A 144,179-nucleotide genomic window follows, 5' to 3' on the forward strand; every position below is an offset into this window, starting at 1 on the left:
TTCTAGCCAGTAAAATGTTTGCAAAGTAAGAAATGGTATCTGGGGAAAGACCAAATCAAGATGTGGCTATAAAAACTACCTTTCTTTTTTTTTTTTTTTTTTTTTTTTTGAGACAGAGTCTCGCTCTGTTGCCAGGCTGGAATGCAGTGGTATAATCCCGGCTCACTGCAACCTCCGCCTCCCAGGTTCAAGCGATTCTCCTGCCTCAGCCTCCTGAGTAGCTGAGATCACAGGCATGCGCTACCATGCCTGGCTAATTTTTGTATTTTTAGTAGAGACGGGGTTTCACCATGTTGGCCAGGATGGTCTCGATCTCTTGACCTTGTGATCCATCTGCCTTGGCCTCCCAAAGTGCTGGGATTACAGGTGTGAGCCACCACGCCTGGCAAAAACTTCTTTTTAAAGACTCCGAGAAAGATTTAATGTGGTGCTTCGAAGACCATCTCAGGGCTTTTAAGAATCTTAAGCACATTGTCCCACTGCAGCCTGACATGTAAAGTAGAGAGAGATCTATTTAAAAAAAAATGAATGTGAATCTTGGAACATGGAATTAAACCTCAGCAAGATTTACATAAATAAAGTTTTTGAGAAAATTGTATATAAATTTTGGAGCATGGTGTGAACCTTCATAAGATATAGAAAATCCACATGGTTTTTAAGATACTTGTATTAATGAAAGAACTGCCAGCTTAAAGCAGAAAAAGTGCAAAATGAGAAGAGGTTTCTAGACCTTTCAGTTTCTCCTGGCATGAATGAAGCAGACTGAGAGAGCTGCTCGGCTACAAATATGGGCCATTCTTAAGAAAAGGAAATACATCTCAAAAGAAGGAGCCTAGATGTCAGAGGGCAAAACCAAAAACTTGTGTAAGGCAATGGATTAAAACAAGGATCAGCAAACTGCAGCCCATAGGGCAAATCCAGCCTATTGCTTGTTTTTGCGCAGCCTGTGAGCCAAGAGGCCTGGCAGCTTCAGCTTTTGCTTCTAGAAGCCTGGCTGCTATGACTACCATGGTGGAGGAAACGAGGAGAACCCGGAGGATGTAAGACCAAGGAAGAGAAAGGCCCAGCCTGGTCTTTGTCATTCTAGCAATCCCAGCTCAGTTGCCAGACAAAGGAATCTGCTTTCTATCTTCCAACCCCATCTAAACTACCCAACCCAACATGCTGTGGAGGCGCATCAAGCTGTCCCTACTGGGTACTGCTTAAATTGCAGAATCACAAGCAAGTAAATGGTTATGTTTAACCACTAAGTTTATGAGGATAATTTGTTATACTGCAAAAGCAACTGACACGAGGGCCTTGGGTGCATTATTTAATCCCTGGACTGGGCAGGAGATTTTATTTGGACTCCAATTTCTTCATATATAAAAATCAAGAGCCAGATATAGTAATTCGCGCCTGTAATCCCAGAACTTTGGGAGTCTAAGGTAGGCGGATCACTTGAGCCCAGGAGTTCAGGACCAGCCTGAGCAGCATAGCAAGACCCTGTCGTCTCTACAAATAATAGAAAAATTAGCCAGGCTTGGTGGTGCGGGCCTGCGGTCCCAGCTACTTAAGAGGCTGAGGGGAGAGGATTTCTTGAGCCTCCACAGTCAAGGCTGCAGTAAGCCCTAATCACGCCATGCATTCCAGCCTGGGTGACAGAGTGAGACCTCAAGTAAAAGATATAATAATAATAATAGTAAAAATCAAGGATAGGGCAGTTTAATCTCTAGGGCCCCTCCCTGCTTTAACATTCTATTTTTCAGTGAATAATTGTATTCCATCATTCTATCACATTTAGTGCGTGCCTATCATTGCTAGCTAGGCGCTAGTAGAGGTGTTGAGTGCAGCAGGTAAGTTGCAAACAAAACAAAGTTCAGCACTTAAGCGAACAATATGGACAACAGCAGGCAATCCGAGGGGCTGATGTAAACATTCTTCTCAACCAGAGGGGAAAATAGTCTTCTGACTAATACTCAAAAGATCTTTTATACTGGAAGAACTGGCCTCACATTCCTCAGAAATAGCAAACTATGACTTCTAATAGCTTCATTTTTATGATAACATCAATGCACATTTCTTTAGCATGAAGCAAAGCCTGGTGATTGTACAAATCTATGGAAGTTTGGATTTGCTACATGCCCAAGATGAGCACAAAATTCTTTTGGACATTTGATGTCTTTTATATATTCCATATGATTTGAATTAAAATTTATCTTCTGTAAAAGGCCTATCACAGCACAGTTAGGAATAAGAGACTGTGGAACCTACCTTGAGATATACAGAAGGGAGGCTGAATCGTGCCCAATATTACTGTCTGCCTGTGCAGCCCTAACCTTTCGAAATGTTCACACCAAGGAGGTAGACAAACACTTTTCTGACTTTGAAGCTTTCAGGCTAAATTGAAGAGCTATAAATGTAAATCAGCAATTGTACCCAAAGTGTTGCTTTATTTTTTATTTGGCCCTGTGGTAGGGCCCATTGTGTATAATTCCTCGTGAAAGCATCGTGTATAATTCCTTATGAAAGCGAAAGCATCGCGTATAATTCCTCGTGAAAGTGCTGGGTAACAGAGAGCTCTGGGTGGGTTAAGAGACCCCAATTGTGGCTGACTTTGCCTGTCTCACTCTATGACAGTGAGCAGAGCACTGAATATCTGTTGGCCTTGCTATCATTCTCTGATTCCCAGGAGTGAATTGATGCTCAACTGGAAAGTAAAAATGGATGTTAAGATAAATGGGAGATTAAAACACAGAATCATCAAAACCAGGAAAAAGAGCTGCAGGAAGTGAGTGTGCAAGGAGGGATTTAAAAGACCAGTGAGAGGTCCTCTGTATTCTCTGCATTGCTTTCCTGTTAGTTTGAGGTTCGAATACAGTATTTGCGTTGCCTCACATACAACAAATAGGTGTTTGTCTGCACGTTGCCAACGTGACTCTTGGAAGAAAAGCGAGAAACTGCAAAACCGAGCAAAAGAGTTGGCTAAACGGCTGCAAGAAACACACACACACACACACACACACACACACACACTCTTGGAAGAAAAGCGAGAAACAGCAAAACCGAGCAAGGGAGTGGGCTAAACCGCGGCTGCAAGAAACACACACACACACACACACACACACACACGGAAGAAAAGCGAGAAACAGCAAAACCGAGCAAGGGAGTTGGCTAAACGGCGGCTGCAAGAAACACTCTCTCTCTCTCTCTCTCTCTCTCTCTCTCTGTCTCGTAAGAAAAGCGAGAAACAGCAAAACGGAGCAAGGGAGTTGGCTAAATGGCTGCAAGAAACACCCCCCTCCACACCCACCCCAGCAGTCATGAAAGAAAGACGAGAGGAAAGTTCTTTGTTGAAACTCCGGGTTCAAAGCTATGGGCCCCACCCGGCTCAGGACCGCCTGCCACGAGGCCGCGCAGAGATGCCCCAGGCGCGGAGAGAAGCAGAGCACAGCCGTGCTAGAGACAGGGGCGCCTCCCTGGGCGGGACTGAGGTGGGATCCTGGTTCCTGGGTTTGGCCTTCCAGCCCGGGCTTGGGGCTTCCCGGCGCTGGGAGGCCGGGGCCGGCCAGGCTTTGCAGGACAGGGCGAATCTCCCTCCCTCCCCGCGCACCCCCCGGGAACTGGCGGCCAGAGGTTAAGCTGACATGTTTGAAGACGGTAATAGGGAGCTGGATGCCAACAGTCCCAGCTCAGGGGAGTCCAGATTTATGTTTCTTGGAACAATTCTTTCCTCCACTGCATTAACGCCAGAAAATAAAAAAGCCACTTAACCAAGTTCAGAGTCTACTACTGAAGTCTTGTTAATTTATTAACCCAAGCCGAAGCTGAGAGCTCGACGTGGCACTTAAGAAGTAAAATAAGGAAAGGAGGAAGAAACGGGGCCCCTGTGGGCCTCGGGGCAGCCTCGGCCGGGCTTTCTCGGAGGGCAGGGCCAGGGGCGCGGGGGCCGCTCCCACGTGGCGCCGATCGGGAGCGTTCCAGGGCGCGGTCCCTGGGGGCCGGCGGGCCGGGGTGAGTCACCCCTGACTCCGGGTGGGAGCGGGCCGTATAAGGGGGAGGCGGGGCGGGGCGGGGCGGGTCTCGCCTAGCCGAGGGAGGATGTGGCGGGTATAAAAGCCCCACCCAGGCCGGCCGGCTCTGCTCGGCATCTGGGGACGCTCTCAGCTCTCGGCGCACGGCCCAGGTAAGCGGGGCGTGCCCTGCCCGCCCGCTACAAGCAGCCAGCTAGCGGGGTGCGGAGACGCTGAGAAGAAGGGTACCGCCTGGCAGGGAGGCTCCGGCGACTGGCCCCGGAGGCCGTCGGGGGCAGGGGACTGAAGGGACGGCTCGCACTGGAGAGTCTTTGGGGAGGGGGCTCAGGGACAAGGTGTTTGGGGCAGGCGTGAGGGGCCGCCGAGGCTCGAGCCGGGAGGGTCCAGGGCAGAGTTGGGAGGTTCGGGCTTCCCCAAGAAGTCCTTGCGGGAGCGGGGCGAGGCGGCGCGGGGAGGGGGGCGGAGGAAGGCCCCGCATTCCAGACGCGCCAGGCGCTGCCGAGGCAGGGCGTGGCCGCCCAGGGAGCTGTGGGTCCCCGGCGCAGCAGTAGCGAGTGGGCTTTCCACCGCCCTCTAGGAAGTGCCCCCATCTGCTCTAAGTTACTGTACTCGAAACAAACGCGCGCTTGTGGAGTTGAACCGACCAGCAGGAGGGAAGTAGCGGGGGAAGATGAGAGGGGAGAATGTGAGTAGGCACCCTCCAACCTCCCCCCCCATAAAAGAAAACATAAAAACGTCAGTTATTCTCCTTGGTCTAGGTTATCTTGTGGCATAGCAACTTCGGATTTCAGTCTACCTGGAGAGTTGCCCGCTTGTTTGAACACATTGGCATCAGGAAGGTAGTGTCCCCCATGATTCTGTGGGGAGTGTTGTCCTGTTACTCGCCATGATGTGACAATGAGTCAGGAACTGAGGGTACAGAGGAGGGCGTGGCCCCGGGGCCGCTCCCTCCTGGCCACTCAGTGCAGCTGCCCCCAGGGCTGCTGTGGAGGGCTTGGGTTCCATCACCTGCTTGTTGAGACGAAGGAGGGTAACACCAGTTTCCTTATCTGGGTAAGTGGCTTAAGGATACCTATTCTTACCACTACCCAAGCAAGGTTACTGGAGATTCCAAAAAACACTGTCATTCGATAATAAATGTGTAAAGTACACAAAAAACACAAAGTGCTGTGCAAATGCAAAGTGTCATTTTTGTAGTAAGATTGCCATTTCACTGAGTGTGTGTGTAAAAGAGGAGTGGCCTCATGGGTGCACACTGGGCCATTACCAAGAGCCTTAAACGGTTGCTTTGCAAGGGCCTGGGCCCCAGACTGTACTGATGGATTCTGTTCACATGTGTGTGCTACTGTCCCTGTCTGGAACTTGGTGACTTGGAATGTAGAATGCACTTTCCCACTGAACCAGTGTTGCAGAAGGTGCTGACATTCTCAGGCTAGCCCTGAAAAACCTATTTAACATGCATTGCCTAATTATGCGGTTGGTGGTGGGGAGGTAGAGGGTAGTGAGGGGCAATATGTGTGTAGGAAGACTAAATCACTGAAATATTTTTCTGAAACTTTTTTTAGCTTTAAGGTTGACACTGAGTACATTATTTTAATTGGAAAATTATGTCTTTGCCGCTGTTCCACTTTCTTTTTTTCACCTTCCACCTTTTTTTTTTTTTCTACTTTTTTTTTTTTTTTTTTTTTTTTGAGACGGCGTCTGGCTCTGTCGCCCGGGCTGGAGTGCAGTGGCCGGATCTCAGCTCACTGCAAGCTCCGCCTCCCGGGTTTACGCCATTCTCCTGCCTCAGCCTCCCGAGTAGCTGGGACTATCGGCGCCCGCCACCTCGCCCGGCTAGTTTTTTGTGGTTTTTTTTTTTTTTTTTTTTTTTTAGTAGAGACGGGGTTTCACCGGGTTAGCCAGGATGGTCTCGATCTCCTGACCTCGTGATCCGCCCGTCTCGGCCTCCCAAAGTGCTGGGATTACAGGCTTGAGCCACCGCGCCCGGCACCTTCCACCTTCTTAGAGACGCTCTTCTGTGACGTATTACAATAGCCATCCAGGCCGGTCCAGTTAGGCTGCATTCCTTCCTCCTTCCCATTTCAGCAGACCTGCATCCAGCTAGAGACTAGCAGATTGAATCAATATTCATTAAGTTAGAAATGGTTGGTGGTCCTAAGAACCTCAGCAACCCAGAGGAGTCCTGTTATTTAAAAAACAACAGGCCGGGTGCAGTGGCTCACTCCTTAATTCCAGCACTTTGGGAGACCGAGGCGGGCGGATTACAAGGTCAGGAGATCGAGACCATCCTGGCTAACACGGTGAAACCCCGTCTCTATTAAAAACACAAAAAATTAGCTGGGTGTGGCGGCGTGCGCCTGTAGTCCCAGCTGTTGGGGAGGCTGAGGCAGGAGAATGGCGTGAATCTGGGAGGCGGAGCTTGCAGTGAGCCGAGATTGTGCCAGTGCACTACAGCCTGGGTGACAGCGAGACTCCGTCTCAAAAAAAAACAAAAAAAACAAAAAACAGCGATGCTGGGCGTGGTCGTGGGCCTGTAGTCCCAGTTGCTCAAGCTAGAGGATCTCTTGAGTCCAAGGCCAATGTGAGCAATATAGCAAGACCCAGTCTCAAAAAAATAAATACATAAAATAATTAAAAAAAAAACACACAAAAACCTTGTTCACCTAAACAGATCTATAATTTATAGAACTCAAAGCGGTAATATTCAGGCAGTATGAAGGAAGATTTTTGGTAAGACTGGGGCAGCAGAGGTGCCCTTGATGGGCAAGGGCCAAGAGTGTTAACACAGTCCTGCTTAATAATTTCTTCCTTTCTTTCAAGTCTGTCGATTATCTAAAGGTCAAGGGTTTCTCCAAGTGTCCATTGCATCTGCAGTGGAAGGGTGTGACCATCTATATGCATTTTTACAGTTGGAGGTTTGTGATTTGGAGACTGTCTAGATTTTGTAATTTCCTGCAGTGCCAAGTAGCCTGCCTGTGGTAAATGCCCAGGAAATATTGCTGACTCACTGACTTTGATTAGGAGCTCAGTCTTGCACTGGAGTCTCAATATTTAACATCTTATGTCTTTGAGCTATTAAACTGTGGTATCGATTGACATTAGGCTTGCAGTCATGGCCGTTAGTTTCCTGGCTAATTTCTGATTTAAGTAGTTTTCCTGGCAAAGTAGATATGCTTCTATAATTGCTATTGATTTTGAGGGCTGTAGGCTCTCACCATTGGGCCTAGAATCTGGCACTAATGTATTATCTGGAGCCTTTGTTCTCTCTGTGCTTGTGCAGAGCCTGGAGCCTGCGGAGACTTTTTTCATTAAGGGAGAGTGGGATTGTCACAAAGGGAGTCTCAGGCCCTAGTGGGCTGCTTTAAACAACCATTTATTCCACAAAATGTTAATCACCTCCTGTGTTCCACTCATAGTTATGGGCACTAGGGATCCAGCAGTGAATAAAACAGACTCCCCTCTGACAGCCCCCCAAATCCCTGCTCTTTAGACCTTAAATCTGGCAGAGAAAGAAAAGACACAACAATTCCAAAAAGTGGATTTTTGGATTGTAAACTTCATATTTTCCCAAATTAACACTAGTTTCTAAACTTGGCAGGGGTTCATTTCCCTTTTAATTCGGCTGTTCCACAGACCTAAACTTCATATTTTGCCTACCTTGGGGAAGTTTTGCTTAAATTTATGGTGTCTTAAGCTGCCTTCCAGATTCAGTTGTGAGAATTAAATAGAAATGGAATGTTCCTCTTTTTCTCACAGGAGAATCCTCTTCACTTTCCCTGGTGCCACACCCTATTCTAGTTGTAGGCCACACCAAAGGAAATTCCAGTCCTTTAAAAAAATTCTTTCCACCCATTCACTGCCTGGTACGTTTTTTCTTCTGCTGTTGCCAGAGGCAGTCCTTATCTACTTTCTGGAGGGACAGGTCAGCAGTAGGGGTCAGGAGATGTCCATATTTGTCCTTCTGGGTGGTTCCATCAGATTACTTCCAAATCTCCCTTCTAGGATACACCCTGAAGCCATTTTTTTTTTTTTTTTTTTTTGAGATGGAGCCTTGCTCTGTCACCTAGCCTGGAGTGCAGTGGCACGATCTCTCACTGTAGCCTCCGCCTCCCAGGTTCAAGTGATTCTCCAGCCTCACCCTCCCGAGTAGCTGGGATTAAAGGCACCTACCACCATGCCGAGCTAATTTTTGTATTTTTAGTAGAGACAGGGTTTCATCATGTTGGACAGGCTGGTCTGGAACTGTTGAGCTGAAGTGATCCGCCTGCCTTGGCTTCCCAAACTGCTGGGATTACAGGCATGAGCCACTGTGCCCGGCACACCCCGAAGCTTTGCATCCAGCTGAGCTTAACCTTGTTAGAGCACAAGTCGGTAGCACCCAGGTGGCCTGAGTTTTACCCCCGGTGTGGTGTAGAAATTTCTGATTCTAGGCGGTGACTGTGATATGAAGCCCTTTGTCCATGCACTTTGTCTCCCTGCCACACCCAGGCTACACACTAACAGCTCAGAGGAAATCAGAGTCCTAAAGCCGCTCATACATCCTGCCTCTTTGATCCCTTCTTGCCAGGAGTTGTAGGTTACATTCCCATGCTGTCCTATGGACAGAGCTAGGACCCAAATAGCCCTGACTGCACAGAGGTGGGGGGGCATGGCTATATATCGATAAGAGGCTGCCCCAAAGGCTTTGCTAAGATTTGCAGAAGTTGATGATTTAAGCCTCCGGCTCTGAATGCATGGAACTGGAACTGCATTTGAAATGTCCAGTCTGAGGGAGAGAGAAAACTGAGGAAGGAGAATGTGTTGGAAAAGAAGAAAAAAAGACTTTCTAATATAGAAAGACCCAGTGTGTGTAAACCATCTCAAGATGAAATTGAATGCCTATCATGTGCCAGGCACTGTGCTCAGATCTATGAGGAAACAGGAAGGAATAGGTTGGAAACGCTGTGAGCGGATAATATGGAAGACAGACTTTACACACGCAACTCTAATGCTGCACAGACACACAAAAAGCTGCAGCAGAAGCACAGGGCAAGGAGGGGTGTGTGAGAAAGGTGGCATTTATGCTTTTCTGTATCCTAAAGACTCATTCAGATGTCAGCTAATTAAGATGGAGGTTCCTGGTGGAGGGAACTTAGAAAGTGCTGAGCGTGTTTAGAGAAGAGTTAACAGTCCAGTTAACTCTTCTGTGCAGGATGCGTGTATGTGTGTGTGTATGTGTGTGTGTGTGTGCAGAAGGTATTTAAGGAAAGGTAGGTAAGTCCACAGTGTGGAAGATCTTGAATGCTGACATTAGACTTTTTTTCTGTAGGCGGCCAGGCCCTGCTGAAAATACAATATGTGGGCCATAAAACACTGAAATTGAGTTGTAGACTCAAAGGCCTGGATTTCCCAACCCTGAAAGTGCTTCATGCCAAGTGACATCATTCTTCCTGCCAGTCTCTTTCCACCCACTCCAGCCCCAGATCAGGAGACCAGCAGAGAAAGGCTGTGAGAGCATGAGGCTGCAACAAGTCAGTAGGGAGCAAACAAATATTGATTCAGATCAGGCCACAGAAGAGACAAGCTAGAGCAAGTGCTGTGTGTCCCTCCTGCTCGATTTGATCAAGGCCACTGGGCCGAATTCCAGGAATTCTGGGGAATGAGTTGGCCCTGTGACTCAGTCATTAATCAAGACCATAAAACCAAGGAGAAGAGTATCTGCTTTCAAAAAGGTTCTGTTAAATAAAGATGCAATAGGTGGGTGGAGGATGGTGTACAGTGGGAACCCCTCTCACCACCCAGTACATGCCTTTTTTTTTTTTTCCGTTTTAAATTCCAATGTGGCCTGTAGACTCTATGCCCAGGATTGTGTACAGTAAGAGCTTTGATGGGGGAAAATCAACTCTCCACACTCCCACCCCTACTCATTTTTGCTTTAAAATCTTCATTTGAATCATCCAGTCCCTGATTGATTCATCATGGTTGCTAGCCATCTGTTTTGTGGTAACGCATCAACACTCCACATTTAAACTGTGAAGTGGGTGTGTCCACGAAACTTCTGGATTAGACTCAGGTTTGCCTGTGCAGACCAGCCCTGTTGCAGTATGTTTGTGTTTGTTCAGATTAACATTTGGGCTTTCTGGATCTGGTTCTTATTTCAATTCAGTAGAATGTGTTTTTACTATTTGAAGTGTTGACTTTTAAGTTTTCTTTTGTTTTAACCTTTTTGTAAACTTTTACTCTTCTTTTTGGGAGTGAAAACTGCTTCACTTGTCCTTTTTTTTTGTAACTGCACTTTTGTAGTGAAGCAATAAAATAAAATCTATAGAGTTTTTTTTTTTTTTTTTTTTTTTTTTTTAAAGAACAAACCCTTTAATTATTAGGTTGGTACAAAAGTAATTGTGGTTTTTGCCATTAAAAATAATGGCAGTTACTTTTGCACCAACCTAAATAATATAGTTCTTATGTTGAATGTAAATGACTTGTTTCTCAATAACTGCACGGATTTCATTAATGATCAGCCTTGCACTGGGGGCTTTTCTAGCCGGGCATTCACAGTCTCATTTATCAACCTTTTCAAGGCAGAAGGAACTGTTCTTTTCGTTAGGGTGGGGACAAGTGACCTGTTTTCCTAACCAAGTAGTGAGTGATTTTAAACCAGTTTGAGGTGGGTATGGCTCTTATCAGTAAGTCTCCCTGTACCTCTAGTGTATTTCCTTAAACAGAAAAACTTTCTCTGATAAAGGGCCATTGTAATGATGTTGTCTAGTGACCCAGCCCTCCCTGGGAATGGAAGGCCCTGATGTGTAGATGTACTCATCAACAGATTGAATTTGCTGATTTTTTTTTTTTCTTGTTTGCAAGTTGAAACCAGTCGGCCAGCTGGGTGAGGCTGAAGTGTTGGAAAGAGTGGTGCAAACTGCCATTTTCATGTTCTTTAGAGAAGTCTGCCAGAAAAAGTAGTAGTTCTGCTTTTAATGGATTTATGAATTTTACACAGTGATGAGGAGTGAGTAGCGGTGGAATTGTCTCATACAGCATGTAGACTTCATTTTAAATTTTCATTCATAACAATAGGTACACTAAAGTCAGAGTAGTTGTTTTCAGTAAGAAAATTCTGCCTCAGAGCAAATGTTTTGGTGAATAGATAAATATGAGTACTGAGTCCCAATCACTTTGGCTCATCCGTATTTCCATAGGCAAGCTTAACTTTGCACTTATATTTTAGGTTCCCTACAGGGCACCCCACTGGACATGGCTCATTTTCCAGCATGTGCTCTTGTTCTCCTGCCACCCTGGGGCATTCTTCCTCTTCCCCTCTCCCGAGGCCTTCCCCCTTGCTTTAAGGCTGTGAGTCACCCTTCTCAGCTGTGATTCACCGTTCTCAGCCTGGGCAGTCAGCGCCTCCCTGTTAAGCCCTTAACTAATCCCTCTCAGATGACTGTGATCTTTCTCTCTCTCTGTGTCTTAATCACTTGGAATGAAGAACCGTTGTGGTGAGGTTGAAAGGGCATTGGCCCAGGAGTCTGGGGATCTGGGTTTTGGCCCTGCCTCAGCTGCTTATTCACTGGGTGACCCTGTGCTAGACTCTCAGTGTGTCACAGAGGCACGAAGGGAAGAGAGCTCAAAGGTCCTGCAGGGAGGAAGTCTGCATTTCACAGTTTTATAAGTCTCTTTTGTATCCTTTCATATTTTGCAGGCTCAGCATGTGCTTGGTATGGGTTCGTTGATTAATTCCTTCAGTAGTACCATTGTTTGTAACCTACAGTAGCGCTGCCAAGACTTCCTTTTCCTGCTTTCAAGGATAGCAGCACACTGACACATTCTCATTAGTCAAATATACTATATTAGACTAATGTTTTAACAAACAGTGAATTGCACATTGCAAAGCCAACTTCGCAATATTTGATCATATGCAGAATGACTTTCCATTGCTAGGGGATTTGATGGAGTGGTGAAGCGAGCACTGTATTTTATTTTTTATTTTGTTTTTTGGACATAACCTCAAGATTTTATTGTCCTCATAATAAAACAAAAGATGACGCTTAGAACTAGATCACTTGGCCCTTTCTTTTGTTATGTCCTCCCAGTTGAAAATGTTTGCATGTCTTCACAGCCAGCGTTTTCTTAGATCTGCAGATGGGCTCAGCACACTCAAGCCTCAGCACAACCTCCTTTGTAGTTTTAGCCATTTTCCAGAAAATTGTCTTAGTCTGCCCACCATAGTCACTCTGCTTCTTGTCATAATGCTGCTTTCCCCTGGGCATACAGGGAGTCCTGGTACTGTGCCATTTAGTGGGGTTGGTGCTTGCCACACTTCTTACAGAAAGTGCAGTAGGTTTTAGGAATGTTCACCATGTTTTCTGGAATGCCATCGGCATGGGAGGAAAGAGGCCATGTTTTATTTCTAGGGTAAAAATGTTGGCCATTAAACTCACATGAAGTAAGAAATACTTATATGGATACAAAAGGCACCTTCGTGGGATAATGTCACGTTTCATAGATATTGCTTTGTGCTAAGTGTGGCTTTGTGGTTATTGTGATGTTTGTGTGTTTTTTTCCTGCAGAATGGTTATAAATAATATAAATGTTATGCAAAATAGCAACTCATTGTTTTCAAGTTGATTTAGCACCTACTTTATGTAAAGATACTCTTAAATCTGTAGGGGGACTGGGACTATGCAGGGAAGATGAGGTCAACCATATACTCTCTACTGCTTTGAATTGTACCTATGGATTTGCCATTTGAATACTTGGCACGTGTAGGGCACTTAAAACATTCTGCCGAATGGATGAATTAAGTGGTATCAAAAAGTGCCCGGACACTGAAAGGTAAGATAGAGTTCTGTGGAGTAGGGGTCATGGTGACCCTGTTGGAGCAGATACTAAAGTGGTGGTGACTGTGGACAGTCAAGTCACACTTTGGCCCTAGTCTACTTTAGCTGGGGAGTAAATAGAGGGAACTGAGGCTGGATTCTGATGCTCATCTTTGAAGGCTGGGCTCTGTTGGAGGACTGATTTCGGATGATGTTGAACGATTTTGACAAGATTAAATAGATTTAGTTGATAGTGGCATGCAGGACTAATTTGATGGAAGAGCAGCAGAGTTGTGAAGGTGAAACCGAAAGGAAAATTTGTGGGGCTTTTAACAGTCTCCTCAAGGTGTTGTGGCTGTGGGAGAAGAATTAACATGAATGGAGGGTGTAAAGAAGCCTATCAGATTGTCTTTGTCTGCACAGTACTGGGGAGTCCCATGTGGGAGACGGGTAGGCAGCAGTCTACAAAGCTCAGAGCTTGAAAGACAGCTTGAAAGAACAACACAATGAAAAGTTACCGTGTCTCTAGTTGAGATTTTCTAAACATCAGAACCGATGTGAGGTACCTAATTTCATAAAAAGTGGAATTTAATCTATACTCTCTAAGTGGAAACAACTCTGTTTGCAACTCTGACTTGCTGGTCCTTGGTTTTTGCTTTTGTTTTACGTTTGACATTTTTTATTTCTTGCCTGTTTATGATGGAGACTAGAATTCTGCACGGCAGATGACAACAGTTTCTCCCCTGCTGCAGACCTGGTCCAGTTCTGACTGAGTCCAGGGGTGATAGTTAAGGCCAGGGCTTGGGTGGTTTGATGTGAGTCCTAGGAATTTCACTCTGCTTTGGTAATTCTCGGGCTGAGGGATGCTGATGAGACCCTCTAGAATGTTTCTTGGTTCATGTTGAAGTTGGAGATTTCTTGCTCTGTCAAGAAGACTGTCAGCCTGGGCAACATAACGTGACATTATCTCTACTGAAAAAAAAGAAAGAAAAATAAAGCCAGGTGTAGTGGCATACACCTGTAGTCCCAGCTACTTGGGAGGCTGAGGCAGGAAGATCTCTTGAACCCTGGAGATTAAGGCTGCAGTGAGCTATGATTGCACCACTGCACTCCAGCCTGGGTGACAGAGAGAGAAACCCTGTCTCAAAAAAAAAAAAAGAAAAAAACGGCTGGGCGTGGTGGCTCACCCTGTAATCCCAGTGCTTTGGCAGGCTAAGGCGGAGGGATTGCTTGAGCCCAGGAATTCAAGAACAGCCTGGGCAACATAGTGGGACCCTGTCTCTACTGAAACATTAAAAAAAAAAAAAAAAAAAAAAAAAGTCAAGAAGACTCAAACTTGTGGCTGTTACAAAGGTTTTGGGATTAAGATTGGATTACGGCTCTCTGAGATCCTCTAGACCAGTACTACTCAATAGAAATAGAACGAGAGCTTCCTATATTGAAAATTTTCTAGTAGCTACATTAAAAAAGGCAAAATAAATGGGTGAAATTAAATGGAAATAAGATATACTCAACATACCATAGTTGTAATTGTAATATATGATCAATATATAAATTATTGGGCTGGACACAATGGTTTATGCCCATAATCTCAACACTTGGATCACTTGAGGCTAGGAGTCTGAGACCAGCCTGGGCAACATAGCAAGACCCTGCCTTTACCAAGAAAGAAATTATAAATGAGAGATTTTATATATATTTTTCATACTATGTCTTCAAACTTCAGTATGTCCTTTACACTTACAGCACATCTCAGTTTGAACTGACCACATTTCAGATCCTTTGTAACCACATGAGGCTGGTGGCTGCTGTATTGGATGGTTCTGCCACAGAGGAAGACTTTTTAAAATGGTCTTCATTTTTTTGTTTGTTTGTTTGAGACAGAGTTTTGCTTTTGTTGCCCAAGCTGGAGTGCAGTGGTGTGATCTCGGCTCACTGCAGCCTCTGCCTTCTCATTTCAAGCTATTCTTCTGTCTCAGCCTCCTGAGTAGCTGGGATTACAGGCATCCACCACCAGGCCCGGCTAATTTTTGTATTTTTAGTAGAGACTCGGTTTCACCATGTTGGCCAGGCTGGTCTCTATCTCCTGACCTTGTGATCCGCCTGCCTCAGCCTCCCAAAGTGCTGGGATTACAGGTGTGAGCCACTGGGCACCCGGCCGGTTGTCTTCATTTTTAGGAAAGTTTTAGGTTCATGGCAAAGTTGAATGGAAAATACAAAGAATGCCCATGTTCCCCTGTTCCCACACACGTATAGCCTCTACTGTCGACATCCTGTATCAGGGTGGTACATTTGTTAGAGCTGATGGACCTACATTGACACATCATTATCACTCAAAGTCCATAATTTACATTAGCATTCACTGTTAGTGTTGTACATGGATTTTGACAAATATATGGCATGCATCCACCATTACGGTATCATATAGAATCATTTCACTGCCTTAATAATCCTCTTTGCTCTACCTATTCATTTCCTCCTCCCCTGAATCCCTGATCTTTTTGCTGTCCCCGTAATTTTGCCTTTCCCAGAATGGTATGAAGTTGGAACTCTGCACTATGTTACCTTTTCACTTGGCTTCTTTCACTTAGCAATGTGCAATTCGGGTTCCTCTGTGTCTTTTCATGGCTTGGTGGCTCATTTCTTTTCAATGCTGAATAATATTTCATGTCTCTGAATGTACCAGTTTATTTCTAGAGCAATACTTTTTACAAATCAGCATTATACCCCATCTGTGGGATAAATTGGGGTGGGGAGGCTGTCTGAGAGTTGTGTGAGGGAAGTGGAAGGTCTTTGACTGACTTCGCTGTGCGTAAAAAGCTTCTGTGAGCATCAAGAAGAGGGGAGTGGTCTAGGGGAGAGCCCAGGATAAGAATCTTGCAAAAATACATCCTTCACCACAACTAAAGGCAAATCCTCTCCTCTTACATTTCCCCACTTTCTTCCCACACCAGGCCTGGGATCTGCTTAGTCCAAAATGTTCCTATAAGTTAGCAAATATCTATGTCAAATACTCTCGCCAAACCAGTTTTATGAAAATACTTAGACTAAGCAAACTGAAGAGAATAGAAAGCTGAATTTGCATGTGTGCAGTTTCCTTGATCAAAGAATATTAAGGAAAAAGAGACCAAAGCAGGAGTCGCTGCAATTTAAATGTCGTTCCTGTTTATTTCAGGATGCAGCTCTACTCTATTTTCTTTATTTTTGGGGTGATTATGTTGATGACCTGTCTTGTCTCTGTTGAGATAATTTACCACCAATTGAGCACTCGTTATTGGCAGGGATTGGGCGTATCAGTTTCCGAGAACTGTATGATCGCAAAGCTGGAAAGCCGATTCATCAGGCTCTCGTTTTGCTGCCCCATTAAGTATATTAACTGGAAGAAGATGACTTCATTTCAGCCATTTCGAATCTTAAATACAACAGATTCAATTCTTTATGGAATGAGTTAAGGTCAGAAAATCTGTCCATCGTCTTTCTCATAAATACTTTAATATCTTCTAAGTATCATTGGACTAAGAAAGTAATTATGGGTAATAATAAAGGTTTCAATTAAGAATTAGGGCAACATGAGAATGCTACTAATTTCAATTCACATTGTAGCTTTCAGGTCCTTCTCAATCTGTTTAATTGCTTATGAGAAATGCAGAAGTAGTGGCTGGTTTGGCAAGCCCATCACCTTTTATGAGAAGTAGAAGACTCAGTTTTATCCTGTCTGAACAGGTTGCATTAGCCACGGGGAACATTTTGTTTTTGCATTCACAAATCAGTCTCCCCAGGTTCTGTTTACACAGAGGAAGAGAAAGACTGGCTAGTTTAGTAGTCCATCCCAACCCAAGGCAGACCATCTCTGAGCTTTAGTTTTTTCAATCATAACATGAGAATTGCATCTATTTGCAAAATTTAGTCTAGTAGCCTCAGATGAAATGGTCCAAGGAGTAGAAATTAGTATAATGAATTGCTGTGCTTCAGAGTAAAGGAAAGCTTCTTCATAAAGACTTTTTGATGTACTTTTTTTCCAGCTTCCTTCAAAATGTCTACTGTTCATGAAATCCTGTGCAAGCTCAGCTTGGAGGGTGATGTAAGTATATCAATTTCACTTTATATGATTTTTGCAAGTTGGACATCTCTGGATAACCATGTTACTCTCTTTCCTTGTACATCTAAGGAAGGTGGGGACATTTCAGACAGTCATCATTTGGTTCTCCTCTTTCTCAATACTTCAGCTGTTGCTAGTAGTTCAATTTGAAGGAAATAGCATGGCACTGGAAACTTTTCTTGGCCTCACATTAAAATTGGACGGAATTAGTGACACTGGAATGGCTGGAATTTTATTCTGCCATACTTAACATGTCATTGGTAATAATTGTTATGATGATACATGACTTTTAATGTCATGTCCTGGGATTTTATTACTGGTTGGCATAAGCCACAGCCATATCAAAAATAATTCTGCATCTTCTGGATTTCTTACAGTGTCCAGGAAGTTATTCCAGATGAGGGCTTATACTTTCATTGTATTTATTCATTCATTTATTTTTTGAGACAGAGTCTCACTCTGTTGCCAGGCTGGAGTGTAGTGGCACGATCTCGGCTCACTGCAACCTCTACCTCCCGGATTCAAGTGATTCTCCTGTGAGTAGCTCAGACTACAGGCGCGCACCGCCACACCCAGCTAATTTTTGTATCTTCAGTTGAGTCTGGGTTTTCACCATGTTGGCCAGGATGGGTTTGATCTCTTGAGTTTGTGATCCACCTGCCTTGGCCTCCCAAAGTGCTGGGATTACAGGCATGAGCCCCCGCGCCCGGCCCGAGGACTTGTACTTTTAAAAATTTAACACCTGAAAAATATTTTTTCCAAAAAAGCTAGGATATTTCTTTTAAAAAACCAAGAATATAATGAAATTATTATAATTCATTTGTTTCCTTTTTTGCTTTGACTATTAGGGAGTTTAGAACTAAATTGAATTTTCTTTCATAGGAAATATGTGAGCCTAGACATTTTGTTGCATTTGTTTCTTTTTTTTACAATTAAAAAATTTAAGCTATATGTGAAATAAAATTATTTCAAATACTTTCAGAATCAAGTGGAATATAAATTGTGAATATGTAAAATAACTAATGATACTATACATCTTCCAGGTCATCTTGGCAGAAATGGCTTTTATACAAACTCAGCACTGATACTGGTTTGTAGCCATATCTGACAGATCTTTCAAAATATGCTTTGATTGAAATTAAAATGCAATGAATCACTCAACAGAGGGTTGACAGTGACTTGGGTCACATGGTACAATACCCTCTGTATTGTTCATGGTACTTGCCATCAAAATGTTCAAATTAGTGGAGCCTGTGAAAGCACAGGTTGTATGGAGGGTAAATAAAGCCTATAGAGTTTTTTTAAAAAGTCTTTTTTCTTCTTGAAACTTGTGCATGCTCTTTTTGACAATAATACAAAGTGCATGTTGAGGTCAGACAAATTCAGGTGCTAAATAATTTGTTTCTCTAATGGACTTAGATTGTTTTTGTTATCAGGTTTTATAAGAGGGCTTTTCGTGTAGCCTCTGAAGTTACTCTACTTTAGTATATTTCTATGTGTGGGGAGGTGAGGCAGAAATAGAAAATGTCACATGTTCCCCAGTATTTTAAGGAAAGAAGAGATAACTTTGCCTCACTAATTTGATTTCAGACGTGGATTTTATAGGTAATAGGTTCAATTCTCTATTTAATTTCGTTTCCAGAGGCACTGTAAAATGACACAAAGCTTTTCCCCACTCACTGTTTTTGGAACAAGACAACATATCTCCTGGTAAATGCAGTCATATGTGATATGGCTCAATGGCTGGACTGCCTGCCTTGTAAATAACTGATGGCACTGTTAATAAATGGGAAAATGTTTTCCCTTAGATTTCATCCACATTTTATAGCTACCACAGCAAACACACTGAGCATTTCAAAATAGCACTTTGCCTTTTTCCTGAATGTGTGCTCCGTGTCATCAAGTTCATCTTACTGGAAAGTTTAAGTGGTGAAATTAGATGGAACATACTTTGATAATGCATTCATTGTATGTCAGAGTTATAAATATTAACTGGATTTAATATTTGGCCAAGATAGTCCTCACAAGTGCATTTGGAAACGTTTGTCAAATAGTGAACTTAGATTTCTGGCCTGTCCTGGGAGACATCTAGGAGGAAGGCATCTTAGTTGCTCACCTGTACAGTCTGAGTGCTAATAAAATGGAATGTTGTGGGTGCTGGGTGGTTTATAATGTGTTGCCTGTGGGTGGAGAAGTAACTCAGGGATCTTGGCCTTTTCACTCTTTACAGAAACTGCACCAAGGCCAAGTCATCACATTATATGGGTGGGTTGTAGGATGGGAGCCTTGATGTTGAGGGTGGGCAGTGATGCTGCCTCCACCAGTCATCAGCCAACCACAATCAGATTGTCCATCATCTTTGTCTGCCCTTTGCTTTGGGACTGGGTAGCAGGGAGAGGGAAAACGGTAAGAGCATTTCAAAGAAGGAGGGAAGTTAATACCTTGGAAGAAGAACTGATGTAGAAGCATGCCATTGTCCTTACCTCAATCTGGAATGGGAGAGATTCCCACCTGTCATATCAGGAAGGATAATGAGCTTCGAAAAGCACGGAGAGTCTGGGCGTGGTAGCTCACACCTGTGACCCCAGCAGTTTGGGAGGCCAAGATGGGAAGGTCACTGGAGCTCAGGGCAACATGGAGAAATCCCATCTCTAAAAAAAAGTGAAAAAATTAGCCCGGTGTGGTGGCAGGTGCCTGTAATCCCAGATACTCAGGAGGCTGATGTGGGAGGATCACCTGAGCCCAGGAGGTTGAGGCTGCAATGAGCTATGATCACACCACTGCACTCCAGCCTGGGCAACAGAGTGAGATCCTACCTAGAAAAGAAAAAAAAAAAAAGAAAAGAAAAGCATTGGGAAAGGAAGAGGGTGTGGTTTAAAAGGCAATAAGAAATCTTAGCAAGAGTGGAAGGTGGTAGGCAGAAGGAATGGTGTTAACGAAGGCAGTGGGAAGGATACAGAGGAGAGAGGGGAGGAAACACAAGGAGGATGTGGGCTGTCCGGCCAGACCACTTTGGTGCCACAGTGGTGACCAAAGTAAAGAGGTGGAAGAAGCTGCTTCCATCATTTATCTGAATTGTAAGCTCAGCAACACCAGCCCAGTAGAAATTCATGTGCCTGTAGCAGAAACTTGACTAAACACTCTTGTCATTGAGGCATTTCCATATTTTCAGCTTATTTCAAATTGTTGCCAGCCCAGTATAATGGTCTTCAGAGCCTTCCTGAGTAAATGGTGGCTTCAGGTCTCCAGCTTTGCATTGTCTACTTTTGAGCTCTCATGAAAAGTAAGATGAAAAGTTGAAATTGAGACAGCATATTCTAAACTAGCTGAGCCTTTGAAGAATTCTTATTAGAAAAAATGAAATTACTTGCATGACGTGTGATGGTGTGTTAATACCTACCTAGTTACTTAGTATAAGAATCATTTGAATTGTTAAAAGAAACAATAGGAAAACGTATTAGGAATTGTTATTTCAACAAGAGAATTTTAAATGTGTGTCATTTGAGTATGTTTATCTTTTAACCTCAGCACTCTACACCCCCAAGTGCATATGGGTCAGTCAAAGCTTACACCAACTTTGATGCTGAGCGGGATGCTTTGAACATTGAAACGGCCATCAAGACCAAAGGTAGGTGATACGTTTGTCCTCCTCTTGTCAGGGTCTTACTGAGACATTTTTGGTTGTCTCTTTATTCTCCCTCAAATTGCCATACATTGGTAATTTGAAATTGTCATTGAGCTTTAATGGAGTGGATCCAGACCTGGCTCAACCCATGCCTCTTTTCCTTCCTTCCCTCCCTCCTTTCTTTCTTTCTTTTTCCTTCTCTCCTTCCCTCCTTTCTCCCTTGCTTCCTTCTCTCCTTTCTCTTTCTCCCTCCTTCCTGCCCTTCCTCCCTCCCTCTCTCCCTCCCTCCCTCTCTCCCTCCCTCCCTCCCTCCCTCCCCTCCCCTCCCTTCCCTCCCTCCCTCCCTCCCTCCCTCCCTTCTTTCTTTCCTCCCTCCATTCCTTTCTTTCCTCCCCTACCCCCTACTTTCTTCTCTTTGGTGAGATCTACAACATGAGATAGTATTTAAACCAAGTAGTGGTTAAAGGAAATCAGTCTGGGAGCCAGATCTGGTCCTAGGGATATGGTATGCGTTTGGGTGCAGCTCTTCACTTTGAGGCTTCAGTCCCTCTTCTGCAAGGAAGAAGTTGGTCATGGTGGTCCCTAAGGGCATTTCTTGTTCCAAGTTCCCTGGAATTTAATTACATTTGCTGGAAAAATGCTGGGAAAATCTTACTGCGTTGCTCTTAGATTGATCTAGAGAGTGAAAAATTCAGACTTTTTTTTAAACCCCTGTAAGTTCTGCTGCTCCTTAGGCCTGGAGCTGGAATTAGAAGAGCTGTCAGAATGAGTATATTTCCTCAAGTTCGAGGATGAGTAAGAGAAGACCAGGAGGCATAAAAACCCTCCTCTTGAGATAAAGCAAATAAAGTGCCAATGGGTTAGGGTTGAGGAAGAGCTTCTTATGGTCATTATATTGTTTTCTGGGTCTACAAAATAGGATGTTCAGACTTTCTGGGCTTATATTAATGAAGCAATCCTTGGGGTTGCCCCATCCCCTGAAAAATATTGCAGTTCTTGTGGTGACTCTTGTGATTCTCCACTTTTCCCCCTTGGATAAAGCACTTCCTTTCACCATGAGGCCAGATTGGGATACAGACATGACCCAGCACAATTAGAGCTACTGCTGGTTCATGCCCCAGGTAAAGAGCCATGTCACATTTTTCTCTTCTATGTACAGCGTTTTAGCTTACTGACACACTTAGACAGTTCACAAACGGTTCATTGAAAGACTGAGAAACCTCAACCAGGATGACCTAGAAACCTATAACTAGGATGATGTCCTGGTTTATGCCGGCGTATTTACTAATAGTGCACCTTGCACTCTCAGAACTGTCTTATTTTGGAGGATACATTGTATGGTCACCTTTCCTAAAACTGTGTAGAATCTGGTGACCTTGTTTCCAGAGACAGGAAGGAGAGTAGAAAAATCCATTTAACCTTCTATGGTTCTAACAAGATATGAGGATTTATTTGCATCATCTGCCTCAGGGAAGCCTTATGTTCTGTGTGGTTGCTGTGGACCACCCCCCAGATGACTGTCTGCACAGCTGAGGGCAGAATAATGAAGCATCCAAATTAGACTTTTAACAAACAAAAAACTTTTTTTTTTTTTTTTGAGATGGAGTTTCGTTCTTGTTGCCTAGTGCAATGGCGTGATCTCGGCTCACCGCAACCTCTGCCTCTCGGATTCAAGCAATTCTCCTGCTTCAGCCTCCCTAGTAGTGGGGATTACAGGCACACACCACCATGCCCAACTAATTTTGTGTTTTTAGTAGAGACAGGGTTTCTCCACGTTGGTCAGCCTGGTCTCAAACTCCCGACCTCAGGTGATCTGCCTGCCTCCGCCGCCCAGTGTGTTGGGATTATAGGTGGAGCCATCTCGCCCAGCCCAATCTTTTTTTTTTTTTGGTCCTTTTAAATGACCATTCTTACCAAAAGTTACTAATCAGAAAATTAAGCTACAATCTGCAGGGCTTGTTTCACTACAGTCAGTTCCAGTCAGTGGAGCATAGTGGATGAGAACGTGTGTGAGCCCAGGTTCAAATGCTGGCTCCACAGCTCACTCATTAGCCATCTGACTCGGAAAACACCGAACTGATAAGACTGAGTTTCCTTGCCTATAAAGGGACGCTAATAAAAGTTCCCACCTCACAGGATTGTTATGAAATATGAAGCATTTAGCACGATGCCTGGCATATAGATGGTACTCAAAATATGTTACCTTAAAACACACACACACATGCACACACATGCACATCCACCTCCTTGTGGTCTGCTTTCCTAAAACCCATGCTACTTCACTATTTGGATGTGCCTAGATTCATGTGGTTTCCCAGCATGCCATTGCAGCAACCCTAAGTTTAGCAGTTAACTCATCTAGCAAAGATGGTGCTTTTCAGAAGCATGGGACAAAGACTTCTTTTGTCCCTGCGTGAGAAAGCACTTAGTGCACTGGAATGTAAAGATTGCGCAAATGAACTCTGGTCACAGCTGAAACTCTCATGGTAATAAAAATACCTTCAGGCCCTTTTGGAGTTAGTAGAAAAATACTCTAGTTTTTAGACAGAAACGTCTGGAGGGCTAAGGCTTAGATTCCAACATTCCAGTTTGATCAAAAGCAGCTGACATTATCATTATCATCATTGCAACTATTTATGAACTGCTCATTGTGGGCAGATATTGCACCAAGCACTTCAGGAACATTTATCTTAGGTGAACTTCAAAGTAACCTCTGATGTAGTATTCTGTCATCCCCAGTTTTTGGGTGATTTAAGTCAGGATTAGTATGCCTGAGGTCTTTTGGCCTTGGATCAAACTGGGATTTGAACACAGCTCTGTCCACCCCTAGGCCTGTGTTCTTAGGCACATGATGTAGCACCCACCTGTGAGGAGTGGATTTTTTTCATTGCCTTGAATTATTTTCAGATATGAAAAACATTGTTCATCTGTGGTCTTACTGACTTTCTATTAAGTTTCATATTTGTGGTCTAGCTTTAGATTCCCCATCGAAAAACATTGTTCAACTGTGGTCTTACTGACTTTCTATTAAGTCTCATATTTGTGGTCTAGCTTTAGATTCCCCATCTCCTTTTTTTTTTTTCCCCAGACTTAATGTTCAGTGAGTTTCACTTAGGACCACTTTTTATTTATTTTATTTTTGTTCATTTATTTTTTTGAGACAGAGTCTTGCTCTGTCACCCGGGCTGGAGTGCAGTGGTATGATCTTGGCTCACTGCAACCTCTGCCTCTCGGGTTCAAGCAGTTCTGTGCCTCAGCCTCCCGAGTAGCTGGGATTACAGGTGTGCACTACCACGCCCGGCTAATTTTTGTATTTTTAGTAGAGACGGGGTTTCACTATCTTGGCCAGGCTGGTCTTGAACTCCTGACCTTGTGATCCACCTGCCTTGGCCTCCCAAAGTGCTGGGATTACAGGCGTGAGCCACCGCGCCTGGCCTATTTATTTGTTTACATGTATATATTTAAGACAGAGTCTTGCTTTGTCACCAGGCTGGAGTGCAGTGGCACAATCTCAGCTCACTGCATCCTCTGCTTCCTGGGTTTAAGCTATTCTCATGCCTCAGTCTCCCAATTAGCTGGGAGTATAGGCATGTGCCTCCATGCCCAGCTAATTTTTGTATTTTTAGTAGAGACAGGGTTTTGCCATCTTGGCCAGGCGGATCTCGAACTCCTGGCCTCAAGTGATCCACCGACCTCAGCCTCCCAAAGTGCTGGGATTACAGGCGTGAGATACCGCACCCGGCCTACTTATTTATTTTTGATGCTTAATGATTTTAGAGAGTAACTAGGTTTTGCAAGTCCATTGGTCCTTTAAAATAATTTCTAGATTGTTGGCATTGTTAAAACCCTAAATCCTTTTAGGAAACTATTGCGAAGAATGAATATGACATTCATAAGAGCTCAGTGTTGATATTAGCATTGGTTATGATAGTGAAAAACCAGATACATCTTTTATTTGGGAAGTATGTCTTGAGGTATACTTCCCTATAATCATTAAGTAAATGATTAAGTAAAACTATAGTACATAAATATTGTGTAACTCCCTGTATTACATAGAATGTCTGCAGAACGTAGATAGGAAAAATAAAGTTTGTCAATAATTTTCAACATCTTTGTTGAGATACAGTTCATCTGCCATATGATTTGCATATATAAAGTGTACATTTCAGTGTTTTTATTAGTGTATTTGCAGAGTTGTGCAGCCATCACCACAGTAACTTCCCTAACACTCATTTTAACATCCATTCACCTTAAATGTGTCAGTTGCATCAAGAAATGGAAATGGAATAGTATATGCTATGTGATCACAACCGCAACGATTTTTTTTCTTTTTTTCTTTTTTTTCTTTTTGAGATGGAGTCTTACTCTGTCACCCAGGCTGGAGTGCAGTGGCATGATCTTGACTCACTGCAACCTCTGCCTCCTGGCAGAACCCACCTGGGTTCAACCATTTCTCCTGTTTCAGCCTCTTGAGTAGCTGGGACCACAGGCGTACACCACCACACCCGGCTAATTTTTGTATTTTTAGTAGAGACAGGGTTTCACCATGTTGGCCAGGCTCCTCTTGAACTCCTGACCTCATGTGATCCACTTGCCTTGGCCTCCACAGGTGTGAGCCACCGTGCCTGGCCTACGATTTCTTTTAATCAAAAAAGAAAAAAGGCATTACTGCACTTTGTAGATATTGTAGTTTTTACAAATTGAAGGTTTGTGGCAATGCTATTCACTTTATGTATCTGTGCCAGCATTTTTAAGAAATAAAAGTATTTTTTAAATAGAGGTATGTATTATTTTTACACATAATGCTATTACATGATATAATATAATATAATCACACTTTTGTATGCATTGGGAAACCAAAAAATTTGTGTGACTTGCATTATTGCTATATTTGCTTTATTGTGATGATCTGGATCCGAACCAGTAGTATCTCTGAGGTATGCCTGTATATGGAATTGTGGGCAATTGATCCTTTTCCTTTCTTGCGCTTTCAGTATATTCTGTATTTCTGTATTTTGCAAATTTTCTATGATGACCTGTATTACTTTCATAGTGGAAGGCAGTAAACTTAAAAACAAAAATGAAGTCATTAGTTGGAAAGGATAACAACCCTTTTGTTCCTTTCTCCTTCTCATTGATATCATTAGATACTGGATAACTAAAACCACTTAAAAATGAGCTAATTAAGATCTTACCTTCTTTTTTTTAGAATGCCTTTTACCTTAAGTGTCATTAAGAAGCTTATACCACACCTTGGCCCCACTCCCACCTCAAACCCTTCCTCGGGAAGACACAATACTAAGTAGTTGGTGTTTCCTTGACATCAAAGGACACGGTATAAACCTCAAGTGTTGATAGAAACAAAAGCCAAAGGAGCATGTGACGATGACTGTCTGGGCCTCTTTCTCTCCTAGATGGGGGTAGCCATGTGTCTACATGTGTATGTGAGTGTGCCGGGATGTTACCCGCTCCATGTGAAGTTCCATTGATTTCCCTGTGGTCTGTGGACTCTCAGGAAGAAGAGCTGGGAGCAGGCCACCTTGGAGGAGGCTTAATCAGCTGCTGTTGAGTACAAGGATGGTGCACAGGAGCAGGCCTGGAGTGGGATGATGGCTAGGAGGGCAGAGCTGGTCAGAGACCTGTTGGGGGGCACTGCCTGCCATGGCCAGGGCATGGCTGCAAAAGTCATGAAGGCTGTTCTCAGATGAGCTGTCAGTCACACCTGGTCTTCTTGGTTTAGCTCCTCACTTACAGCCCTCTGTTAGAGGAGAGAGACTACTTTTCTCAGCCAGGCTGCCTCCTGGCACCCTCGAGAGAATATATATTCCTAATTTCTGTGCTCAACTGAATGAATATACCTCCAGGTGTGCAGACAAAAACAAAAAAAAACTGTCCTGGATCACTTTCCAGTACTTGGGAAGCGGCTGTTATTCACCCCTTCCCCTAACTCTTGTCACCCCTCTCCTGTGAGCTCTTATGGCATCTGTCTTCTTTTTTTTTTTTCCTTTGAGATGGAGTTTTGCTCTTGTTGCCCAGCCTGGAGTGCGGCGCACAATCTTGGCTCACTGCAACCTGTGCCTTCTGGGTTCAAGCGATTCTCCTGCCTCAGCCTCCCGAGTAGCTGGGATTACAGGCACGTGCCACCACGCCCAGCTAATTTTTTTTTTTCATTTTTAATAGAGATGGGGTTTCTCTGTGTTGGTCATGCTGGTCTTGAGCTCCTGACCTCAGGTGATCCACCTGCCTCGGCCTCCCAAAGTTCTGGGATTACAGGCATGAGCCACCATGCCCGGCCTATGGCATCTGTCTTCTAAGGGACCTCCCTGCTTCAGCCGTTACAGAGTATCTTTCTTTTTTTTGAGACGGAGTCTCGCTCTGTCGCCCAGGCTGGAGTGCAGTGGCGTGATCTCGGCTCACTGCAAGCTCCGCCTCCCGGGTTCACGCCATTCTCCTGCCTCAGCCTCCCGAGTAGCTGGGACTACAGGCACCCGCCACCAAGCCAGGCTAATTTTTTTGTATTTTTTTAGTAGAGATGGGGTTTCACGGTGTTAGCCAGGATGGTCTCGATCTCCTGACCTTGTGATCCGCCCGCCTCAGCCTCCCAAAGTGCCAGGATTACAGGCGTGAGCCACTGCGCCCGGCCTACAGAGTATCTTTCTAGCTTCATCTCTAGCTCTGTTCACGGCCCTCTATGGAGCACACCTCTGCCTTTGTTCTTTGAGGAGCGTGCAGCCTCCTTCCTCCCCACCTCAAACATCCACACAGTTCCCACTCACCTCTCAGTCCGGGCCAGTGCACAGCATCAACAAGCTTTTTCTGAGAAGGCAGAACCAGCTAATTTTTGGTCTGTTCTCATCATACTCTACATATTGTGCTTATGAGAAGGGGGGAGAAGCACAATACTCCTAAAATCAAAATAAATCTGCTTTGTTTCTAATTTGAAGGCATCTCAGTATTTTTTGCCTATGCTGCCTAAACCAAATGCAGGATTGTTTTGTGTGTGTGCCAGCTTGAGGTAGATTATACAACGACTTACCTTAATTTATGTCTAGTTAGAAACTGAGTAAAGTCATGCAAAACTAGTAATACTGCTTAATTAACAAGAGGTTGCTGAGACTTAATCTGTAGGAGTCTCTTGGTTTAGATTGGCCTTGGGTTAAATATATACTGTGGCGTGTACAACACAGCTGTGAATGGTTTACCATATGGGTCCAAATAACTAGAAAGGAAAGTCAGCTAAATTAGAAAAGGATGAATCTAGACTCCAGAAAATAGATTGTAATTAGCAGCAGCACAACCCCAGAGTTAGTGTAAGTGCCAATAAACTGGTACAGCTTTGGTCTCTCTCTGGAAGGGGAGGGTAATGAGTTGCCCTGTTATTATTGCCAGTTTTGATTTTAGCAGTATTTGTGTTCTCCGGAAGGGATGCAAAAGCGGGTGATTTTTTCCCCCCTTTCTCAGAAGCGCAAGTATGGAAGCATAACTGCACCAAGTTTTGCACTTATTTTTTTCTTATAGTTTTAAAATAGAATGGCTTAAGATTTCTGTGGTCAAAAGACTAACATCCCATGCCGCTGCAGAACACGCCAGGATGGATATTTTTGGTTTCACCTGCACACCAGGTATATTCATTTGGCTGAGCAGAACAGTTAGAAATATATTCTCTTAAGGGTGCCAGGAGGCAGACTGGCTGGGAAAAGTAGCCTCTCTCCTCTAACATAGGGCTGCAAGTGAGGAGCTAAACCAAGAAGAACAGGTCTGAGTGTGAGCTCTTCTGTGACTCATGTAGCCCAGGGCCTTCTCACCCTCCTGGAAGGGAATGGACCCTTCCCAGTTGCTGAGGCCTTTCTCTCTGTGTTCATGTTTACTTTAGACTGACTTCTCATCTTACAGCAGTGCTGGGAACAAAGAGGCCAATGCTGAGTCACAGCCACTCCGACTCTACCAGTACAGATTTTCTTTGTAATGATACTTGTCTGTGTAGCTATGTAGGTGCCAGACCCAAGCCAGGTAGCTATCAAACACTGGAAAAGGAGTCCCTGGAGCTTTTCTAATTGTAGGCATCAGCTTTCATCACCTGCCTCTCTTCAGCTCTCTCTCTTTTTTTTTTTTTTTTTTTTTTTTTTTTTTTTTAAAAACTGTTACCTCTTTTCCCTGAGGAAATCCAAATACCAGTTTCACCCAGGGACAATGGCCGTAACTGGATTCTAATCTGGTGTCAGCAATGCCAAGAAAGTTCTCCACTATCAAGTGAGTTAAGGGTGGCTATGTTGGTTTCTCTTGCATCTGTTCACATTTTTTTATTTTCTGTCCCATGAGGCTGACGGAGTAACGGGGCACAATACAGTGCTTGCATTTTATGTGTGTTCCTTCACTGACGATTTGATTTGGATCTTGAGCAGTGGTATACTTTGTGTTTTCCTGCTGGTCTTGTAGCTTATTTCAGAAATATAATTCTGCATGGAAGGCAGACACGGTTCTAGATTATTAAAGGAGCCGGTGAGATTACCAAGACAATGATACCTTAAATCCTTTCTAAGGAACTCAGTTGAAGTGAGATCAAAGCAGAATGGAAAAAGAAGAAATTTGATTTTTGGACCAAAACCACTTCTTAGGCACTTAGGTAAACCCTGTTTTCCCTGAGTTGGGACTGTGTGCCCCAGCCGTGCCAGACTTGGGAGAGGCACCAAACTCCCCTGTCTCCTTTCACCCTGTGCAAAGCCTACTTTCTCTCCCATCTCTCGGCAGCTGCCAGAGTTTGTCATGTAACTGGACTACTCATCCATGTGTGCCAATGGCAAAAATCTTCTCTTTCTTTGCCCCATATTTCACAGACAGAAATTCAAATGCAAGCAGGGGCCAGGCTTGTGACAGAGAAGCTGAATGAAGGCAGTAGATGTGTTTCTAGATGTTAACTCAGCCAGTCTTTTCTGCATCCTGGTAAAATAAGTACTATCATATCTCTGTTCTATGGGGTGAGATACCTAGGCCTAGGGAGGGAACTAATGTGCCCCAGGATCTCACAGGTCTGAGTCCTGTGGAGTTTTCAGAGCACTACATTGTGGCTGCTACTTATCTGGAGGCCTCCCCTGGCATCTGTCTGCCAGCTGGGTGTCCTGTCTTGGTGAGAGACACTCTGGAGACAGTGCTCGCTTGTGCTGGATGACCCAGAGGGGCAACTTTGATAGCAGGGGTTCTGGGCCAGCCAGCACCATGGCTGAAGGTGCTTTTGGTAGTCCTATGGCTAGAGGGGAGTTTTTTTCTCCCTAAAATTTCTCCCAGTAGATGGGTGACTGGCTGGCATAATAGGCTTGTTGGGAAGGCCTGTCTCCCTCTGCCGAGTTAGTAATGTCGATCCTCAGAAGAGAGTCTTCTAGCTCTTTCTGTTGAAAAAAACCTCAGCTGGGTTATCCCTTTAGTGGCCATGCATTATTACCAGGTGGAAAATCATTACCTACAGATTCCCAAATGTAAGTCCATTTGGATGTAAACATTTCAGCCCAGTTCTCTACACATTTGACACATTATTGTCCCATACCCTTTGTAGGAGCTACATGGTGGAGCGTGGTATGAAAAAGTATCAAAGTATAATTTTAAAAAGGTACAGACTTGACTCATAGGATAAACATGTAGTAAACATTTACGTAACACATTGAGGTAAGGCTGGGTCAGAGGGAATTTGAGATACTGGATGTTGGTAAGTGTTGAGAAAAGAATGTTGGAATAAGATCGTTGTGCCAGGCTGGGTGTAGTGGCTCTTGTCTGTAATCCCAGCAGACAGGAGGGCCTGGGCAACAAAGGGAGACCTCATCTCTAAAAAACATTTTTAAAAATTAGCTGGGCATTGGTGGTGAGTGCCTGTGCTTCCAGCTACTCAGGAGGCTGAGGCAGGAGGATCATTTGGGCCCAGGAGGTCGAGGCTACAGTGAGCCATGGGTGTACCACTGTACTCTAGCCTGGTCAACAGTGAGAGACCCTGTTTGAAAAAAAAAAAAAAGATTGTTGAGCTGGATACAAGACCATTCATATCCTATAGGGCAGTGAAGCCACAACCTTTGGGGTTATCCTTTCTACTGGACCAAAATCTGCAAGTTAACATGTAACCCCACAGAGTGTATGCCCAAATCAGTAGAAAGTAGCATGTCAGGTAAGAGCAGGTCCTTTGAGCATGAGTCTTTGGGTCTCTGAGATAGTGCTTCAGCACACACCTGGAGGATATGCTGTCTTCCTCTTGCTTTATTTTCAAGTTTTGCATAATTTTCTATCACAGGAGGCAGAGTTGCCCAGTGCAGTGAGCCGGGGTCTTTAGTCCTGGTTTGAATCTCAGCCATGCAAGTGTCTTGCTTGTGTGACCTTGAACGAGTCTCTGCCTTCTGTGAGCATTGGCTTCCTCATTAGTACAACCAGGATGACAGTGGCTCCCACCTTAGATGGGTGTGGTGAGAATTACGTGATAGAATAGGGGCATCTGATAAAAATGCCTGGCACATAGTAGGTGCTCAGTAAAAAGTTACTATTATTATTTTGAGATGGAGTTTTGCTCTCATTGCCCAGGCTGGAGTGCAATGGTGTGATCTCGGCTCACTGCAACCTCTGCCTCCCGGGTTCAAGCAATTCTCCTGCCTCAGCCTCCTGAGTAGCTAGGATTACAGGCATGCGCCACCACGCCTGGCTAATTTTGTATTTTTAGTAGAGACGGGGTTTCTCCATGTTGGTCAGGCTGATCTCAAACTCCTGACCTCATGATCTGCCCACATTGGTCTCCCAAAGTGCTAGGATTACAGGCATGAGCCACAAGGTTACTATTATTACAATAATAAGGCAAAAGGGGCCGGGCGCGGTGGCTCAAGCCTGTAATCCCAGCACTTTGTGAGGCCGAGACAGGCGGATCACGAGGTCAGGAGATTGAGACCATCCTGATTAACACGGTGAAACCCCGTCTCTACTAAAAAATACAAAAAACTAGCTGGGCGAGGTGGCGGGTGCCTGTAGTCCCAGCTACACGGGAGGCTGAGGCAGGAGAATGGTGTAAACCTGGGAGGCGCAGCTTGCAGTGAGCTGAGATCGGCCACTGCACTGCAGCCCGGGCGACAGAGCGAGACTCCGTCTCAAAAAAAAAAAAAAAAAAGGCAAAAGGTTACTATTATTGTAATAAATGAACTATGTCCACATGTACACACCCATAGTTCTATGGCGCTGTCCTCTTTGTGGCATGCCTCTGACCTTCTTTTTGTAAAGATGATTTTTTTTCTCAGCTTTGATACTTGTATGCTCAGTAATCTTAAGTCGTGGTCTTCCCCATAATCTAGGTAAGGAGAGAATCTGGACGGTTTTCCTTTGTTTTCCAAGTCAGCCCCACCCTCCTGAGACCTTCATCAAACACAAATGAAATCCATTTTCTTTGTGCATTCAGTGTGTCTCGGCAGATGTGAGTCAGCATCCTGTTCAGAACGGCTGTTGGTGCCTTGCCATGGACAATAAAGACACACATTTTCCATGGAATGCCAGGCGCTGGAGCTGACTTGGGGTTTCCACCCGCGGAGAGGAGGAGGAAACTCCAGGAGGCTGATTTTGTGGTTTTGGATGCAGCCATCATTTTAAACTGCAAATGTTCTCTATGCTTGAAAAATACAGTAAATGATTTATGGGACCCAGGACCCCCAGGTTTCTCCTGGCACCCTGCTGTCAGCAGTGCCTCCCCGTGGCATTCCCTTGGCAAAGGTGTTGCTTCAGATTAACTGGCATTTGGAACAGTGACTGACCTCTGGGGTGCCCATGATCCAAGTGTTGAAAATATTGTTGTAGTTAGCTAATTAGATTAGCTGGCTATTTTGTTCAAGGAGTAAATGCTTAAAGACTTCCTTGTGCTGTTTCTCCATCAGGAGCCAAATACGTTTGTGTCTTGGTTCCTCACCAATGTTGGAAAACTGTAACTTCTATTAGTTTTGAAAAAAAATGTAAAAAATCTGCCTGAATCACAGAATTCATGTTTTCATCCACATTCTGTGGGATCACCCTATCCACATCACTCTTCCTTGTGGAGAGCCTTTGCTTAGATGACTTTGTGATCACTCATATCAGACACAGGAGGAAGAGGATGGAAAAGGAAGTGTTAATTCAGGTTTTCTGTTTCTTCTTTATGCCCTTGCCCCACCCACACAGTTTCTTTAGACCCTGGGCCCTTCCACCCAGCAAACACTTCCTTAAGCACTGGAACACGAGAGGTCAGAGAGTATAAATCAAGGGAGGCAGAGCCCCATCTCCCGGGCATCTGGCACGATATTCAATTTAGAGCTTTTCTGGTGTCCTGGCACTGGCTGTGCATTGTTGGTGATGATTGTGCTGACATAGGTATTCGAGGTTCCGTCTGAGTCCTTCAGTTGCATCCTGGGTAGAAATGGTGAGTAACCGGATGACCTTTGCAGCCTCAACCTGTACTGAACAATTTTTCACAGGAATAAATGGCCTCACCAATTACAATAGCAGGGCAGGAGGAAGCAGCAGTGTTCTAGAGATAAGATGGTTCAATCCCATTTGCAGATGCATGCATTTGGTATTACAATATAGGACATGGCTTAAGTGGCTTTGACTAGGCAGTTGATCCTGGCTTCATGATTTTTTCCTCTTTCCAGTTCAATTTGAAACATGCAGACAATGGTATGGGAGAAATAGGTGATGCAGGTGAGGTTCTTGGGCAGGGCAGTGGAGCGGGAGTCTTCTACTTGCAGAAATAGCCTCCATTTCATTTCTTTGTAGTTAGTGCCGTTAGCACTTGTGCAATGCATTACGGCTGTATGCTTGTAAAGTCCCAGCACGTTAGATACTGCATCTCAGCTGGCCATTTTCTTGGTAAATAATTTAGGTAAAATACATTTCGATTCCTTCAGACTATGGTTGTTGCTGCCTCCTAGGTAAGATTCAGGTTAACCACCCAGGCTCTTTATGGGGATTTCCAGTAATTGGATTAAATTCTATCTCGGCTGGCTGAACACTTAGCTGCTATGGAAAGAAAGGCAGAAAGCTGTTTCGTTGACTAAGAGTGTGGGACTGCATCGCAGCTTATGGAGTGAACTCTTTAGATATTACTTCTTACCTGGGTTGTTTGGACAAAAGTAAGCACTTCTTTCCCTAAAATTGTAGTCGACCCTGTACCTCACAAAAGCAGTTGGTAGAAGTAACACAGAAGTCTTTTAGATAGGTAGATTTCTAAAGACGTTTCCATTTCCCACCTGTGGTTATCATTTTCTGTTGGTGATTCTCAAATAAGGAATTACTGGGGAGCTTGTTAAAGTGCTGCTTCCTGGGTCCCAAGTTCTAGAGACCTTACTTACTAGTTCTCAGGTAGGGCCCAAGGGACTGTGTTTGTAATAAATGCTTCATGTGATTTTAATGCAGGTAGGCCAGGTACCACATTCTGACCCAAACACAGACTTTGCATTTGTTTTTAAGAGAGAACACTTTTATATGGGTCAGTGTTCTTGGTGTGCATTCAGGCCAGCCACCCCTAGGTTGACTTCTGGAAGTATTAGAATTGAGGTTAGAGGATAGAATTGTATTTTGTGGTTGGTTCTTCAGCATTTTCAGTTGGTGGGTAATAAAATTAAGTACAAGGCAAAACACATTAATAAACAAGTGGTTTTCCTGATATAAAGCTAGAGCCATAGAATTTTGAGAGACAGAGCAAGAGAGCAAACAAACAAGCAAACACGTGTGTGGGTAGGCATGCATGCACAGCAGCCCAGGCCTACATCCACTTTGTGGATATTTTAGAGTCTTTGAATTAATCTCTTCTGCCTGTTCCTAATTGAAACAAAATATAAGTTAAAAATTATATCCATGGCCGGGCGCGGTGGCTGAAGCCCATAATCCCAGCACTTTGGGAGGCCGAGACGGGTGGATCAAGTGGTCAGGAGATCGAGACCATCCTGGCTAACACTGTGAAACCTTGTCTCTACTAAAAACATACCAAAAAAAAAAAAAAACTAGCCGGGCATGGCGGCGGGCGCCTGTAGTCCCAGCTACTCGGGAGGCTGAGGCAGGAGAATGGCGTAAACCCGGGAGGCAGAGCTTGCAGTGAGCTGAGATCCGGCCACTGCACTCCAGCCTGGGTGACAGAGCGAGACTCCGTCTCAAAAAAAAAAAAAAAAAAAAATTATATCCATTAGTGTTTTGTGGAAGCAGAATTTGGGGGTCATTGTTCAAGCCCCCTTACTTGTGCCAGTATAGAAGCTGAGACCCCAGGAGAACAAATGTTTACACACACAGTACATGCAGGGATGGGCTGCTTTAGAGCCTCCACCTATGAAATAGAGAAGTCACTATCCCCAGTTGGTTGTTATGAGGATTAAATAAGATAACTTGTCTTATGATGTTTGGAAACTAAGAGAATTATATAGATGTAATTCCTAATTATTATACATACTGTGTTTTCTTCTAACTGAAGTATTTAGAGCTATACGGGGACTCTCTTGAAGTGAAGTCACTAGTTGATTCTAGAGCAATGACTGCCTGCCACTCGTTGGGTATTTAAAAAAACCCATTTATGGTCATTATGGTGAACTTTGAAAGTACAGATAATCAAAAGAAAGAAAATTTAAAATTATATATAATCCCAACACTCAGATGATAACTATTAAAATTTTGATATAGAGATGTCTAGATATTTTCTTATACATGCATACACATTTTACAAAAATGAGAGTATACTGAGCATACTGCTTTGCAACTTTTTTTTTTTTAACAGTGCCTATATTGTGGATATTTTCCAACATTATTTAATACTTCTATGCCATCATTTAAAATGACTGCATAGTATTCCATTATATGGAAAAAGGAACATTTAATCAGCCTTTTATTGGACATAGGTGTTTTTCCTAACTTTACTTTTCAATATTATGTACAGTGCTGAAATAAGCATCTTTGAAGCTGAATCTCATATCTAGCAATTGGATTTCTATGTTTACCTTGGCTACTCTAAAAATCAGAGCTAAAGTTATAGATGCTACAGTTAAGATAGCCAGCATATTGATATGGACTTGCTTTGAAATGAGCAGATACATTTTAAAAAGTTATTTATTTTTATACCCAGAAATTCTAACTTTGTACTTTTTGATCTGACACACTTGAGAATTGAAAATACTTCCTCTCTCAATCTATTTGTTTTTGTCTCAAGCATTACAGTTTTGACCTTTCTGTTTCTTCAGGACTCCTCTGATTTTCTTCAGGCCAAGCCCAAGCCATTTGTAGTTTGCAAGTGACCTTGTAGGTTTAGCAACTCTACTCTCTCACCCAAGAATTACCTATCCGGTTATGGCAAAGACTCTTTCTTTTATTAGACAAAGTTAATAATCAGTCAGGAGAGAGACTTTTCACATTCTGAATTTACAAACTGTGCTTTCTTAAGTTAAATGGCATGTTAGGAGTATTTCTGATATAAAATTGGAGACTTTCAGACACCAGAAGGCATTGCTTATCTTTGTAAATACACATGTTCCAATTAAAATAGGTACTAAAATATTTTGGTGGCACTTCAAAACTCCCAATTTAGATTTAATTTAGATTAAAACACTTACTCTTTTTAATAAAGTTATAAAATTGATTATTAAAATTGCCTATTGAAGATTAAAAGCAGAACGTTTATTTTCCTTACAAAACAATTTTGTCTTCAATAAGTATGATTGCATTAATCAATTATGCTATGAAAATACAACTGCCATATTAAATCTGACTCATTTGTCATGACAGTTTTTATAATTATAGAAATTATACCTAGCAGCTTATATAGCCATAATCCTGCAATAAATATAAATAATTATCTCTATTAATTCAGTTTGCAGTTACTCTCTATTAAATCCCGAGTTAAATGGCAATTTGGGGACCTTCATTTAAAATCCTACTAAATCTTTGTGTTCCATCTGACTGCCAGAGCCCCACATATGCACCTCCTACTGTTGATTCCAGAAACTAATTTGTGAATAAAATAGTTTTTAAACCACAAATATTTAAAAGGTCCATGTAAGCTTGAGGTTTGAGGCTGTCAGGAAAAAAAGGAAAGAGTGTACACATTGGGTAGAGGATGCTGACAAAAGAGCTGGAACAAATCTTGGTGTCTTGGTATTTCCGTTTGAAAAACTGTATATAAACTTCAGTTTGAAAAACTCTGCTTGACACCTTCTATGTAAGCCCAAAATACTAGAGTATATGGTTGAGTAACGATTAACAACTTGTATTTCCATAGGTGTGGATGAGGTCACCATTGTCAACATTTTGACCAACCGCAGCAATGCACAGAGACAGGATATTGCCTTCGCCTACCAGAGGAGGACCAAAAAGGTACAGGCAGTTCCAGGGATGGAGGGCATTTCTTGTTGAATTTTTATTTCCTCAGACATTGCTTTTTCTTTTCATGAACTGTGGCTCTCAGGAGCAAAGACTTCTGGGACCATTGGATATCTAAGATTTTCTTTTTAAATCCTTGTAAGAGTCACTGCACATGTGTGTGTGTGTGCATTGTGCACACACACACACAAACACGTGTGGCCTTTAGAGCAGCTGTCCCCAACCTTTTTGGCACCAGGGACCGGTTTCGTGGAAGACAATTTTTCCACAGATGGGATGGGGAGGGATGGTTTTGGGATGAAACCGTTCTACGTTAGGTCATCAGGCATTAGATTCTCATAAGGAGTGTATAACATAGATCCCTCGCATGTGCAGTTCACAGTAGGGTTTGCGCTTCTATGAGAATCTAATGCCATCGTTGATCTGAGAGGAGGCAGAGCGCAGGTGGTCATGCTCGCTTTAGAGTGCTTGGGAGCTCCTGTATAAGGACAGTACCCTCCTCCAACCCAGGCTATCTGGAGAGAGAACTTCTGGGAATACAAAGTTAGGAATAGGGAACGACAGCGACAGGCACCATTTATTGAGTGCTTACTTTGGGCCAGGCACTGTGCTCAGTTTTCTACATGTAGCAACTCCGTTTCATCTTTATGACTTCTGCTGGTTCTTGATAAGATGTTTCTAATTTAATTTTAGGATGCTAGCCTCCACTGAGTGTTGATCCTCACAAGCTCCTCTCATTTAAACAATAGACACTTGAATTCTTAAGCGTTTTGCAATGAGTGGGCTTAGTTAGTAGTTCATTTGGTCTGCAAAGCTATCTTCAACATGCCGTGCTCCTACTATTTAAAGGGTCTTTGTGTGGTTTTTCCCTTTGCTTGTCCACTAGTGGTTAAGAAACAACCAGTGCGTGTTCGTCCTTTATTTTGTCAGTTTTAGGAAATTTTATTTTTAAGGATGTGCTGCTTTATTTTTAACTTCTTGCTATTAAAAGCATTTGATTTATTCTTGGACAGCGCAGTAAGTGTGGCTTCCTGCAGCTCCCATCTGACTTATGGCTTTCACTCGTAGCCACAGTGGAGGTGAGCTGGAAGGATTCTAGAAGAGACATTTCTGCCCTTGGGATTGACATGACCAGCAGGGTCCTGGGAGTTGCAGGTCAAGCCTTGCTACACTTCCATCCCCCACACTCTAAACAGTTGGAAAGGACATAGATAGGAAAGCATTTGGCTTCTTTCATCTCGTGTGCATTAAAATTCTTCTTTCACTAGACGTATATTAATCTTCTGTAGTGAGGCATAGAGGGGAGTGCTTTATTTCTCCAGCTTCCCAAGAGGGTCTGTGAGCTGGTTAGAGCCAAGTTCCCATTGGAGCAGAAGGCTCATCTCTGGACAGCATGCACAAAAATTGATCTTTCAGCTGTCACTTACAGAGTCTGGTCTTGGAATACATTTGGGTGTGTACACACAAACATAGAAGTCTGGATCTTTTTGTTTTTTGAGACAGGGTCTTGCTCTGTCACCCAGGTCTTGATTGCAGTGGTATGATTCAGCTTACTGCAGCTTCTGCCATGTGGACTCAAATGATTCACCTCCGCCTCCCAAACTGCTGAGATTACAGTCATAAGCCACCACACCCAAAACCTAGATCTTGGTTTTAGATTAGATATATGGAGAACAAAGCTCCCATGTACCGTCTTGGAGAGAAGATATTACCAGAATTACGATGAGGTCCCAAGATCTCACAGGCTTTGCTGTGTGCTGGGGACAGCTCACCATCCTTCTAATTCTTGACTCTCAGTCTTAGGCCAAGGAGAATTATGTATCTTTTATAAAAGATATGTAAACTACTTGAGATGGTTTCAAGTGAAGCAATCGGCTGTTTGTGAAATAAAGAAAGTCTGTGAAGTAAGGAAGGTTTGTGTTGCAGAGTTCTTTAGGGATATAGGCTGCGGCTGCCCAGGTGATGAGCTTGAAGAACCTGGGCCCAGCTAGCAGAGCGGAGAGAAGCTGGGAGAGACAGCTGCTCTTACGATTTTTTCATGTTCTAGCAGACGCCAGATGCGAGGCTTCTCCTTACAGGGAATGGTTATGTTCTATTTATCATACATTTCTGGAGTTTTTGTTTAGTTTTTGTTAAATGCAAAGCTCTGTGCTGGACATTGTGAGAAACAGGAAGTTAAACGCCCATAAGGAGTTTAGAATAGAAGTAGAAGAAGTCAGTAGGTGCCCAAAGGCTATTTGAGGTTTGAATAGAGAATGGGTAGAGGGGAGTGTCAAGGGTAGGCTAAGTTTGGAGTTACCTAACCTCAAAGTTCCAAACTGGGAGACTGGTGTTATAATTGGGAGCTATTGCTTTTACAGTCCTCTCCTAAGTGCCGTGTGTTCCCAGGACATTGGGAAGCAGGAGGAAATGGGTGGCGAAAGGCTTGGGCCAGATGGCTTCTAAGATCCACGTCAGTTCTAACACTTTTGACATCATGAATGATTCAAGATGGTTTTCTCTGAAGCAGGCTGCAAATCACCTCTCGTATCCCGCAAGTACCTCTAGGGGCTAAGTTTTGTAGATGCCACGGCTGCTCTTAGAAATCAAGGAGAGAAAGAAAGAAGAGAGAGAAGAGAAAGGAAAAAGTGAAAAGAAGAACATTATTTCAGTAGGAGGTTTCACTCATCAGCCATGATTTGTAGGAAGTTTAGCCCGAGGAAGCATCGCTGAAAGCCACATTGAGTTGGGGTGTCTGTCTACATACATGGGTGCTGACCAGACCTCTGACTTAAATTTTTGTGTTCATGGTGACAGTGGAAGCCTTGAGAAATTATATGCAACAGCGAATTCAAGGGGGCGAATTCGGAGGTGTTAGTTTCCTATCGCTTCCATTAAACACGGTCCCAGTTTGGTAAGGACAAAGAGATATTTTCTCAGTATTAGATACAGTGTTTTGCATAGGAAAGTTTCATGACCTCACTTCCAACTGTGTTGGGGCTTCTGGTTCCTTCTGGAGACTTTAAGGAGCTGCCACTGGAATGGTTGCCCCCATGTCTTTTACAGTATATCAGCAGGCCACAAGATCTGCTTCCCAGGAGGCTGTCTGCTCGAACACCTCCTTCTTAGCAGGGGCCTTGATCTCGGAAAGTGTCCTGCCTTCCACGGGGTGTTACCACTTTCAAGCATATTGCAAAGTGCCCGCACTCTCACAGCTTTCTAAGGAATCACATACGACTCCAGTTTCCTTTTATTGACTGGGGAAAAGGCAAAATTAACTTGGATTTTAAGGAATTTCGTTAAAGCAAAGCCTGATGTTTATGTTTCTGAGATCTGGGTCTGTTGAAGGGAATGCAGTTGAGGGCGTTTGACCCAAGACTCTGGAGTGATCAAAGACTCACAACCTGCTTCACAAAAAGATCCCTTTTACTTTTGTTTTACTCACCAGTTTTAAAGTAAAATAAATATTTTCCTCATGATTGCCTGTTTTCTTGAAGGAACTTGCATCAGCACTGAAGTCAGCCTTATCTGGCCACCTGGAGACGGTGATTTTGGGCCTATTGAAGACACCTGCTCAGTATGACGCTTCTGAGCTAAAAGCTTCCATGAAGGTAAATGCGTGTGAGATGTCATCTCTGTCAAATCTGCTATTAATTTTGTGAATTACAGCTTTCTGAGTGTAATTTGGTGATTTTCAGTTTTCTTGAATTCTCATTTGGAACCATTTTTAAAAAATGAACTGAAGTTATACGTCTCAGGATTTGTACCAAAAATATTTCAATTACTTGTTTTAAGACTGGAAAGAAATTTTATGATGCTGAGAAGTCAGTTACCAGCTGCTACTACTCAGCACCTGGGCAATTGGAATACCATTTGGGAAAACTACTTCCTTGATTACACTTCCTTCTTTAAAAAGATATGTTGTGATATGAAGGCAAGAAAAAAAAACTCATCTTTTGTTAAGTGAAACTTGCAAATTCTGCCCATCCTTTCGTGGGTGTTTCTTCCTCCCATATTCTGTCAGTACCATTTGTTTCAAATTCGGGCAGAATCAGAACATCATAGTGCGCATAAGGGGTAATTTCAGATGATGAATCGTACCTGAATTGTACCTGTGTGAAGTCTCACGTTATCTTTTATGTTTTTCTTTTGCAAAGTTCTTTTGAACCTGAAATTTTTGGTTAAATTTAGTAAAAATTCTAGATTGGAAACCTCCTGAACTTTGTGCATACCTAAAACATCACGTTTTTTGTTTTGTTTTGTTTTTTGAGACGGAGTTTCGCTCTTGTTGCCCAGGCTGGAGTGCAATGGTGCGATCTCTGCTCACTGCAACCTCTGCTTCCCGAGTTCAAGTGATTCTCTTGCCTCAGCATCCCGAGTAGCTGGGATTACTGGCATGTGCCACCACTCCCGGCTAATTTTGTATTTTTAGTAGAGACAGGATTTCTCCATGTTGGTCAGGCTGGTCTCAAACTCCCGACCTCAGGTGATCCGCCCACTTTGGCCTCCCAAAGTGCTGGGATTACAGGCGTGAGCCACCGTGCCTGGCCGACATCAAGTTTTATATAAATGCAATGGATGTACACACATAAATGTATGTTACTGCAACACGCTTGGACCCTTTTCGTAGTGTGGGTCTGCAGCATTTGAACAGTCCGACACTGCCCTCTGCTGATATACATGGGTAAAGTCTGCGCTGTAGGGGGGAAGCCATATGTCTGATTTTTTATTCTGAGTCTGAATGTGTTTTCTCTGATGCCACTATTCCTGAATTATGAACAGTCTGAGCTGTAAGCCTGTCACCAGAGCTAATGTCACAGTTCAGTTGTCATCCTTTCCCCAGAGAACACAAGAGTGAGGCTGCTTTGGACACTGGGCATCTCCAGAGCCCCGGACTTGATAGCTCAGGGCTGCTGTAAGATTTGTTGTTAAGTCTCTTTCTTCCTTCAGTTCTTCAGCTTAGCCCAAGCTGTGCTCAGTTTATTTGAGTGGACTTGTCTGAGTTTCTTAAGTAGGCTGTACTGCAGAAAAGACATCATTAAGAATGATAAAATGTCAACAACATTTCATGATCCTGGTTGATAAAAATAGCACTCCTGAAAACCGAGTCTGTGGACCTTTAGAGGCAGGGATGAGTCAGCCTCTCCTAGGTTTCTTCTGACCATCAACACTTCAGATCAGTTTATCTTATTTTCGTCAAGAATCTATTTAGCTGTGATTCGTGTGGCTTTACTGGTATCTATTACTAGGTATTAGTGACTTGAAACAGACCTTTTTGAGCTGTCAGTCACTGTTGTAATCTATGTAATTGGGCCCAATGGAAGGTGCTTTAACTGCTGAAGCTTTGACCCTGTGCCAGCTCTTCCATTAGCTATCACAGTTGAGTACCCTTCCAAAATCCATAAAGCTTGAAGTGACATTAACTGAACTATGCTTAAAAAAAAAATCTGTTTTGACTTCTGGCAGTACCGGTGGCAGTATCTGCCATATGTTACAGTAGAATTTGCCCTTGTGATAGGAATTGTGGACAGTCTGTGGAGAGTTTGGGCCGGGCTTTGGAAATTGCCAAGGTCACCTTTGAATGTAGACATAAAGACACTATTGGAATTATCAGATATTACCACTGGTATATCAGTGATGGAAGGAAACACATCTTATATTATTCTGCCTATCTTGCAATTCTACAATGTCAGGATATAACATTTCTCCCAATGCGTGTTATTTTTAGACGATATTTCTATCATCCTTGAGATTGAACAACTGCCCCTCAAAATATTCAAAGATGCTCAGTAGTCATTTAATAACATTTGTGTAGAATGCTGTATGGACTTTTTGCTAACAAGGGGAGAATTTTTGGCTTTGCTGGAACCTCTACAAATCATGATTAAAAACTCAGAAGGAAGAGCCATTGGCTCAAAGATTAGATGAAGAATAAAATTCAAAATTAACCATTAACCTGAGGCTTAACTTATATTATACAAACTACTTTTTCAGGGGCATATAACCTCTAATAAGTTTAATTAATAGCTGACACACTTTTCATGTGGATAAGTAAGTTTCTTATTGTATTAACACCTTATAATTGATTTACATTTTAAACAGTTGTAATTCTACTTAGTTCAAAGTGGTATTTCCATATTCGGAAAGACAAGTATTAAAGAATCTTGATTATTAAATCTTGACTTTGATCATGAAGCCAGCTTTGAAATACATGTTTCAGAGTCCTTTCAAGCTATCTGACATGCTCAAAAGTGTATATATTAAATTTGAATACATCACCCATCAAATTCTTACTCCTTAATAAACTGTTGGTGTCTAGGTTTATTTGGCACTTCATTATTTCTTTTTGCTTCCCTAAAATGCCTGAAGAGTGCATAATTATCAAGCAAAAATGGAAGGACAAGAATGAAATTTTTAACATTAACCCAATTTTACATTTCAAAGAGGTGAAGCTAAAAAATTTTTCTTAACTATACCTTTGCCTGGTAAAAAGACTTACTCTAACAATGCTGGCTGCAAGTGACAACATAAAATTTCTATATTCCTTTATTTTAAATTAGCAAGAAGAAGTGTTTAACGAAGAAAATTCTCATCTGTTAAAATAGTGGGTGGTTATTGTAGAAAGTGAAAAATAATAATAAGAAAAAGTTACTTTATATACCCACAGCAAATGGCAATTACCACTTTTAACATTTTGGCATATTCTATTGCTGCCTCTTCCTAGTCACTCCTTTGTTTTTTTTTTTTTTTTGTTTTTTTTTGTTTTTTTTTTTTTTGATGTGGAGTCTTACTCTGTCACCCAGGCTGGAGTGCAGTGGTACGATCTCGGCTCACTGCAAGCTCCACCTTCCGGGTTCACGCCATTCTCCTGCCTCAGCCTCCCAGAGTAGCTGGGACTACAGTCGCCTGCCACCACTCCCGGCTAATTTTTTGTATTTTTAGTAGAGATGGGGTTTCACCGTGTTAGCCAGGATGGTCTTGATCTCCCGACCTTGTGATTCACCCACCTTGGCCTCCCAAAGTGTTGGGATTACAGGCGTGAGCCATGGCACTTGGCCCCTGTTCACTACTTTAAAAAACAAAACATATTAACAGTTGAACTCAAACATGCCAATTCCACCATCTTGTGCTCTGGTGAAGCATTTTTTAAAGGAATAGAAAATATCATTACTTTGTGCTAAAGGATAGAGTGTGGATTCTTCAGTAGGAATGTAGAAAGCAGGATGCTAATAGACCCTACCCATGTTTGCGATTTACTTGGTGGAGATCAGAGAAGTAGGCTAACGGTGGGGAAGCCTTTCCCTGCTGATGTTGGTGTTTCCTGGTTCACAGGGGCTGGGAACCGACGAGGACTCTCTCATTGAGATCATCTGCTCCAGAACCAACCAGGAGCTGCAGGAAATTAACAGAGTCTACAAGGAAAGTGAGTAGCTTGATTTCTGTGATTCATCCTCTCAGCCCAATTTATGTGACTGTATCATGGCCACTGGGGCTAGTGTTCGGGCTAAGATGCCTGGATTATTGATGTACAGAAGCACCTGCCACCTTGACCATGCAGGCGAGGTTGGCTGTGGTCCAAGTTGCTCTCCTTCACCTCCTCATTGCCTGCAGTTTGATTATTACATTCCACTAGAACTTCTGTGTTAGAAGAAGGGTAGACAGGAGGGAAAGAAGAGAAAACAAAATTTATTTTTAAAAATCTGTTGAGGAGAAGTAGCAAGTATTATATATGGATTCCATTTACTGGGTGCTGTTCAGTCTCTGCTCAAGAGGTTGCCAACTCTGGACTGTGGATAATTGAAGAATTACGGCAAGAGACCCATGTGGACCTGTGCACACTAAGCAGTATAGAGGGCTATGAGTGGAATAAACAATGCAACTTGACATTGCTACTGCATTTCTCTTTTCTTTTACTTTTTAAAGTTGATATATCATAATTGTACATATTTTGGGGGTACATGGGATATTTTGGTACATATATATAATATGGAGTTACCAAGTCAGGGTAATTGGGGTATCCATCACCTCACACATTTATTTTTTTTAATATTAGGAACATTACAGTTGTTCTCTAGCTACTGTATTTCAATATAGATGCTATTTTGAATATTGAAATATAATTTCATTCAAAAGCATTGTTTAATTCTTAGCAGTTTTTGCCATTGTGCATTTTCTCAGTGGACAGTAAAGCACAATTGTGTGTGTGCATGTGTGTGTGTAGACCTCCAATTTTTTTGATGTTCAAAACAAGTATTCACAGTCAGGAGGGCTGGGAGCCAGTATTTAAACTACACAAGAGGTCGCCGATCAAAGTTAAGGATCCCTGATTTGATCTAGCCCTGCTGCCCCCTGTCATGGATAATAACTCTGGCTCTGATTTCATGAGGGTGAAAATCATTCTAGTGAATCCTTCCTCTGTTTGGGGTTAAGAAGAATGGGTATGTCCAGCTGACATAGCTGTTCTTTTTTTCAGAGTCTTAGTGAGAAATGGGGAGATTGGGGTGGGTGGTTGGTTACACAGGCAGAAAGCATAAAACCAGATGTATTTTCCTCCAAGTGTACAAGACTGATTTGGAGAAGGACATTATTTCGGACACATCTGGTGACTTCCGCAAGCTGATGGTTGCCCTGGCAAAGGTTGGTTTCCCAGGTTCTTTCTTTGCCCTTGCTTCCTCCCAAGTCATGTCACATACCTCATTTTATACTTGGAGTGAATTAACTAAGTCCCCTGTGCCTGCATCAGAAATTCAGCTGCATTTTCGAAAGTGGGTTTGCACTGTCACTGCAGAGTTGTCAATTTTGTATAATAGGATTTCTTATCCTGCAAAACCTCATGGACAAGTGGACTTTGGGAGCCAGAGGAGGGATGGGTGGCTCTCAAGTCCTGGCCTGGATTTATGTGCCAGAGCCTTGGCCGCGTGACTTAGGGAAGGTCACTTTGCCTCTATCTGTGGTCATGCAGGACCCAGTGGGAAGTGACCTTCTGGTTTCTTTTTCCTGCGTTTACTTCTCATGGAAGAATTTGCCCATATAGTCCTTTGTCTGGAGTGGAGTTGTCTTTGTGGAGCTGATTGCTAATATTAACACATTAACATGGAGGAAGGGGCACTTCCCCTGTGAATCCCTAGTTCTGGCCAGTGTGCAGCTTAATGCTTATGTGCCAGGGGAGGGATGAGAGACCCTGGGAACCCTGATGACAAATGACAGATAGTGCATCTGGCCACTCACATCTCCATTACTGCAACAGCTCCTAAGCCATTCTCCCTGGCTCTCCTGTCTTCGCTACCACCTGCCCCGTGTACCACCATCCACGGATCTCTGTGAAATACACTTGTACCGTTTTACTCCCCTGTTCAAACCCCATTTCTGCTGCATCAAATTTAAACTCCTAACTGCTGTGAAAGGTCCTCTTAAACCCTCCCTGCATCTTCTTTGCTCAGATTCTCTCCTGCTCAGCTGTGCTCTGACAGGGCAGCTCCTTACTTACCCGGGAGTGTGCTGTGCCATCCCTGGTGTACCGGCTGGCTCTCCCTCTCCGCTTGGCTAGCTGCCTCTGATTGACCCTTGAAGTTTCAGCTTAAGCCCGGGCCCATTGTTCACACTCTTTGCTGACTGCTCTCTAAGAGTTCTTTTTCCTCCTGCATTTTGTGTCTTCCTAGTGCTGTAGGTTCTCGGGCCGCTTTACATTTGTGTCTGCATATTCCTCCATCTGCATCGCTAGCTCTCTGTGGGAAGGAACTAAATCTCATCAGCTTTTTGTGGGGGATGGGGACAGGGATGTCTATAAGGTGTGTAGGCCAGGACCGGGTACCAAGGAGGGGATTGTTGATGGCAAGGCACAGCCCCACTTCCTTGCTCAAGGATTTTACCACTCCTTGGTTGGTCTAGGTTTCTTTTTCTTTTTTTTTTTTTTTTTTAAGACAGAGTCTCACTCTATCACCAGGGCTGGAGTGCAGTGGCACGATCTTGGATCACTGTAACCCCCGCCTCCCTGGTTCAAGTGATTCTCCTGCCTCCGCCTCCTGAGTAGCTGGGACTACAGGCATGTGCCACCATGCCCTGCTAATTTAGTAGAGATGGGGTTACACTGTGTTAGCCAAGATGGTCTCGATCTCCTGACCTCATGATCCACCCGCCTTGGCCTCCCAAAGTGCTAGGATTACAGGCTTGAGCCACCGCGCCCGGCCCTGTCTAGGTTTCAAAGTAAGAAAAATCTTAGGTGGATACTTACTTATTAAATGAAGTAATGGCTTACATGGACTGAGGAGAAAACATTTTCAGTTTTAGAATACAAAAAGAAATGGATTTGAAGTTCTTCTTCTTTTTTTTTTTTTTCCATAGGGTAGAAGAGCAGAGGATGGTTCTGTCATTGACTATGAACTGATTGACCAAGATGCCCGGGTAAGTACTGAGCTTTCGGTTTGAGTTTTTATTTTCTGGTAAGTGTCTGGATAGTCTATATAGTAATTTAACTCTCTGTAACAAATGACTCCCAAACTCTGTGGCTTAAAACAACAAACATGTATTATTTCTCAGTTTCTGTGTGTCAGGAATTGAGGAGTGGCTTAGCCCATTGGTTCTGGCTCAGGGTCTCTTCTGAGGTTGCAGACGAAATGTTGCAGGGCTGCAGTCATCTGAGGGCTTGACTGGGTCAAGGGAATCTGCTTCCAGGATGGTGCACTCACATGACTGTTGGTGGGAGACCTTAGAATTGCTCCACAGAAACCTCTCCACCGGGTTGAGTGTCCTCTTAACATGGCAGCCGGATTTCCCCAATCCGGCTTGCTTTGTGAACAGCAAGCAGTTCACAAAGAGGAAGCCACAGCGTCTTTTATGACCTAATCTTAGGAGTCCCACCTTGCACTGCTGTCATACTCTTTTCATTAAAAGTGAGTCACTGAGTCTAGCCCACACTTAGTGGGAGGGGATTAGGCTCCTCCTGTGGAAGGGAAGAAGGTCAAAGAATTTCTGGCCGTATTTTAAACCCACTGTAGTCTGAGAGCATTGTTTATTAGAAGATATTCTTTTATAATGCTGGCATTACTTGTAGAATCAATACGTGACTCACATATGCTCAGTCAGGTGACTCACATATGCTCAATCAGGCTTTGCTTGTATGGAAGCGCCAGTTTCTGCAGAGTGTAATGTGGCTGTGCACAGCAATCAGGCAGGCAGGTAGGAAGCAGAAGAAGGTGGAGAAGACACAGCCAGGGACAGGATGGCTTACTGCTCCGTTGTTGGTGGGCAGAAAGGGAGACCAGCAGAGACCTATCCTTTTCTGGCTGAGTAAGACTTTTGCCAGTTCCAGTTCCATAATCTCTGAGAACTATTGGTTAAGCTTATTCAGACTGCTATGAACTATATTCCTTACTTAGAGGGTCAACAGTTATCTCAAAGTAAGTCATAAAAGCTGCAGAAAAAAATTAATTTAAATTCACATTAGTTTTTACAGTTCAATATATTCCACACAGCACTTCTAGCAGGTAGTAGAGAAGGGTTTTAAATAAAGCAATAGGACTTGGGTTTTGCAATTCCCAGATGGTGGAAGATCACGGAATGAATATCTACCCTTGCATAAGTCTTTCTTCCTCTTGCCCTTCCTGCCATTGTTAGGGCTACTTGTAGCCCCTAAATTTTCCAGAAACTGAAAATGAGACGAGATGGGCTCCTTTTCCAGCTCCATCACTCCCTGAGTCTCTGAAAAGCTTGAGAATGGGAGCCTGGATGGTAGCTGTCCAGTAAACATCTGCTAGCTTATCTTCCCCTAAATGCGCCCAAAGGGAGAAGGGCCAGATGTGTTCATGAACATTTACTTGACTGAACATTTACTTGACCTTCTTTATATGAATACAAGCTCTTGGTCCCTCCTTTCTTATTCAAGGAAGGAGATCGTACAGCATAGACCTCACGAACTATCTGCAGTCTCATATGGTATACATCTGCCTAAGGAAGACTGCTTGTGATTAAGACTTTTGACCTAAATAGTAGGTCTCTGCCCATGTCTGCAGTATAGTCATTCTTCCTTGTTTGGCATTTTGAATGTGTAGCTTTTTTTTTTTTTTTTTTGCATGACATTTTTTATGACCTTACAGTGGATTGTATAGTTAACTTTTCCTTGTTGGTTGTACTCGTAGGATCTCTATGACGCTGGAGTGAAGAGGAAAGGAACTGATGTTCCCAAGTGGATCAGCATCATGACTGAGCGGAGTGTGCCCCACCTCCAGAAAGGTGGGCACTGTGCTGAGGGGGGTCTCAGTGCCCTGGGGCTCTGGCTGGTGCAGCTGGGTGGATGTTCATGTTGGGATGGAGTCTGCCAGAATGAGGTTCTCTCTCCACTTGGCATTCTTGTAGGCTCACCCATTTTCCCTCACCAAGTACATTCACCTTTCTCTCCCATTCTGGATTCTTTTCTCTTGCAAATAGTTTCTGCATTTGGTGCTTTATTCTGCAGCTCCTTCTTGTTTGATGATCCTTTTATCTCGCCATTATTTGTTGAAGTAGTGGACTTTGCTGCCTGCTCTGTACTGTTTCCCGTGGTTTTCGGATGGAATAGGTTCCACTCAGGGGAGATGGAGATGGTCCAAATATGTGGCCTGGGCAGTGCCATTCAGGACAAGTGCATGGTATGGCTGCTCCAGGACAAAGTTGACCAATGTTGGTTCTGGTCACCATGGCAACCTCTAAGATCCTAGGATGCTATGATCATCCTCAATTTTTTAAAAAATCATGGTGCATAAAACTAGGTGGGTGATCACTGACAACTTTGACTAGTGGCTCTGATCTGATAATTCATTGTTGTTTTTCCTCAGTATTTGATAGGTACAAGAGCTACAGCCCTTACGACATGTTGGAGAGCATCAGGAAAGAGGTTAAAGGAGACCTGGAAAATGCTTTCCTGAACCTGGGTAAGTGAATGTGGCCCCCATTCCTGGTAGACGTCATCTACCAGAGCAGAAGTGACAGATGGCCATCCTCTTAATCCAAGTGTGTTTGGGAGGTGTGGCTTCTATGCATGCTTTGGATAGTTTTACAGTCTTAATTGTATAGATTTAAGAATATAAAACTGAAGAAAGGCCTAAATTGGTAACAGATTGTTGCCAGGGAAGACTAAGAAAACAGAAGAGAGGGGTATGTTGTGGAAACTCACATATGCACTTGGGTTCTGCAGGTCTCAGAGTCCCCTGGTTTAAAACTGTGGTGGAACTTAGTATTGTAGAGGATTTCTACATTTCCCTTAGCCTGTTCCATTTTGCAGCCAGTTTCCGTTGCATCAGGTCACTTCTGGTTTGTGGCCCAGGGTCAGGGCATCCTCTCTCACTGGTAGAGGAGAGACCAGAGCAGCTGCAGCCCTGACTCCCTTTCTTCTCTCCACAGTCCAGTGCATTCAGAACAAACCCCTTTATTTTGCTGACCGGCTGTATGACTCCATGAAGGTAAGGGCAGCTGGCTGAGAGAGCTGTGTTTCCACACTCAGCTTTTCTTCTTTTGGGCCCCAGATTGAGTCTCCTTGACTCATGGATGGAGGAAGGGGACCCCACTGTCTGGATGCAGGAACACACTAGTCAGCTGTGGTTGTATTTGACAGGTGAGAGAACCACAAATCTGTCTTCTCTCAGCTGCTTGAACACGTGTTTGTGTACAGGCAGAAAGTAAAGCGCCATGGGAGAGAGAAAATGCGGCATGGTAGTCGTGTCTGATCCCTACTTGGGTTTCTCAGTGATTTCTTCCTGCTACCCCCAGAGTCAAGACAAGCGAGGAAGGGAGCGATTATTAAGCACCCACTATACAGTAGACATGTGCTACTACCTTACCTTAAATCATTGCAAAACCACCTCTGAGGCTGATATGATTATCTTCTTTATAAATGCGGAGACGGAGCTCAGAATACCTCAGCCTGCTTGAAGTTACACAGCAAGATTTGAACCGGGGTCTATCAGACCCCAAACACAGCCCCACAACTCTCCCCTAAACAAACCACCTCTTCCCATAGACCCATCCCATTTTCTACACCTCAAATGTGCCATGTGTTTTCTGGCTTCTAGGCTTTTGCATTTTCCTTCTGGTACATCTCCCTTGTCTGCGCTGCCTCTGCCATCTGTCTTTGAGTTCTGTATCAAATAGCACCCCTTGGTGCCTTTGGTCGGATGCTCTGGAAGTAAACTCAGTGGTCTTTATTGCACATATTCAGAATGGCACAGAGCGATGATAGAAATGTGTTGGCATATCCCCTCTAAGCCTGCAGGAATCAGGAACCTCTTGTTACATGTGGAGACTCAGACTGCTTGAACTAAGCCTTGTAGTAGTAGGTGCTCAGTATATATTTATTGAATGATGGCATAGACTGGGAGTCTGTGCTGACTACATCCTGGTGTGTTTGGAATTCCCAGATGCTCTTCTTTCTTTTCTTGTCTTTTTTTTCTTTTTTCCTCCCTTCCTCCCTCCCTTCCTCCCTGCCTTCCCCTCTCCTCTCCTCTTCTCTCCTCTCCTCTCCTCTCCTCTCCTCTCCTCTCCCCCTCCCTCCCTCCCTCTCCTTCCTTCCTTCCTTTATTCCTTCCTTCCTCCCTGCCTTCCCCCCCTCCTTCCTCCCTGCCTTCCCCCTCTCCTTCCTCCCTCCCTCCCTCCTTGCCTGCCTTCCCCTCCCTCCCTCCCTGCCTGCCTTTCCCGCCCTCCCTCCCTCCCTCCCTTCCTTCCTTCGCCTCCCTCCCTCCCCTTCCTTCCTTCCCCTCCCTCCCTCCCCTCCCTCCCTCCCTCCCTCCCTCCCTTCCTTCCTTCCTCCCTTCCTCCCTTCCTCCCTTCCTCCCTTCCTCCCTTCCTCCCTTCCTCCCTTCCTTCCCTTCCCTTCCCTCCCTTCCTTCTTTCCTCCCTGGCTTCCCCTCCCTCCCTCCCTTCCTTCCCCCTTCCTTCCCCCTTCCCTTCCCCTTCCCTTCCCCTTCCCTTCCCTGTTCCCTTCCCCTTCCCCTCCCCTTCCCCTCCCCTTCCCCTCCCCTTCCCCTCCCCTTCCCCTCCCCTCCCCTCCCCTTCCCTTCCCTTCCTTCTTTCTCTTTTTCTTTCTTTCTCTCTCTCTGTCTTATATGGGTTTTTGGGGAACAAGTAGTGTTCAGTTACATGAATAAGTTCTTCAGTGGTGCTTTTTGAGATTTTGGTGTACTTACCACCCAGGCAGTGTACACTGTGCCCTAATATACCTTATCCAAAATGCTTGGCCATGAATGTTTTGGATTTCAGATTTATTTTTGACTTTGGAATATTTGCATATATATAATGAAATATTTTAGGGATGGGACCCAAGTCTAAACTTGAGATTCATTTATGTTTTATATAGACCTTACATGCATAGCCTAAAGGTAATTTTATACAATGCTTTTGATAATTTTATGCATGAAACAGTTTGTGTTAAGTGTCTATATGTGGAATTTTTCTTTGTGGCATCATGTCGGCACTGAAAAATTTTGGATTTTGGAGCATTTTAGATTTCAGATTTTCAGATCAGGAATGCTCAGGCTGTAGACTCTTTCTTTAATGATAACATTCTCAGCGAATGTAATTTGGAATATGAACTTGATTTTCAGGGCAAGGGGACTCGAGATAAGGTCCTCATCAGAATCATGGTCTCCCGCAGTGAAGTGGACATGTTGAAAATTAGGTCTGAATTCAAGAGAAAGTACGGCAAGTCCCTGTACTATTACATCCAGGTAAGTCCGAGGTGCGGCGTCAGCCTGCCCTGCTGTCCCGAGCACCCCAGGCCCCGGCAGGTGGCCTGGCAGAAATGATGACACAATGGTGATTTTTGTTTTCTAACTCTCTGGGGAAGAGATACTAGTCATCAATTATCAGGGATTTATTTTGAAAGCACATTTTTGATTTGTCCTAGACTTTGTAGAATCAGGCAGATGTTTTATATTTTTCACATCTGTTACTCTACAATGATCATTGGTGTTCATGACGATGGTCCTGCAAGGCTTGCTGATATCCCAGAGAGACTTGGAAGAACAATTATATTTTACTTTTATTATGCATTTATTCCTTGAAAAATCCTCTGGGATAGGCCTGACAACTTTCAGTTACTCAGAACTCCCATCTCTCCAATCAATTTAGCCTCTCTCTGTTTTGGCGTGATGTCACATTTGCATGTAAGGAAGTGATCGCATTCACAGTGGTACCACTGTGTGGATTTCAGACAGCCATTGCAATTCTGCTTTCTAACAGTTCCTCAGATGTCCAAAGGCATGTCCATGGTTACCAAGGATGAAGTTAGAGCTGGGTTTTTTTTAGCCAGGTTTTATTAGGGCACATGTTTAAAGTCAAAGGACCAGTTAGATTCTTAGTAATTGTTCCTCACCTCATCAGCTTCTTTCCACTTGACCTTAATAATGCAGGAAATAGCAGAGTGAGCTAGGGAAATACCCTGTTCTCTGTGGAAAGGCGAGGACGAGAGAGGAAAGTTGGGGTGTTTGTAGGACCTTGCTGCAGTAAGAACAGCCCTGGTCGCTAACCCAGGTCAATGGTCAGCACCTTGCACTCCCTCCACCCCACAGTCCTAAGGAGACTTGAATGTCTTCCCCAGCACCTCCTCCGACCACACTCCCAGAGGCTTCCCTCGCAGTGGTTTCCATGTGGCCTTCCAGGCCTTTGTGTCAGGGCAGGTCTGCTGAAGAGTCTTCTCTTTGTCGTGGGAGAGGCTTCATTGGGCGTTGAGGCTACTTCTGTGTTATTGAGGAGTCTGGGCTTTTTTCTGATACCACATTTCTTTTTTTCTCCTGGGCCATTTGTAGCAAGACACTAAGGGCGACTACCAGAAAGCGCTGCTGTACCTGTGTGGTGGAGACGACTGAAGCCCGACATAGCCTGAGCGTCCAGAAATGGTGCTCGCCATGCTTCCAGCTAACAGGTCTAGAAAACCAGCTTGCGACTAACAGTCCCTGTGAGGGTGACATTAGCATTGCCCCCAACTTCATTTTAGTTGCCTAAGCATTGCCTGGCCTTCCTGTCTAGTCTCTCCTGTAAGCCAAAGAAATGAACATTCCAAGGAGCTGGAAGTGAAGTCTATGATGTGAAACACTTTGCCTCCTGTGTACTGTGTCATAAACAGATGAATAAACTGAATTTGTACTTTAGAAACACGTACTTTGTGGCCCTGCTTTCATTGTTTGAAAATTAAACGTGCTTGGTGTTCAGCTGGTGAGGCTGTCCCTCTAGGAAGAAAGCTCTAGGACTGAGCTATACAACATGGTTGCCCCTATCCAGGTGTCACTATTTAAGTTAAATTTAAATGAAATAAAAAATTCAGTTGCTGAGTCACACCACCCACATTTCGAATGCCCAGTGTTCACATGTGGTCAGCAGCTAGTGTATCTGGACAGCACAGGTGGGGAACATTTCCATTATGATAGAAAGATCTGTTGAGCAGCAGTACATGCCCAGGGCATGAGAGGACCTATGGGGGAGAAAAAGGATCCCAGAGGGGACACCTCATCTGCTTATCTTTTTACAGGTTAATTAGGTGAAAACCAGCATCACGGGCAGCCACATACTGGACAGAGCAGTGGGGCAGGGTGGGGCAGGCTATAGCATTCTGGCAAAGGAGATCCGACACAAGCCGACGGGGAGCACAGAGAAGGGATTTCTTTTGACTGGGAGGATTGAGAAAGATGACAGAGAAAAGGAACCATTTGAGCTGCACCCTAAAATCTAAGGTGAGGTTTTACAGCTGGGAGAAAGCACTCCATGCATGTTCTTAGGGGTCTGGGAATGAATGACAGGTCACTCATACAATGGTACACATGTCAAAAAGTTCAGAGACATTTTTCTGTTCGGTGAAAGTTATGTCTCCCCCGCACCAGCCAGTGGCCTTCCCTGGAGTCGCCTGGTTTCCAGTATATTTTTGTGGATAGACTGCATATGCATGTATATATGTGTATGTATCTATCTGTGTTCATAAATGTGAAGGTACTGTCCCCAGGCTGCCAGTCCTGGGTTCTGCAGATTCCTTTTTATACAAGTGCTTCCCCTAAGCAGGGTGTAGGGCTGGGAGTGAGGGGAAGCTGACGAGTCCCCCAACCCTTCTCCTTAGTGGAGGGTGTGTCAACTACTCATTTTTGGCACCTGGCTGATGCAGGGCCCACTCAGTCATCTGCGGGGACTAGGTAGGTAATGGAAATGAATGTATGAAATGGGCAGGTTGGACAGAAGTGGGGAGTCGGGGGAAAATGGGGAATGCCTGCCTTGCTTGAGGCATTCAAATTCAATTCAACAGTTGCAACAACATGGCATTGACCAAACCAAATACATCCATGAGCTGACTGGCTTGCTATTTTGGCCCTTCGGCAAACTTTAGATGGAAATTTGGATGGAGCATGGCTCTTGGGTCACTAGTGGCCCATAATGTACCTGTAAAGCCCCTGAGATAGTCCTTAAAAGGCAGGTTATGCAAAAATCAGGTATTTTATCAAATGTGTCCTGCCTACGCATATTAGAATGGATGCCTCAAATCTCAAAATATACTGTTCTGTGTGCTTGGGGCAGAGTTGAAGGAACTAAGAAGTAGGACCTTTCTCATTAACCCTAAATTATATTGAACTCAGAATTGATAGGGCTGGACAGAGGCTGTCAGGAGCAATGTTTCAGATCAGTAAACATTTAGGCATTATTACCTCTCAATCATACGTGTGTTTCAGGCTGCAAAGGAAGCAGTGGTGTGGAGAACAGGAGGCCATGGGGTGAATGTGGGGAAACTTATGCTCCCACTGTGCCCAGGACTGTCTGGCCACTGGTGTGGCCAGCAGGTATGTGGGAAAGTTCGAAGGGCAGGCCAACATAGGAAAGGTGCTTGGAGAACTGTTTCAAACACTGTCTACTCTCTTTCCTCTATACAAAGCAATGGCAGTCCGGTGTTTTCAAAACTCACAACCAGGGCACTTGGAATTTGGTCCCATTTTCTTCTGGATTTCAGCCTGTCCTCCTCAGTCAAGCTGTTCAAACTGTTTCTTCAATAAAGAGAACCATCTGGAGGTTTGACTATTCTCCCCAGAAATTTTACTTTGCAAAGAGAAGGAAAAGGGTACCTGGCAGGCTGTGAGTTGGTAACAAGAACTTTGATTTTATTCTTTGAGGAATAAAAGCTAATTGATGCAATGTAGCTATGAAAACTTACTGCACTATAACACTGTGATTGAGAACATGATTTTTTCTCCCTGCCTTAGTGGGGCTAGGCAGGGCCATCATGTTGCACAACCCCAGAGAACACTCATCCTGTTCTAGTCTACATGAAGGGTATCTCCCTTGGTGTTGTGCAGTGCACAACCTGTGCAGCCATACTTGACAGCCCTGTATTGTGACCTAGGTGTGTGTGAGATGATCTGTTCGGCCTTTTGCTACAGAGTTGTCTTTCATATTAAAAAGTTAGAAGGCAAATCTTATTTAGAAACAAATGGGTGAACCCAGAAAGGTCTTGACTTTTCCATGGACTCTTGATTTTCAGACCAGTTTTACTGGGCTATGCACAAATGGCTGTATATACGAATCTTCCCCAGTATGTGAAGTTCCCATGGTATAAACTATTAGTAAAGATAGCTAAGGCAGGGAAAACCAGGCTCACAAAATGGCTACATTTAGCAAGACAAATGATTTGAGAACAGAAATCTTTTAAATCAGTTTTTGGTCTTTAAATGACTCCCATCTCCAGTCCTCTTTCTGTGTTTTGACAAACAGCTTTGGCTTCTTATCCACATCAGTTTATTTGACCTCCTTTTTCCATCAACTACCAAAATGAAAACTCTGCTGTAAGAGAGAGGAGAGAGAGAGTGCGAGCAATTTTAAACATCCCTTAGCAATGAGGCAGAACATGCTATAGCCATCAAGTTCTAGTTGTTCATTCTATTTATTGAAAAAAGCTTGTAGCCTGATTTCTTTTATGTGAGTACATTTGAGCAAGCAAAGTTTATAGATATGACTTTATCTCATTACATTAGAAGAGTGATTTGCTATCTCAGCATCTACAAGCAATTTTAACAGACATTTCTGGATGAAGAAAAGGTTTTGTAAATATATGCGAAAGATACAATTTCATCAAGCATTAAATTGGAGGTGCCCTGGAAAAATATTACATTTGTGCATTCAATTAGCTTGATTGTAGCTGAATTTTGTCCACTGAAGGCAGCATTTCTGCAGAAAAACAGAAGCATTCCCTATGTCAGCAGGTTTCCCGAAACAAAACCACCCTTTCCCCCTTTGCCAGTCCTCTTTTGCATTTGTGCTGTTCCCAGCTCTGTGTCCCTAATCAGGCCTCTCGGTCTTGTTCCTCACAGTAGAGTGTTAGAGGAGAGGGAACTAGATAGAAATCCCTGATAGAAATCCAAACTCAACAATTCCAGCTTTAAATAGCCTGCATTCAATGCAAAAGCTAGGCAAGCTCTGGACAAAACTGGGAGGGCGTCAAAGGTAGACTTAAGTCTTCCTGATCTCCTTACAGGTTCTGTAGGACAGCTGTGCCTCCTGCTGGTCCCAGGACTCTGTTGGCCTCCTTACTGCTCTGGGAAGGGCATCTCCCAGCCTCTCCTTGGTATGGCTGTTAGCCCATGTCCTTTTCCCTGGGATGAGTCTGCAGGACCCACTGTATCTTCTATCTTGGAATGGAAGTTTTGTCCTCCTATTACAGGAATGAGAAGAGTTAGGAAATGAATGGTTGGGATACAAGAGGGCTTTCCTGTGCCCCTAAAATCAGTGAAGGAAATGAGCTAAATATTTAGGGATGATCATGGCCCTCCAACACACCCCTGACCCCCTTGCTGACCTGTAGTTGAACCACCAGGTCTCTACTAATAAGAAACAAACCAGAAAAAACATGTAATGCCAGTGGAACCTGGCTGTGGGGGTGGCTGATGTTTTTAAACCGTAGGTGAGGACAAATTGGAACTTTCTCAGCTGTAATCCATTACAGCCTGATACGGTTTTGCTCTGTGTCCTTAGCCAGACCTCATCTCGAATTGTAATCCCCACGTGTGGAGGGAGGGAGGTGATTGGATCACAGGGGTGGGTTTCCCCCATGCTGTTCTTGTGATAGTGAGTTTTCATGAGATCTGATGGTTTTACAACTGTCTGGCATTTCCCCGGCTTGCACATCTCTCTCCTACCGCCATGTGAAGAGGGTTCATGCTTCTCCTTCACATTCTGCCATGACTGTAGTTTCCTGAGGCCTACCCACTCATGTAGAACAGTGAGTCAATTAAACCTCTTTTGTTTATAAATTACCCAGTCTCGGGTAGTATCTTTACAGCAGGTGTGAGAATGAACTAATATATAGCCCAAGGTAATTGTGCTTTCTAGTAAATGTGTAAAGATTAATTAATCCAAGAAATAGCAAGGAGTCTAGATTAGGAACAGAGAAATGTTTGAAACAAGTCTTTGTTACTCTGAGATTGCCAGATTTCAAATTTTACCGTGGAGTCTTGGGCTTTGGAGAACCATCTTGTCTCCATGAATTGGCTTTGTCTGAATAGACATGAGCTGATACATGACTATGAAGATTTGTTAAAGTCTAGAGTTCTGCAGGTAATACTGGTCCTCAGTCATCCATGTATTCATTCACTGACTTCATTTATTCAATAGACATACCTCCTATGTGCTGGTCCCTGAACAAAGCACTAGGGATAAGGAGATAAGAGAGAGTAAGAACAAGGCAAAGCCAGCCAAGCAGAATAACAAGGGCTGTAATCGGGAAAACCGCAGGCACCTGGGGGTCTAGAGTAGCTGATTGCATCCAAGAGAAGCAGCTGGAAGGTTTCTAGGGGCGGCAATCCTTTTTTGTTTTGTTCTTTTTTTTTTTTTTTTTTTTTTTTTTTTGACAAATCCTTGCTTTGTCGCCCAGGCTGGAGTGCAGTGGTATGCACGTGGCTCACTGCAGCCTTGACCTCCTAGGCTCAAGCTATCTTGCTGCCTCAGTCCCCTAAGTAGCTGGGACTACAGGTGCATGCCACCACACCTAGATAATTTTTGTATTTTTTGGTAGAGATGGAGTTTTGCCGTGTTGCCCAGACTGGTGTCGAACTCCAGAATTCAAGCGATCCACCCACCTCGGCCTCCCAAAGTGCTGGGATTACAGGCGCAAGGAGGCAATCCATAAAGCTGGATTTTGTTGTTGTTGTTGTTTTTTTTGGTATGGTTTTCTTATGAGAGGATTATATAATCATTGCAGAAAGTTGGAAAATACAGGAAAGTGTGAAGAAGAAAACAGAAATCACCTGAAACCCCAGTTGGAACAGATTGCTGTTAATATAATTGGCAGGATGACCCATTTGAGAATCAGCTATTGTTTCCTTGACAAAAAGTTGATCAGAAAGAACAAGAGGCAGTTTTTCCTCCCCCTTCTCAAAGAGGAGTTGGGTTTTAGGCAGCCACAGTCAGGCCTTCCTCGCTCCATGGGAGCCCTAAGGTGGCTTTTGGTTTTTCAATGTCTAGTTCAATCCAGGTTGTATACCTGGATTATCTCAAAGGAGTGGGCTCTGGGGTGAAAGGGAAAAGCAAACAGCCTTTCCCTGGAAGAGCTGGGTTTACAGAGATGGAGCGAGGAAGTTCCCAGGTGATGGGAAATGGTGCCCTGCCCCTACATATCACCTGGAGTGTTTGACCGCTGATTGGGAAGTCGAGTGTTCGAAGGAGATCAAAAACTGACCACAACAGTATTGGGTACACCTGGAAAAGTCTTCGTAACTGCGCATGGGAATGGGGAATGAAGTCCTGTTCAATGTCAAAGCCTATTTTCTTTTTTCTTTCTTTTTTTTTTCTTTGAGACGGAGTCTCGCTCTGTTGCCCGGGCTGGAGTGCAGTGGCCGGATCTCAGCTCACTGCAAGCTCCGCCTCCCGGGTTCACGCCATTCTCCTGCCTCAGCCTCCGGAGTAGCTGGGACTACAGGCGCCCGCCACCTCGCCCGGCTAGTTTTTTGTATTTTTTAGTAGAGACGGGGTTTCACCGGGTTAGCCAGGATGGTCTTGATCTTGTGACCTCGTGATCCACCCGTCTCGGCCTCCCAAAGTGCTGGGATTACAGGCGTGAGCCACCGCGCCCAGCCTCCTATTTTCTAATCTCAGTCTGATTTGATACCATTTCTTCTCCAATTACCAGAACAGCCCACATCTAACGATGGGAAGCTGGACGGGGATCTTTTTAAGTGTACTCCCTGACTTTGTTTTCTTTTTGAATTTTTATGATCTACAATATCTTTCCCAGACAAATCATAGGAAGTATTTCAGACACCTTAGAGCCCCATAATTTAGAGCTAACTTTGTGCTTTGAAGAGCCTCAGTGAAATTTTATGTGTCAGTAGGGAACACAGGTTCCCATCAGATTCATGAAACGAGGAAAGGAAAATGAAGTTTGCACCCAGATACTGTGTTTTGAGCTGCTGTGAAAACAAAGAAATCACAGAAAATGATTTCAGAGCATAGATAAAGCAAAGAAAGAGGTAATAGAATCAAAACTTTTCAACTCCTTAGTGACATAATTGCCACTTCTATTTTTCTTCCTTAGAGACACAGTCTTGCTGTGTTGCCCAGGAGGGAGTGCAGTGGCTATTCACAGGCATCATCACAGTGCACTCTAGCCTGAACCTCCTGGTCCCAAATGATCCTCCCCACTTAGCCTCCTGGGTTGCCGGGACTACAGATGTGCATCAGCGTGGCAGGGGTGAGGGCAGCCGGTTCTGTTGTAATATGAGGTTACCATGTAATTGACACCTGACTTCTCATAGTAATAGATACAGAGTAAGGTAAGGTATGTTAGCCTTCTTCTTAGCCTGTGTGTCATTTATTTCTTCCTTTGGCCAAGGCCTCCAAATCTCCACATAGAAATTCAGTCCTGGTCCTCCCTCATTTCATCCCGGCCTGGGCATGGAATGTTGACTCAGCTGTGCCTCCTGCTGCTCCCGAGACTCTGTTGGCCTCCTTACCACTCTGGGAAGGAGTGAGCTGTGCCTGGGGCTCATGCTTTTTCCCCCTCTGATAACCCTGGCCATGTGGGGGCTGAGACTGCTATGCTCCGGGAGCTGACCTCATCTCCCAGCTACTCGGAAGCCCTGTTCTTGCATTACCCTTCTCCCCATGCCCCAGAACCCCTCTTGCCATTCCCTGTCCCGCTCCGCTCAGTTCCCTCCTGGAGGAGTGTTTGCACAATAAGGACAACAATTTCTTAAAGGGCGGGCCCTGCCCCGGTGCTTGGACTATTCCATCACTTTATCTGAGGACCTCTGTTGTCGTTCCATCATCGCTGGTGACTCTTTGCTCCTACTTAGAACATTTGCTGTGACCCCTTGCCTGCCTCACCTTATTGTAAATAACCTGCCTGCCACTGATGAATTCAGAGATGATGACACAAGTTGTTCGTTTGGCACAAAGAATGTGCTACTTAAGTCCAAAGACCAGATAACAACCTTGTCCTCCCTTCCCCCATCCATCCATTTCTCTGCCAGAGACTCCCCCGCTTGACATTGGTCTTGGCATTAAGATTTGTCTTCAGGAAAAAAAAGAATTAATTGGAAGGGGTGATCCATCAATCCTTTAGCATACCTGATTTTATATTCTTTTATCATTTCTTCAACAGAGAATATGGGTCTTAAAGAAGGGAACGTGGGATGGGGACTGTTGAATAGGGTATGAGAAAGTGTGCAGCATAACTGGAGGCTGAATTTAAGTAAGCGTTTAACTGGAAGAGCCAGATAAGATGGGTCATTAATGTACTTTTGATGTATTTTACAATGCAATTCTGGGTTCAATACTAGAAGTTTTGAGGGGCTCTCCCTCAGAGATTAATAAATTAATCAATTCCTATCTCCATCAAATAAAGTCTACAGGGTTAAAGGTGCTCAGTGGTTAGCGTGCTGGGTCAAAGGTGTCTGGGACCAGCTGTGGGGCTGTGAGTCCCCAGTGAGAGGCCATAGGACAGTCAGGATGATTGTCTCTGGCTTGGGCTCACCTGCAACAAAGGCTGTTGCCCTTGAACCCCAGTGGAAGCCTGGCAGTCCCATTAAGCTGAATCTTTTCCCTAGAGTCTCCCTACTTAGTGTTCTCTATGGCTCTGCCCCCCTGGGAATAATAGTATCTACCTTATAGGGTTGTTGTGAGGATTAAATGAGGCAATACATGTAATGTCACTGGTATAGTTCTTAGTATAAAGGATGCATTTACTAAATCAAATAAATACATGTAATATATTACTAGATCTATAATATATGTCATATTGTGGTGTATGATTAGAGACTGGGCCCCGTGGACCTAGGAAGGACTCTTCCTGCTATGCGCTGCTTGGCCTTGGGAGAATCCAGTAGGACACTGGACAATCGTTCCAGGGATGCCGTGTGGCTTGTCTCCTTCTTGGGCCTGTTTCCATTTGGGGATTCGACCTCGTGGGTTCTCTTGCCTTGCTCTCTTGTTTAATGGCCTTGGATGTGCCTCCTGAGGCCTTTCTCTCTGTCGGTGAACTGCAAGACCTGACTCTGTGAGCCCTCAGGGAAGCATACAGAGTATTTCAACCTTAGGTGATGCGAGGGGAGGTGTTAATGAGTTCCCTATACAGCAACATCATTTATTTTCTTGGCAGTGAGGCAGTTTTTTTTTTTTTTTAATGTTTCCATCAATTTTAGACCTTATCAAGCTGATAACTGTATGTAGTCTGATGATGGGTGAGAAATAATATTCATGATGTCCAATGCCTCTTGTTCCTGAAAATCAATTAATTTGGTTACCTAACACAGGCCGGTTCCTTGAGGGAGAGGATCAAGGTTCACTTCCTGGAACCATGTAACTATGACTCCGTAATTAAATAATGGTACCAAAAACCGTAGGAAACATTGAGCCAACTATATTCGGGGGAGTTCTGGCCCCACAATGTTCGAACATAGTAGGAAGGTCAGGAAGCCTGGGCTGTATAGTTTCTCTTCCACATGGACATGTTCACCCAGCAGGTCCAGGCAGTTCTTCTCACACTTGTTTCTGTGAGTAAGTCCCTGTCAGTCACTTCTGGGGACATCACAGAATAATGATCCATTTTACATTTATTATATAATCCAGCAGTTTTGCTAATGGGAAATTTTAATCATATTTGAGCAGGTATTATGCCTCAATTTTATGTATAAAATATTTTTAGGATGTGACATGTACAGTGATGGGTTTTTCTCCCTTCTTCTTGTACCTCTGCTTACCTCTTTTCCTGGAATCTGGCCTCAAGGCACAGATGGGCACACATACCCTCTTAGCCCAACAACATGTAAGAAGAAGGTTTGCTAGTGGAAATTAATCTTCTCAGGGGATAGAGTTTGATTGTCATTGAGTCCACTTCATTTTCTCCTCAGAACCTGAATCTGGAGCAGAGATGAAACAGGGAATGCCTGGTCCATCTGTATCAGAAGAGGGAGATACAGAGGGGATTTGGGAAGAGGGAGGAGGAGTGAAGGAGCCATAGGAAAGACAGAGTGAGGCCAGGCACAGTGGCTCACACCTCTAACCCCAGCACTTTGGGAGGCCAAGATGGGTGGATCACAAGGTCAGGAGTTTAAGACCAGCCTGGCCAACATAGTGAAACCCTGTCTCTACTAAAAGAATACAAAAATTAGCTGGGCATGGTGGCACACCTGTAGTCCCAGGTACTCGGGAGGCTGAGGCAAGAGAATCGCTTGAACCTGGAAGGCGGAGGTTGCAGTGGGCCAAGATGGTGCCACTGCACTCCAGCCTGGGTGACAGAGCAAGACTCTGTCTCAAGAAAAAAAAAAAAAAGGCAGAGTGAAAGAGGCACAAGAGGCCAGGCATGGTGGCTCATGCCTGTAATCCCAGCACTTTGGAGGCTCGAGATCAGCCTGCCAACATGGTGAAACACGTCTCTACTAAAAATACAAAAATCAGCTGGGCATGGTGGTGGGTGCCTGTAATTCCAGCTACTTAGGAGGCTGAGACATGAGAATCCCTTGAACCTGGGAGGTGGAGATTGCAGTGAGCTGAGATCATGCCACTGCACTCTAGCCTGGGTGACAAAGAGAGGCTCTGTCTCAAAGAAAAAAAAAAAAAGACACAAGGGCAAGTATGGAAAGAAGGGAAGAGAAGTGCCTTCTCCAATGGCTGGCCTCGGGGCAAACTTTGAGCCAGGCTCTAAAGACCCCAGCTGTAGGGACAGCCCAGGAGTCAGATTGAGCAGATTGAGAAGAAACTCCCAAATCTCTTCCACTAGAAGGATTTTCTGTTCATTGAAAGATATTGTTTGGACTTGGAGTAAATAATAGTTTGAATATTTTTCTGGAGCTGATGTTGGAACTTGATGGGTTAAGAGTAAGAATTTTTTATTCTCTCATCCACGATGAAGGACTCAGTGTAGAATTTTGTACATTCCGAGTTTTTCTATTTGAATTGATTTACTATCCAGACATTTGTTTTGTTGTCTAATCCACAGGAGCTAGCTAATAAAAGCAACGTTCTGAGGTTACATGTTCTGAGGTGCCAGGCACGGGTGCTTGATATAGTTTATGGTGTTGAATTCCCATTTGACTGGTGTGAGGCCTGAGGCTCAGTGACTTTCCCAGAGTCACATGGCTAGTAAGAGGCGGGATCCAAACCTACTTCAACATCTCTGCAAGAGTGGATGCACCCGGATTTTAATAAAAATGGAAGAAAATTTACCCATTAACTTTGTGTGTGCACAAATTGGAAAATGTTGAGACAGGGTCTCGATCTGTTACCCAGGCTGGAGTACAGCGACACAATCACAGCTCACTGCAACCTCAAACCCCTGGGCTCGAACGATCCTCCTGCCCCAGCCTCCCAGAGTCTTGGCATTACAGGTATGAGCCACCATGCCCGCCATCATCTTTTAAACTAAACTTTGAATTTTAGAAAAGTTTCAGATTTACAAAGTAATTGTGAAGATAGTACAGAATTCCTGTATTCCCTATACCCAGTTTCCCCTGTTAACATGGTATATTAGTATAATACATTTGTCACAATTAATGCACCAACATTGATGCATTATTATTAACTGAAGCCCGTAGTTTATTCAGATGTCCTTGGTTTTTCCCTCGTGTCTTTCTCCTGATCTGGGATTGCATCCAGGACATCACACTACATTTAGTTGTTGCGTCTCTTCTGGCCCCTTGGTCTGTGACAGTTTCTCAGGCTTGCCTTGTTTGTAATGACCTTGATGTTTTGAAGATTACTGATCTGTTTTGTAGAATTTCTCTCAATTGAGAATGGTCTGACATTTATCTCATGATTAGCTTGGGGTAATATGTTTTTTGGAGGAAGACCACAGAGGTAAAATGCCATTTTCATCCTCTTATATCAAGAGTCATCCATTGACATGACTTGTCATTAGTGAAGTTAATGTCGGTCACCTGGCTGAGGCAGTGTTTCTCAGGTGTGTCCACTGCAGGGGAACCCTGCCCCTCTTTCATGCTGTACCTTTTGGAAAGGTTCATTGAGAGTTTTCAGCATGAAGGGGTGTTGACTTTTGTTGAAGGCCTTTGCTACATCTGTGGAGACTATCATGTAGTTTTTGTCATTGGTTCTGTTTATGTGATGGATTATGTTTGTTGATTTGCGTATGTTGAATCAGCCTTGCATCCCAGGGATGAAACTGACTTGATGGTGGTGGATAAGCTTTTTGATGTACTGCTGAATTTGGGTTGCCAGTATTTTATTGAGGATTTTTGCATTGATGTTCATCAGGGATATTGGTCTAAAATTCTCTTTTTTCGTTGTGTCTCTGCCAGGCTTTGGGATCAGGATGATGCTGGCCTCATAAAATGATGATTGGAATAGTTTCAGAAGGAATGGTACCAGCTCCTCTCTGTACCTCTGGTAGAACTTGGCTGTGAAACCATCCAGTCCTGGACTTTTTTTGGTTGTTAGGCTATTAATTATTGCCTCAATTTCAGAGCCTGTTATTGGTCTATTCAGGGATTCAGCTTCTTCCTGGTTTAGTCTTGGAAGGTTGTATGTGTCCGGGAATTTATCCATTTCTTCTAGATTTTTTAGTTTATTTGTGTAGAGGTGTTTATAGTATTCTCTGATGGTAGTTTGTATTTCTGTGGGATCGGTGGTGATATCCCCTTTGTCACTTTTCATTGCATCTATTTGATTCTTCTCTCTTTTCTTCTTTATTAATTTTGCTAGTGGTCTATCAATTCTGTTGATCTTTTTAAAAAACTAGCTCTTGGATTCATTGATTTTTTTGAAGGGTTTTTCGTGTCTCTATCTCCTTTAGTTCTGCTCTGATCTTAGTTATTTCTTGCCTTCTGCTAGCTTTTTAATTTGTTTGCTCTTGCTTCTCCAATTCTTTTAATTGTGATGTTAGGGCGTTGATTTTAGATCTTTTCTGCTTTCTCTTGTGGCATTTAGCGCTATAAATTTCCCTCTACACACTGCTTTAAATGTGTCCCAGAGATTCTGGTACGTTGCATCTTTGTTCTCATTGGTTTCAAAGAACATTTTTATTTCTGCCCTCATTTCATTATTTATCCAGTAGTCATTCAGGAGCAAGTTGTTCAGTTTCCATGTAGTTGTATGGTTTTGAGTGAGTTTCTTAATCTTGAGTTCTAATTTGATTTCACTGTGGGCTGAGAGACAGTTTGTTATGATTTCTGTTCTTTCACATTTGCTGAGGAGTGTTGTACTTCCAACTATGTGGTCAATTTTGGAATAAGTGCGATGTGGTGCTGAGAAGAATGTATATTCTGTTGATTTGGGGTGGAGAGTTCTGTCAATGTCTATTAGGTCCACGTGGTGCAGAGCTGAGTTCAGGTCCTGGATATCCTTGTTAACCTTCTGTCTCACTGATCTGTCTAATATTGACAGTGAGGTGTTAAAGTCTCCCATTATTATTGTGTGGGAGTCTAAGTCTCTTTGTAAGTCTCTAAGGACTTGCTTTATGAATCTGGGTGCTCCTGTATTGGGTGCATACATACTTAGGTTAGTTAGCTCTTCTTGTTGAATTGATCCCTTTACCATTATATAGTGGCCTTCTTTGTCTCTTTTGATCTTTCTTGGTTTAAAGTCTGTTTTATCAGAGACTTGGATTGCAACTCCTGGTTTTTTTGTTGCTTTCCATTTGCTTGGTAGATCTTCCTCCATCCCTTTATTTTGAGCCTATGTGTGTCTTTGCCTGTGAGATGGATCTCCTGAATACAGCTCACAAGTGGGTCTTGACTCTTTATCCAACTTGCCAGTCTGTGTCTTTTAATTGGGGCATTTAGCCCATTTACATTTAAGGTTAATATTGTTATGTTTGAATTTGATCCTGTCATTATGATGTTAGCTGATTATTTTACCCGTTAATTGATGCAGTTTCTTCATAGCGTGGATGGCCTTTACCATTTGGCATATTTTTGCTGTGGCTGGTACTGGTTGTTCCTTTCCATGTTTAGTGCTTCCTTCAAGATCTCTTATAAGGCAGGCCTGGTGGTGACAAAATCTCTCAGCATTTGTTCGTCTGTAAAGGATTTTATTTCTCCTTCACTTACGAAACTTATTTTGGCTCGATATGAGATTCTGGATTGAAAATTCTTTTCTTTAAGAATGTTGAATATTGGTGAGATAGAATCTCACTCTGTCACTCAAGCTGGAGTGCAGTGGTGAGATTTTGGCTCCACCTTCCTCATTCAGGTGATTCTTCTGCCTCAGCCTCCAGAGTAGCTGGGATTACAGGTGCGTGCCACCACACCCAGCTAATTTTTGTATTTTTAGTAGAGATGGGATTTCACCATGATACCAGGGTGGTCTCAAACTCCTGACCTGGAGTGATCCTCCTGCCTTGGTCTTCCAATGTGTTGGGGTTACAGGCGTGAGCCACCACACCTGGCCATCTATATCTTTTAGTGGTTTGGTATCTTATTTTTTTTTTTTTTATCGCTAGATGATATTTCATTGTATAAATGCACCACAGTTTGCTTTTCCATTCACCTATTAAAGGACACGTTGGCTGCTTTCAGTTTTTGGTGATTATGAATAAAGCTGTAACAAACATTCCTGTGCAAATTTTTGTGGGGAGATAAGTTTCAGCTCATTTGGACAAATACCTAGGAGCACAATTGCTGGATCCCATGATAAAAGACTGTTCTGTTTTGTAAGAAACTGTCAAACTGCCTTCCAAAGTGGCTATACCATTTTGCATTCCCATTGGCAATGAATAGGGGTTTCTGTTACTCTGCAGACTCGCCAGCTGTTGGTATTGTCAGATTTTTTTGGTGTGGCTGCTCTAATAGTTGTGTAGTATCTAATAGTTGTGTAGTAGTGTTACTTTTCTTTTTTCTTTTTTTGAGACAGGGTCTCGCTCTGTCACCCAGGCTGGAGTGCAGTGGCGCGATCTCGGCTCACTGCAACCTCCACCTCCTGGGTTCAAGAGATTGTCCTGCCTCAGCCTCCAGAGTAGCTGGGATTACAGGCACGTGCCTCCACACCCAGCTAATTTTTGTATTTTTAGTAGAGACGGGGTTTCTGCATGTTGGCCAGGCTGGTCTCGAACTCCTGACCTCAGGTGATCCACCCGCCTTGGCCTCCCAAAGTGCTGGGATTACAGGTGTGAGCCACCGCACCTGGCCTCACTAGTATTTCATTACTTTCAACTGCAATTCTCTAATGACAAATGATGTTGAACACCTTTTTGTATACTTCTGTGCCATATATATCTTGTTTATTGAGGTGTCTTTTCAGATGTTTTGCCCCTTTTTTATTCTGTTATTTGTTTTTCAATTGCTGAGTTTTAAGAATTCTTTCAGATGTTAAATTCGAGTCTTTTGTCAGATATGTGTTCTCCAAATATTTTCTTCCAGCCTGTGGCTTGTCTTTTCATTCTCTTAATGATGTCTTTCACACAGCAGAAGTTTTAACTTTTCATAAAGTTCAACTTACCAATTTTTTCTTTCATGGACAGTGGTATTAGTATTGTATTTTAAAACTCATCACCAAACCCAAGGACGTGTAGATTTTCTCCTTCATTGTCTTCAGGAAGTTTTCATGGTTTTGCACTTTAGGTTCAGGCCTATGATCCATTCTGAATTGACATTTTTTTTTTTTTTCTTTTTTGAGACAGGGTTTCACTCTGTCGCCCAGGCTGGACTGCAGTGGCGCAATCTTGGCTCACTGCAACTTCTGCCTCCCGGGTTCAAGCAATTCTCCTGTATCCGCTTCCCAAGTAGCTAGGATTACAGGTGTGCACCACCAGGCCTGGCCAATTTTTGTATTTTTTGGTAGAGACAGGATGTTGGCCAGGCTGGTCTCAAACTCCTGACCTCAAGTGATCTGCCTGCCTTGGCCTCCGAAAGTGTTGAGATTACAGGCATGAGCCACTTCACCTGGCCCATTCTGAATTAATTTTTATGTAAGGTATAAGGTCTTTCTCTAGGCTACTGTCTTTGCATCATGCAATTGTTCCAGCCTCATTTGTTGACAAGCCAGCATCAATTTCTTTATTAGCAAAATATTTCAGTCTAGTTTCTGGAACCAGAGAAGGTGGAGGCAAGCACTGAGAACTCTAGCCCCAATCCATGAGGTTTTTGAATAACTTCCATGTATTATTTTCTTTTTACCCATTTTCCTGCCAAATCAGATGTTGTCTGCTGCCTTCTAAAGAGAGTTATGAATCCGCTGTTATTCCAGTAGCCCAGGTGAGGACATGCTCTGGGAGCGAGGGGATATAGACAGCAAAGTCCCTTCAGGAAGGGAATTTTTTGGAGGAAGGGGCTATGATTGGGAAGCCTCTGCTTTAGCCTTGATGATAGAAAACTCTTCTTTTTTTTTTTGAGACGGAGTCCCGCTCAGTCGCCCAGGCTGGAGTGTAGTGGCCGGATCTCAGCTCACTGCAAGCTCCGCCTCCCAGGTTTACGCCATTCTCCTGCCTCAGCCTCCCGAGCAGCTGGGACCACAGGCGCCCGCCACCTCGCCCGGCTAATTTTTTGTCTTTTTTTTTTAGTAGAGACGGGGTTTCACGGTGTAGCCAGGACGGTCTCGATCTCCTGACCTCGCGATCCGCCCGTCTCGGCCTCCCAAAGTGCTGGGATTACAGGCTTGAGCCACCGCGCCCGACCTAGAAAACTCTTAATATATGAGAAAATCTTATTAATATACTTTTAAGACTAAATTCACCTTTTAGGAAAAACAGAATCTTGCAACACACATCCCCACCCCACACACTCCCTTTCTCTCAAGTCCTGGCATTTCCTAAGAGCACCATCAACACCCCTCACCAGACCCTTGGGGATCCAGGCAGGGATCCCCTCCTGACAGGGTGGGGGAGGGGGGCGCTGATTTTTATAACTGCGATGTATGTTGCAACATTAAACAGGATAATATATGAAACCATCTACATATTTCATGATTCTAGTTTATTCTGAGACTGTAAAAATCACTTTTTAAAATGAAGGTGAATCGAAAATAAAGTAGAGCGCCGTCTTGTGGGGATATCTGCGACAACCACAACCATCTCAGATCTTGGCGGTCCATCAACCTCCCAGAACCCGTTACACATTTCTATGCCATATGTTAGCTGAAAACCTTAGGGCAGCTGATCAAAGACCTTTCTTCATTTTTTTTTTTTTTTTTTTTTTTAACCTACGATGAATAATTCGATGGGCTTTTATTTTCATAATATATTTCATAAGTGACTAAAAACTACTTCCTAATAATCTATAAAATCAGTCATTGGGATGTGCTAAAATTGGCATTTATAATAAAAATGCACATTACTAGTTTCTTTCCATACTCTATTTTGTATAAGAGTCTTGAGTGACAAGTCCATGGTACACAAACAAGCAAGAAATTTTTTTCTTGTTTTCTTTTTTCTTATGTACAAGAAAGCACATAAACAAACAAACAGAAATTTCCAGAGAGGATGCTTTATATTATCTGGTTTTCAAATACAGCTAGTCTTATCTTAAAGAATCTTAAAGAATATGGTCATCATTTATTTATCATTATGAGGAAAGAGCCAGGATGGACCAATCAGTAGCAGGACAGAAGTTTTAGGCAAAGTGTAGGGGCAGTTGAGGCAAATTGGGAACTTCAGACTAGTGTGAGGAATTGGATGCTAGAAAACTCTTTGGCAAGATGGAGTCAAGGAGGGTGGGCCATGTTAACTACAGCTGAGACACTCCCTTCCCATCCCAAGTTTGCCGCTTTCTACCAGGAGACCTTGGGCAGGTCCGTATCCCTCATTGTGCTTTCTTTTCTTTCTTTCTCTTTTCTTTTCTTTTCTTTTCCTTTCTTTTCTTTTCTTTTCTTTTCTTCTCTCTCTCCTTCCTCCCTCCCTCTCTCTCCCCTCCCTCCTTCCCTCCCTTCCTCCCTTCCTTTCTTCTTTCCTTCTTTCTCTCACTCTGTCACTTAGGCTGGAGTGCAATGGTGTGATCTCGGCTCACTGCAACCTCCACCTCCCGGGTCCAAGCAACTCTTCTGCCTTCACCTGGGATTACAGGCACCCACCACCACGCCCGGCTAATATTGTATTTTTAGTAGAGTCGGGGTTTCACCACGTTGGCCAGGCTGGTCTTGAACTCCTGGCCTCAAGTGATCTGCTCACCTCGACCTCCCAAAGTGCTGGGATTACAGGCATAAGCCACTGCACCCAGCCTCTTTGTTTTCTTTCTAATCTGTAAAATGAAAAGTTTGAAATCTATAATGCGCAGAGTCCCTTCAAGACCTACAACTTTGAGGTATCAAAGAGAAACCCTCGTTTCTCAATCATTTTTAACCCAGATTTTCACAAAGATCCTTATCTTTGCTGAGGCTGCTAAGTAGATTATGTTGAAGCCATAAAAATGACATGTATTTTACAGTTGACAAATTATGGAAATATTTGAATATAATAATTCCTTTTAATATTTTCCCCTCACTTTGAATTCCCTAATGGAGTAGGTATCAGAGAAAAGCCATACTCACTTCCATCCAAGAACTGAGGCCTCTGGGACCCTTGCTGCACTGGGGATATATCTTCTCCTTGCAGATGGGTGCGCTCGACATCACAGGGGCAGTGATGAATGACACGATCCACCCAGCCTGCAGCCGCTACATCTCATGCTGTCGGCATCTGACGGTGGTGCTCATGCCAGGGAAAAAACTGTCCCTCCCATGGCCAGTTGAAGGACACGTGGGGAGAGGTGCCACCTCATGAGGAAGACTTTCTCTGTTCCCAAATCAGTAAGGAGCATTGCCTTGCATTTGTGCCTAATTTTTGTGTATTTTATTTTATTTATTATTATTATTATTTTTTTGAGACGGAGTCTCGCTCTGTCGCCCAGGCTGGAGTGCAGTGGCCGGATCTCAGCTCACTGCAAGCTCCGCCTCCCGGGTTCCCGCCATTCTCCTGCCTCAGCCTCCCGAGTAGCTGGGACTACAGGCGCCTGCCACCTCACCCGGCTAGTTGTTTTTTTTTTTTTTTTTTTTTTTTTTTTGTATTTTTTAGTAGAGACGGGGTTTCACCAGGTTAGCCAGGATGGGCTCGGCCTCCCAAAGTGCTGGGATTACAGGCTTGAGCCACCGCGCCCGGCCCAATTTTTGTGTATTTTAAGAGTTCTCGTATATTTAAGAGCTCTCATGAATTCCTGTTTGCTTGAGTGAGTGCATTTTAAGGTTTTTCTGGAGAATAGGAGAGGATACAAAATCCAACAAGATACCAAACTTTCCATTCTGAATTGCAACGTGTGTCAAAATTGCGCTGCTGTGGGTTTGTCAAACGTGCCCTTTAAAAAAATGTGACTCTAAAGTTGTATTGATGACATTTGACCACAAGAGGTCGCTCCAACAAAGCACCTCACAGCTCAAAAAATCTACATCTCCTTTTCAAACATTTACATGCTGCAATTTCTGTCTGGTATTATGAGATAAAGCTTAATGTCACAAATATTGTTTCAAACTTTATGAAAGGAATTTTTTCCTTTTTTTCCTTTTTTTTTTTTTTTTTTTTTTTTTAAAAAAAAGAAGGTTGGGAGCTGCAGCAGTGAATCCCGAGCTCAAGGTAAACTGTTTTGATTAGCTGGAGGTGCTTTATAATTTCTCCATCAGTTTTCAAAAAAGGGACAAGGACTTTGAGAAGCTTTTCTTCCTTTAACCACCAAACAAAACAACACAAACTCAGAACGCTTTAAGAACATTTTGATTTCCAAACTAGAGCTTTTATGGATCATTTTCCTGAGAGTTCTAAGTCTAGAAATGTGATAAAAGCCCCATTTTTCAGTCTAGACACGGCCATCAGAGAAAATGCTCCATTACCTCTTCTAAGATACAGATGTTTGAAAAAGAAAGTGGGCAAGAAGCTATGTGATGGTCTCTGAAGTAAACTAAAACCCTGGTCAGCATTTCGCTAGTAGTTGGATAAAACTTGAGGGCATAATTGCCAAAAATGAACACCCTTTCAGTTTAACCAATCTTTACTGATAATAAAATAATTAGAATAATTTATGTGTGTCTGTGCTGTTATTTACATGGCTTTGCTTAAAGGAGATTCAGCTGGTTATTCATGGACATTAAGGGGGTCTCCCCTCCCGCCTTCTGAGATGACATGTTTATACCCAGGCAGCACTTCTAAATTTTTAATAGAGAGGAAGAGATTCCATTTAATTAGGTAGAGTGACTTGTTTATATGCGGGTTATACATTTACGAGTTCTAATGAAGAACGGAAAACACCCATTGAGCAGCCTTTGAAGTTTCGCTTGTTTAAAGATAATTGTAAACCCAGCTCAATGGAAACAACATCTCAGTCAATCAAGTGATTTGAGCATAGAGTAGAGGGAGTTAAATCCAGGTTAAACAATTGCACAAATCACAGGTCGATCAATGTTCAAAGGATTTTTTTTTCTCTCTCAAATCAAAGCCCTTCCATCTTACATTTGGTTGGAATATTGAAACTGGGTTATAGAAAAAAAAATGTTAAAGATGTAACAAGATTTAAAAATGTTAAGGACGTAACAAGATTTGTTTTACTTAAAAATTCTCCACCGTTTATATAAAATCCTTTCTCTTGTTTCCTTTTGATTTTTACTTCATATATTTTATATTGTTTATTTTGTTTGTGAATTAGGTAACATAAACGTGTCACTGTCACAAAAGCATTTTTCTACATTCATAAATCCTTTCTGGAAATGAGGAATCATTTTTTTCTTAAACTCTGACCTAAGGTAAAAATTCCAAATATTTGCGTACCTTGGATGGTGTTGCAAAAAGGCCACCTAAACTAATGAGGTTTCTTGAATTGGTGTACAGAAATGAATTACAAAGCTTAAGAAGTTGAAGAGATTTCTCGTGATTTTTAAAGCAATATTAATGATTGTACGGAATGAGAAATCGAGCTTTGTGTTATTACTATAGGATTAGTTTTTAGTTCCTGAAAGCTGGTCTATTTATAGGTATATAGGATGGAATTAAACTCTGAAAAGGTTAATTTAAAAAAAATGTTCTGTAGAAGGTCTATTTCCTATCACCTTTTATAAGTTTCCCTTTGAATTGTAGTTGCAATATGCATTTGGAGTGAGTCCAGGAAGCTTGAATAATAATGTAATCCCCGGGGGAGCCGCTCTTAGGAGAGCGGGTAGGATAAATGAAATGCTACATACAGATTCCTGACAATATATTCATCTTGATATTATCACAGCTGATGGATTGTAGCAAGGCTATTCCTAGGGCTTCGCTTTGCCATCTTCAGTGTCGTTATCATTTCAGTGCGGAAAACAAAAACTCCACCACAGAAAAGAAATAAAGCATCTTTAATTGAAAAGTAGCACCTTAAAAATATTTGTTGAAAGAAAAATATTTGTTTTGCTGCAAGGAGAATAGAGAGTAGGGAATAAAAGACTAAAGAAGAGAGAAAAAGAAACCAGTGTCCTTTGCTGAGCTCGCTGGCCACATGTAAGGCTCTCGAACATTTTAACAGTTGCACATCTATTTTCTTTTTCTTCTGTGTGCTTGTCTGATTTATTTTCATAAGAAAACTCTGTTCCTCTTGTGTGGAGCCAGCACAATGTCGCTGAAATCTCAGATGATGTGGTTTTAAGATCAAACAAGACTTAATAAGGTGGGATTTGTTTTCCTATTGACCTTCTTATTGCTTGGGTCCCCCTGACAAGCTTCGAAGTGAGGGGGAGGAATTAGGGTAGCAGCTCTTCAGAGAAACGCATCCTGGCTGGGGCTCCACCTTGAAATGGGAGTGCAAGAGATTGCAAGTGGCTCCAAACGAGGGGGCACACACAGGCTTGCAGAACGGAAGGGGGTTCTTCCATTGCAGAAAGGAAGGGGGATACCCAGCAGGATAAACATTAGAAGTGGAAGACACTGCTCGTGGATTTATTTTTATTTTATTTTAGGTTCTGACAGATTAGCCGATGTCCTTGATTGGATGTCCTTGATTGGATGTCCTTGATTGGAGCTGGATCAGAATGACAAGTTCTGGCCTAATTTAAGAAACAAAACCTCCTAACTTTGTGGGGGCCGCTGGAGAGCAGGGCAGGGCATCATCCATCTAAGAGAAAAGAAAGCAAAGAGTTTGGTCCTTTTTTAAAAATAAAAGTTTCCTTAGGAGTCAAAATGGACTGAATTTGAAGGAGATTAAAGTGAGAAAAAGAGTTTTGTGAACAAATGAAACTCTCTTCCAATAAAAGGAAAGAAGGAGGAGAAAAATATTTGAAGGTGGGGAGAATGCATTGTTACTAAAAATAAATAATTCCAGCCCAGTCTTGCAAAAATAGAGAATTGAATCCAACAGCCACTCACAGTCTTATTTGATAACGTAACTGAACTAGAGAGCATTTACAGTGTGTCTTCTATCAGGGTGAATAATACACGTTTCATGTTCTTACAGAACTAGCATGGCAGCATTTGCACACCATTGGTAAACAAGAAAAGATGTCTATAGATTCCCCATTATTTTAGACGGCCTCTGGAGTCAGCTCAGGCGTTCAGGGTGGTGATGTCCTTCTGCCCACCTTTTAGTGTTACAGAAAAACATGCGGGAGAAACGAACAGAAGGGAGTAGCCAGGACAAGTCAAATTCTGTCGAGGACACTGAAACTCCCTGTGCCGAGAGCTGACTTCTGCAGGCTCTTTGGCAAGGTATTTAGAGATGCAATATTTCTGTCAATTCTCCTCCCTTATTTCACTCTTTGTTCCCTTAATGGGTGAATTAGCCTTAGGTTCTTGTTAAATCTATTCCTTTTGGGAAGAGGAAATGATGTACATCGTTATAATCATGCACTACCAAGATAAATGTCAATTGGAGCAGAGTGTTCTGTTTCCGGGGTGTTTTTTCCCTTGAGATGTGGCTGCTTGAATGCCGGCTTCTTGGTTGGCCTCACACTTTCTTTCCTCATTGTGGACCTGCGGGCAGTCCTGCAGAATGAAGGGAAGAAGGTATTCACAATTGTCCTAGTGAAAAGAAATTCAGGATGTACCTAGTTATATTTGTGCAATGGACAACTTCTTTCGCTGTTGGAGATAAGGAACTTAGGCCAGGCACAGTGGCTCACTCCTGTAATCTCAGCACTTTGGGATGCCGAAGCTGGTGGATCACCTGAGGTCAGGAGTTCAAGACCAGCCTGACCAACATGGAGAAACCCCATCTCTACTAAAAAATACAAAAATTAGCTGGGCATGGTGGCCGGCACCTGTAATCCCACTGACTCCGGGGGCTGAGGCAGGAGAATTTCTTGAACCCCGGGGTGGAAGTTGCAGTGAGCCAAGATCTTGCCATTGCACTCCAGCCTGGGCAACAGAGTGAGACTCTGCCTCGGGGGCACAGGGTGGGGTGGAAAAAGAAGGCATTTAAAAACAGAATACTTCAAGCTTTTCATTTCACAGATGGGTAAACAGAGGCCCTTTGCAGTTCCGTGAATTGCTCAAGCTCCTCAAAGTGTAGTACTTGGACCAGCAGCATTGGTGTTCCCTGGAGCTTGTTAGAAATGCAGCAACTCAATTTCTAATCCAGACCTAATGAGTCAATCTGCAATTAACAAGATCCTCAATGCATGGTAGAGTCTGAGAAGCACTGATGCCCCACACCAAAACTAGAATTATGGCACAGCTCAAAACTGCCTAATTTCAGCAAGTGTCATTACTTCTAAAAAAGATGCTGCCATAAACGATATTTTTAGCTACAGTAGGCCCATTGAAATGTAAAAATACTAAATGCAAAGAGGAAAAAGAGTGCTCCTGTGTAGTGAGGGTGATGATATGGTGAAATAGTGCTGTTTAATGGTACAACCTTTCCGGAGGGCAATTTGGTAATAGATATCAAAGTCTTAAAGATGCACACCCTTTGATCCAACAATTCCACGTCTAGGAAATTATTCTGGAGAAATAATTGGACTAGGTTGAAGAGCTTTGTGAATAGAATATTGTAATATTTATGATAGCCAAAGGATTGAAAGCAGTCTAAATATCCAACAGTAGAGAGTAGCTAAAGGAATTCTGGTACCAATAGTAGAATACTGTGCCATCATTTAAAATGGTAAATTGGCCAGGTGCAGTGACTCACACCTGTAATCCCAGCCAGGTGCAGTGACTCATGCCAATGCTGCTAGTGTAGATGTTAAATTGGTGGGCTTGCTGAGTGGATGGTCAGCAGAGCCTTCTATCTGACATCTTGCTCTGCCCCATGTCTTCCAGCACTTTTGGAAGACAAGGCAGGAGGATTGCTTGAGGCCAGGAGTTCAAGACCAGTCTGGGCAGCATAGTGAGACCCTATTTCTAAAAAAGAAAAGAAAACTTAAAATTAGCTGGGCATGGTGGCTCATGCCTGTAGTCCCACCTATTCTGGAGGCTGACATGGGAGGATTGCTTGAGTCCAGGAGGTTGAGACTGCTGTGAGCTCTGATTGTATTGCTGCACTGTAGCCTGGGCAACAGGGCAACAGAGAGAGACCCTCTCCACACCACTTTCCTCACATAGATAAATTGTTTTTTTTAATTTTTATGTATTAAGAGGGTACAAGTGTGGATTTCTTACATGCATATGTTACACAGTAATAAAGTCTGGGCTTTTACTGTACCCATCACCCAGATGGTGAGTGTTGTACCCAAGAGGTAATTTTCAGCCATTCCCCCCGCCCCACTCTCCCACCTTTTGTAATCTCCAATGTCTCTTATTCCACTCTGTAGGTCCATGTGTACCCGCCGTTAGCTGTCACTTATAAGTAAGACCCTGGTGTTTGACTTTCTGTTTCTGAGTTACTTCACCTAGGATAATGGGTGGGGACACAGACAAACTATATCAACTGATAAGTGAAAAACTCATATTATCAAACCATGCATAAAATGGTCTTATATCTTGTTTAGAAATAGATGTATATTTAAAGGTGCAGAAGGCCATGCAGGTAAGTGTTAACAGTAGCTATTTAGAATGTAAATTAACTAATATACGTAAGAATATAGATAATATTTTTCTTTTTGCTTATCTTCATTCTATGGTTCTATAACAACTGATGTATTAATTAACTAATTAAAGAAGATAAAATGTTATTATTGATGAATCATATTTTTTTCTTTAAGTTTGAGTATTTTACTTTCCGAATTCCTAAGAGGAAAAACATTTTAACATTTTGTGTATAACTTTGTCATTATACTACGTTATCATTATCTATTCAGTGCCTTCCTCCCCCAAGATGGCCAACACCTTAATGACAAAGACTGTCTTAGGCATCTTTATATCTAGGGTTTAGCCTGGAGCTTGGCACACAACATGTACTTCATAAAGTTTTTTTTTTTTGAAACGGAGTCTCGCTCTGTCCCCCAGGCTGGAGTGCAGTGGCCGGATCTCCACTCACTGCAAGCTCTGCCTCCCAGGTTCACGCCATTCTCCTGCCTCAGCCTCCCGAGTACCTGGGACTACAGGCGCCCGCCACCTCACCTGGCTAGTTTTTTGTGTTTTTAGTAGAGACGGGGTTTCACCGTGTTAGTCAGGATGGTCTCGATCTCCTGACCTCGTGATCCACCCATCTCGGCCTCCCAAAGTGCTGACTTTACAGGCGTGAGCCACCGTGCCCGGCCCATAAATGTTTTAAATGGATGAATGAAAGAGTTTTGGATGACTGTCTTTTTTCCTTCGTATGACTAGCCTGTGGAATTAAACTCCTAGGCACACAGAAATGGATTGCAAAGTCCTAATTGAGCTATTGGTTTAGCTACAATTTCTAGTCTAGTAATAAATAACCCTATCAGATGTGGGTCAGCGTAGAATGAGTTGAGAGGTCAGGGCATAGAGGCCTCTAAAGGCTCAGAGGAAATATGCTTTCCATGGGCTGACCACTACCTGTGCAGTAGGGCTGACTTCTCCAGGTGGCCCTAGGGGAGAGAAGTCAGCTGGGCTGGAACAGGTAGTGCTCAGCTGATGGGAAGCACAGGAGAGGTCTGTTCTTCTACCTCAGTTCGTGGACAGTGGAAACTGGCTTTCCAGGTCTCAGTTTGTTTGTGTTTGTGTAGTTGTAATTTTGAATCTTATCTCATCAGGAGGCAGGGTTTTGAAAGGCTTGCACTGATGCTAACTAGTGCTTGCCGTTTCGGTTTCTGCTGAGAAGCACGGGCATGCATTCTGTCACCTCATCCTCACTGCTTCCTAATGAGGTGGCTGCCCACTTCATAGAGCAAGAGACTGAAAAAGGTAACGCTACCTGCCCCAAGTTCAGACACGATGCAGTGGAGCTAGGATCCAGATGCAGACACCTGGACCCCGATCCTGGCCCTTCCACCATGTGCTAGAGAAGTTAAGGGGATGGTCTGAGGGTTTCCTTCGGGCTCCACCCTCTGTGGTGTGACTCTGCCAGTCAACACGTCCCTGGGCCTTTCTGAATCTTCCCAGTTTTCTTGTCAAATAGGGCCTATTAAAAAATGGGCCTAGGCCGGGCGCGGTGACTTCACGCCTGTAATCCGAGCACTTTGGGAGGCCGAGACGGGCGGATCACGAGGTCAGGAGATCGAGACCATCCTGGCTAACACGGTGAAACCCCGTCTCTACTAAAAATACAAAAAAATTAGCGGGCGCGGTGGCGGGCGCCTGTAGTCCCAGCTACTCTGGAGGCTGAGGCAGGAGAATGGTGCGAACTCCAGAGGTGGAGCTTGCAGTGAGTGGAGATCGCACCACTGCACTCCAGCCTGGGCGACAGAGAGAGACTCCATCTCAAAAAAAAAAAAAAAAATGGGCCTTCCACATTCTGTGATCATGTATTTTCTTTCCTGCTTTTGATTTTAAGTGAAGTCACCAGAAAACCTATCTTATCACTTAAAAAACATGTGAAGGGAGTACAAAATATTTTCAACAAAGTAACTTACGATCTAGAAATAGTCATAAGGTTCAAGCAAGTGGGTTGCAAACTCAGAGGTAAACCCTAGCTTTAATTTGGGATTTATTCATAAAGTTCTGAAAAATTCATGAAAGTTTCATTGAATATATCTATCTGACCACAGGCTTGTTTCTTGGGATACCCCAGTTTCTGTATTTGAAAATGTTAACAGTATAAAAAATGTAAGTTTTAATCTACAAATTTGTGGAAAACATTTCTGGTGTTGAGTGATACAGTAATGAAATATGAATATTTATTTGCATATCTTTTTGGCTGTTTTCCATTTGGAATTTGCATAGTAATATAGAAGGATCTTGAAAAGCAATGGAGGAAGAGTCATGATTTGGTCCAAATTACTATCCAAGAGGTTTCTCTCTTTCTTTCTTTCTCCCTCCACTCTCTTCCCCTCCCCTCCCCTCCTTTCCCCTCTCCTTCCCTTCTCTCCTTTCCTTCCTTCTTTCCAGACGGGGCCTTGCTCTGTCACCCAGGCTGGACTGCAGTGGGATGATCATAACTCACTGCAGCCTCAAATTCCTGGGCTCAAGGGATCCTCCCACTTCAACCTCCCTAATACCCAAGAAACTTCAAAATCAAAACGATATGAAACTACTCTGAGTTTTTAGTGCCCATCATTGAAATGGGTTATGTCTTCATTGTAACAATTTGTAACTTAACATTTATTTGTGTGATTATTTGGTTGATGTCTGTCTTTGCCACTAGCACTTGAACTTCAGGAGAGTGGGAGAGCCATATCTGTTTTGCTTGTCATTGTATTTCTAATACTCAGCACATAATAGCACATACCATAATAACAGCAACAACAATAATAACGTACAAGGAATAACTAATACTTGCTGGGCTTTTGCTATGTGCCAGGTATTGTTCTAGGTGCTTTATGTTTACCAACTTGTTTAATTAACCTTGATTTAGTGTAACCTCTTGACAAATATTCGTTGAATGACTTTCATATAAATAAAAAATAAATTTTGCATGTATACATTTGGTACCCATTTAGTGCTGTGAAGGTTTGGGAGGCTGTTTATTATAATAAAAGCTGGAAGACGTTAAACTCAGTGATTCCACAAAGTATAGTTTTCTTGTGTGCTCCCAACAAATAAATTTTTCACTTTTTTACATTCTTTTTTATTTGTGGACTCCTAAAACAGATTTTAAGAAATGAGAGAAAGGGCTAGAGACTCCCTAACTACTTAAAGAAATAGAACAGCATTGCCAACTTTTTTTCTGTTTTTGAGATGGAGTCTCACTGTCTCCCAGGCTGGAGTGCAGTGGCGCCATCTTGGCTCACTGCAAGCTCCGCCTCCCGGGTTCACTCCATTCTCCTGCCTCAGCCTCCAGAGTAGGTGGGACTACAAGCACCTGCCACCACGCCCCGGCTAATTTTTGGTATTTTTAGTAGAGACGGGGTTTCATCGTGTTAGCCAGGATGGTCTCGATCTCCTGACCTTGTGATCCACCCACCTCGGCCTCCCAAAGTGCTGGGATGACAGGCGTGAGCCACTGTGCCCGGCCGGCATTGCCATTTTAAAATTGGGTAGTAATTTTAATCAAGAAATCTTTGATTAGCAGCTTTCAACTTTAATGGTGGGAGGTTGTCTTTCAAGAAAGTTTCAAGCTGACATCTATGTTGCTGCTGCAGTAACCTACACTTAATTTATTGTCATTTAGTGCAAAAATTGATGAGAACATAACCTTTGTATGGCTTTTACGTTTTATTACCTATAAAAGATAAAATATGGGGTAAAAGGAAGTAAAATAGTGTTTTGTTAGGTCAGGGGATGGATTTATGTTTTAACTAACCTATAGAATAATCAGAGGGTCATAAAGATCAGAGTATCTGCCTCCTATCTCTTCTCTTTTTATGTGTGCATTCAACAAGCTTCTCTTTGTGGCTGTCAGACCCATGGGAGCTCACCCAAACACCAGGACCCCTTTGTCTGAGGGTATTAACTCAGCTGTTTAGATCAAGAATACCAGGAGGCTTCTGTTGCACACATTAAGCAATTGGGATAAGTCTAAATGAATCAGATACTTGACATGTGCAAATGGGATGTGTGTTCACAAGGGACTCTGGGGTTACATTGTGTCTTGAATGGACAGGCAAAAACAAAGTGTGTGAGTTACATAGAATTTTGCAGGAAACACACAAAGAAACCCTGGTCTTTGGGAATTGCCAGTGACTGTGTTGTGGAGGATGATGTCGGGAAGGCCCAGCCTTGCCAATTTCCTTTCAACACACCCTTCATAGCATTAAAAAAAAAAAAAAAGGAAAGAAAAGATGATAAATTTCAAAGTGATTAGATCTGATAACCTAGGCCTGTGGTTCTCAAACCTTAGCACACAGAGGAGGCCCCTTGGAGCACTGGTTAAAACCCAGATTGCTGGGCCCACTTCCAGGGTTTCTGATTCAGCAGGTCTTGGGTGGGGCTTGAAAGTTTGTAATATGGTTTGGCTGTGTCCCCACTGAAATCTCAACTTGAATCGTATCTCCCAGAATTTTCATGTGTTATGGGAGGGACCTAGGAGGAGGTAATTGATCATGGGGCCAGTCTTTCCCATGCTATTCTTGTGATAATGAATAAGTCTCATGAGATCTGATGGGTTTTTTAGGGGTTTCTGCTTTTGCTTCTTCCTCATTTTTGCTTGCCGCCACCATATAAGACATTCCCTTCATCTCCTGCCATGACTCTGAGGCCTCCCCAGCCATGTGGAACTATACGTCCAATTAAACCTCTTTTTATTACCAGTTTTGGGTATGTGTTTATTAGCAGTGTGAAAACAAACTAATACAGTTTGCATTGTTTTAAGACAGGGTCTTGCTCTGTCATCCAGGCTGGAGGGCAGTGGTGCGATCAGGTCTCAGTGCTACCTAGAGCTCCTGAGCTCAAGTGATCTCTCCTGCTTCAGCCTCCCATGCAGCTAGGACTTCAGGCACGCACCACCAGGCCTGACTAAGTTTTCTGTATTTTTTGTAGAGATGAGGTCTCACTCTTGCCCAGGCTGGTTTTAAACGCCTGGCCTCAAGTGATCCTCCTGCTTGGCCTCCCAAAGTGCTGGGATTACAGGCGTGAACCACCTTGCCTGGCCGCGAGTTTGCATTTCTTACAAGCTCCCAGTTGATGCTGTACTGCTGGTCTAGAGACTGTGCTTTGAGGACCTCTGCTCTAGGTACTCATTTATCCACATCATAGGTGGGTGAATATGCCTCAGGGTGATGCAGGAGTCCTGGAAAACATCTTCTCAGTTCAGAAGGGTGGGGCTGGGTGAGTCTGTAGGTATACGGGTGTGCTTCATGTGCAAACAAGCCAGGGCTTGTCCTAAGGATAAATAACTGCTTTAGTCTTTGGAGCTTTCAATCTAAGATTGGACTGAGGAATAAAATATGCAGGTTAATTTATTTCTGTAAGTGTCCTGTTTGCTTTGTAGGATTTGCTCCCAAAGTAATCCACTTGCTTGGAGCTCCTCAAGGATGCCAATCTATTTTATTGCTGTGTTCTGGATGCTAAGGACAGTGCCATGCACCAGGCCCTGCTACATGATTTGCAGGACTCAGTGCAAAATGCAAATGTGGGGCTCCTTGTTCAAACATTGGTATGAATCTGAAGACAAAGACAGTAGGGCCCTGTGTGACCACACAGGTTGTGTCCCATGAAGCTGGCCCTGCTTGTCACCTAGTAGGGACTTAATAAAAGCAAGCAGTTTATTAGCTCTTTTCACCAAAGGATCATTGACCAAAGCATAACCAAGAGGAATCTTGAAGGACCTCCTGGTTAGATTCCCTCTTTTTTTGGTGGAGGCAAGTGTAATCATTTTAAGTAGCCTTCATAGTTAACCTGGCACCTCTGCATGTGTTTGCCCATTTGCAGCATCCTTGGAAGGTGGGCATTATGATCCCCACTTGGCACAAGGCTCAACCGTGACTTGACTATAGTGATTTGGACCAGTTTTCTGATGTCTAGTACTTTAAAAAACTTTTGATTTTTAATTGCCATATTTGTATCTCAGAGAGGTTTAGCTATATGATTAAAAACACACAGCCAGAAAACAATTGAACAAGAATTTGAACCCAATCTTCTAGATCCTAGTGGAACATTCTTTCTACTCCCAATCATGGAAGAAAGCAGGTTTGGGAATGATATGGCTTAGCTGTGTCCCCACTCGAATCTCATCTTGAATTGTATGCCCATAATTCCCATGTGTTGAGGGAGGGACCTGGTGGGAGAAAATTGAATCATGGGGGTGGTTTCCTTCATACTGTTCTCGTGGTAGTGAATAAGTCTCATGAGATCTGATGGTTTTATCAGGGGAAACCCATTTTGCTTGGCTCTCATTCTCTTCTCTTGTCTGCCACCATGTGAGATGTGCCTTTCACCTTCCACCATGATTGTGGGGCCTCCCCAGCCACGTGGAACTGTAAGTCCAATAAACCTCTCTCTTTTGTGATGCCCGGTCTCTGGTATGTCTTTATCAGCAGTGTGAAAAATGGACTAATACAGGGAAGGTCATTGATTCTATTGTCTGATATTTTTGAGCTCTGAAGCTTAGTACTGATTCCAGTAAACCTAGTTGATGCTAGACCTATTTCTGTCCGTGTATGCTCTTTAGTTCTGAGAACAGATGGCTTCTCAAATATGCCCTGTTCCCAGGAGAGTCTGGCTTCTCAAGTTTGACTACTGATGGCTTGGGAGCTTTTCCTCTGAGTTAATCCCCCCACTCCCAACGTGCTTCTGCATTGCAACTCAGTGTTCAGGTTAAGAGAAAATATTTTTTTCCTAGAGCACTGGAAATATCTTCTGTTCCACCATTGTCTTGATTTATCTGGATGCAGCTGGTGTTCTCTCCCCCGTTCTCTGTGGGTATGAACATCTTGACCTCCGAGGGTGTGAAACCAAGCAGGCATGATAATTATGCTTGGTGGCCAGTTGACAGGCTGTCTGGGTTTGAGTCCTGCTTCTACCTCTTACTTGCAGATCATGGCCAAGTTCTGGACTTAACCACACTTGAGCTTGTTTCCTGGTCTGTAAAATAGGAATAATGCAGTTAACAGAGGTTTACTGCAATCATTAAAGGACATTACTTATGTAGAGTTCTTTGGTAACAGCATTACTGTATTCTGGGCTGGCCCCAGACACAACTAGGTGGTGGGTGAAATTTATCTGGTTTATTGTCCCATGCTTGTTTAATATCCTCTCCTCCCCTTGCCCCATAAATGCTGGCATGTTCCTTTTTCCTGAAGTGCACCTGCACTGTAGTACATTCAAGATGTCAAACCAAAAAAAAAAAAAAAAAAAAAAGTAGTCTTTCCACAATTGGCAGAAGTGGGAGATGTTTCGATGCAGGCTTTATTTGAGGGAGTGGGGTGCTTGGTAAAAAGAAAATTCTCTTGTAGATAGATGGCCATGTGTTCCGATAATGTAGGGAAAAGAATATGTGTGCAACTGTGTGTGTATGCAAGTGTGTAAAGAACTCATGGGCCTCATCGTTAGAACCTCCCTTCCTCCTCAGCATCCTCAGTCTTTCTGCACCCCAATTCTTCAAAGATTTTATTGAATCTAGGGCTGGATGGGGATCAGGGAAAATCATTTTACTTTGATCTGCTCACCCTAGCTTCTTCTCCGTTTCTTTTATTAGTTCCCAGTATTTAGAGTAAATGCAAACATTTCTTTACCCAAATTCTGTTTTTTTTTTTCCACACCCTGTATTAGTCCATTCTCACATTGCTATAAAAAATACCTGAGACTGGGTAATTTATAAGAAGAGAGGTTTAATTGGCTCACAGTTCTGCAGGCTGAACAGAAAGCATGGTGACCTCTGCTTCTGGGAGGCCTCAGGGAGCTTTTACTCAAGGTGGAAGGCAAAGCAGGAGCAGATACATCTCACATAGTGATATGGTTTGGATTTGTGTCCCTGCCCAAATTTCATGTCCAATTGTAGTCCCTAGTGTTGGAGCAGGGGCCTGGTGGGAGGTGATTAGATCATGGGGTCGGACTTCCCCCTTGCTGTTTTCATGCTAGTGAGTGAGTTCTCATGAGATCTGGTTGTTTAAAATTGTGTAGTATCTCTTCCATCTCTCTATTCCTCCTGCTCTGGCCATGTACGACATGCCTCTTTCCTCCTCACCTTCCGCCATGATTGTCAGTTTCCTAAGGCTTCCCCAGCCATGCCTCCTGTACAGTCTGCAGAACTGTGAGCCAATTAAACTTCTTTTCTTTATAAATTACCTAGTTTCAGGCAGTTATTTATAGTAATGCAAGAATGGACTAATATGCATGGCGAAAGCAGGAGCAAGAGAGAGGGAGGGGGGAGGTGACACATACATTTAAATGAGCACATCTCACAAGAACTCACTCACTATTACGAGGACAGCGCTAAACCAATTCATGGTGTTAAACCATTCATGAGAAATCTACCCCCATGATCCATTCACTTCCCACCAGGCCCTACCTCCAACACTAAGCATACATTTTAATATGTGATTTGAACAGGGACATACATCTAAACTATATCACATCCCAAATTATTTTTATACAGCTAATATGTTAAACTTCAAAAAATGACATGAAGATAGGCATGTCTAATTCCAGCTGCTTTGTCCTGATGCTAGTGGGCAAAATGCAGGCTCAGGATACTTAAGCCTTAGGTACCATATTAGCAGCTGCTTGCTCCCTCTCTTCTGACCTTGCTATCCCCAGGCAGCCAGTGTTGCAGCCCTCCCCCTCTCTGCCCATCTTCCCACCAAAAAACAACCCACAGGGCTGGGAAACCATTCCAAGTCCTTATAATAGGGATGAGATGCTTTAATTTTTGGAGGGGGGTGAGGTTGAATGAATGATAATAGCTATATTGCAAGTCCTAAATTGACATCATCCATCAAAGCTGAACTGAAGGATTTACTCCAAGTGCCTATGGATTCTCCATACTTTTGCATTTATTAAAGATACGCAAAATCAAGACCATAATTTGGTCAATGTAATTTGACAACTTCATGAGAAAAACAGTTGCATTGTTGTACCCAGTAAGACCACCACTTCTCTCCTGGCAACAATGAGGCTTGTGCCATCTCTTCCGTGGTTTGCTGCCCCATGCTCTGATTGACCCTGGTGATCAAGGATGACATCAATACCTACGACTAGAGACAACCTGAGAACTGCACTGTTCCTACGGGATTCTGTCTCTTTCCACAGTGTATATAAAGAGACAGACAGCTGGCGTTTTCTCCTTTAATTTTCCTTCTCTCCACTCTGGGTATAGGCCAATGCGCATCAGAAAGCTAGAAGCATCTGTACAACTTCAATGCCAACTGAGTCATTAGAGATGAACTTGGACTCATTATCTCTCTCCTACTTCTCCAGGATGGAGGAAAAACCCTCTTTACCAACATCCCTGCTCTGCCCTCTGAATGAAGACTATTGATCCAAAACAGATTCTTGAAAATCATCTTAGACTCCTTCCTCCTCCTTACCTCCACATCCAGCTACTCACTAAATATTGTTGATTGTACCTCAAGTCTCTCTAGACTCTCTCCCTTCCTCGTCCCCACAGCCCCTGCCCTGGTTCAAGCTACTGCATTTCTTACGTGGATTGCGGTGGTCTCCTGTCAGTTCTTTCTGTCTCTGGTCTCACTCTGGATCAGCAGTCCTGCCCCAAACTCCTAGAACAGATCAAGCATTGCTATGATGGATCAACCTCATTACTTCCCAGAATCAAGTCCAAACTCTACTTTTAGGAAGAGTACAATATTTTTACTAATCTTCCCTTGCCTACCTCTCTAGCTGTATCTATCTACTGGTTTCCCAAGACAAGTTAGAAAACATTATTTTAACTTTCCCAAATGTGATATATTCCCTTAACTTTCTGGGCCTTTGTGCAATTCATTTCCTCATATTCTTTTTACTGTGCTCTGTCTGGATAACTATTCTCAGCTCAAGGGTCACCTCCTCTTTGGATTCTTCCCTGACTGCTCCCTCCTTTTGACTTGGTATATAAAAATGTTATAGCACAGGAGACACTATATTGCACCTATTTTTTTTTTTTTTTTGGTGACAGAGTTTTGCTCTTGTTGTCCAGGCTGAAGTGCAATGGGGTGATCTGGGCTCCTACAACCTCTGCCTCCCGGGTTCAAGTGATTTTCCTGCCTCAGCCTCCCGAGTAGCTTGGATACAGGCATGTGCCACCATGCTCAGCTAATTTTGTGTTTTTAGTAGAGACGGGGTTTCTCCATGTTGGTCAGGCTGGTCTCGAACTCCCAACCTCAGGTGATCTGCCCGCCTCGGCCTCCCAAAGTGCTGGGATTACAGGTGTGAGCCACTGCGCCTGGCCTTATTGCACCTATTTTATTTTGTGTTTTTTTATTGTTATACTATAAGTTCTAGGGTACATGTACACAATGTGCAGGTTTGTTACATAGGTATACATGTGCCATGTTGGTTTGCTGCACCCATCAGCTTGTTATTTACGTTAGGTATTTCTCCTAATGCTATCCCTCCCCCAGCCTCCCACCCCTGACAGGCCCCGGTGTGTGATGTTCCTTTCCCTGTGTCCATGTGTTCTCATTGTTCAACTCCCACCTATGAGTGAGAATGTGCACTGTTTGCTTTTCTGTCCTTGTGACAGTTTGCTTAGAATGATGGTTTCCAGCTTCATCCATGTTGCTGCAAAGGACATGAACTCATCCTTTTTTATGGCTGCATAGTATTCCACGGTGTATATGTATTGCATCTATTTTTAACAGGTGCTTGGAGGAAAGGCTCCCACATACCATTATTATTATTGCAATATTTGTACTTTGATTTTCACTTTAGCACATTTTAAACCTATTTTAATGAATATAGACATATACAAGAGATTGTTTAAATGTATATGTGCAGTTTAAAAAACCATGACCTCAAAATCAAGCACATATGTGTTCATCACCCAGGCCTTAGACATAGGACTTTGTTAATTCTCCAGATATTCCCTGTGTTCTTTTCTGATCTCTTCTGCCTCTCTACCCCCATGGGTAATAACTATTATCCTGAATTTCATGTTAATTATTAACCTGCTTTTCTTTACAGTTTTAAAAAATGCCACCTAAGTATGTATCCCATGGCACTAAATTGTTTAATTTGGTCTGGTTCTGAACTTTATATAAATGGAATTGTTCTGTTTATATTCATTTCTGACTTGCTTCTTTCTTTTCATTATTATGTTTATGAGATTTATTCTGTTGATATGTGTTGCTACGTTTCATTCATTTTTTCATGGTTGTATAAATCCCACTTTGTGAATACATTATATTTTATTTACTGAATCTATTGTTGATGACTTGTTTCTAGGTTTTGCAATTATGAACAAGGCTTCTATGAACATTGTTACCCATAACTTCTGCCACATATGCAAGATTGGCAATAGGATAGATAAAGCTGGAAGTGAGACATCTAGGTACAATGCGTCAGCAGATTCTCCTTTATGAGGCATTTCTAAATGTTTCCCAAAGTAGTTGTACCAGGGGTCGTATCTTTTTTGTTATCTTGGTATCACTAGCACCTAGGACAATGAATGGCCAAGCACAATTGCTCCATACATACTTATTAAATGAAGGTAGGACCACAAAGAGCATGTTGTGACAGCCTTTGTCTATCAATTGTTCTGGGAAATAAAGTCAAAGCAAGCACTCTTTCCACCCCAACTGTAGCCTGTAGAATGGGCCTGTAGACTTGGCATCAAAAGATGTATTTTAATAATAATAATGACAGGAATGATACAGTGCTAATGTCTTATACCACTTTAAAAAAGGATTCTTGGAAGACCCAGTTAGAATTATGGCTGAAGCAGGTAGAACCTTCAGAGCAAAATGGGTCCCAACTATCCTTTAGAAACTGATATTCTGATCCCAAAGGAGCCATTGAGTTGTAATGATAGATTGCTGAGAGGATAGATCTTGGGGCGCTAAGCTGCCTTGGAATGTGTGTTTTTTGTCAGTCTTCTTCTGGAGCTTGCAGTATATAGGTCTTTAACAGAGGAGAGTCTACTGCTGCTAGAATGGTTGTGAAAGATCACAAATTTATAGTGCTACAATGAGAGAGAGAGTGACAGAGACGGACCTTCTGAGTAGCCAAGCACTGCTAAGCCCTGTTCAAATGCAGGTTATAAATTTAGATAAGACATGAATTTAATCAGGTTCTTTGAAATGCCTCTCCATAAACCAGTATTTTAAGGATTCCCTCTGTTATCCAAGCCTTATTTAATAAACTGGTTCTTTAAAACACCTATTTATTTTGAAATAATTTTATACTCACAGAAGAGTTGCAAGGATATTATGGGGAGTTTCTGTATACCCTTCACTCGACTTTCACTAATTTTGTTTTTTTTGGAGATGGGGTTTTGCTCTTGTTGCCCAGGCTGGAGTGCAATGGCACTTGTAGTGATCTCGGCTCACTACAACCTCCGCCTCCCGGGTTCAAGCAATTCTCCTGCCTCAGCCTACTGAGTAGCTGGGATTACAAGCATGTGCCACCACGCCTGGCTAATTTTGTATTTTTAGTAGAGATGGGGTTGCTCCATGTTGGTCAGGCTAGTCTTGAACTCCCGAACTCAGGTGATCCTCCTGACTTGGCCTCCCAAAGTGCTGGGATTGCAGGTGTGAGTCACCATGCCCGGCCACCATTCACTAATGTTAACAACATCTTACATAACCATGGAACACTTACGAAAACTAAGCAATTCCCATTGGTGCAACACTATTTTAACTATAGACTTTATTCTGATTTCACCAATCTTTATACCGCCCTTTTTCTTTCCAGAATTCAAACTAGAATACCATGCTGCGTAGACATAGTTGTTTTGTCTCCTTAGGCTCCTCCAGTTGGTGAGTTTCTCAGTCTCCTTGTTTTTCATGACCTTGGTCCCTTTAAAGGATATTGTTCAGGTATTTTGTAGAATGTCTCTCAATTTGGGTTTGTCTGACATTTTCCCATAATTATACTGGTTTGGAAAGAAGACCACAGATGTGAGTCCCCTTATCATATCATGCGAGGGGATATGAAATAAAATGACTGATCACTGTGATGTTACCTGTGATCACTTGGCTAAGATGGTGTCTGCCTGATCGCTCCACTATAAAATTACATTTTTTCCCTTTCTGTACTTTATTCATTAGACTTGAGTCTCTAAGACCGGCCTACACTCAAGCAGAAGAAAATTAAACTCCACTTCCTGAAGTGAGGAGTATCAGAGAATTTGTGGACATATACTAAAATCACTATAGTAATTAATAAATATTTAGGGGAGATATTTTCAGGCTATTCATATGTCCCTTTTCTCCAAATTGTTTTTTGACGTATAAGAGAGAAGCTAGAACATTCAGAATCCCAAGAACAGAAATTAGTCAAAATAAATTTTTGATAAAAGTAGTTTATTTATTTTTTACTGAAGGTAATAACATTATTATAGTAATAAAGTAATTATTGTTTATTTTCAGGCCTTTCTCTTGGCTCAAAAGTTGAGCAATTGAAACCCACATGTACATAAAGTAAGCTTCCCTCATAACTGAGTTCTGTGGATAACCTCTAGTGATGGTTTACTTCTCTTATTTAGTAAGCATTGATGATATCTAGTCACAATTTTATTTTTGTAATTTGGGACATTGAAATTTGTCCATATTTTTTCTAAATCAAGAAAATGGCCAAGAATACCTCCAACTTACGATGTAAACTCTTTTAAGGTTTTCCTGGCATTAAAAAAAACCCTTTACACTATTAGCCTGTGAGTCTATACTAACTTCTAGCATTAAGGTTGAGAAAAAGTTCTGTTAAAATAATCTTGTAGAAGTTTTGCCAAAATTTCCTTGAAGATCATTAGGTAAATTTTAGAAAATTTCTTTGTTTGTTTTCTTTGTTTAAAATGTTGGGTCATATGTTTCTTATACTATTCTGTGTCTAAATCAGAGGTTCATAACATGGGTTGTCTGAATTCCTTATCAGTCTGAGTTCTTATTTGCTAGTCACAGAAACTAACTTTGCTTCTTTGAACCCAGAAAAGGAATCAGTTAAAAGGATATTGGGTAGGATTAGAGAATGGGCTTGGAGCCGTCTCTGCAGCCAGAAACGGTTCCTCCAGTTTGGCTGCAGAACTGATCAATGAAAGCACAGCAATGCTGATGCTTCAGCCAGAGGGATCGTAGGCCATCCCCAGTTCTTTGGGTCACTAGCTTCTAATTCTGGGTCTAGGTCAGGTATAAAGCTTGACCTATTCCTGCATCTTGACTGCAAGGGAAGCTGAGAAAGTGAGTATCTCCTCCAATGGTGGAGAAGGCTCTGACTCCCCAGGTGTGGAGCTCCCCAAGAATAGTAAAAGGGTTCAGATATGGGCAGCTGACATGAATAACAGATATTCACTACAGACCCCCTATGGATGGAATCCCTTAAGCTGTAGATTTCATTTGGTTCTCAAATAAGCCATTTATTCAACATTCCACAAATATTTATGAGTACCTACTATGTGCCAGGCACTCTTCTAAGTCCTTGGATTTCATCAATGAACAAAACCAAGATCACTGATTTTTGTGGAGTTTCCATTCTGGCAGGAAAAGCCAATATATCATCCAGATTTACACCTCAAAACCTCCAGCATGAATTGGTGATACCAGATATTTCTGGAAGTGGCAGTGAATGTAGGGCTGAAACATAAGCATTGGTTGAAAAGAGTATTTGAGAAGCAATTCGACCTGCATTGTTGAATAGAACTTTTGGCAATGATGAAGACACTGTATATCTGCACTGTCCAATACAATAGCTACCAGTCACATGTGGTTATTGAGCACTTGAAATGTGGCTATTTCCTTAGTGCAACTGAGGAACTGAATTTTAAATTGTACTTAATTTATGTAAATGTATGTAAAGTACATAGCTACAGTGGCTAGGCTTATTCTATTGGACAGCACAGAGTTACATCCTCTGTTCCTTCCCCCAGTTGGAATGACTGGATGATTGCCCCTCCCTCAGTGTAACAGAGAGTTTTGAGGTTTATTATCTGAACTAACGGCACCAGGAAGGTAAGAGGATGGGGATATCATACTGAAAAGAGGGGCATTATCTGAATTTGAGAAGCTGGTCTTCTCTCAATTGACTTCCAAAATGCTGGCAGCCAGTTTCTACTTCCAGGTATGTGATTAGGAATGTAGTATCTGATGAATCTGACTAGTCCAGGAGAAAAGATCCCGTATTAACACTGGGGGTTGTCCTATGAAACAATCCAGCCAGATCACCTGGGGTAAGACCCAGAGTTGGCAACCCAACTCATATATCAGAACTTCCAGTCAGATTTTTAGTGCTGTAGACTTAAATGTGAACAGACAGTTAAGGATCACTAGACATGTGAGGCTATCTTCCCTCTGAAAGGAAATACAAACACCTAAGAAAAGAAACAAAAAAAAAATTTTTGAGAAAATAGAAACAATTCAGAGAGAAGAAAAAAAGTAAGATAAGAGATGATTTTGTGTCCACAAAGCAAGAATAGAATGCTATAATAAAGAAATAATCAGAAGGCCGGGCGCGGTGGCTCACGGCTGGAATCCCAGCACTTTGGGAGGCCGAGGCAGGCAGATCATGAGGTCAGGAGATCGAGACCATCCTGGCTAACACGGTGAAACCCCGCTTCTACTAAAAATACAAATAAATTAGCTGGGTGTGGTGGCGGGTGCCTGTAGTCCCAGCTACTCGGGAGGCTAAGGCAGGAGAATGGCATAAACCCAGGAGGTGGAGCTTGCAGTGAGCTGAGATCGTGCCACTGCACTCCAGCCTGGCCAACAGAGCGAGACTCTGTCTCAAAAAAACAAAACAAACAAACAAACAAAAAAAAAACAGAACAAAAACTAGAGGGGTCTTGGGAAAAAGTGACACGAATCAGAAGCTCCATATAAAATTTGGAAAATAAGATTGAGGGAATCTTCTAGAAACTAGATAGAATCAGATAGCAAAGAAATGTAAACTAGGATAAAAATATAAGAAAATTAGGTCAGATTAAGAAGTCTAACACCTGAATAACACAAATTCCTGAAATAGAGAATTGAGAAAATTATCAGATAAATAATTCAAGAATATTTCTTAGACTTGAAGGACATGAGTTTTCAGCATGAAAACAACCACCAAGTGCCTAGCAAAATGGATGAAAGTAGATCCATACCAACTCACCTGATACAGTTTGGATCTGTGTCCTCACCCAAATATCATGTTGAAATGTCATCCCCAATGTTGGAGGCAGAACCTAGTGGGAGAGAATTGAATCATGGGGGCAGTTTCTCATGGTTTAGCACCATCCCCCTGGTTCTGTTCTTATGATAGAGTTATCATGAGATCTGGTTGTTTAAAAGTGTGTGGTACCTCCCCCTTCTCTTTCTCCTGCTCTCGCCATGTAAGATGGGCCTGCTTCCCCTTTACCTTCTGTAAACTTACATGACTGTAAGTTTCCTGAGGCCTCCCCAGAAACAGATGTTCCCATACTTCCTGTACAGCCTGTGGAACCATGATCCAAAGTAAACCTCTTTTCTTTATAAATTACCCAGTCTCAGGTATTTCTTTATAGCAATGTGAGAATAGACTAATACATCACCTGATGATAATATATATGAACAGTGAGGAAAAAGGAAAGGTCCTAGAAGCTTCCAGAGAGCTGAAGGAAGGTTGTATTCAAAGAATCAGAAATCTGAGTCACTTTGGACATTGTGTATGCTCTCCAACCTAGAATTTGATACCCAGCCAAAATATCAACTAAGTGTAAGGGTTGAATAACCTTTTTCAGACATGTATGGCCTCAAGTATTTTACCTCTTGTGTAACTTTTTCTCATAAAAAATTGAAAGAAGTGTTCTATCAAAACAAAGAAGTAAATAAATGATTATTGTAATAGTTAATACTGAGTGCCAACTTGATTGGACTGAAGGATGTGAAGTATTAATCCCGGGTGTGTCTGTGAGGGTGTTGCTAAAGGAGATTAACATTTGAGTCAGTGGGCTGGGAAAGGCAGACCCACCCTTAATCTGAGTGGGCACCATCTAATCAGCTGCCAGCACAGCTAGAATACAAAGCAGGCAGGAAAACGTGAAAAGATTAGACTGGCCTAGCCTCCCAGCCTATATCTTTCTCCTGTGCTGGACCCTTCCTGCCCTCCAACATCAGACTCTAAGTTTTTCAGTTTTGGGACTCAGACTGGCTTTCCTTGCTCCTCGGCTTGCAGACAGCCTATTGTGGGACCTTGCAATCATGTGAGTTAATACTTAATAAACTCTCCTATATTATGGGATATACATATATATCCTATTAGTTCCGTTCCTCTAGAGAACCCTGACCAATGCAATTATGAAGATATAGCATCTCAGAGAAAGGGAATTTTTTATAATAGGGGTGTGAAGACAATTTTCAGGATGATAGTAAAGGGAGACTTCTGGATGAATCTGTGTAACAGACCAAGAGAGCAACCAGAAGATTGGAGCAGGTCAGAGAGTTCAGAAAGAGATAATTGCAAAAGAGAGAACTGGTAATATTTGAGTATATTGAAAGGAAAATTAGGAAATCAGGAAAGAGTCTGAAGATGATGTAGCAAGAGTTCATAAAAAACAAAGCAAATGAGAAAACAAAGCAAAACAAGAAAACTAGGTAAGTATGAACTCTAGAGAAAACAAAAACATGAGAAATAAAAAATTATTCTGATATATTGAATTGCTAAGCCAAATATATCATTCACATAATCATAATGTAAACATTGAATAATGATAAAACCAAAATTATGATTAAAATGTTGGGGGAATAGAGTCATGGGATGTACGCCCATGTATGGTCTGTGTGTGTTGGGAAATAGGGGCAGAAAGAGAGCTAAATACGTGTTTTCAGTAGGGAAAACCAATAGGTAATGCCTAAAAATAAAAACTCAAAAGAGCAATTTTTTACTTGCTATTAGAAATATGAAGGTGTTATATTATTATTATTTTTTCTAATTTGGTCCTGAGGTCTCTCTCATGAGAGTGGCAATGAACTCTAGCCCTGCCCTGATGGGGCTCTAGGGATTTGGTCATGGATGATTACAATGTTCCTTTTAAGGGATACTTCTTTATCCTGGCAATGACCTAATGCCCAAGTGTCTGACGGCAGACGCCAGTGTCAACAACCTGGTGGCTTTTTTACCTATGTCCAGTTTATTCCTACCAAGATAGCCATTCTCTAGAAGAGCCCTAACTGGGAAAGAAGCTCTGGTGTGTCAGTTACATGAGACACAGAAGAGGGAGCAGAACAAAACACATGAAATAACAGGCAATTCATTACTTACAGATCCCAGAGAGAAGATGGAAGCATGCCTAGTGGGGCCAATGGGTGGTGGGAGAAGTGGGGAGGCATCCAGGACACTCAAGCTCAACTAGCAGGTGGGGAGCAAAAGAGAAAGAGCAAGAGATCTGTGGGCCAAAGCCAGTACTGGGGTTCCAGGTGTTACCTGGGTTGGTTTTTCTTGGGGAGTTCTAATTGGTGTGTTTAGAGCAACCAGCACAAATTAATTCCCCGGGGTCACATTATAACTGAAAACTGGTCACTGTGGCATATCTTTGCAGTCATGTGGGGTGGAAGGGTCAGTGGAGCAAGTCAGGTAGGTTGTATCTGGCTGTGCCATAGGGAGGTGGTCACCAGGAGTTGGTAGTATAAGGGAGATATTTGGATCCACCACATTGAGGAATTGGGAAGAGGTAGAGAACAGGAAACTGTATCAAGGGTGACTAAGCCCTGTCTCTGGTGTGAGAATGTCCAACTTACATTCGAAAGGATGCTGAAGTTGGGCATGGTGGCTCACGCCTGTAATCCCAGCTACTTGGGAGGCTGAGGCAGGAGAATCACTTGAACCTGGGAGGCAGAGGTTGCAATGAGCCAAGATCATGCCATTGCACTCCAGCCTGGGTGACAAAAATAAAAAATAAAAATAAAACAAACAAACAAACAAAAAACCAAAAAACAAAACAGAAAACAAAATGGATGCTGAGGCAATATAAAATTATAAGAATTCACTACAAGAGGTAAATACCAAAATAAATAGCTGAAAGTCTTTGCTGGAGTGGAGGGAAGGTTGCGGGAGAACGACTGTTTTCCATTATAAATAGCCCTTGTAGAACTACATGGTTTTTTAAACTGTTTGCATATATAATTTTAATTAAGGTAAAAACAAACACAACAATCAAAATACAATAGAAATGAGGTATCATTAACTGGGATGGCAAGCTTTCTCAATTTCTGAAAAGTTGTTTGGGGAAAGATTAAAAATGCTTTCAGAAGACAAATTCTTGCCTTCACTTTTCCAAGCTGGTAGAAGTAAACTACTTTATTGCTGCAAATATCTGAAATAATAAAAATTCGCATGGCCTTGCATAGCTTTTTTTCCTCCAGAAGTAATATGGAGAATATATGATTAGTTTACCCAGGCCCCTTTCTTGCCTTCTCCTGGTAACAGCACATCTTATCTTTTGGAAACAGCTTTATTTAGATTTCAGCCAATACTGGTGGATGCTTCATGGTTCTCTTTCCTGGGCCACAGAGATGGACACATGACTGAGTCTGAGCCAATCATCATTTACTCTCCCCTGGTTACATGAGTAGCCCAGGAATGGGCACATAACTTACATAAGGCCAATTAGCGTCCCTCCTTTTTCTAATTGAAACTGCTGGAGAAGAGCAGGGTTTTTGTTTTGTTTGGTTTTTAATTCTTGTCCATGTGGCTAGAAAGATATAAGCCTAGACCACCTGTAGCCATATTTCCATTGTGTGAGGTCAATTGTTCAGAGAAGTTGAAGCAAATATTTAGACAGATACAAAGAAGAGAAAGAGGATTGCAGGGAGAATGGCCTCAGCTCACCCTTAGTCTAGCCTCATCCCTGCCCTTTTCATAGTTTGAATTCAGAAACCAACAAATCCATCCCCCCTTTTCTGACAAAGTTGGAAGTTTTGTCATTTGCAATCAAAGGGTTGAAACCAATCCTAGTAGCCAGCACGTTTTGTATTATTAGGCAAGAAAAAGTTTTCCATATTCGAGAAGATGGCTTACAGACATAATTATATCTATGGGGTACATGTGTTATTTGATACATAAATATAATGTCAAATGATCAAATCTTAAGTTTTTTTTAAAGAATAGGGATTGCAATATTGAAAGGAAATGTCTCTCAGATGAGACTGAAAAGGAACCTGACGGTTTGATGCTGGACACAGAGCTGCACTGTGTCAACCCCAGAAGTAAGAATGGTCAGTTTTTGCTGTTTGTGCTCAGCTAAATTTGATTCAATTCAAAATGCTAAGTTATGCATTTTATAGTCAACATAAAAATTATACAAAAGAGTTAAAAACCATGTTTAGGGTTTAGTGATGACTTTCTGGACACTGTGTTAGACTGGCACTTGGAGAAATTCGGAATAAGAATAATGTATGTTTTATGCCCTCACGTAGCTTAATATCAGCTAGGGAGAGATGATACAAACTTGTGAAACATTTCATTACATAGCATAAGATCTGTAGGCACTCACCCAAAGAAGTGAGCTCTTCTTTGGGTGCAACTTCTGGCCAGTTTAGTCTAGAACTTGCTTGTAAGTCTCCTCCATATAGACTGATCATTCTCTCAACCCCTCTTTTTCTTTCTTCTTTGCCTGGGCTAAAACCTAGGCATGGGGCCAAGGACCTCAGCAATGAATGGGATGAGAGCAGCTAGCCAGCTTTTTCAGGTTAGGTTGTAAATGAACACCCTTGGTACAGACATGAGGCCAAGAAACTCTAGTGCTTTGTTAGGAAGAAAGTGAAAAGCTCAGCTCTTCCGTGGGCCAGAAATGCTGAGCCTGCAGGATCCTCCGCGAAATGTAAGAAGCTGCTTTGCAATGGCTTGACTCCTCCAGGATGGCCCTGCTCTCATCAGATGCTTTTCCTGTTCCTACAGGCAGGCATCGCCCAGAGGAGGAGAGGATGGCAAGGTGCCAGCCGTAAATAATGAATAGCACCCTCATTTACATTCTTTTTTAGTGGCGCCTGTTTGCACGGAGCATTGCAGGAACCTAGAGCCCGAGGAAATAAGACTTGGAGCCGGCTCAGGCTCCCTCCCTCCAGTGTGCCTAGCTCAGGAAAAGGCAGAGCTCTTCCCGTCAGACCATCTGGCTCTCGTGAATGTGCTTATTAGTAACAGTGAAGGTGGATCTGTTAGCCTCGGACGGCATCTCGGAGGCAGATGCAGAGTTGATGTGTAAAATATGGCTTCCAGCCAAAGCACTAATCACGTTCGCCTCTGAAGTGGTTCCAATCGTCTGGATGAGGCAGCTCCGGCTCTTATGTTGTTTGTACAAGCTGGTAGTTAGAGGTGTTGTGTACAAGATATTTGTAGTCATAATTTCTCCAAACAGGTTAAGGCAAACATTATGAGAATCAGCATATTAATGCGCTGTGTTTTAAATTAGAATTATAAACACACTTTCCTCATTGGAGGCCTAATCTGCTAAGAAGAAGCCAGATGTTTAATGATGAAACCATTATTCAGGAGGACCCATCAAAGTAAAACAAATTGTTGTTGTTTAACTGGAGAAAAAAACCTGCTTTATGTAAGGGAACTTGGAAAAACTGCTTTGAGAGGATCCGTGCTTGTACTGAATTTCCATGCCCCCTTTGCTGCTGCTCCAGAGCCAGGGTTTCTTCTAGAAACATTATTCAGCGAATGGGAATCTGGCCTTCCTAGGACAAATCCACAGGCCAGGACAGCTCGTTTCCCCGTGCACAAATGGTAGCTGACATGCTGACATGCGGGAGTAGTCGAATGGGAACAAGTTGATCTAAGAGGCTTTTTGAGGTTAACTTTTTTTTTTGAGGCAGGGTCTCGCTCTATCACTCAGGCTAGAGTGCAGTGGCACTGTCTCAGCTCACTGCAACCTCTGCCTCCTGGGTTCAAGTGATCCTCCCACCTCAGCCTCCCAAGTAGCTGGGATTATAGGCATGCCCCATCATACCTCGCTAATTTTTTCTGTTTTTTTTTTTTTTTTTTTGTAGAGACGAGGTTTCACCATGTTGCCCAGGTTGGTCTCCCTGGACTCAAGTGATCCTCCCACCTTGACCTCCCAAAGTGCTGGGACTACAAGATGTGAGCTGCTGTGCCTGGCCTGATGTTACCTTTTGATGTTAATTTCCCTTACTCTCTTTGTATTTTTCTGAGGAAAGAATTAGGAAGCAGTGGTCAGTGATGATTGACATTTGCCCTTCACTTGCCTTCTGAGCTACTTCATGTGGAACTGACTCTCCCATTCCAGCTGCTCAACTGTAGTCATTTCATTAGCCCCTTTTGTGTTTAAGGAAGTGCAACCACATGCTTGTTGTGTCTGTCTGTGATTGTATCTTTCTTCTCTTTTCTCCCTCCTCCCCCTCCATATTCCACTCTACTTCCTCAACTTCTCCTGCCTTCCCATTCCCTATTTTCTTCTCCTTTCCTTTTTCCTCCTTTCCTATAGAAAATACATCTTTGAGAATGTATCCAATTGCCACCTTGAACCAAGCAGCACACAAAAAGCAGGAAGAAGCACAAAGATAGGCATTGGAGATGGTTTTTGAAAGCTTGATCTGATCACAGATCTTGCGGTACATATTCAAAATATTCGACTACTATTTTAAGAGTTTCAGCTCATTTTCCCAAAGCTCTTCTTGCTGCTAGTAGGATTTTTTGTACTAAGTCCTTTTAGAGTACTTGAGGCTGTTTACTAGCAAATTAATGGAGGCCTTTTTGACATAGACACATTTTGAGTAATTACAATGATGAGAGAAATAGCAACTTGAAGTAGTTAGAACTCACGGGGATCTGGAGGCTTCCCTTTTGCTGAGTTCTAGAATTTGTGAGGTATCAAGTTTTGAGAGAATTCAGAGAAGTCAGCACCTCACCTGAAGTTTTTTCACAAAACTGGTAGAATGCATATGGCCTCAAGGGCTCATCACTTTTGCCATCATAAGGGACCAAGAAATAAATTGACTAGGCTTGGTGGCTCACACCTGCAATCCTAGCACTTTGGGAGGCTACGATGGGAGGATTCTTTGAGTCTGGGAATTTGAGACCAGCCTGAGCAACACAGAAAGACTTCATCTCTACCAAAAAGAAAAAATCAGCTGGGTGCAGTGGTGCTCATCTGTAGCCCAGCTACTTGGAAGGCTGAGGTGGGAGGATTACTTGAGCCAGGGTGGTTGAGGCTGTAGTGAGCCATGATCACACCACTGCACTTGGCCTGGACAACAGAGTAAGACCCTGTCTGGAAAAACAAATAGAGTAAATAAGTAAATTATTCCGTAAAGATGAGAATTTGGTCTGTCATTGAAGGTGTTTTTCACATGGAAGCCTTTTGCATAATTGCACACCACTATTGTCTCTCCTTGATCTCCAGTACCCCTCCCAATATTTTAAGCTAAATATTCTCAGTAACTTGAATCATTCCTCAAATGACAGGGCTTGAGTCTCTTCACTATTGTGGTCACCTGCTTCAAACAAGTTATAGCTTGTTCTTCTAGCCACAGCTCCTAGAAGTGAAAGGAGGATCCAAGCAACAGTGAGTATGGAGAGGGTTCTAATTTGTGTAGAGCACAGTAGCTGTTAATGAGATCTAAGTCACATTATACTGGTGAGTAATCCTGGGTTTATTGTTGACTAAATCTCTCTCTCTCTCTCTTTTTTTTTTTTTTTTTTGTTGAGATGGAGTCTCGCTCTGTCACCAGGCTGGAGTGCAGTGGCACAACTTTGGTTCACTGCAACCTCTGCCTCTCAGGTTCAAGTGATTCTCCTGCCTCAACCTCCCAAGTAGCTGGGATAACAAGCATGCACCACCATGCCCAGCTAATTTTTGTATTTTTAGTAGAGATGGGGTTTCACCATGCTGGCCAGGATGGTCTCGATCTCCTGACCTCGTGATCCGCCTGCCTCTGCCTCCCAAAGTGCTGCGATTACAGGTGTGAGCCACCGTGCCTGGCCAATCTCTGTCTATTTTTTATTTTATTTGTTTATTTCGAGACGGAGTCTCCCTCTGTCACCCAGGCTGGAGTGCAGTGGCATGATCTTGGCTCACTGCAACCTCTGCCTCCCAGGTTCAAGCACTTCTCCTGCCTTAGCCTCACGAATAGCTGGGACTAAAGGCACATACCACTAGCCCTGGCTAATTTTTGTATTTTTAGTGGAGACAGGGTTACACCACATTGGCCAGGCTGGTCTCAAACTCCCAATGTCAGGTGATCTGCCCCCCTCAGCCTCCCAAAGTGCTGGGATTACGGGCGTGAGCCACTGTACCAGTCCTGTGTTTCTTTTTTAATAGGATAAACTTATACTTCTATAATTTTTTTCTACCAAAGCGATATGGTTTGGCTGTGTTGCCATTCAAATCTCAACTGAATTGTATCTCCCAGAATTCCCACGTGTTGTGGGAGGGGCCTAGAGGGAGGTAATCGACTCATGGGGCCGGTGTTTCCAGTGCTATTCTCGTGATAGTGAGTAAGTCTCACAAGATCTGATGGGTTTATCAGGGGTTTCCGCTTTTGCTTTGCTCTCATTTTCTCTTGCCACCACCATGTAAGAAGTGCCTTTCGTCTCCCACCGTGGTTCTGAGGCCTCCCTAGGTATGTGGAACTGTAAGTCCAATTAAACCTCTTTATCTTCCCAGTCTTGGCTATGTCTTTATCAGCAGTGTGAAACTGGACTGATACAGTAAATTGGTGCCGGGAGTGGGATGTTGCTGAAAAGATGCCCGAAAATGTGGTAAATCTCTGTGTCTTGACTTTGGGCTTCATCTTTTTCTTTTTATTCTCGTAGGTAATTGCATCCAGTTCTTTAGCACTCTTCACTTCTCACATTTCTCACGTCTAATCTATCATTTTGTGAACAAACTCATATTTATGCTCTTCCTACTCATCATGATTTCACAGCCTTTGATTTCTCCATCTTCCCAGACTGAAGGTCCTAAGATTTAGGCCAGCAAACTCCCTATCCCTCACTCCAATGCCCTTCTCTAGACTTTTCCTAGCTTTCTGCTTTTCTTGAAGGAGGACTTCTTGTAGGGCTTGGCAGGTGTCACCCTAGGCTCCCTGTCCTCTTGGGTGTCTGAGACTTAGTTTCTTCATCTCTAAAATGGAACATGAAGTCAATAATGCCACAAGAGGACATGATGAGCTTTAAGCGTGTTGATGAATATGAGTTGCCTAAGTATTGCTTTGCACAGAGTCATTCAAAGATGTCATGGTTAAAACATTCTCAAGTCTTTTTTTGTAGTTTGACTTGAAGCAATTCATGTGAAATATGCAAACCTCTGAAAAGTTCACACTGTAGATTTCTGATGAGGAACACAAGAATGAGTTTTCTAACTGTTAATTGGTTAACCCATTCTAGCCTCATGGTAACATGGCATATCTGTGGCGAATTGTGCGAAAGGAAACCCTGATGAAGCAGTCATTCTGTCCTATTCCCCTGCAAACCATCATTTTGGTGGCTGACAGCTTCCAGGACCAGGACTTATGGGTTCCACAAACCTTACAGGAACACAACTCTGAAAATGTTCATCTCTATGTCACCAATGAATGTATATACCAGTAACAAAAGTGATGGTGATGGTGATGACGATAATGACTTCTATTATTGAGCCACCTACTATGTTCCAGGTCCTGTACTAGGTCTTAAGGACAAAAGGATGAACAAGTCTGTCATAGATTAGAGACAGTCTACATAGAACTCTTACCTCAGTGCCTGGCACAAAGTAGGTGTTCGATAAACATGTGAAGGGAAAAAAGTGATGCTCAGAGTTTCAGAGACCTCCAAGAAGGTCTTCTGGATTCTAGAAATAAATAATACCTTTATATGGGTCCCCAAATACACCCAACTCCATACCTGATCCAGCTCCTTGGTGAATGACATAGCTCTGAGATTCTATTGCATTTGGGGCCTATCCAGTTCAAACAATCTTACACGAGCTTGACTTTGGGTTCATCTCTCATTAGTCCTTTCAAACTTCTTGGTGTGCTATAGTGTTCCATGGAGCTGATGTCTAGACCAAAGCTAGAAAAGTGTGTATAGGAAAGAAATGGCTAAGGTAGTAGAGTTCTTGGTTTTCCTGGACAATTTTTCCAAGTGTAAGTGCCAGTCAGCCCATAGGAAGACAAGGCTTCTCTCTTTCAATTTCTATGTTTCCTAATTACAGACTGTTAACAAATGGATCTTAATTTGTTAAACAAATTAGCTGTTTTCAAATTGCTTTGAATATATGGATGTTAGTCGACAGACTAGTCTTGGAGCTGTCTCTTCTTAGTTGGTATATGGCAGTGCTACCATTGTAGTCTGTGTGTGTGTGTGTGTGTGTGTGTGTGTAAGTGAAGTACTGTGTATTTATTTGATAAATAATCTTGGTTAGCTTAATTCATGGTTGTGCAGTCCTTTGTGGCTTTAATTTCAAAGTTTTGAATGACATTGGTGGCAAATATGCTAGGTATATTAACTATTTTTGCCTCTTAGGGATCTATTTGTCAAATTACCTATTTCACTGCACCTGATGGCCTTTGGGTCCTACAAAGTTAATGCCCTCTTTGGAAATGAGCAACTTTATTCCTGAGCCTTCTACATTAGAAGGATCATCCCCAATTTGTTTTGAGTTACTTAAGGATGTGAAAAATATCTTTATTTTCTATTTGATGACACTTCTAGGTAATGTGAGGAATTATAGAATAATACTTTAGCTTGGAAAGGATTGTACTCCAGAATAAAAAAATCAAGTCAGATTCTCAGCTGTTGCTTGTTAAGTGCCAGTTTGACATTCGAAATTATCTGAACTTTGTGATTTGGAGAACCCAAAATCAACCAGCAGCAATAACTTTCATCCACTCAAAACCCATTTGGTCATGACTGATGAAGAAGCTCATTTTGTTTGGGAGGATTGGATGTGAGCAACTGGGGATGAAACCATAAGACCTAATGATGGAGTATTCTCTGTGCAACTTCAAGGGCCAAATTTATCTTCACTTTAAAATAAACACACTTACTTTTGCGTCTTTTTCTTAGGAAATTTAGGAGAGTATGTTGAGAAATGATAGAAGTAAGACTTATAAATATTCTCTTGATCTCAGCAGGCAGCATTGTGTATTGGCCAACGTGGTGTAACCTTGGGCAAGTTGCTCAACCTTTCTCAGTGTCAGTCTTCTCAATCACAAAATGAAGATGGAACTCGTACCTTTCTTAGAAGACAAGTGTGAGGATTAAGTGGGCTGTCCACGTAGAAAGCACATCTTAGGGAAACCTTCAGGGTGGAAGGTGGATTTACTGTGGAATTTATGAAACTTAAATTTCAGGACTCCTCACTTGCACATAACTCTTTTTAAAAAAAATTCCCTTTTGCAGTTAATTTTGTATTCATTGTTGTTGTGTTTTCATAAATAGGGCTTCCCAAATTATATGGTAAAGCCTGGGGTTTTCCTTTGTCAAACCTTCTTCATCAGATTGTTCCATGATTCCTCCTCTTTTGGTGCAGACTTCAGGATTAATCAATTGAAATAATGCTCTTAATAACTGCTAAATAGAAGACATTATTTTTAGACCATCTGGATGATGTATGTTATGATAGAGCTCTCCCAGGCAGGAATTATCTAGAAGGAGAAGAATTAGTTTGTCTCCACACATATATTAAAGAATGGATTCACTTCTGCCAAGGAAAGTAAGTGTAGAAGTTCCCATGATGAGATTTAATGATCTGTAGACTAGTCTACTGATGATTATCACCTGGTGTTAGAATAATAAGGACGCTGAAGATAACACTCATTGAATGCTTCTGATCCAAACTCAGCTATGTGAACATTTTGTTGTACTTGCTTAAGTTGGCAGATTTGTTTTTTGCAGTCTTGTTTGTTTATGATATCTAGAAAAGCTATATGTTTTCTTTAACAGAGATATGGGCCATTCTAACTGCTACTGAGAGGGGAGAGGTGTTCAGACAGAGGTATCTAGAGGTTGTGGTTAGAACTATGAGAGACATATGGCATGCAGTGACTATATCTCCCCAAAGTATGGAGAATTTTTCTTTTTCTTTTTTTTTTTTCAGGAGGAAAGAGTTGAGTAAATGAGGCATTTACTGAGAGAAGCTTTTTATGACAAGTACAGCTCATGTCAAAAGAGACATTTTTATTAAGAAGATACACACACTCATTCCACACTCACGGATTTGAGAGACATGGAAGGATTGAAGGCTAAGAGACATGTACAATGAAAGACAGCAATTTGAAATGGAGATGAGATAAAACATCCTCTCAGATGAAGGCAGCTAGAGTTGAGGCTGATTTTGAGAGAAAAGGAAGATAAAATAAAGATTTTAATCAGTTCAGAGGCTTAATTTTACTCAGTTGAAAAGAGTTTAGAAGTATATATAGTTCTGCTTCTGAATACTGACAGAAAGGAACAGGAAGAGTTCAGTGAGAGAGGCAGAGGAGAGAACCACCACAGCTATCTGTTCCCTTGGGTGGCTGAAATGGCTGAGAGCAGCTAGCCTGGGGAGGGGCCTGAAGCAGGACTTGGCCGGGATGGGAAGGTAGTCAATACGGGACCAATCAGGGCCGACCAGGCTATGGGCCTATATGGAAGAAATGCTTCTTCAGGATAACAGATTACACTAATTCAGAATCCAGTAAGTGTTCTAATGCTTTGTGATTTCTTCTCTTGAGTGATTCACATTTATTTCATTTATTAGTTTCTTAGTATTATTGACTTATTAATCAACAGTATACATTTTATTGGTAATGGTAAATACGGTGACTCTTTTCTTTCTTTTTTTGAGATAGGGTCTTGTTCTGTCACCCAGGCTGGAGGACAGTGGCATGATCATGACTCACTGCAGCTTCAACCTTCCAGGCTCAAGCAATCCTCCCACCTTTGCCACGCAAGTAGCTGGGCTACAGGTATGCACCACCATGCCTGGCAAATTTTTGTATTATTATTATTATTATTATTTTGGTAGAGATTGGGTTTTGCCATGTTGCCCAGGCTGGTCTTGGACTCCTAAGCTCAAGCGATCCACCCACCTCTGTCTCCCAAAATGCTGGGATTACAGGTCTGAGCCATGGCACCTGGCTGCCTCTCATGTTTTTTAAGTTGATACATAGTTTGCACGTATCCTGAAGTGACAAAGTTTTCTGTTGAAGCTACACTTAGATTTTTTTTGGCAACAGTGAATCTGAGAGATGAGGTAAAATTCTTTGTTGGGAGAGAAGCCTGATTATTTTACTCATAGTGCAGGTGATGGGGAACAGATTCTACTACTCACAGTGGCCATGCACCTGGCTCTTTGCTGGCCATGGGTATAAAATTACTTAAGGTTTGGTCCCATTTTCAATTCTATCATTATTTACCAAGTGCATCCAGTGTGGGCTGAAGTGGTTTTTACAACTCCCAAGAACTGATTATATGCATCTCTTCCCAATGCCACTTTCAGTAATATCATCTTGGGTGCTTGACATTGGCCGTGATGGGAGTATTTACACCATAGAAACTGGCAGTCACTATAAATCAGGGTTTTCTCCATCCCCAGAGAGCTGGTTGTTAAAGATTTGCCAGGACATACACATCTAAGAAAAAGGTTACTGAGCTAGGCACTGCAGGGGAAATAAAATGTGAGTGGGATACATTCTGGTCTTTAGGGATCTTATGATTTGGTGGCAGGAATTAATGATGATGATGATGATGAGGATAATAATAATAATGAGTACCTATTGATCACTTACTCTGTTAGAACTTTACAGGTGTTAGCTTGCTTAATCGTTACAAAAAACCCTATTAGGTGGGGGCCTGTAATTCTCTCTCTCTCTTTTTTTTTTTTTTTTTTGGAGACTAAGTTTTACTTTTGTCACCCAGGCTGGAGTGCAATGGCACGATCCTGGCTCACTGCAACCTCTGCCTCCCGGGTTCAAGGGATTTGCCTGGCTCAGCCTCCTGAGTAGCTAGGATTATAGGTGTCTGCCACCAGGCCTGGCTAATTTTTTGTATTTTTAGTAGAGACGGGGTTTCACCATGTTATGAGGGGCTGACTGTCAGGCTAAGGTATCTAAGCTTTATTTGGTGTCTTTTCAACAGGTCAATTAAGCTGAGGTAAACTAGTCCAGACTGTATACCAATGATCAAAAATTCAGATGTATTTCAGCCCATATCAATGTGATAATACAGCACTCAATTTTATGAAATCTTGATGATTTTTTTCAGTTCTTAAGTGTTTAAAGGGCATTTCTTCAAATGGCTGGTGGAGATCATCTCCTTGTCCTTATTATATGTTCTAACAACTTGATTACAGCTCAAAGCCAATGAATCTCATGCAAGGCAGCCGGATTTATAAATTCCTACAGGCTCAAGGAATCCTTTGGTGCCACAGGAACGCTCATCAATGGAGGTCTGGTGCACACTGTTGTCCAATGTGCCTTGATAGTCTGTATTGGTTAGAGTGGCTGCTAGCCAGTGTGATCTGTACATTGTTAGAATCTAAATTCCCTGGAGGTAGAAACCATGTTTGTCTTATTTTTCCTTGTCATTTTTTTTTTTTTTTTTTTTTTTTTGAGATGGAGGCTCGCTCTGTCTTCCAGGCTGGAGTGCAGTGGCGCGATCTGGGCTCACTGCAAGCTCTGCCTCTGGGATTCACGCCATTCTCCTGCCTCCGCCTCCAGAGTAGCTGGGACTACAGGCACTCGCCACCACGCCTGGCTAATTGTTTTTCTTGTATTTTTAGTAGAGATGGGGTTTCACTGTGTTAGCCAGGATGGTCTCGATCTCCTGACCTTGTGATCTGCCCGCCTCAGCCTCCCAAAGAGCTGGAATTACAGGCGTGAGCCACCGCACCTGGCCTCATTGTCATTTTAATAAACGGCAGTTTCTAGTCAATCTGGGTTTTCAATAAATATTCACTGCCGTGAACATTCATGGTGTCTCTTTATGCTCCATGTGTTGTACCCTAAAAATGCTAGTTTCCACAATTTTGTTTCTGGTATAATTAATAATATGTTAAAAAAACATTTTTAAAAAACAGATTTCTCATTTATTTATGTGTTTGTGGGGTTTCTTCCTAGCCATGGCAGTCAGGAGGTGGTAAGGCAAGTAATTTGTTCTTTTACTAAGCAACAGGGGCTCAGACTGAAAAGTTTTGAAAACCACCTGGTTCAAACACTTAATGTCTCTTCCATCCGTCTGCCCAGTCGGTCTTGGGGAGTAGATCCAGACAACCTCGGGTTCATCTGCTCCTGCCTCACCTGGCACTTCGCTTTCCTGATTCCGCAGTGCCGCCCCCAGCTCCTCCAACTTGGTTCTCTGGGTGTCCTGATTGATGGTGTCCCAGCTGGACTATCTGACTTTCCTAGATTTGACTTCAGCACCACCTTGAGGCTACACTGTCCTTGACACTTTTTTACCTTAGGTAAGAAATACTAGTGATTTATTTTCTGGGTGCTAAGCCTCCAGTGGGTGCTTGAATTTATTTGTCTAATAACAAGTAAGTGACTGAATTAATAAATTAGTGGATTTTCTGTGATTAAATGTTGCGATTTCTTCTCTTCTACTGTTCTTACCACTGAACAACAGACAACATGTAGTAGGCACTTTCCTAGTCTATGTAAGACTCTTGATTTAAAATAAGTGGTATTTTGGTGTCCCTCTTGTTACCTGTCTTTACCACTTTGGGTGGATCAGTCTCCATGTTGCAGTAGGGATAGGTAGCCCAATCAATAATCGCTTATAACCTTTACCAAATCACAAAAATCACCAGAGAATGTGTTTAATCATTTCCTGATCCTGGGAATTCCTTAGGTTCCTTCCCAAGTTGCAACAGGGAGGAAATGTGGGTACAAATGTGTGTGATTTACTTGGACTACTTCATACTAAGGGACTGGGTGGTATATATCTGTGGTGCTTAAAGGACTTGGCACAATTCTAAGATCATTGCCCTGATATCATCTGCTGAATGTCTTACAAGTCCTCCCAACTTTTGGGAGGAGCCTTCCAATACCTGCTCTTCCTTCTCAATATGTTTTATAATAATATGCCTAGGCCGGGTGCGATGGCTCATGCCTGTAATCCCAGCACTTTGGGAGGCCGAGGCAGGCGGATCACAAGGTCAGGAGATCGAGACCATCCTGGCTAACACGGTGAAACCCCATCTCTACTAAAAATACAAAAATTAGCCGGGCATGGTGGTGGGTGCCTGTAGTCCCAGCTACTCGGGAGGCTGAGGCAGGAGAATGGCATGAACCCGGGAGGTGGAGCTTGCAGCTTGCAGTGAGCCGAGATTGTGCCACTGCACTCCAGTCTGGGCGACAGAGCAAGACTCCGTCTCAATAATAATAATAATAATAATAATAATATGCCTATAGTCACCAAAACTTGTAACCTGAACGTATTCTTTGTAGAACTTGTCCCCTTGTTTCATGAGGAAAGATATTCACTAGGAAGGACTGAAAAAGACAGCATGCTCTAGGTAGCAGAATGAGTGCTTGTGTCTCAGGAGACATTCAACTTAAACAATATAAACCAAGAATAACATTCTAAGCCTCTCAACCATCTGAACAAACTCCTCCTTTCAGCCAAGGGCATTCCAAAGTTAACCTGAAAAATTAGTTCAGGCCATGGTAGGAAGCGGGTGGGTGTCGGACATGTCTCACAGTTGACCAGCATTAACATCGGTACAGAGATCTTAAGACAGATAGAACTGACTTTTTAAGTCTGGTAAGAAACATTTACAGTCTATTCTCTAAAACCTGCTACCTGGAGGCTGATCTGCACGATAAAAGCTGGGCCTCCACAGCCCCTTACCTTAACCCAGAGATTCCTTTGTATTGATTCTAAGTCTTTTTTTTTTTTTTCAGACGGAGTCTCGCTCTGTTGCCCAGGCTGGAGTGCAGTGGCCGGATCTCAGCTCACTGCAAGCTCCGTCTCCCGGGTTCATGCCATTCTCCTGCCTCAGCCTCCCGAGTAGCTGGGACTACAGGCGCCCGCCACCTCGCCCGGCTAGTTTTTTTTTTATTTTTTAGTAGAGACAGGGTTTCACCATGTTAGCCAGGATGGTCTTGATCTCCTGACCTCGTGATCCGCCCGTCTCGGCCTCCCAAAGTGCTGGGATTACAGGCTTGAGCCACCGCGCCCGGCCGATTCTAAGTCTTTAGACAATAACTTGACCAACTGCTAATCAGAAAATCTTTGAATCCACCTAAGACCTGCAAGCTTCCCCCTACTGTCCCTACCCACCACTTCCAGTTGTCCCACTTTTCTAGACCAAACCAATGTACATTTTACATGTATTGATTGATGTTTCATGTCCCCTTAAATTGTATAAAACCAATTTGTAGCCTGACCACCTTGAGCAATGTTCTAAGGATCTCCTAAGGGCTGTGTCATGGGCCATTGGTCACTTATATATGGCTCAGATAAATCTCTTCGAATATTTTACAGAATTTGAGTCATTTTGTTGACAAGAACAACAGAAAAACACCACAACAATCCTTGATATGGTTTTATTTCCTATGACTGTGCTTGTAATTTTAGCCACATTTTGGGAGAAGAGGTTACACCTAAAGTGACAGAGACATGCAATGGGGAAATTGAGTAAATTGGTTGCATCAATTTACAATGGAAAGCAGTTTCTTATCCTAAATATATTCGCTTGTAATGTTGAAATTGCCCCTGCATTCATGTCTCTCCACCCTCCCTATTCTATTCTAGTGTTTTGTGAACAAACTTATATTTACGCTACCTCTACTCTTATGATTTTAAAAAGTCTTTCTTTAGTTATTTCTCCTTTCATTCTCCATCTTCTCAGACTAAAGGGTCCTAAGATTTTTAGTGTATCAGGCTCCCCATCCTCTCCCTTACTCTATTCAAGCTTTTTAGAACTTTCCTCAGCTTTCTGCCTATCTTGAAGTGTTACAGGAGGTCACTAGTCAGGCATGAGCAAGGCAGGAAAGGGTTCCCCTCCACCCCACCAGGAATGTCAAGAAACCATCAGGTGATGGTCAGGCAGTGGTCATACTGTCTCGCTAAAATAATAATTGGTCACAGCTGGCGCCAGGGAAAGGCAGTCTCCCAATAGATAGAAACATCTGAATCTGGTGATCAGCAGCCTTCTGATAAGATCTCAGGAGGTGGACTAGGGGGCTCAAGCATGCACATTCAGAAGCAAAATTGCAGATTTTTTTTTTTTTTTTTTTTTTTTTTTTTTGAGACGGAGTCTCGCTCTTTCACCCAGGCTGGAGTGCAGTGGCGCAGTCTCGGCTCACTGCAAGCTCCGCCTCCCAGGTTCACGCCATTCTCCTGCCCCAGCCTCCCCAGCAGCTGGGACTACAGGTGCATGCTGCCATGCCTGGCTAATTTTTTTGTATTTTTAGTAGAGACGGGGTTTCACCGTGTTAGCCAGGATGGTCTCCATCTCCTGACCTTGTGATCTGCCCGCCTTGGCCTCCCAAAGTGCTGGGATTACAGGCGTGAGCCACCGTGCCGGCCCGGCAGAATTTAACTGGTATATGACCTCCCCAGGGACATTCAACGGGTAAGGGAAGAACGCCTCAAGTGAGCATTCGTATAACTCCGGTAAACACACTGCACATGCTCACCTCCTAAGTGCTGGCACACCACTGCACATGTGGACAGCCCACACCAAGGGAAGAACCAGGGGAGAGGAGATAGATGTAAGACAGAAGTATGCCATCATATAAAACCCCAAGTCAAAACGTCAAACCATGCACTTGGTTGGCCCTCTTCCAGGTGTACTTTACTTCGTTTCATTCCTGCTCCTCTGATGCTCTTTAATAAACTTTCATTCCTGCTCTAAAACTTGCTTCAGTCTCTCCTTCTGCCTTATGCCCCTCAGACAAATTCTTTCTTTTGAGGAGACAAGACTTGAGGTTGCTGCAGACCTGTACAACTACAGATTTGCTGCCAGTTATGGAAGGATGACTTGTTGGGATTGGCAGGTGACACCATAGTCCCCTTGCATTTCTTGAGTTGTCATTTTGAGGTACAAGCACAATATTCATATTTAAGCACTGGTAATGCATTCCTCAAGAAGGCAGGACAGGAGATATTAATGATCACCGTGTCTTTGGAGCAAAGGTTTTCAGAAAAAGCATTTGTAAACACTTCACATTCTTTTTTTTTTTTTTTTTTTTGAGACGGAGTCTCGCTCTGTCGCCCAGGCTGGAGTGCAGTGGCCGGATCTCAGCTCACTGCAAGCTCCGCCTCCCGGGTTTACGCCATTCTCCTGCCTCAGCCTCCGGAGTACCTGGGACTACAGGCGCCCGCCACCTCGCCCGGCTAGATTTTTGTATTTTTTAGTAGAGACGGGGTTTCACCGTGTTAGTCAGGATGGTCTCGATCTCCTGACCTCGTGATCCACCCGTCTCGGCCTCCCAAAGTGCTGGGATTACAGGCTTGAGCCACCGCGCCCGGCCAACACTTCACATTCTTGTAGCATCTAAGTCACACATCAGAACAAAGGGCTTTGGGGAAAGGATTTTCACCCAACTATCTAGTTGAGAATGGTTGATAAAGTCAATACTTGTCTAGTCTTGTACCTTGAACCTTGCCTGAGCAAGCCATCAGGAGAAGTTCTTTGTGTAATTCTGTATTCTTGGCTATTTGTTGTAGGTTCAGACAAAACCAGGATTGGAGTTGGATAGCTGCTCCAAGCTTTCTTATTATTCAATAGTCTAAGACATTGACAAGTAGGATGTTTCATTTGACGTTAAAATGTACTACAGCTTCTGGGAATGGATCGAGGATTCTAGCTAAGAAAACTTATTTTAAAAATCTTCAACTTGATCCACCAACTTTACTGGTCAAAAGGGAAATGTCACCAGCAAGTAGATACCAGGGTTTGGAGTATTTAGTGATAGCCAATTCTTTTCTTTCCTTCAAGCTTCCTTCCTCAACTAATGTAAGTATGTTAATAGGATATGATTTCCCTAATAGACAACACTGATAGGAACAGGGGTGGGACTGAACATAATGGTTTCTGTAACATGTTTAATTTCTGATGTTGCTGTTAAATGTTGAGGAAAATTAGTCACATTTAGAACCATCTGTTTCCAAAAGTGGCTAAAGAGTGGATTGCCTCCTGACTAGTCAGTTTATTGCTTATAATAATAGTAGTGGTGTGAAATGATTCTTTTTATTCGCTTTCTTTGTTTAGGCTATAAATACACATTTGGCTTCTGGAGAACTGGGATTTAAAATGTCAAAGGACATCGTTCACATATCTTGGCCATAATGCATGTAAAAAGAAATCTAAATTTGTACTGTTCTCTTCAATCCCAATATACTTTATGTTCCATTTAGATGCCGCTACAGATTGGAAACTATAGTTATGAAGATGTATGCAATCTTCAGTAGTAATAAGCACTGTATAATTAACAAAGGGTTGAAGAGTGAATTGGAAGGATTCTAATATGCGATAACGTAAGCATTTTATTTCCTGGGTTGTTGATGTTTAGGGAATCAGATGAGGTGGGGAACAGTGGAGAAAGTCCCTTAAGTGTACATATGCCTTTCACAAGGCACAGTAAACATTTTTTTGTTATTGTTTTTTTGAACCAGGGTCTCTCTGTTGTCCAGGCTGAAGTACAGTGGCTTGATCATGGCTCACTGCAGCCTTGAGCTCCCAGGCTTAAGCTATCCTTCTACCTCAGCCTCCCAAGTGGGAAAATTAATTTTTTTTTTTGAGATGGAGTCTTGCTCTGTTGCCCAGGTGGGAGTGCAGTGGTGCGATCTTGGCTTACTGCAAGCTCCACCTCCTGGGTACAAGCGATTCTGGCCCAGCTAATTTTTGTAATTTTAGTAGAGACAGGGTTTCACTATGTTGACCAGGCTGGTCTCAAACTCTTGACCTCAGGTGATCCATCTGCCTTCGCCTCCCAAAGTGTTGGGATTACAGGCGTGAGCCACCCACGCCCTGGCCAAAAAACCAATTTTTAAAGCTAGCAACCAACTAATTTTGTGTTTGCTGCCATATTTTTTGTTGTTGTTGCTGTTGTTTTTTGCCTTCAGAATGGTCATTTATGTAGAGTGGACATAAAACTTAAATATAACTGTCCAAACCTCTTAATCAGCGCGTCAAAGTTCTGGAAAGCTCGTCTGAAATATTTGTTAGACTGTTTACAATGTTCATGTGATGTGTTTCCTTAAGGAAACAAGTCTCCCATTTTGGGCTGTGAATGTGGTACTTTATTTTTGAGTGGTTGCTGGGATCTTAGCAGAATTTGTTAATTTTGCACGACTACCTGAGATGTTTTTGTAGGAAAATCAGGCTCTTGTTTGCATCTCTTGAGTGGCTCTGAATATGCACATCTGTGCTTCCAGTGAAGCAGTTGAAAACTTTGCCCCACAGCACTCACACAGTGGAGGAAGATTTACTTGCTTTACCTGATGTCAGTTCTGGAACACTGTTCCTATTTCACAACATAAGTAAAGTTTTATGCAATTTTAAAAATATTTGTTGTAGAAATGGGGTCTCGCTATGTTGCCCAACTGGTCTCAAACTCCTAGCCTCAAGTGATCCTCCTGCCTCAGCTTCCTAAAGTCCTGGATTACAGGTGTGAGCCACCATGCCTGGTCAGAAAGTTTAAAAAACCAAACAAACAAAAAAACCAACCCTTATTTTAGACAAGTTCAAAGGGAGTGGAGGAGGGAGAGTTTTTGAAATCAGAAATAAATTGTTTCTTGCAACTACATTGAAAGTTATCTTTTCCCACAAATGAAGAATTAGAATTCTCTGGAAGTGAGATGGATTTTTTAGAAATTTTGTGGAATAGGGTGATCTTACCTTCCAGATGTGTAAAGCAGCAAAACATTAAAAGTATGCTAAGCTAATTGTACAGTGAGAGCAAAGAAGCTCTCTCTTTGTGATACGAAGATTCGAATGCTCAATTAGAAGGTGCATCCTCTTAAGGGTGGGATGATTCCTCTCCTACTGCCTACATCTGTTGGTAGTAGTGGAATTGGTTATCTTCTGAAACCGTTTGATCTGTTGATTAGGGGTGAGGGCTAAATTTTTGGCATTTTGAAAATTAAGAAATTCAGTGAATGTGTGAAATTCTTCTTACATGGGTGTCTAGATTGGTCTCTCCTAAATGAATTTTGAAGTGGGTTACTGACAACTAGTTCAATAATCCTGCATGACAGTAATTTCAAAATGATATTTTTTCCCCTATTAAAGCAGTGGAATTGATTGCTTGCAAAATTTTTTAATGGTAGCTTTTTATGGTATGGTTTACAGTACAAATGTGAACTGAAACACCTTAATTAGGCCAGTGCAAAAATGAAATGGCCTGCACTTACATGATACGGAGTCCTCAACGAAAGTTCAGCAGAGAGAATTTTTGATTTGCTGTAGTTGAGTGTAAGGGCAGAGCCAAATCACTAGCTGCCTGTGGAATTGTAATAAAACGGGCAGGTGCTGCTTCAAAGAGATTTGACGCAATTAGCTTCACCCATATTCCACTGGCATTCTCTGAATTACCTCCTAACCCTCTCTCTTTCCATCTTTCTCCTATTCATAGCCAAATCAGTCCTTTTATAACAAATCGTCATTTTTTCATGCCTTATGTATCGAGACTTTTGCTTGGGATTTTAACAGTATAATTTGTTTCCAGCTAAAAAGTGAAAATGGATGTGAGAGAAGGTAAAGGAGAGAAAAGACTAAATGTTTTCCCACCTGGAATATCTATATCATACTAGGAAACTTGACGATGTAGGAAGAAATGTGACAATATTTCATTTTTTTTGCTACTTTTCTCTACCAGGCAAGCCCTTTGCTGCAGATGACTAGAGGTATATAGGTTATTTGACTAGAAACAACTAATGATATGGACACTAGCAATTATTATGACTAGTGGAAAAGTGGCTAAAAGAATCTATTTTCCCACCATGTAACAGTTGCACAAGAAAGATCTTTGAAATTATTTTGCATCACTAAAATGGGTTATCATTCTTGCTGGGTGTCTATGGTTTATTTTTTCATTCATTTATTTACTCCTTCTATAAATATTTATTCTGTCTGCACTAAGGGCCAGCTCTGTATGAGGCACTGGAGATAGACTGGTGAAGTCATCAGACGTGGAGCTTACAACCATTGAAAATTATTAAAATAATGAATTACAATGGTGATGGAAATCTGAGGGATAAGCACAGCGGTGTTGTGTGAACATTACTCAGGGGAGACCTATTAAGAATAAGGATGATTGGATTATTGTCTGGAAGCTGCATTTAGTCTTGTTTAGTAGCTATAAAAATAGATAGATTAATATGTACTTTGAAATAGCATGTCTAGAAATATATTTGCATAGGGAAATATAGCTGAGTGTCCAGAGAATACAGGGTGAGTGCATGTGGAAGTCCCTGAAGAACTGACTAGTAACTTGGAGGGAAGATTATGCCACCTACTTTATTTAACGTGGTAGCCATCACACTGGAAAATGAAGTCAGGTCTGTTTTGCTTATTAGCTTCTTAGAAATGGTGGTCCTCATGCTCACGACAAAGTTTTTGGGAGACTTTTATAAGAATTAGGTTTTCTGGCTACCAAATATCTTTACTTGGATTTTCTCATGAGTTTACTTTGCAATTCATTTATTTGAATACATTTGACAGGCTTTTTCATGTTTTCCCATTATATCTTATCTTGTTGATTTTACCATAGTTAGTTCTCTCTGAATTCTTATTCCGGCATCCACAAACTTGCTTCTTCTATCTTTGCATCACCAGGAAATTGGTTAAAGATGGCTTGTCTTCATGTTGTCTAGTAAGATTGCTAAACATGACAGGGCCAAACACAGAGATTGGTATGCATTCCAGAGGTCTCCCTTCAGCTGACTTTGCTCCATTAGTAAGGTGTTTCACTAGATTTGAATTCCCAGCAATATGCTGTCATCAATGCTGTATAATATAGGGCCAGTTGGCTGGGCGCGGTGGCTCAAGCCTGTAATCCCAGCACTTTGGGAGGCCGAGACGGGCGGATCACGAGGTCAGGAGATCGAGACCATCCTGGCTAACATGGTGAAACCCCGTCTCTACTAAAAATACAAAAAAAACTAGCCGGGCGAAGTGGCGGGCGCCTGTAGTCCCAGCTACTCCGGAGGCTGAGGCAGGAGAATGGCGTAAACCCGGGAGGCGGAACTTGCAGTGAGCTGAGATCCGGCCACTGCACTCCAGCCCAGGCGACAGAGCAAGACTCCGTCTCAAAAAAAAAAAAAAAAAAAAAAAAATATATATATATATATATATATATAGCCAGTTAACTAGAATGGTAGACAGGCCCCAATACCAGGATTCCGACTGTCATGGAGTGGCAGACCAGCCACAATGAACTGAGGAAGCAGAGAGTGGTAGGGCTTAAAACCACTTTATCTATGCCAGAAACTGCAAACTGAAGGAATGGCACACTGTGGAAGCCAGAACTTCTCTCTCGAGCTTCAGGCCTGGATGTCCAACACTTGGATGTATTTATTGCCATCCCCACTGGGTGTCCCACAGGGACCTCAAACCAGACAAGTCACAAATCGAACTCATCTTTCTGCATCCCTAGAATGGTCTCATCTGCCTTTGTCTCTATTCTGGTTTGTTCTCCACATTGCAATGAGAGTGGTCCTTCCAAGAAATCTAATTTTGTCCCTTCCTTGTTCTAAATGTGTTAATGGTTCCCCCTACATACACAGGATAAAGTCTGAGTTCCTCTGCATGAATGAAAAACTCTCCATGATCTGACCTCCACCTAACTTGTCTAGCTTTATCTCCAGTTCACTGCCTTGTTAATTTACATCCACACTGAACTTCTTTGTTTTTCTGAACATGTTACGCTCCTCATTCTCTTACCTTTTCATATTTTACTCCCTTTGGTCAGAACCCATTCATCTCCCTGACAGACCCCTATTCAGTTTCCTAGCCTCAGTTCTGGGGCCACTTTCTCTGTGAAGCCTGGAAAGACATCACAGGGCAGCCTTCACAGACTCCCATGGCTGGCTCACGGGACTTCCCAATGCTTAGATTAAACCACGTATGCTGCCATTTTTGTGCTGAACATGGTTATCATTATAGTGATTTTCTCTTGATGCCAGGGTCCATGTCATGCCGTCTTTGAACTGCTAGCCCCTCACAATGTCTTGCTTGTAGAAGGTGCTTTTGGAATGAGGGAGAGCTGAGTAAGACTAGGGACAAGGAAGCTATGAGAAGAAAGACAAGCGGGGACACTGTGGGGCTGCATCCTGACATTAAGGCAAAAGGACAAGTTTACTCTCTATAAATGCTGGTGCTGCACCTGTGTCATGGCTCCACCTTATTCACCCTGTGGTGGAGGAAGCTAGTGGTCCAGCTGTATTCATTCTTCTCTTCTTCCTTTCATAATCAAACTGGAGAGTTTAGCTGGGCATGGGGTTTCCCAGCCAGAGACAACATCTCTCACATTCTCTTACAAGATATGGTCAAGTGGCAAAGTTCTGGCCCATGGGAAGTGAGAGGAAGAAATGTGTGGCAATTTCAGGTTGTGCCCTTAAAAGGCATAATGCACACCCTCCTGGACATTTTCCTGTTCTACATTGCATATTCTGTAGATGTGGTGGTGGGTGTTAGAGATGGAAACACTGAGTTGCACATGGCAGAACTGCCCCAGTAGCCTGGGCACCAGCCCATTGACTGTGAACATGGAAGGAAAGCTTCCTTGTCTGGCCCATAGTAGTTTCAGATCTCTGCAGAGACTTTACCTAAACACCCTATGTTTAAAAATCATGAAGCATTTCAAACACACACAGTTTTGATACTTTTGTGATAAGTGCTTCATATATTTTCTTTTCCATTTCTTTTCATTTTCCATTTTAAAAGAAATAATATTATATTTGTAACATTTACGTGCGTTTTAAACACAAAAATCATTTACAAAAAACAGCATACTTTTTCCAGTCCCCATCTGGTTTTTGAGATTTGTCTGTTGATTTACATATGGTGGGATCAATATTTTAACTACTATGTACCATTTCACTGAATGAATAGAATTCAATTTTATGTAGAATATAATTCCACTTAAATAACAGGATTCAGTGATCCTCTTATTGAGGTATCTTGAGGTTGTTTCCAATTTTTAACTATTATAAATAATTGCTATAAAACACCCTTGTACATGTCTCTCGTGCTTATGTGCAAGATTTTACGTGCAAGATTTTACCTAGAGACTCTTGGGTTTCAGAATGTACACAGCTCCAATTCTATAGAATTTTGCTAAATTACTCTCCAAAGCCTTTTTGTTAAAGGATAAAAATGAGCATTATAATAGAGCTGCTATTGTTCTACATCTCTGCCAATGTGTGATATTGCTAGGCTTTAAATTTTTTGTCCATTTGATGAGTTTTAAAAATTTATATTTTTGATTACTACTGAAGTTAAGCATCACTTTGTTTCTTGACCATTCTGTTCCCCTCAACTATGAACTGAATTAATTGTTATTATTAATTTAAGGGAGCTTTATTTTATTTAATTTATAATTACAACTTTTATTTTAGATTCAGGGGTACATGTGTATGTTTGTTACATGGATATGTTGCATGATGCTGATATTTGTGGTATGATTAATCCTGTCACCCAAGTAGTGAATATAGTACCAATAGTTAGTATTGCAACTCTTGCCCCTCTCCCATCCGTTCTCACCTAGTAGTCCCAAGTTGGGGACTACTTAGTCCCAAGTAGTTCTCTTGTTGCCATCTTTATGTCCATGAGCATCCAGTGTTAGCTCTCACTTAGAAGTGAGAACATATGATATGTTCTTTTATTTTCCTGAATTAATTCACTTAGGACAATGGCCTCTAACCTGCATTGGTGTTGTTATAAAGGACATGATTTTTTTCTTTTTAATGACTGTTTAGTATTCCATGGTGTATATATGCCACATTTTCTTTATCCAGTCCATCATTGACGGGTACCTAGATTGGTTCCATATCTTTGCTATTGTGAATAGTGCTATCATAAACAGACACACCCATGCATGTTTTTGGTAGAATGGCTTTTCTTTTGGATATATACCTAGTAATGAGATTGCTGGGTTGAATGGTAGTTCTGTTTTTTTTTTTTGAGACAGAGTCTCGCTCTGTTGCCCAGGCTGGAGTGCAGTGGCATGATCTTGGCTCACTGCAAGCTCTGCCTCCTGAGTTCATGCCTCCTGGGTTCTCCTGCCTCAGCCTCCCAAGTAGCTGGGACTACAGGTGCCTGCCACCATGCCCAGCTAATTTTTTTTTTTTTTAAGTAGAGACGGGGTTTCACTATATTGGCCAGGATGGTCTTGATCTCTTGACCTTGTGATCCACCTGCCTTGGCCTCCCAAAGTGCTGGGATTACAGGTGTGAGGCACTGCACCCCACCGAATGGTAGTTATGTTTTAAGTTCTTTGAGAACTCTCCAAACTGTTTTCTACAGTGACTGAACTAATTTACATTCCTACCAACAGTGTGTAAGTATTTTTTAAATTATTTTTTGAATTTTTTATTTCCATAGGTTTTTGGGGAACAGGTGGTGTTTGGTCACATAAATGAGTTCTTTCATGGTGATTTCTGAGATTTTGGTGCACCCATCACCTGAGCAGTACAGTGTATAAGCATTCTTGAGGAAGTTTTAAAGAAAGATAATTTATTAATTCCTTGTTAGTTATGTTTGAAAATGTTTTCTCCTTATCTATGTTTTTATCTCCTGGTATTTTTTGCTATGCAAAATTTAAAATTTAGTATAGTCAAATTAATGCATCAATTTTTTTTAATAATTTCTGCTTGTTGAATCTTGTTTAAGAAATGTTTCTATACCCCAAGGCCATGTTGGATGTCAATTACAGTATGAGGTATATGGAGGCTTTTTGTACTATCTTTGTAATTTTTCTGTAAATCTAAAGCTGTTTTAAAATTAAAAAGTTTATTTAAAAATTACTGTGATTAGTATGTTAAAGAATAGATGTGAAAATGGAAAATTTTACCAGAAAATGAGAATTTATAAAACATAATTAAGTGGAAATTATACAAATAACAATATAATAAGTGAAATTAAGAGCTTCATATATGGATTTAACAGCATATTAGACTGTGAAAGAGATGAGCAATGAACTGGAAGATAGGTCAATAGAAAATATTCAGACAAAAACATGGAGAAAAAATGTATAAAATAAAGCATAAATGTAAGAGACATAGGGAACAAAGTGAAATATGTTCAATTAAAGTTTATGAATGAAAAGAGGGAGATAATGAGATAGAACCAATGTTTGAAGAGCTACCAACCAAGGTTTCCAAAAATGAGAAAAGATATGAAATCTGCTAAAATTAAAAAGGTTTATGAATCTCCAAATAGAATAAATTTAAATAAAATTACATCTAGGCCCCTATTAATGCAACTGTAGAAACCACATGCAAAGAGAAAAATCTTAAAAGCAACTACAGAAATTCTTTCAACAAACAACAAGACATACAGTTAACTTTTCAGCATGAATAATGGAAGTCAGGAGTTAATGGAATGAGATCTTTAAAGTACTGAAAGGAAATAGGAGCATTCTGGAATTACATATTGAGGAACAAGAAAAGAAATGAGCTATCAAGCTATGACAAGACATGGAAGAATCTTAAGGGCATATTCCTAAGTGAAATAAAACAGAGTGAAAAGGCAACAAACTGTATGATTCCAACTACATGACATTTTAGCAAAGATAAAATTGCAGAGACAATAAAAATATCAGTTTTGTCAAAGGCTTTGAGGGGAAAAAGTCAGAGGAGCGGGGATACATAGGTAAAACAGAGAGGAATTTTAGGGTGGTGCAACTATTCTATGTGGTACTGTAATGGTAGATACATGACATTATGCATTTGTCAAAACCCATAAAACTATGCAACAGAAGGTGTGAATCTTAAACTATAGACTTTAGTTAATTAAAAAAGGCCACCAGATATTTCCTTTGATCAATGCCAGACATTTATTAAAATGACTCTGATCATATCTGCATACATGTACCAATTTTGCAGGGTTAGGAATGGCATGAATTAAAATCAGGCAAAAAATGGGTTAAGTGGTTGGTTACATAAAAAATATCGTGCAATCTGAAGTCATTTTTTGTCTTCTACCTCAAATGATTTGTGTGTAGAGATATAATCCGAAAAGCACCTATTTATTGATATGGTCAGGTACAACAAATTACCAGCTAATATTTTCTAAAAGAGTCCATGTAATCTTCAGAAAGTTTAATTAATTTGAACACTAGCAATTTAAGGCACCTTTCTAGTATTTCATAACTTAACACCTCAATTAAACTCTGAATTTTAGGGCCTTTTGCTTTTATCTCCTCTGCAAACTGCCTGTCTTTAACTGTTTTACCTTTTTCCCACTGGCAGCGATATCTAAATAGAGCACAAGCTTGTAAAACCAGACAGTTGTGCTTTTTGTCAAAAGCACTGGAAAAGGCTGAGGAGAAAATAAAACACTAGTATAGCTCTTAACCTTGGGTAGACGTTAGTTAGAATCACTGGTAGAACTTTTAGGCTGCACCAGTACCTGGGTTCCACTCCCAGAGAATTTGATTTAATTGGTCTGCAGTGGGGCCTGTATATCAAGGGTTGAGGATGGAGTCTTGCTCTGTTGCCCAGGCTGGAGTGTGGTGGTGTGATCTTGGCTCACTGTTACCTCTGCCTCGTGGGCTCAAGTGATTCTCCTGCCTTAGCCTCCCAAATAGCTAGGATTACAGGTGCCTGCCACCACGCCTGGCTAATTTTTGTGAGATGGGGTTTCACCATGTTAGCTAGGCTTATCTTGAACTCCGACTTCAAGTGATCTGCCTGCCTCGGCCTCCCAAAGTGCTGGGAATACAGGTGTGAGCCACCGTGCCTCGCCTGGACTGAGTCTTAAGTCTGAAATTTAATATTCTTTTTCTGGTTCTAATTTACTAGTACCGTGGTTAATCAAAATACAGTTCTATGAGTGTTTAAGGATTCCAGCTTTGGAGTTAGAACAGGGGTTCTAATCCTATCTTTGGCATTAATTGGCCATGTAATTATTGGCAAAGTGCATCTTAAGGCCAATTCTTCCCCACCAAATTAGGAATTTTTTTTTTTCAGTGTGAGAATTATATGAAATAATAAACATGCAATGAGAATGGTGTTTTTAAAATGTTAAATCAGTGTTGTTGCCAAGATCATAATTGTCCTATGATTTCCCATCCATCGAATTAACGGCATTTACTTTTTTCATGGGAGAGCATGTAGTATCTAGGAACATCTTTGATTTTTGTGATGGTCAGTATTAAGCGTCAACTTGATTGGATTTAACGATGCAAAGTATTGTTCCTGGGTGTGTCTGCGAGGGTGTTGCCAAAGGAGATTAACATTTGAGTCAGTGGACTGGGAGAGGCAGACCCACTCTCAATCTGGGTGGGTACCATCTAATCAGCTGCCAGCAACTAGAATAAAGCAGGCAGAAGAAGATGGAAAGAGCAGACTTGCTGAGTCTTCTGACCTTCATTTTTCTCCCATGCTGGATGCTCCCTGACCTTGAACATCAGACTCCAAGTTCTTTAGCTTTTGGACTCTTGAACTTACACCAGTGGTTTGCCAGAGGCTCTCAGGCCTTTGGCACTCCGAGCCCCTAAGGAAGCCCAGGGAATCCATTTCTGACTTTATCTCATTTGGGCCCTTGGGGAGGGCTGTCAGTGGAACTGGCGAAAGACCACAGGGAGAAGTAAACTTCCAGCTGAACTTTGTAATAATTTTGATAGAGTGTGAATTTTCCAGGCAGAATCTGGGAGTTGAGGGGCGAATGGGAAGTACAGATACAAGCACAGAAGCAGTGGCGGGGAGGGGCGAAACCCGAAAGCTGTGCTTGCTTTCTTAGCGAGGAGACTTGAAGCCTGGGTCAGGATCTCAGCCCTGCTCACCAGCTGCCTGGATATAAACTTGGTGCTGTTGGAGAACACAGTGGGAGTGAGACTGGCCTTTCTGTTTGTGTGGGAGTTGAGTGAGGCCTGTCACTGCTGGCTTTCCATCACTTCCCTGGCAACCTGTATGATACAGCAGGGGCAGCCATAAGCCCCATGGGAGCATAACTCCATTGGCCTGAGAACCACACCCCCATTCCCCAGAGTGGCCTCTGCAAGCCCCGCCCAAGGAAAGCCTGAGCTCAGATCGTCCTAACCTATCCCCACCTGACGATCTTTCTCTATTGCCCTGGTAGCTGAAGAAAAAAGACATAATCTCTTGAAAGCTCTATGACCCTGCCCACTGCCTGGGAAACCTGAATACATATCCAGGTGACCCTAGAGCAGGCTTGTATCCTCCCTATACTACCACAGCTGATGCTCTCTTTAAAGTGCCACCTCCTAGCTGGAGGCCAAGTAACACAAACTATTACAGCAACTCATAAAAGAACAATCCTGCCCCAAGAAGGGAGAAAGCAGCAGCTAACTCCACCATCTGTAACATCCTGGCTCCCACCAGAGGTCCTAATTCTGTCAATGTGACACCTTTACTACCAACACAACCAGCATCCAAGAAAACTAGCACACTAAACAAAGCTACAACCAAGGACCCTCATAGAGTCTGCTTCACTACTCTGCTACCTCCACTGGAGCAGGTGCTGGTATCCATGACTGAGAGACTTGAAGATGGATTACATCACTGGGCTCCTTGCAGATACTCCCCAGTACCATCCCAGAGCCTGGTAGTTCTACTGGGAGGCTAGACCCAGAAGAGAAATAATAATCACTGCAGTCCAGCTCTCAGGAAGCCCCATCCCTAGGGGAGGGGCGAGAGCACCACATCAAAGGAGCACCCTGTGAGAGAAAAGAATCTGAACAGCAGCCTTGAGTCCTAGCTCTACCCTGTGACATAGTCTACCCAAATGAGAAGAAACCAGAAAAACAATTCTGATAATATGATAAAACAAGGTTCATTAACATTCCCAAAAGATCAGACTAGTTCACCAGCAATGGATCCAAACAAAGAAGAAATCCCTGAATCGCCAGAAAAAGAATTCAGAAGGTCAATTATTAAGCAACTCAAGGAGGCACCAGAGAAAGGTGACTATCAGCTTAAAGAAATTTAATAATGATACAGGATATGGATGGAAAAATCTCCAGAGAAATAGATAGCATAAATAAAAAACAACCACAACTTTTGGAGATGAAGGCCACTATTGGGGAAATGCAAAATACACTGACAAGTTCCAACAATAGAATCAAACAAGCAGAAGAAAGAACTTCAGAGCTATAAGACAAGGCTTTCAAATTAACCCAATCCGAAAAAGAAAAAAGAATTAAAAAATGAAGGCCAGGGTCGGGCGCGGTGGCTCACGCCTGTAATCCCACCACTTTGGGAGGCTGAAGCAGGTAGATCACGATGTCAGGAGTTCGAGACCAGCCTGACCAACATGGTGAGACCCCCATCTCTACTAAAAATACAAAAATTAGCCAGGCATGGTGGCACGCGCCTGTAATCTCATCTCCTCAGGAGACTGAGGCAGGAGAGAATCACTTGGACCTGGGAGGGGGAGTTTGCAGTGAGCCGAGACCACGCCATTGCACTCCAGCCTGGGCGACAGAGCCAGACTCCGTCTCAAAAGAAAATGAAGGCTGGGCACAGTGGCTCACACCTATAATCCCAGCACTTTGGGGGGCCAAGGTGGGCGGATCACCTGAAGTTGGGAGTTCGAGACCAGCCTGATCAACATGGAGAAACCTCGTATCTACTGAAAATACAAAATTAGCTGGGAGTGGTTGTGCATGCCTGTAATCCCAGCTATTTGGGAGGCTGAGGCAGAAGAATCACTTGAACCCAGGAGGCGGAGGTTGTGGTAAGCTGAGATCGCACCATTGCACTCCAGCCTGGGCAACAAGAGTGAAACTCCGCCTCAAAAAAACAAAACAAAAAACAAAACAAAGAAAAACCAAAGCCTCCAAGAAATTTGGGATCATGTTAAATGACCAAACATAAGAATAATTGGTGTTCCTGAGAAAGAAGGGAAATCTAAAAGTTTGGAAAATGTATTTGAAGGAATAATTGAAGAAAACTTCCCTGGCCTTTCCAGAGATCTAGACATCCAAATCCAAGAAGCTCAAAGAATACCCGGGACATACACAGGAAAAAGATCTTCACTTAGGCACACAGTCATTAGGTTATCTAAAGTAAAGACAAAGGAAAGACTCTTAAGAGCTGTGAGGCAGTATCAAGTAACCTATAAAGGAAAACCTCTCAGATTAACAGCAGATTTCTCAGAAGAAATCCTACAAGCTAGAAGGAATTGAGGTCATATCTTTAGCCTCCTTAAACGAAACAATTATCAGTCAAGAATTTTGTATCCAGCAAAACTGAGCTTTATAAATGAGGGAGAGATATAGTCTTTTTCAGACGAACAAATGCTGAGAGAATTTGCCACTACTAAGCCAGCACTACCAGAACTGCTAAAAGGAGCAGGAATCATGAAACAAAACCTCAAAATACACCAAAACAGAACCTCCTTAAAGCATAAATCTCACAGGAGCTATAAAACAATAACATAATGGAAACAAAACAAAACAAAAAAACTAGATATTCAGGCAACAACTAGCATGATGAATAGAATAGTACCTCGCATCTCAAAACTGATGCTTAATGTTAATGGCCTAACTGCTCCACTTAGAAGGTACAGAATGTCAAAATGGATAAGAATTCACCGACCAAGTAAGCGCTGACTCATATAAACTTATGGTAAAGGGGTAGAAAAAAATATCCCATGCAAATGAACACCAAAAGCAAGCAGGAGTAGCTATTCTTTTTTTTGTTTTTTTTTTTTTTGTTTTTTTTTTTTTGTTTGTTTTGTTTTTTTTTTTGAGGCGGAGTCTCGCTCTGTCGCCCGGACTGGAGTGCAGTGGCCGGATCTCAGCTCACTGCAAGCTCCGCCTCTCGGGTTTACGCCATTCTCCTGCCTCAGCCTCCCGAGTAGCTGGGACTACAGGCGCCCGCCACCTCGCCCGGCTAGTTTTTGTATTTTTAGTAGAGACGGGGTTTCACTGTGTTAGCCAGGATGGTCTCGATCTCCTGACCTTATGATCCGCCCGTCTCGGCCTCCCAAAGTGCTGGGATTACAGGCTTGAGCCACCGCGCCCGGCCGAGTAGCTATTCTTATATCAGACAAAACAGACTTTAAAGCAACAACAGTTACAAAAGACAAAGAGGGATATTACATAATGATGAAAGGACTAGTCCAACACGAAAATGTCACAATCTTAAATATACATGCACTTAATACTGGAGCTCCCAAATGTATAAAACAATTATTACTAGACCTAAGAAATGAGATAGATGGCAGCATAGTAATAGTGGGACTTCAGTACTCCACTGATAGCACTAGGTCATCAAGACAGAAAGTCAACACAGGAAAAATGGACTTAAAATATACCCTAGAGCAAATGGTCTTAACAAATATTTACAGAACATTCTACCCAACAACTGTACAATATACATTCTATTAATCAGCACATGAAACATTCTCCAAGATAGACCATATGATAGGCCACAAAACAAGTCTCAATACATTTAAGGAAATCAAAATTATATCAAGTACTCTCTCAGACCACAGTGGAATGAAATTGGAAATCGACTCCACAAGGAACCGTCAAAACCATGAAAATTCATGGAAATTAAAGAATTTGCTCCTGAATTATTATTGGGTCAACAATGAAATCAAGATGAAAGTTTTAAAAAGTTTTGAACTGAGCTATAATAGTGACACAACCTATCAAAACCTCTTGGATTCAGCAAAAGTGGTGCTAAGAGGAAAGTTCATAGCATTAAATGCCTATATCAAAAAGTCTCAGAGAGCACAAATAGACAATCTAAGGCCACACTTCAAGGAACTAGAGAAAGGAGAACAAACCCAGCAGAAGAAAAACAAAAGAACAAAGATCAGAGCAGAATTAAATGAAATTGAAACCAAAAAAATTAAAAAAGATAGATGAAACAAAAAGCTGGTCCTCTGAAAAGATAAAATTGATAGGCCATTAGCGAGATTGATCAAGAAAAGAAGACAGGAGATGCAGATAAGCTCAATTAGAAACGAAGCAGGAACTATTACAACTGATACCATAGGAACATGAAAGATTATTCAAGGCTACTATGAACAACTTTATGTACACAAGCTAGAAAACCTAGAGGAGATGGATAAACTCCTGGAAATATACAACCATCCTAAATTAAAGCAGGAAGAAATAGAAACTCTGAACAAATAACAAGCAGCGAGATTGAAATGGTAATTAAAAAATTGCCCCCAAAAAAGTCCAGGACCAGATCGATTCACAGATGAATTTTATCAGACATCCAAAGAAAAATTGGTACCAATCCTGTTGACACTATTCCAAAAGATATAGTAAAAGGGAATCCTCCCTAAATCATTCTGTGAATCCAGTATCACCCTAATACCAAACCCAGGAAAGGGCATAACAGAAAAGGAAAACTATAGACCAATATTCCTGATGATCATAGATGCAAAAATCCTTAACAAAATACTAGCTAAATGAATCCAACAGTGTATCAAAAAGATAATCCACCATGTTCAAGTGGGTTTCATCCCAGGGATGCAGAGATAGGTTAACATTTGCTAGTCAATAAATGTGATACACCACATAAACAGAATTAAAATCAAACATCACATGATCATCTCAATAGATGCAGAAAATGCATTTGACAAAATCCAGCATCCCTCTATGATTAAAACCCCCAGCAAAATCAGCATAGAAGAAACATACCTTAAGGTAATAAGAGCCGTATGTGACAGACTCACAGCCAACATTATACTGAATGGGGAAAAGTTGAAAGCATTCCCCTTGAGAACTAGAATAAGACAAGGAGGCCACTTTCATCACTGCTGTTCAATATAGTACAGGAAATTCTAGCTAGAGCAATCAGACAAGAGGTAAAAATAAAGGGCATCCAAATCAGTAAAGAGGAAGTCAAACTTTTGCTGTTCACAGATTGTTTCCCTAAAAAACCCTAAAGATTAATCCAAAATGCTACTAAAACTGATAAATGAATTCAGTAACGTTTTAGGGTACAAAATCAATGTAGACAAATCGGTAGCACTGCTATACACCAACAGCCGCCAAGCTGAGAATCAAATCAAGAGCTCAACCCCTTTTACAATAGCTGCTGAGCCACCATGCCCAGCCAAGCTGCAAAAAAATACACCTATTTTCAAGGAGGTGAAAGACCTTTGCAAGGAAAACTACAAAACACTGCTGAAAGAAATGATAGATGACACAAACAAATGGAAACACATCCCGTGCTCATGGATGGGTAGAACAATATTGTGAAAATGACCATACTGCCAAAAGCAATCTGCAAATTCAATGCAATTCCCGTCAAAATACCATCATAATTCTTCACAGAACTAGAAAAACAATCCTAAAATTTATAGAGAACAAAAAAAGAGCCCACATAGCCAAAGCAAGACTAAGTCAAACAAACAAACAAACAATAAAACAAAACCAAAACAAACAAACAAAAATCTGGGGGCATCACACTTCCTGACTTCAAACTATATTATAAGGCCATAGTCAGCAAAACAGCATGGTACTGGCATAAAACTAGGCACAAAGACCAAGGGAACAGACTACAGAACCCAGCAGTAAAGCCAAATACTTATAGCCAAGTGATCTTCGAAAAAGCAAACAAAAACATAAAGTAGGGAAAGTATACCCTATTCAACATATGATGCCGGGATAATTGGCAAGCCACATGTTGGAAAATGAAACTGGATCTTCATCTCTTACCTTATACAAAAATCAACTCAAGATGGATCAAAGACTTAAATTTAAGACCTGAAATCATTAAAATTCTAGAAGATAACATCAGAAAAAACCCTTCTAATATTGGCTTAGGCAAAGATTTCATGACCAAGAACCCAAAAGCAAATTCAACAAAAACAAAGATAAATAGATGGGACTTAAACTAAAAAACATTGGCACAGCAAAAGAAATAACCAGCAGAGCAAACAGGCAGCCCACAGAGTGGGAGAAAATCTTTGCAAACTATGCATCTGGCAAAGGTCTAATATCCAGAATCTACAAGGAACTCAAACAAATCAGCAAGAAAAAGCCAATTCCATCAAAAAGTGGGCTAAGGACATGAATAGACAATTCTCAAAAGAAGATATACAAATTGCTAACAAACATATGAAAAAAATGCTCAACATCACTAATGATCAGGGAAATGCAAATCAAAATCACAATGCAATAATACCTCACTCCTGCAAGAAAGGCCATAATCAAAAACATTAAAAAAAAAATAGATGTTGGCATGGATGCAGTGAAAAGGGAACACTTTTACCCTGCTGATGTAAATGTAAACTAGTGCAACCACTATTGAAAACAGTGTGGAGATTCCTTAAAGAACTATAAGTAGATCTACCATTTGATCCAGCAATCCTACTCCTGTGTATCTACCCAGAGGAAAAGGAGTCATTATGTGAGAAAGACACTTGCACATGCATGTTTATAGCAGCACAATTCACAATTGCAAAAATATGGAACCAGCCCAAATGCCCATCAATCAATAAGTGGATAAAGAAAATGTGGCATATATACCATGAAATACTGCTCAGCCATGAAAGGGAATGAAATAATGCATTCACAGCAACCTGGATGGAATTAGAGACCATTATTTCAAGTGAAGTAACCCAGGAATGGAAAACCAAACATCATATGTTCTCACTTATAAGTGCGAGCTAAGCTACGAGGACTTAAAGGCATAAGAATGATACAACGGACTTTGGGGACTCGAAGGGAAGGGTGGGAGCGGGGTGAAGGATAAAAGACTACACACTGGGTACAATATATACTGTTTGGGTGATGGGTGCACCAAAATCTCAGAAATCACCACTAAAAAACTTATCATGTAACCAAACACCATTTGTTCCCTAAAAACCTATTGAAATGAAAGAATAAAAATATTTGCTTAAAAAGTAAAATAAAAAGGCCAAATTACTTTTAAATGGAAAGTTGCCCCTTTTGCTGCCCCAGTTATTAACAGGAATGAGTTATGAGATCTCTTTATGGAAAATAAAGACAATTTAATCATTTTGCATATCTGAATCATAGTATACAAGTTATATATATATATATGAAATCATAGTATATAAGTTAGAAAACATAGTTTTCTAAACTATGTTTCATGGTACCTCATTAACTCAATATCTTGGTGTACTTTCTCCCATTCCTTCCAAAAGGATTCCTTTTAAATAGCTGAGCTTATGTGATATTTCATTCTGGTTTTCAAATTAGCTACTATAACAGACATTTTTTCATATTTTGATATATTGTTGGCAAATGTAACTTTTAATATCTATGTAATATTCCAGGATATTGAGGTGTAATATTTTAGTTAACTTTTCTTTCATTGCTGGTCATTTAGGAATCTTCTTTCTCCCCTTTTTTTGCTACCACAAATAACATTGAAAAATAATGAACACATTTCATGAATTTGCAGTCATCTTATAGAATTCATGCTACTCTTAATTGATTTTAGAACCTGGATCACTAAGGCTAGCACGATGATTTTGTTTGGAATGTATTAAATAAGTCCAGTGAATGTTGAGAGGTCAGGGCAGTGAATGAAAGGTGATGTTCAGATGTAAGTTCTAAGTTGGACTCTACTTTGAAAGTTGGAAAAAACTTTTTATAATCAGTAGAAAAAGAAAATAATGTCAGCAAGTTAATATTCTTCCCATCCATGGGTGGGAGTAAAGCACACATAATGATTCCAAAACTGGGCTCTGGGGTTAGAGTGCCCAAGTTCAACTCCTGCTTTCACTACTTATTTGCCATGTGAGTTTGACAAGGTACCTCAAGTTTGTCCTTGTAAAAAGAGGACAATGATAGTGTGTACTTCACAGTGGTGTTTTTAGGATTATTTGAGCTTGAAGGATCTTCAATATGAAGCACTTACTAAATGCTCCATAAACATTTGTTATAGTTCCTTCAGATGACTTGGCTAATAAAACAGATGCATACGAAACATTATGAAAGGGATAATATTAAAAGACCTTTACCAAGGCAATTGATTAGCAACCTAATGAGAAACCACAAATTGAATATGTTTGTTTCTAAGTGAGTGACTTGTTACCTAGAAAAAACAGAAACTCAAACACTCAAATTTCATATTTTGCTCGGTTATGTGAACTTAACAATGTTTACATGTTTAAAAAATAGTAGTTTAGTTATTAAATGTAATTTGATATTTATCAATATCCAATATTCCTTTAACTTTAGTCTCATAAACATACTTTCCTCAATAAGTTTAGGATAATGTATCTGCACAATTCTTTTAAATGTTTGATTGTTTATATTTTTTCACAACTCTTTAACTACTTATAGGCAAGAATCAGCTCTATTTAGCAAATGTCTGAAAGCTGGTGAAGCAGTAACGGAAACAGCTTTGGTAAGTTTTGATCAGTGAAGTACATAAGCTATAGTCTGTACTGTCTTCTTCCTTTTGGTTAACTCCCTATTATAATTTTCTGGAGCATTAAATATCAAAGCCACAAGTCTTAAGTTAAGACTTGTCCTAAGGTTGATCCCAAAGCAACAGTCCTCATGAGTCAAACTTTTTAGATGCTTGACTTTGTTGACAACCCAAAACAAATTAGAATCAATTGTCCAGCCTTTGTTGAGTACCTCGTCTATGCTTGGAACTTAAGTGGATTTTGCAGCAATAAAGAAAAAACACAAATTTCTATGTAATGAGCCTGTAATCTTGTCAGACAGATAAAATTTGATCCGACAAAATAATAGTGAAATCTCTAGGACAATATAAATGACATTGTACTGTCTGTACAGACCTATAGAATTTGGGAAGGGAGAAAAAGATTTGTTTAAGGCTAAGGTGCTCCATGAAGGTTTTGTGAAAGATTTTGACTTCATTTAGGCCTTAGATGATAGGCAACAGTTTTCCTGGGAGAGAGGGATTGAGAGAGGAGGTAGCATGAGGTGGTGAAAAGACCATAGGCTTTAGCTCTGCTACTGACTGCAGGCTAGACCCTTGTGCAAGTTGTTTATATTCACTGAGCTGCAGTTTCTTCATTTCATAAATGAGGATCCAATCCAATCGAGTGCTGTGTGCTCTGGAAAGCAGTGCTCAGATATTGTGGGATTCTAAAAGAAAAAAGTATCAACAAGGAAGTATGTGAAGATTGCAGGGCAGCCAACCCAGAGATGAGACATCTGCTGTTTTATAATGGGAATTCTTCTTCTGCTGCTGCTTCTGCTGCCTCTTCCTCTTCCTCTTCTTCTTCCTCCTCTTCTTCCCCTCTTCCTCTTCCTCTTCTTCTTCCTCCTCTTCTTCCCCCTCTTCTTCTTCCTCTTCTTCTTCCTCCTCTTCTTCCCCCCCTTCCTCTTCCTCTTCTTCTTCCTCCTCTTCTTCCCCCTCTAACCTCTTCCTCTCCCTCTCCCTCTCCCTCTCCCTCTCTGTCTCCATCTCCGTCTCCTTCTCCTTCTCCTTCTCCTTCTTCTTCTTTTGAGGCAGGGTCTTGCTCTGTCACCCAGGCTGGAGTGCAGTGGTGCAAGAACTCCTGGCCTCAACCATTCTTCTTGCCTCAGTCTCCTGAGTAGCTGGGACCACAGGTGTGAATGACCACATCTGGCTAATTTAAAAAAATTTTTTTTTTTTTTGGTAGAGATCTCACTGTGTTGCCTGGGCTGTCTCAAACTCCTTGGCTCAAGTGATCCTCCTGCCTCGGCTTCCCAAAGTGCTGGGTTTACAGGCAGGAGCCACCTTACCTGGCTGGGAATTCTTCTTTTTGGCACACTATCCGATCTTTTTATATCTGTTTCACTGTGAAACCCTCAGAAAATCAGCACTCTCTATGGTTTCGACTCCACTATGGAGTCACATATAAAGAACAGTCCAGGATCCAAAAGTAACTAAAAAAGACTCCAATATTTACTTGCATGGCTCAACGAATATTAAAAGAGATACAATTCAAAGCCCCTAGCACTTCCTTAACCCCTGTCTCCCTCCTTCCTGTCTTCTCCACATTGAAGCTGCTCTGCAGCATCTCACTCCTCAACCTTCACCCCCCAACCTTCACCCCAGCACCCAACTCCCCTCACAACCAGTCTGCAGTTTCCCCTCCTTTTCTCCCCACATTTTATTATGTAGATAGACCTAGCTTTCAGCATCTATGTTGTTCCACATTTAATTTTGCCCCTCTAGTCTTGCTCTTCTCTACCCATTCCTTTTTTTCTAAAATGTTGTTATAAGTAATTTCAAACATACAACAAATTGAAAAAAGTGTGCAGCGAACACCCAGATGTCCACTATCTGGTTTTTTATAATTAACATATTGCTATGTATCCTTGTCACATATTTACTTATTCATCCATCTCTCTGTCTACCCATTCATCTTATATTTTTTATTATGGTAAAGTATATACACAAAAAATTTACCATTTTAACAATTTTTAAGTATGCAATTTACTAGCATTAAGTATATTAAATACACTGAAATGGTATTGCACATTGTTGTGCAAGCATCTTCACCCATTCTTTTTTTTTTTTTTTTTTTTTTTTTGAGATAGAGTCTTACTCAGTTACCCAGGCTGGAGTGCAGTAGTGTGGTCTTGGCTCACTGCAACCTTCGCCTCCCGGGTTCAAGTGATTCTACTGCCTCAGCCTCCTGAGTAGCTGAAATTACATGCACCACCACCAAGCTTGGCTACTTTTTTGTATTTTTAGTACACATGGGGTTTCACCATGTTGTCCAGTCTGGTCTTGAACTCCTGACTTCAGGTAATGCCTCTGCCTCCCAAAGTGCTGGGATTTCAGATGTGAGTCACTGCATCCGGCCACCACTCATTCTTAAACGTCATTTGTGTGAGTGAGTGTGTGTGCACGATCCTGAATTAGAAGATGGGAGAATAAGCTGGCAAAGCCAGAACACCTAGGAGAGTAAGAAAAGGAGATTAGGAGGAGGGAGGCAGAGGAACACACACTCATTAATCATTCTTGTCTCCTTTATATGTATCTGTAAAATGGAGATGATTTCCATCTCAGGGCCTTTAAAACATTTTTTTTTTTTTTTTTTTTGTAAAAACTAAAGTAGATAATACATATGAAAACATGTAGCATAGGGATTAGTTTATGATACATGCTGGCCAAAATTTCTTTAATTCTAAAACAACCAAAATTAGAACAGCTCTGTTCCGGTCAGCATTGGCTAGGCTATACTCCAGCAACAAACTTCCATATCATACCTTGGTGGTTTAAAACAACAAGGGCTTATTTCTCCCCAGTTCTTCAAGTCCGTTGCAGGTGGGAAGGAGGATCTTTGTTTTCTTTCTCTTAACCTCAGAGCCTAGGTTGGGAACAGTCATCGTTTTGAACATTTGCAGATATCATGGCAATGGGAAGAGAGCCCTGGAGGGTCTTGCACTGACAATTAAATGCTCTGGCCTAGGAGGGACACAGGGGCACTTTCTCTCACAACTATTGGCCAGAGCTAGTCACATGACTCCACCCTAACACAAGGGATTAGGAAGTATTGTCCTAGCCTAGCATTGCTGGGGCAGAAGGAAGAGTTGGGATATTTGGCAAACAACATTAGTAGACACCATAATTTTAAGCCATTCCTTGATTACAGTCACCAAATTAAAAAAACAGTTTGATTTCTATTTGACAAACTTTGTCAAGGTTGACAATAACACCAAATAAGTGACTTTTGTTAAGTGCTCACTTAATCCAGGCTCTGGACTTTATTTTCCTCATTTAATTAAATCTTCTCAGCAACCCTAGAAGGAAAGTAGTATTATAATTCTTGTTTCCCAAGTAAGAAAACTAAGAAGAAAAACTCCAATGAATAAATTGGCCATAGAGTAAGGGGTCACAGAGCCCAGGCTTTGACTTTGGAGCTGGTTGGAACTGTTACTCCCATACAACCCGCCTCAGTGAGTTCTCAAAGCCTTAGCTTTGGCGACATTTTTGTCTAATAGAACCAGAGATGAAGCCCTCCCTCTGCCTCTCCTCACAGTTTAAAGCCACTAGACCACTCTCCAGAACAGAGTTTAGCAACATTACGCTCCCACAGTAAATGTTCAAAGCACCTCTATGTTCTAGTCAGGAGATAAAACAGCTGTTCCCTCGGAATGGCTTATACTGAAATGTAAATGAACAAGGACATTTAAAAAAAAAGAAGAAGAAAAAAAAAAGAAAATAGATTTACGTTCTTGCCTTTTAAAATTTTTATCATTTCCCATCCAAGCTTACTGTTTTTGTTTAATCTTGCCATTCCTTTTCTTCTTCCTTGTATGCTCTTTTTCTTAGGGATATGCAAACTTTATTAGTCAGCTCCTCTTTCAAGCTCCGTATGATTTTGTGTTTGAGAATTGGGAATCAGGTACTTTTACTGTTAGCCCCAGGGTGGATCTGAGCAGGAAGAAGCTTTATGAATAATCAGGGTTGACATCTCCAGCGTTGTTCCTTCATTATAAATATTGTTAAAGGAGCTGTGGCCACCATGGGCTCCCACTGAACAGGGTGTGTTGGGGAGGCAGAGAGAGCCTTTGATTTCAGCTCTTTCCTGGTTAGCTCTACACTGATGACCCTGGTGTTGACAGGTCTCTTACATTTGGCTGCCTTTTTTTCAGAAAGTTTCTCTTCTATTAGCATAAGTGTTTGGTCTGCAGGAAGCCGGGTTCAGCTCTTCAACTCAAAAGGCTAAGATCCGTAGTTAATATTAGTGCTTGTGTTTTGCCTTAACCTGAATTGCTAATGAATGCTGAGCTGCTTTGTGACTTTAACCATTTTAGTTCCATCTGGATTAGTTACAGCATCATAATGTTTTTCAAATGATAGTACCCTTCTTCCCAACTCATGAGAGAGCCCGGTCTCCACACGTTTGAAAAGACACTAGTATTCCATATGTCTGCTAATGACACAGCTGACCCCACCTATATCCCACTAATCCCTGGTCATATTATTAGCAAACTGTCCTCTTCAGATTATTTCTGTTATCTTGACAGTATTTCCATTTTCAAAATGGGGATACATGCAAACTTGAATTTATATCACTTGAGTAAACCTTTGCAAATTCCCTCTGCCTTCCCTCTCCCCAGCTGCATTATCTTCTGTCTGTTCCCATCAGATTTGTAGAATAGTGTTATAAAACCTTTACATGCTAAGACATTTGATGAACCTCATCTCATTTAAATATCTCAATAGCCCTGTGAAGAAAGTGATATTGCTGTTCTGATTTCCTTAAAAGATACAAAAATCTAGACTCAAGAAGTGAAGGAACTTGCCCAGGGTCACATTCTGAGTCAGGGTTAGAATCTGGGCTAAAATCCTGGGCTTCTAATTCAAGCCGTTTACTCTCCCACCTAGTTGATGTTTATTAGCAGTATTTGCCATTTTCATTCCACCAACATTATTGAGCATTTATTTTTTGTCATACACTGAAATTACCAAGATAACTAAAGCACAGTTCTAAGGAGCTCAGATCCTGGTGGAGGAGAAAGCCCTGCTTTCAACCCAACCCTGATGGTGGTGGTATTAAGTATTCAATGCAAGGGTTGAAACAGGAAACTTTGAGGGCACGGAGAAGAGACATTTAACTTGCTTTCAAGGACTTAGGGAAGGTTTCTGGGAAGAAGTAATATGAGGAAAGTTTCTGGGAAGAAGTGATATGAGGGGATGAGCCTTGAGTTAGCCATGATGAAAAAGTGGGTCTCCGTATGGTGGCTCACACCTGTAATCCTAGCACTTTGGGAGGCTGAGGCAAAAGAATTGTTTGAGTCTAAGAGTTCGAGGCCAGCCTGGGCAACATAGTGAGACCTCCTCTCTACAAATAATAAAAAAAGTTTAGCTGGGTATGGTGGCATGCGGCTGTAGTCCTAGTACTCAGGAGGCTAAGGTGGGAGAATCACCTGAGTCTGGGAGGTCAAGGTACAGTGAGAACTCCAGCCCTGGGCGAGGGAGACCCTGTCTCAAAAAACCAAACCAAAACAACAAAAAAAGATGGGTCTCACTGACAAGGAGCTGAATGCCTGCTTTCGGACAAAGGGAAAGGGAGAAAGAGATTTTTTTTTTTTCCTTTCCTAGGCCCTTGAAAAAATGCTTCAGATACTTTTGAGTGAGCCTGCCAAAGACTTTGATGAATGGATATTTGTGTGTGCTTAGGCTTCAAAAGTCCATATTATCCAATTTTGTGCAAAAACACACTTTTGTTTTATAGATGTGAGCATAGGAAAGACAGCAGGGGTAGCAGATTTGAGGAGGGCTCTTACGCATTTAGTTTTGTGTTATTGAATTGAGATGTTTACAGGAAGTTTGAATGGAAATATATAGTAGGCATGTGGCTAGAGTAGGGTGGGGTGCTGGTAGTCTGGAGTTCAGGAGAGAAACCTGGGCTGGAATCATCAGCGTCCAGGAGAGTGAAAGCAGCATGTAAAGTGATAGAAGAGATGAAGGCCAAAATTTGAGCCCCGAAAAATACCAATATTTGGGTGACCAGCAGAAAGAAGCAATTCTCAAAAAAGACCAAGAGCCCGGGATGGTGGTTTGTGCCTGTATTCCCAGCATTTTGGGAGGCCATGGTGGGTGGATTGCTTGAGTCTAGCAGTTCAAAACTAGCCTGGACAACATGGTGAAACTCCGTGTCTACTAAAAATACAAAAATTAGCCAGGCATGGTGGCACACACCTATGATATCAGCTACTCAGGAGGCTGAGGCACGAGGATCTCTTAAACCTGGGAGGCAGAGTTGCAGTGAGCTGAGATCATGCCATTACATTTCAATCTGGGTGGCAGAGCGAGACTCTGTCTCAAAAAACGAACAAACAACCTAAAGAAGACTCGCCAAAGAGGCAGGAGAAAAATAAGGGGAATGTGGTGTCCTGAAACCCTAGGGAGCAGAACATTTCAAGGAGAGAGAGCACAATGTAGTCTAATGTTGCCGTTAAGCATATAAGTTTCAGTGATGCGTGTCTATTGGAGTTAGCATGGAGGAAGCATTATCAGCCTTGTTTGGGTGTGGTCAGACTCTCAACTGCAGGGGTCATGAAGTGAAGGAAAGGGTAAGAGTTAGAGATCACCTTTTAGGAGCTGGCCTTTGAAAAATAATAGCTGACTTTTTCTGAAGAAGAGGATGAATATAGGGAAGTAGTTGGATAGGGTCTTGGGGTTGAGAGAGGAGGTTTTAAGGTTGAAGAGGGCATTAGGATGCTGATTGGGTGTGTCCACTAGAAAGAGAGGCTGCATTCAGCTGAGCAAGTCTCCAAGGCAATGCAGGAGTGGTATAGTCCGGGGCAGAGATGGGAGGATTAGCCCAAGTAAGAGGATGAATCCTCTTCCTTTTTGGCTGGGAGGGAAGACTGAAGAATGGCTCAAGAACAGGATGGGAAGCAATAATCAAGACCCCAGGGTGATTTGCTGTGTACTAGGTAGGTGCCGGGCATGGCTATTCACATACATAGACAAAATGTTGTAATCCTCATACCGCAGATGAGGAAAGGGAGGCTTAAAGATGCCAAGTAAATTTCTCAAAGCCACAACTGGCAGTGGCAGAGCTGGGATTCGAACACAGAAAGCCACGCTGCAGCACCTGCTCTCTCACCCACACCCTCTGCTGCATCAGGGAGGAAAGGCTAGTGACTCAGGCGAGAACTAGGAAGCTTCAGGAAGCTATGGCAAGAAGTCAGACTCAGGGCTCCTTTCTTGTCCCTTTTGGCCACCTCCCCAAGCTGGCTGTCTCTTTCTACATCATTAAAGTTAATACACTTTAGTCCTTGGAGGTCAAATAGTGTGTGTGTTTTGAGCGTGTAAATATCTGACATCTCTTTTCCATTGTCTGTACTATTCATTGTCTGTGCAAGTTACTTTGTGTAGTAGTCAATGTTTTTCAAACTATAATTTTCAAATAAATTTTAGGGGAGCTATGCCCTTTCTCCAGAAATTTAAATTTCTTGTTTGTTTTGATTTTAAGAAAATCTTAGAACATCTTAATATTTATAATTGTGTTGGCACAAAGAACACAACTATGTTGATTGATTTGGGTTAATAAGAAAAGCTCAGAGGCTTAAGATGTAAATAGTAAATCCATACCAAGTGAAGGGCAAATAACCTCACTTCGCAAATATTTAGTACTAGGTGCTAGGGGAGAAAAGGGTACAGGAAGAATCTAGAATATCAATCCCACTTTCAGGGTACTTACATTCTATTTGAGAAAATTAGACTAATAAAGAAAACCAGCTGGCATTTGTCGGGCTTAAGTGGGTGGGCTTTTGCTAGAGCTCTATGGCAAAAATTAGAAAGAAGAATGTGGCTTAGGTTTGGGGCCCCATGGGACATCTTATTCCACTGAAAACCCTCTATTTTACCACCAAATTAAATATTGAAAACAGTATATTCAGTTGAGCCTGTGGGAAAAGAGAGGAAGGCAACTGGGTCTGTAGTCCCAGCTATATTCTTATCTCAGAAGAGGTGAAGAGGAGAAGGCCATAGCTGAGACCCAGACCATGGAAGAAAGAGAGCATCAATTGGGCCTCTAACAACAGCTATCCTGTCTTTTCCTGTTAGTGGCCTTATGAACATCTTTTAATCTGACCAGAGCTGCAAGTCCTTCTTTCTTGGAGGGAGCAGGGCTGGTAAGTTAGGCAGAGGTGGATCTTTTGAGGGAAAGGGAGCTGTAGAGTCCCCAACCCCCACATGTTCGATGAAGCAATATGTATGTGTTGCTGTTAGAGGAACCAGGCTACGTTAGAATCAGCACCAGCGTGAGAGTCTTCTTCATAGTGCAGCTTGTATTGCTCAGCTACTCAGTTTATTTCCCCAGGGGGCATTAGCCTGAGAAATCAATTGACATGCACAAATCCCACAAGGGACCAGTGCATAAGCTGGAGTGATGATGCATTAATTAGCAATGGGAGAAAGTGACTGGTGTCAATTCTCCACACCAGACACACTCTCCTTTATGTTTGTATACTCAGGAGACACACTCTTCTTTATGTTTGTATACTCAGGAGATTATGTCATGGGTTTGAAGGTGGGTCCCACGTTTCAGTGAAGGAGTTGAATATTCTTGAGTGATAACTTGATGAATCATCCTTCTTTAGTGTCTGTGGTAGGAGTCAGCATTGACTACCTAGACCTAGAGTACCAGTCTCATGGACAATCAAATTGCTGTAAACTCCTTTTTTTTCCAGACTTGTGCAGATTAGCAGAAGTGTTGTTACATTTATTTAAGGCAATTTGTTGTGGTTAGTTTATAGATCATCTGGCAAGAGTTCTTGTTAAGGTTGACCCATTGCAGAGAACACTTTTGGGTGGCACCTTAGTCTTGTGTTATAAGTCATCTGTAATTGTGGGTAGCATTCTAGGATGATTTCCATTGATGGCCAATGCAATAATTCTGTGTTGACTTTTATTAATTTCAATTTCTTAGCACTCTATCTTCTTTCCTGGTCCAATAATTCTGGGTATGTCCTGTATTTGAAGCTTAGCAGTTCAATGTTCTGAGCACAGTTTAGAGTGGAATAGAAGAAAGGCAATGAATTAACATTACAAAGTACGGTGCTAGAAATTCCAAGCTATCTGGTGAGGTCAAACAACCCCTATTTTACACCTCAGGATTGAGTTCAGGGAGGATCAGGAAGGCTGCCCGAGGACACGTGGCTGGAAGTGGAGGATCTCAGAGTCCAGCCTAGGTCTGCATCCAATGGGAGCACTTTGGGAATTAAAAATTTTGTTCTTGGCCGGGCACGGTGGCTCAAGCCTGTAATCCCAGCACTTTGGGAGGCCGAGACGGGCGGATCACAAGGTCAGCAGATCGAGACCATCCTGGCTAACACGGTGAAACCCTGTCTCTACTAAAAAATACAAAAAACTAGTCGGGCAAGGTGGCAGGCACTTGTAGTCCCAGCTACTCGGGAGGCTGAGGCAGGAGAATGGCATAAACCCGGGAGGCAGAGCTTGCAGGGAGCTGAGATCTGGCCACTGCACTCCAGCCTGGACGACAGAGCGAGACTCCGTCTCAAAAAAAAAAAAAAAATTTTGTTCTTCCCGTTGAAGGGTTTCATATATGAGGCAAAGCTTTAGCTGAACCCTGAAGGGCAGGTAGGATTGGGAAGAGAAGAAAGTTTTGATTTAGTGAACAAGTCTGGATTGCCTTGGCTAACCCACCTCTTGGTTTTTGCATTCAATTCTGGTTACTACACTTTACAAAGAATATAAACAAACTGGGGATTATTTAAAGCAATGGTTCTCAGCCTTTAATCCACCATGGATCCTGTGATTGATTACATTTCCAGAGCAATGTATTCACCTGGGAACTTTGTGTTGCTTTTCAGAGTATGGCATAAAATAACGCAGAAAGTAAGTTATCCTTAATTCTAGGTGCACTTGCTGTAGTAATTTACCCTTTGTTGATCAAAAGAATGACTGTGTTACAAAATCATGAATAAAAATCTACAGATATGAGAGTAGAAACCAGGATGGTGGTAAAACCAAAATCATGTTGTTAAAAAAGAAAAATCTTAGTCAAATTAAATTTAACAGAGTTTAACTGAGCAAAGAACGATTCGTGAACCAGGCAGCCTCCTAACCAGAGAAGGCTCAGATCCTCCAGCACAACCATGTTGTGGAAGAAGACTTACAGACAGGAAAAGAAAGTCTAGGCGTGGTGGCTCACACCTGTAATCCTAACACTTTGGGAGGCTGAGGTGGGTGGATTGCCTGAGCTAGGGAGCTCGAGACCATCCTGGGCAACATGGTAAAATCCCATCTCTACTAAAATACAAAAAACTAGCCGAGCATGGTGGTGTATGCCTGTAGTCCCAGCTACTCAGGTCCTCAGGGAGGCTGAGGCAGGAGAATCACTTGAGCCTGGGAGGTAGAGATTACAATGAGCCGAGATCACACCACTGCACTCCAGCCTGGGTGACAGAACAAAACTGTCTCAAAAAAAGAAAAAGAAAAAGAAAAAGAAAACTGATGAACAGAAAAAGGTGACAGCTCGGAGTTACTTTTATGCACA

At 42.3% G+C, this 144,179-nt stretch overlaps 1 protein-coding gene and 1 pseudogene across 2 annotated transcripts; one reads left to right on the forward strand and one right to left on the reverse strand.

The window, feature by feature from the left end:
* The first annotated feature begins 4,059 nt into the window (after window positions 1–4,059).
* On the forward strand, window positions 4,060–53,972 carry ANXA2 (annexin A2). Of its 2 annotated transcripts, XM_010374232.2 has the most exons (14): window positions 4,060–4,165; window positions 4,772–4,852; window positions 16,834–16,892; window positions 20,439–20,538; window positions 36,773–36,867; window positions 40,350–40,463; window positions 44,185–44,275; window positions 45,410–45,489; window positions 47,194–47,253; window positions 48,987–49,080; window positions 49,662–49,757; window positions 50,227–50,285; window positions 52,422–52,544; window positions 53,625–53,972. In XM_010374232.2, the coding sequence occupies exons 3-14, from the start codon at window positions 16,845–16,847 to the stop codon at window positions 53,682–53,684; spliced, it is 1,020 nt and encodes a 339-aa protein (XP_010372534.1). In that variant the 5' UTR covers window positions 4,060–4,165; window positions 4,772–4,852; window positions 16,834–16,844; the 3' UTR covers window positions 53,685–53,972. The 2 variants fall into 2 exon arrangements, with proteins under 2 accessions (XP_010372534.1, XP_010372533.1); XM_010374231.2 differs by lacking the exon at window positions 4,772–4,852 and having other exon boundaries at window positions 4,068–4,165.
* LOC115897426 lies at window positions 12,047–12,353 on the reverse strand (annotated as a pseudogene).
* Window positions 53,973–144,179: the final 90,207 nt, after the last annotated feature.

This window comes from Rhinopithecus roxellana, chromosome 5 (assembly GCF_007565055.1).
Source record: "Rhinopithecus roxellana isolate Shanxi Qingling chromosome 5, ASM756505v1, whole genome shotgun sequence".
NCBI classification, from domain to species: Eukaryota; Metazoa; Chordata; class Mammalia; order Primates; family Cercopithecidae; genus Rhinopithecus; species Rhinopithecus roxellana.

Coding starts and splice junctions, on each gene's coding strand:
- ANXA2 (XM_010374232.2), top strand. CDS start 16,845: ATGTCTACTGTTCATGAAATCCTGTGCAAGCTCAGCTTGGAGGGTGAT. Junction 36,868..40,349: donor ACCAGAGGAGGACCAAAAAG/GTACAGGCAGTT, acceptor GTTTTCTTGAAG/GAACTTGCATCAGCACTGAA. Junction 49,081..49,661: donor TGTGCCCCACCTCCAGAAAG/GTGGGCACTGTG, acceptor GTTTTTCCTCAG/TATTTGATAGGTACAAGAGC.